This window comes from Aureobasidium melanogenum (genome assembly GCF_000721775.1).
Source record: "Aureobasidium melanogenum CBS 110374 unplaced genomic scaffold scaffold_15, whole genome shotgun sequence".
Taxonomy (NCBI): domain Eukaryota; kingdom Fungi; phylum Ascomycota; class Dothideomycetes; order Dothideales; family Saccotheciaceae; genus Aureobasidium; species Aureobasidium melanogenum.
The window spans coordinates 1-132,265 of NW_024470067.1; the positions used below are offsets into that span (position 1 = coordinate 1).

At 49.8% G+C, this 132,265-nt stretch overlaps 55 protein-coding genes across 55 annotated transcripts in view; 29 read left to right on the plus strand and 26 right to left on the minus strand.

The window, feature by feature from the left end:
- Nucleotides 1-89: 89 nt before the first annotated feature.
- M437DRAFT_51806 (Arabinanase/levansucrase/invertase) lies at nt 90-1,410 on the plus strand (the record flags this gene model as incomplete). Its single annotated transcript, XM_041022245.1, has 3 exons — nt 90-368; nt 419-523; nt 577-1,410. Coding segments are annotated over 3 exons (1,218 nt in total), but the record flags the coding sequence as incomplete, so codon positions are not given.
- A 996-nt stretch (nt 1,411-2,406) lies between these two features.
- On the minus strand, nt 2,407-3,459 carry M437DRAFT_76431 (putative vacuolar iron transporter Ccc1; the record flags this gene model as incomplete). Its single annotated transcript, XM_041026620.1, has 3 exons — nt 2,407-2,920; nt 2,982-3,095; nt 3,230-3,459. The coding sequence occupies 3 exons, from the start codon at nt 3,457-3,459 to the stop codon at nt 2,407-2,409; spliced, it is 858 nt and encodes a 285-aa protein (XP_040878281.1).
- Nucleotides 3,460-4,339: 880 nt separating this feature from the next.
- Nucleotides 4,340-5,996, plus strand: M437DRAFT_67223 (phosphatidylglycerol specific phospholipase; the record flags this gene model as incomplete). The annotated part of the gene is made up of 5 exons (XM_041024899.1): nt 4,340-4,480; nt 4,533-4,662; nt 4,712-5,420; nt 5,475-5,624; nt 5,678-5,996. The coding sequence occupies 5 exons, from the start codon at nt 4,340-4,342 to the stop codon at nt 5,994-5,996; spliced, it is 1,449 nt and encodes a 482-aa protein (XP_040878282.1).
- Nucleotides 5,997-7,087: 1,091 nt separating this feature from the next.
- Nucleotides 7,088-8,296, plus strand: M437DRAFT_67224 (aryl-alcohol dehydrogenase AAD14; the record flags this gene model as incomplete). Its single annotated transcript, XM_041024900.1, has 2 exons — nt 7,088-7,399; nt 7,460-8,296. The coding sequence occupies 2 exons, from the start codon at nt 7,088-7,090 to the stop codon at nt 8,294-8,296; spliced, it is 1,149 nt and encodes a 382-aa protein (XP_040878283.1).
- Nucleotides 8,297-8,952: 656 nt separating this feature from the next.
- M437DRAFT_85725 (C-24(28) sterol reductase) lies at nt 8,953-10,618 on the plus strand (the record flags this gene model as incomplete). The annotated part of the gene is made up of 4 exons (XM_041028333.1): nt 8,953-8,975; nt 9,053-9,913; nt 9,982-10,313; nt 10,389-10,618. 4 exons carry the CDS (start codon nt 8,953-8,955, stop codon nt 10,616-10,618), a joined length of 1,446 nt encoding a protein of 481 aa, XP_040878284.1.
- A 571-nt stretch (nt 10,619-11,189) lies between these two features.
- M437DRAFT_85726 (WD40 repeat-like protein) lies at nt 11,190-13,497 on the minus strand (the record flags this gene model as incomplete). Its single annotated transcript, XM_041028334.1, has 2 exons — nt 11,190-13,228; nt 13,281-13,497. 2 exons carry the CDS (start codon nt 13,495-13,497, stop codon nt 11,190-11,192), a joined length of 2,256 nt encoding a protein of 751 aa, XP_040878285.1.
- Nucleotides 13,498-13,745: 248 nt separating this feature from the next.
- Nucleotides 13,746-14,726, plus strand: M437DRAFT_76436 (uncharacterized protein; the record flags this gene model as incomplete). Its single annotated transcript, XM_041026621.1, has 1 exon — nt 13,746-14,726. The coding sequence occupies one exon, from the start codon at nt 13,746-13,748 to the stop codon at nt 14,724-14,726; it is 981 nt and encodes a 326-aa protein (XP_040878286.1).
- A 423-nt stretch (nt 14,727-15,149) lies between these two features.
- Nucleotides 15,150-15,615, plus strand: M437DRAFT_67228 (uncharacterized protein; the record flags this gene model as incomplete). Its single annotated transcript, XM_041024901.1, has 2 exons — nt 15,150-15,344; nt 15,406-15,615. The coding sequence occupies 2 exons, from the start codon at nt 15,150-15,152 to the stop codon at nt 15,613-15,615; spliced, it is 405 nt and encodes a 134-aa protein (XP_040878287.1).
- A 623-nt stretch (nt 15,616-16,238) lies between these two features.
- On the minus strand, nt 16,239-18,654 carry M437DRAFT_67229 (uncharacterized protein; the record flags this gene model as incomplete). Its single annotated transcript, XM_041024902.1, has 7 exons — nt 16,239-16,485; nt 16,969-17,588; nt 17,754-18,020; nt 18,105-18,274; nt 18,307-18,374; nt 18,448-18,535; nt 18,636-18,654. The coding sequence occupies 7 exons, from the start codon at nt 18,652-18,654 to the stop codon at nt 16,239-16,241; spliced, it is 1,479 nt and encodes a 492-aa protein (XP_040878288.1).
- A 613-nt stretch (nt 18,655-19,267) lies between these two features.
- Nucleotides 19,268-21,073, minus strand: M437DRAFT_76438 (uncharacterized protein; the record flags this gene model as incomplete). The annotated part of the gene is made up of 3 exons (XM_041026622.1): nt 19,268-19,711; nt 19,803-20,597; nt 21,047-21,073. The coding sequence occupies 3 exons, from the start codon at nt 21,071-21,073 to the stop codon at nt 19,268-19,270; spliced, it is 1,266 nt and encodes a 421-aa protein (XP_040878289.1).
- A 462-nt stretch (nt 21,074-21,535) lies between these two features.
- Nucleotides 21,536-22,973, minus strand: M437DRAFT_52019 (UPF0075 family protein; the record flags this gene model as incomplete). The annotated part of the gene is made up of 2 exons (XM_041022282.1): nt 21,536-22,708; nt 22,761-22,973. The coding sequence occupies 2 exons, from the start codon at nt 22,971-22,973 to the stop codon at nt 21,536-21,538; spliced, it is 1,386 nt and encodes a 461-aa protein (XP_040878290.1).
- A 695-nt stretch (nt 22,974-23,668) lies between these two features.
- Nucleotides 23,669-25,096, plus strand: M437DRAFT_15520 (uncharacterized protein; the record flags this gene model as incomplete). Its single annotated transcript, XM_041018816.1, has 4 exons — nt 23,669-23,696; nt 23,744-23,937; nt 24,058-24,499; nt 24,549-25,096. Coding segments are annotated over 4 exons (1,212 nt in total), but the record flags the coding sequence as incomplete, so codon positions are not given.
- A 269-nt stretch (nt 25,097-25,365) lies between these two features.
- M437DRAFT_52148 (DUF89 domain protein) lies at nt 25,366-26,770 on the minus strand (the record flags this gene model as incomplete). Its single annotated transcript, XM_041022307.1, has 2 exons — nt 25,366-26,482; nt 26,538-26,770. The coding sequence occupies 2 exons, from the start codon at nt 26,768-26,770 to the stop codon at nt 25,366-25,368; spliced, it is 1,350 nt and encodes a 449-aa protein (XP_040878292.1).
- A 640-nt stretch (nt 26,771-27,410) lies between these two features.
- M437DRAFT_52198 (general substrate transporter) lies at nt 27,411-29,067 on the plus strand (the record flags this gene model as incomplete). Its single annotated transcript, XM_041022313.1, has 2 exons — nt 27,411-27,575; nt 27,628-29,067. The coding sequence occupies 2 exons, from the start codon at nt 27,411-27,413 to the stop codon at nt 29,065-29,067; spliced, it is 1,605 nt and encodes a 534-aa protein (XP_040878293.1).
- Nucleotides 29,068-29,172: 105 nt separating this feature from the next.
- On the minus strand, nt 29,173-30,800 carry M437DRAFT_52201 (cytochrome P450 oxidoreductase; the record flags this gene model as incomplete). Its single annotated transcript, XM_041022315.1, has 2 exons — nt 29,173-29,722; nt 29,812-30,800. 2 exons carry the CDS (start codon nt 30,798-30,800, stop codon nt 29,173-29,175), a joined length of 1,539 nt encoding a protein of 512 aa, XP_040878294.1.
- Nucleotides 30,801-31,447: 647 nt separating this feature from the next.
- On the plus strand, nt 31,448-33,353 carry M437DRAFT_76444 (putative GABA permease; the record flags this gene model as incomplete). The annotated part of the gene is made up of 7 exons (XM_041026623.1): nt 31,448-31,523; nt 31,576-31,869; nt 31,923-32,098; nt 32,152-32,320; nt 32,384-32,881; nt 32,930-33,119; nt 33,176-33,353. 7 exons carry the CDS (start codon nt 31,448-31,450, stop codon nt 33,351-33,353), a joined length of 1,581 nt encoding a protein of 526 aa, XP_040878295.1.
- A 395-nt stretch (nt 33,354-33,748) lies between these two features.
- On the plus strand, nt 33,749-34,336 carry M437DRAFT_85737 (acyl-CoA N-acyltransferase; the record flags this gene model as incomplete). The annotated part of the gene is made up of 1 exon (XM_041028335.1): nt 33,749-34,336. One exon carries the CDS (start codon nt 33,749-33,751, stop codon nt 34,334-34,336), a length of 588 nt encoding a protein of 195 aa, XP_040878296.1.
- Nucleotides 34,337-34,758: 422 nt separating this feature from the next.
- On the minus strand, nt 34,759-35,590 carry M437DRAFT_51995 (uncharacterized protein; the record flags this gene model as incomplete). The annotated part of the gene is made up of 2 exons (XM_041022276.1): nt 34,759-35,196; nt 35,249-35,590. 2 exons carry the CDS (start codon nt 35,588-35,590, stop codon nt 34,759-34,761), a joined length of 780 nt encoding a protein of 259 aa, XP_040878297.1.
- Nucleotides 35,591-36,134: 544 nt separating this feature from the next.
- Nucleotides 36,135-36,580, plus strand: M437DRAFT_85739 (uncharacterized protein; the record flags this gene model as incomplete). Its single annotated transcript, XM_041028336.1, has 4 exons — nt 36,135-36,221; nt 36,317-36,383; nt 36,437-36,489; nt 36,548-36,580. 4 exons carry the CDS (start codon nt 36,135-36,137, stop codon nt 36,578-36,580), a joined length of 240 nt encoding a protein of 79 aa, XP_040878298.1.
- A 691-nt stretch (nt 36,581-37,271) lies between these two features.
- On the plus strand, nt 37,272-38,339 carry M437DRAFT_51826 (2-amino-3-carboxymuconate-6-semialdehyde decarboxylase; the record flags this gene model as incomplete). Its single annotated transcript, XM_041022248.1, has 2 exons — nt 37,272-38,135; nt 38,190-38,339. 2 exons carry the CDS (start codon nt 37,272-37,274, stop codon nt 38,337-38,339), a joined length of 1,014 nt encoding a protein of 337 aa, XP_040878299.1.
- A 477-nt stretch (nt 38,340-38,816) lies between these two features.
- M437DRAFT_76447 (uncharacterized protein) lies at nt 38,817-39,700 on the minus strand (the record flags this gene model as incomplete). The annotated part of the gene is made up of 3 exons (XM_041026624.1): nt 38,817-38,922; nt 38,976-39,304; nt 39,359-39,700. The coding sequence occupies 3 exons, from the start codon at nt 39,698-39,700 to the stop codon at nt 38,817-38,819; spliced, it is 777 nt and encodes a 258-aa protein (XP_040878300.1).
- A 239-nt stretch (nt 39,701-39,939) lies between these two features.
- M437DRAFT_67240 (uncharacterized protein) lies at nt 39,940-40,951 on the plus strand (the record flags this gene model as incomplete). Its single annotated transcript, XM_041024903.1, has 4 exons — nt 39,940-40,038; nt 40,319-40,690; nt 40,733-40,738; nt 40,778-40,951. 4 exons carry the CDS (start codon nt 39,940-39,942, stop codon nt 40,949-40,951), a joined length of 651 nt encoding a protein of 216 aa, XP_040878301.1.
- Nucleotides 40,952-42,562: 1,611 nt separating this feature from the next.
- On the plus strand, nt 42,563-47,436 carry M437DRAFT_21227 (WSC domain-containing protein; the record flags this gene model as incomplete). The annotated part of the gene is made up of 3 exons (XM_041019013.1): nt 42,563-42,687; nt 42,747-46,980; nt 47,218-47,436. Coding segments are annotated over 3 exons (4,578 nt in total), but the record flags the coding sequence as incomplete, so codon positions are not given.
- Nucleotides 47,437-48,381: 945 nt separating this feature from the next.
- On the plus strand, nt 48,382-48,780 carry M437DRAFT_51987 (WSC-domain-containing protein; the record flags this gene model as incomplete). Its single annotated transcript, XM_041022275.1, has 1 exon — nt 48,382-48,780. One exon carries the CDS (start codon nt 48,382-48,384, stop codon nt 48,778-48,780), a length of 399 nt encoding a protein of 132 aa, XP_040878303.1.
- A 622-nt stretch (nt 48,781-49,402) lies between these two features.
- On the minus strand, nt 49,403-49,993 carry M437DRAFT_67242 (uncharacterized protein; the record flags this gene model as incomplete). Its single annotated transcript, XM_041024904.1, has 2 exons — nt 49,403-49,680; nt 49,876-49,993. The coding sequence occupies 2 exons, from the start codon at nt 49,991-49,993 to the stop codon at nt 49,403-49,405; spliced, it is 396 nt and encodes a 131-aa protein (XP_040878304.1).
- A 519-nt stretch (nt 49,994-50,512) lies between these two features.
- On the minus strand, nt 50,513-53,274 carry M437DRAFT_76449 (MFS general substrate transporter; the record flags this gene model as incomplete). Its single annotated transcript, XM_041026625.1, has 6 exons — nt 50,513-51,314; nt 51,368-51,499; nt 51,549-51,881; nt 51,933-52,006; nt 52,141-52,263; nt 53,260-53,274. The coding sequence occupies 6 exons, from the start codon at nt 53,272-53,274 to the stop codon at nt 50,513-50,515; spliced, it is 1,479 nt and encodes a 492-aa protein (XP_040878305.1).
- Nucleotides 53,275-53,742: 468 nt separating this feature from the next.
- Nucleotides 53,743-55,973, minus strand: M437DRAFT_85744 (putative amino acid permease; the record flags this gene model as incomplete). Its single annotated transcript, XM_041028337.1, has 6 exons — nt 53,743-53,997; nt 54,058-55,024; nt 55,314-55,324; nt 55,377-55,473; nt 55,527-55,559; nt 55,612-55,973. 6 exons carry the CDS (start codon nt 55,971-55,973, stop codon nt 53,743-53,745), a joined length of 1,725 nt encoding a protein of 574 aa, XP_040878306.1.
- Nucleotides 55,974-61,418: 5,445 nt separating this feature from the next.
- Nucleotides 61,419-64,544, minus strand: M437DRAFT_85745 (cysteine proteinase; the record flags this gene model as incomplete). Its single annotated transcript, XM_041028338.1, has 1 exon — nt 61,419-64,544. One exon carries the CDS (start codon nt 64,542-64,544, stop codon nt 61,419-61,421), a length of 3,126 nt encoding a protein of 1,041 aa, XP_040878307.1.
- Nucleotides 64,545-64,944: 400 nt separating this feature from the next.
- Nucleotides 64,945-66,968, plus strand: M437DRAFT_52127 (ubiquitin binding protein; the record flags this gene model as incomplete). Its single annotated transcript, XM_041022302.1, has 2 exons — nt 64,945-65,421; nt 65,475-66,968. The coding sequence occupies 2 exons, from the start codon at nt 64,945-64,947 to the stop codon at nt 66,966-66,968; spliced, it is 1,971 nt and encodes a 656-aa protein (XP_040878308.1).
- A 134-nt stretch (nt 66,969-67,102) lies between these two features.
- M437DRAFT_52069 (uncharacterized protein) lies at nt 67,103-67,665 on the minus strand (the record flags this gene model as incomplete). Its single annotated transcript, XM_041022294.1, has 2 exons — nt 67,103-67,249; nt 67,306-67,665. 2 exons carry the CDS (start codon nt 67,663-67,665, stop codon nt 67,103-67,105), a joined length of 507 nt encoding a protein of 168 aa, XP_040878309.1.
- Nucleotides 67,666-68,137: 472 nt separating this feature from the next.
- Nucleotides 68,138-69,343, plus strand: M437DRAFT_76453 (ATPase, V0 complex, subunit D; the record flags this gene model as incomplete). The annotated part of the gene is made up of 3 exons (XM_041026626.1): nt 68,138-68,261; nt 68,319-69,205; nt 69,260-69,343. The coding sequence occupies 3 exons, from the start codon at nt 68,138-68,140 to the stop codon at nt 69,341-69,343; spliced, it is 1,095 nt and encodes a 364-aa protein (XP_040878310.1).
- A 1,208-nt stretch (nt 69,344-70,551) lies between these two features.
- Nucleotides 70,552-71,361, plus strand: M437DRAFT_52022 (uncharacterized protein; the record flags this gene model as incomplete). Its single annotated transcript, XM_041022283.1, has 2 exons — nt 70,552-70,980; nt 71,035-71,361. Coding segments are annotated over 2 exons (756 nt in total), but the record flags the coding sequence as incomplete, so codon positions are not given.
- Nucleotides 71,362-71,461: 100 nt separating this feature from the next.
- On the plus strand, nt 71,462-72,214 carry M437DRAFT_52200 (uncharacterized protein; the record flags this gene model as incomplete). The annotated part of the gene is made up of 1 exon (XM_041022314.1): nt 71,462-72,214. A coding segment is annotated over one exon (753 nt), but the record flags the coding sequence as incomplete, so codon positions are not given.
- A 531-nt stretch (nt 72,215-72,745) lies between these two features.
- M437DRAFT_14384 (TRAUB-domain-containing protein) lies at nt 72,746-74,077 on the plus strand (the record flags this gene model as incomplete). Its single annotated transcript, XM_041018760.1, has 1 exon — nt 72,746-74,077. A coding segment is annotated over one exon (1,332 nt), but the record flags the coding sequence as incomplete, so codon positions are not given.
- Nucleotides 74,078-75,026: 949 nt separating this feature from the next.
- Nucleotides 75,027-76,640, minus strand: M437DRAFT_51749 (glycoside hydrolase; the record flags this gene model as incomplete). The annotated part of the gene is made up of 1 exon (XM_041022234.1): nt 75,027-76,640. A coding segment is annotated over one exon (1,614 nt), but the record flags the coding sequence as incomplete, so codon positions are not given.
- Nucleotides 76,641-77,988: 1,348 nt separating this feature from the next.
- On the minus strand, nt 77,989-79,389 carry M437DRAFT_76456 (uncharacterized protein; the record flags this gene model as incomplete). The annotated part of the gene is made up of 2 exons (XM_041026627.1): nt 77,989-79,132; nt 79,238-79,389. 2 exons carry the CDS (start codon nt 79,387-79,389, stop codon nt 77,989-77,991), a joined length of 1,296 nt encoding a protein of 431 aa, XP_040878315.1.
- Nucleotides 79,390-80,021: 632 nt separating this feature from the next.
- Nucleotides 80,022-81,932, plus strand: M437DRAFT_51844 (uncharacterized protein; the record flags this gene model as incomplete). Its single annotated transcript, XM_041022252.1, has 1 exon — nt 80,022-81,932. One exon carries the CDS (start codon nt 80,022-80,024, stop codon nt 81,930-81,932), a length of 1,911 nt encoding a protein of 636 aa, XP_040878316.1.
- Nucleotides 81,933-84,474: 2,542 nt separating this feature from the next.
- On the plus strand, nt 84,475-85,965 carry M437DRAFT_51980 (uncharacterized protein; the record flags this gene model as incomplete). Its single annotated transcript, XM_041022273.1, has 2 exons — nt 84,475-85,732; nt 85,781-85,965. The coding sequence occupies 2 exons, from the start codon at nt 84,475-84,477 to the stop codon at nt 85,963-85,965; spliced, it is 1,443 nt and encodes a 480-aa protein (XP_040878317.1).
- Nucleotides 85,966-86,228: 263 nt separating this feature from the next.
- On the minus strand, nt 86,229-86,753 carry M437DRAFT_51848 (30S ribosomal protein S8; the record flags this gene model as incomplete). The annotated part of the gene is made up of 1 exon (XM_041022253.1): nt 86,229-86,753. One exon carries the CDS (start codon nt 86,751-86,753, stop codon nt 86,229-86,231), a length of 525 nt encoding a protein of 174 aa, XP_040878318.1.
- A 614-nt stretch (nt 86,754-87,367) lies between these two features.
- Nucleotides 87,368-88,928, plus strand: M437DRAFT_85754 (uncharacterized protein; the record flags this gene model as incomplete). The annotated part of the gene is made up of 3 exons (XM_041028339.1): nt 87,368-87,405; nt 87,461-87,627; nt 87,682-88,928. 3 exons carry the CDS (start codon nt 87,368-87,370, stop codon nt 88,926-88,928), a joined length of 1,452 nt encoding a protein of 483 aa, XP_040878319.1.
- Nucleotides 88,929-89,281: 353 nt separating this feature from the next.
- On the plus strand, nt 89,282-92,201 carry M437DRAFT_52006 (glutathione degradosome; the record flags this gene model as incomplete). The annotated part of the gene is made up of 2 exons (XM_041022279.1): nt 89,282-90,382; nt 90,432-92,201. The coding sequence occupies 2 exons, from the start codon at nt 89,282-89,284 to the stop codon at nt 92,199-92,201; spliced, it is 2,871 nt and encodes a 956-aa protein (XP_040878320.1).
- Nucleotides 92,202-92,638: 437 nt separating this feature from the next.
- On the minus strand, nt 92,639-97,753 carry M437DRAFT_51804 (uncharacterized protein; the record flags this gene model as incomplete). Its single annotated transcript, XM_041022244.1, has 2 exons — nt 92,639-96,210; nt 96,580-97,753. 2 exons carry the CDS (start codon nt 97,751-97,753, stop codon nt 92,639-92,641), a joined length of 4,746 nt encoding a protein of 1,581 aa, XP_040878321.1.
- Nucleotides 97,754-98,181: 428 nt separating this feature from the next.
- Nucleotides 98,182-100,287, plus strand: M437DRAFT_52174 (Ran-binding-domain-containing protein; the record flags this gene model as incomplete). The annotated part of the gene is made up of 1 exon (XM_041022310.1): nt 98,182-100,287. The coding sequence occupies one exon, from the start codon at nt 98,182-98,184 to the stop codon at nt 100,285-100,287; it is 2,106 nt and encodes a 701-aa protein (XP_040878322.1).
- Nucleotides 100,288-100,520: 233 nt separating this feature from the next.
- Nucleotides 100,521-101,882, minus strand: M437DRAFT_85758 (BSD-domain-containing protein; the record flags this gene model as incomplete). The annotated part of the gene is made up of 2 exons (XM_041028340.1): nt 100,521-100,852; nt 100,913-101,882. 2 exons carry the CDS (start codon nt 101,880-101,882, stop codon nt 100,521-100,523), a joined length of 1,302 nt encoding a protein of 433 aa, XP_040878323.1.
- Nucleotides 101,883-103,313: 1,431 nt separating this feature from the next.
- M437DRAFT_52008 (purine and uridine phosphorylase) lies at nt 103,314-104,318 on the plus strand (the record flags this gene model as incomplete). The annotated part of the gene is made up of 1 exon (XM_041022280.1): nt 103,314-104,318. One exon carries the CDS (start codon nt 103,314-103,316, stop codon nt 104,316-104,318), a length of 1,005 nt encoding a protein of 334 aa, XP_040878324.1.
- Nucleotides 104,319-108,193: 3,875 nt separating this feature from the next.
- On the minus strand, nt 108,194-109,874 carry M437DRAFT_52048 (serine/threonine kinase 16; the record flags this gene model as incomplete). Its single annotated transcript, XM_041022287.1, has 3 exons — nt 108,194-109,146; nt 109,200-109,665; nt 109,719-109,874. 3 exons carry the CDS (start codon nt 109,872-109,874, stop codon nt 108,194-108,196), a joined length of 1,575 nt encoding a protein of 524 aa, XP_040878325.1.
- A 284-nt stretch (nt 109,875-110,158) lies between these two features.
- On the minus strand, nt 110,159-111,930 carry M437DRAFT_85761 (dimethylaniline monooxygenase (N-oxide forming); the record flags this gene model as incomplete). The annotated part of the gene is made up of 2 exons (XM_041028341.1): nt 110,159-111,834; nt 111,894-111,930. The coding sequence occupies 2 exons, from the start codon at nt 111,928-111,930 to the stop codon at nt 110,159-110,161; spliced, it is 1,713 nt and encodes a 570-aa protein (XP_040878326.1).
- A 938-nt stretch (nt 111,931-112,868) lies between these two features.
- M437DRAFT_76467 (epoxide hydrolase 1) lies at nt 112,869-113,908 on the minus strand (the record flags this gene model as incomplete). Its single annotated transcript, XM_041026628.1, has 4 exons — nt 112,869-113,026; nt 113,132-113,550; nt 113,598-113,791; nt 113,888-113,908. The coding sequence occupies 4 exons, from the start codon at nt 113,906-113,908 to the stop codon at nt 112,869-112,871; spliced, it is 792 nt and encodes a 263-aa protein (XP_040878327.1).
- Nucleotides 113,909-114,515: 607 nt separating this feature from the next.
- On the plus strand, nt 114,516-115,541 carry M437DRAFT_67260 (uncharacterized protein; the record flags this gene model as incomplete). Its single annotated transcript, XM_041024905.1, has 3 exons — nt 114,516-114,633; nt 114,691-114,766; nt 114,818-115,541. The coding sequence occupies 3 exons, from the start codon at nt 114,516-114,518 to the stop codon at nt 115,539-115,541; spliced, it is 918 nt and encodes a 305-aa protein (XP_040878328.1).
- Nucleotides 115,542-117,076: 1,535 nt separating this feature from the next.
- M437DRAFT_76469 (uncharacterized protein) lies at nt 117,077-121,326 on the minus strand (the record flags this gene model as incomplete). The annotated part of the gene is made up of 2 exons (XM_041026629.1): nt 117,077-121,222; nt 121,285-121,326. The coding sequence occupies 2 exons, from the start codon at nt 121,324-121,326 to the stop codon at nt 117,077-117,079; spliced, it is 4,188 nt and encodes a 1,395-aa protein (XP_040878329.1).
- Nucleotides 121,327-121,792: 466 nt separating this feature from the next.
- On the minus strand, nt 121,793-123,945 carry M437DRAFT_52253 (putative C6 transcription factor; the record flags this gene model as incomplete). Its single annotated transcript, XM_041022323.1, has 5 exons — nt 121,793-122,225; nt 122,280-122,515; nt 122,566-123,000; nt 123,052-123,347; nt 123,402-123,945. Coding segments are annotated over 5 exons (1,944 nt in total), but the record flags the coding sequence as incomplete, so codon positions are not given.
- Nucleotides 123,946-124,493: 548 nt separating this feature from the next.
- M437DRAFT_51769 (RTA1 protein) lies at nt 124,494-125,384 on the minus strand (the record flags this gene model as incomplete). The annotated part of the gene is made up of 2 exons (XM_041022238.1): nt 124,494-125,182; nt 125,237-125,384. The coding sequence occupies 2 exons, from the start codon at nt 125,382-125,384 to the stop codon at nt 124,494-124,496; spliced, it is 837 nt and encodes a 278-aa protein (XP_040878331.1).
- A 2,472-nt stretch (nt 125,385-127,856) lies between these two features.
- Nucleotides 127,857-128,624, plus strand: M437DRAFT_51894 (uncharacterized protein; the record flags this gene model as incomplete). The annotated part of the gene is made up of 1 exon (XM_041022260.1): nt 127,857-128,624. A coding segment is annotated over one exon (768 nt), but the record flags the coding sequence as incomplete, so codon positions are not given.
- Nucleotides 128,625-128,957: 333 nt separating this feature from the next.
- On the plus strand, nt 128,958-129,869 carry M437DRAFT_52257 (uncharacterized protein; the record flags this gene model as incomplete). Its single annotated transcript, XM_041022324.1, has 1 exon — nt 128,958-129,869. One exon carries the CDS (start codon nt 128,958-128,960, stop codon nt 129,867-129,869), a length of 912 nt encoding a protein of 303 aa, XP_040878333.1.
- Nucleotides 129,870-130,712: 843 nt separating this feature from the next.
- The window catches only part of M437DRAFT_76473 (uncharacterized protein), a gene marked incomplete at both ends in the record, with an annotated part of 1,884 nt that continues 331 nt past the window's right edge, over nt 130,713-132,265 (minus strand). The window contains 2 exons of the mRNA XM_041026630.1: nt 130,713-131,813; nt 131,868-132,265. The exon at nt 131,868-132,265 is cut by the window's right edge and continues 331 nt beyond it. Of these exons, the coding sequence (XP_040878334.1) occupies nt 130,713-131,813; nt 131,868-132,265 (1,499 nt within the window). The remainder of the gene's footprint in view (nt 131,814-131,867) is intronic.

Sequence of the window (132,265 nt, forward strand, 5' to 3'; positions counted from 1 at the left end):
AACCCTAACCCTATACCTATACACACTGACTTCCTGGAGAGCAAGCTTGCGTTAATGGCGTCGATTGTATCTTTCAGAAATCCAATCATCCCCGTTTAGAACCTGATCCATCCATTATTCGTGTCGGGTCAGATTATTTTCCGGTCACATCACCCTTCGAGTACTTTCCTGGCATACCAATCTACCATTCAAAGAACTTGATCCAATGGGAGTTGATTGGTCATGTCTTGACAAGATCTTCGCAGCTCAACATGCGCACCGTCGAACCGAGTGGTGGTGTATGGGCGCCTACATCGAGATACCACAAGCAACGACAACGTTTTTACGTGTCTGTCGGCGTCACACAACGATTCCGACCAGATACTTGGGTGAGTGGACTGTCTGCATCAGTGTAGCTTTGTCACTGATGACAGCCCAGGATCTTACCATACCTTGTGGATTTCAGGTGTGGAAAGACGACATCTTTAAGCGCGGGAGCTGGAGCGATCCCACCTATTTCGATGTACTGGGAATCGATCAAGACGTGAGTCAACAAGCCGCAATACTTATGAATTACTCTGCTAATGCTGAAAATAGCTGTTCTTTGACGATGACGGCAAGACCTACTTTTCAACTGTGAACATGGTCCGCGACCCTAGCGTCATTGCGGGTGGGCTATGTCTAGCCACATCTACTTGCGAGATTGACCTAGATTCTGGAAACTCGTTATCACCCTCGAGTTGGGTGCGTATTTGGAGCGCACCAAATGGTGTCGCCGAAGGTCCTCACATCTTCAAGCTGGACGAATACTGGTATCTGTCCACTGCTAAAGGAGGCACAGACGAAGGCCATCAGCAGTGGATCTCGAGATCAACGACTGGTCTTTTGGGTTCGTGGGAGACAGGACCAGAGGGGACGGTTAACCCACTCATTTTCAAGGACGACCACGCGGAGATCAGGAACACGGGCCATATGGACATGGTCACAGACACAGAGGGTAACCGGTGGGCTGTGCTTCTGGGTGTACGACCGCAAGGCGCGGTGGGCGAGTTGTTGTCAAGCTTGGGTAGAGAAACCTTGATGGAGTGGTCTGACGACGGTTGGTCCGTCATTAATGACCGCGAACCCATCATTCTGACATGCGAGGGACCAGGACTGCCATTGCTAGATCCACCATCTTCATGGCGGGACGATTTTGATGATTTGGAGTTGCACATCAGCTGGTACGCTCTGCGCACCCCACTGAAAGCCTTCCACGACCTGAGGAGTTCGCCAGGACAGCTGGCGCTTTTCGGAAATGCATACCAGATTACGGATTTCGAATGCCCAGCTATGCTGTTACGAAAGCAGCAGCAGCACTCTGTTAAGTGGCGCACCAGATTGATGTTCGACCGGTCAAAACGTGCACATGAAGCCGGCACTGCCATTTGATGGTCATAACAGGCGCATGCCTCCATCGGGATCCGAAGGTCTACTACCGAGCAGGAAGGGCTAGAAATACACTGTGCTGCATATGATGTGAAGCAAGATAAATTCGTGGTATGTTTCTCTTCGGACGCCTAACAAGATTATCACAGACTAACATGTGAATGAACATACCTCGCACGCACTCCCCTTAACAGTTTCTGTCCAGATAGACCTCATCGTCCATTCTCGGCTTTCGGGATATCGGCTGGCTTTCTCCATTGCCTCTCAGAAAGAAGTCGATCTGGGTTATATCTCAACAGAATCTCTTACAATGCGCAAATCTGGCAAAGAATCGCCCAATACAGGTGCTCATTTCGGGTTGTTCGCGCAGGGAGCATGCGGCTTTCCTTGTCAGGATCCTGCGATCTTTATGTTTGCCGGTTGGAAAAGCATCTAACAAGAGGTCAATTAATTTACTTAGTAGTATACTATTAAAGCTACATAATATATTAACTAGCTTAAACCATTTTGCAGATTTTTGCTATACTACAATACTTTAAAACTTGGGCTTCTACTAGAAGCTAGAGAATACTCAAAGCTCTAATTCAAAGTGTTCAATTTCTTTCTATATATGGTATACTTGAATCCATCTCCCTGATATTTCTATAGATGCAACTCTGGCTCGAAGCTGACCATGTACTCCTGCAAATATGAACAATCGAGAAAACCGGATGAGAGAGAAGAGAGAGAAGAGAGAGAAGAATCAAGAATTTCTTCCAGAACAAAGTTGTCAAGTTGTCTGTTCCGAGCCTTGTCGATTGAATGTGTAGAAGCTGTAGCAATGCACGATGATTAAAAGACAAAGGCACTGTGCATAGGGAGAAGCCATTTTAAGCTTGTCTCCGTGGATATGTATCTGATCCAAAAAAAATTCTGCATTGCAAAAACTCAAAACTCTGGCAGATATCATTAGAATAAAAGTGACAATCATAGGGCTCAAACCCCATTTCTCCACCTCGATCAATCTAACGCAAGGTTGTGGAATAATCGGATGATCCCCATCGCACAACCCGCTGCCACACCACCAACAAACATCATCTGCAAACCACCTATCACACCCTGCCAAACCTTCTCCTTGCCCCTCCACCCAGCAACAAAACAAGTCTTTGAGTATCCAAAAACAAACAGACAACTCAACATAACACCAAAAGACCAATATAGCGCCAAGAGCACATCTTCCCGAGGCACAAAGAAGTAAGGAATCAAAGGGACAAGCCCGCCAATGAGATATCCAAGTGCGATGGTAATGGCACAGGTGATTGCTCGCGAGCTTGCTGGCTCTGGCTGCATGTGTTCGAAGCGCATGAGGAAGTCCAACAGATGCGGTGATTTGGTGAGATGGAAGCTGAGCTCATTCACGAGGTTTTCTGGTAATTCGAAAGATTCAAGAATGGTGGAAATGGAATTCGCAGCGGCGGAGGGTGTTTCCGCGACTTGTGTGCGGGTCGAGGACAACGTAGCGTAATAGGATTCTCTGCGATTGGATGTCAGCTTTGTAAATATTGTTGTTAGAATGAAGAGATCAAGAAACTTACTCTTCGCTCTTGGCTCCCAGATATCCTCCAAGGCCCATGGAGATGGCACCAGCGATCAATTCTGCGACGCCACCGAGGATGACCACCCTCGAATCTCCCAAAGCCGACAAGCCTCTAAAGACAAGAGTACGATTAGCATGTTTCTTGTGAGTGATTTCGTATAAACAGCAGTCGTAAGGCCACAAGATGGCTATCAGAACCAATCGATGTTGGTTGGTATATGCTGTCTATACTCTTGCTTTACGTACGCTGTCAACGCGAATGGGACAGTCAGACCGTCAGAAAGACCAATGATCGCGTCCGAAATGACTCGAGCATCAATCATGGTCTTGAGTTTGTGATCTTCTGTCTCAAGCGGACTGTCGACTTGTGTTGACGCCAGCGACTCGACATCAGTAGACGACCGTAATTGGGCGTACGACTTTTCGCTGAGAGTCTCTGAAGACCCTAAGAGGTTCTTGACCCAAGTCAAAGACATTTCTGGTAGAGGAGTGATAAGTTCAGGAAAAGTCGCTTTAACAAAAGCCGGAGTGATTTCTGTCTGACTGTGTGGAAAAGGTGGAATGAACATTCGTTGCTGCAAGACTTTTGCAAGACGCTGGATTATCAATGCGATCCTATATTCTGTTCAATGTTTTTGTCCTTGCCCGAGGACATGTTGATCAAGGTGGTTCGTAGCTCCACAGCCATGCCGTCTGTTGAGGGGTTGTGCATGTCGCTTGAAGTAATTGCTAACCTATCAGACGTGCAACGTGCTGGTATAAGTTTTGACAAGCATGCTGCTTACACAAAAATCTTCTGACGACCCGCGGATACATATACAGGGTCTGAGCTTGTTCCAATGCTTGCCGGACATGCCGTCCGGCCACGGGTCTCGGCACATGAGGCGTTCGTGGAATCAACCTATCGTCGCGACCTTATTATCAACCCACCTTCCGAAAGTGTCTCGTCGCCGATGATCATGCCCCACCTGCCTAAAGGACCTACGTGGGGTCGTGGTATACACGAGCAACTTTGTCAACACGACGTGCTGCTCTCAAGCTCGTTCACTGGCTGCTTCAATTCGTACTCCGTCTCTGCTTCCGCTTTACCGCTGTCTTGTGGACATCGCACAGGGCTTGCTCGTGTGAACAACATGCTCAACAATCTGCAGCTCCACTTGGGGCGCAAGGTAGGCTTCAAATCCGCAGGAATTAGTTCGTGAAAGGCGACTGCAAACAACACGTGGGAAAATTCCTGTTGCCATTGCTGATCAATCGGTTGTGCGAAGCATTGAGGTGAGACTATAAGATGAAAGTCCAAGATACCCCGACAATGCCTTTGACAGACAACTCGTTCAGCTCTTCGTACACTTCGCAATGAAGACAACCACCGCATTCGCCGTTGCCTCTTCTCTGTCGGGCCTTGCCTCTGCATTGCCCTACATGGGTCCTGGCGCTCTGGAGATGAGAGAGCAGATGACCACCAAGAACTCGACCTGGACTGATCTGAGAGGAAAGGTAGGCCTCTCTCTTGAACGGAGTTGCTTCGTGGGGCTAACGCATCTCACAGATCAAGCACGTCGTGTACCTCATGATGGAGAACCACAGTTTCGACAACATTGCCGGATACTGGGACTTCCACCCTGACATTGACAACCTTCGAAACATCACTTACTGCAACCAATACACCAACCCAAACTGTATGTCAATCATCCCGAAACATTAAACCTGTGCTTACCAGTCAATTAGGGACTGTTTGGAATGAGCCCATCGATATCTGCGCTGGCCCATATGAAGATGAGGTTCCTTTGAAGGATCCTGACCACAACTTTGCCGGTACCTCCTACGAGATCTACCGCACCTGGTACCCTTCCAAGAATGACACACCTAATATGGGAGGGTTCATCGAGCGCCAGTCCGAGAAGTACAGCGAGACCCCTGGCGATGCTTCCTTTGTCATCAAAGCCTACTCGCAAGAAAAGTCTCAAGTACTTGCAACTCTTGGAAAGAATTTTGGCTTTTGGGACAGCTACCACGCTGAGCACCCTGGACCTACCAACCCCAACAGACAGTTCGCCACATCGGGCTCAACCTGTGGAATGGTAGACAACACCAAGCAGGCTTTTGGATGGCCTGCCAATGTGACCGGAACCACTTGTGCCAAGTCCATCTTCGAGTCTCTTTCTGACAAGAACATCACCTGGAAGAACTACTACGAGACTGATATCATTGATGCCTGGATGTACAAGTGGGTCCAGGACAATGCCATGGACCAGCTCGTGCACGCAGATGAGTTCTACTCGGATCTTGAGGCCGGCACCCTGCCTACATTCAGTTACATCAACCCCGAGTGCTGCACCATCGACTCGATGCACCCTTCCTCGAATATGGCAGCTGGTGAGCAGCTCATCAAGCATTTGTATGATGCTGTCAGACAATCCAAGTACTGGAACGAAACGTGAGTACTTACATCGAATCTGAGATACGATGCGTTGCTGACACGAGTCGAAAGATTGATCATCATCAACTTTGACGAGCACGGTGGTTTCGCCGACCACGTCAGCCCGCCTGTCAATATTCCCGCTCCTCAAGACGGCATGACCTTCAGCGGTTTGAGCGACGGTCACAATGTGACTTACGACTTTACCCGTTTGGGAGTCCGGTGTGTTGTTCTCTTGCTCATCATTCTCACGTTTTTCTAACTCTCTTCCATAGTGTCCCTGCTTTCGTCATCTCACCATGGATCGCACCCAACACCTTGATCCACGACCAGGGTACTTCTTATGCCGATAACTCAGCCTACACCCACACCTCATTCCTGCACTTCCTGCAGAACCTCTGGGACCTCGAGGGTTTGAACAACCGTGTTCAGTGGGCAAAGACCTTCGAGTATGTCTTCCAAGATACGATGAGAACCGACACGATCGAGGAGCTGCCTACTCCTGTCTGGATCGGCGGTTCTGGTCAACCCGAGCCTGAGGCTTTCTACAAGCTCAACCAGCCTTACAGCTACTATGCTGAGTTGGACGACTAAGAAGGTGTGGGCGACGGATAGGGTGGCTGATTGAGGATGTGGCTTTTTGTTGTATTTCATCAAGCTCGATTATGATCATGACTCGCATAAATTATCGGTTCAAACAAATGGTTGAAGCACATGTGCAAGTCCAGAAGCGTCATAAGAGTCCAGAAAGTGACCGTATGGCGCGACGCATGCATTGTCTTCCAGATGAGCGAAGGGTCGATGATTGCTCTAATAAGACCAAGGAAGCAGTCTCTCCAATGACTTATACGTGCATCTTCTGACCAAGACGTCCCAGCTCTTGTTCCAACAGGCCCATGTTCTCTCGGCAGCGACGCGAGATGGATTCTTGTCAAGGGTGCGATCATGATTGTTTGTCACGAAGAACTATCGCTATTTTCGATGGAGGTGTCGACCGGTTGTGTAATACATGTCTCTTGTCGTGTTGTCATGGGAGTCTCTGCTGTTCGTCGATGTCGGGCGGAGGGTCGTCGAAAGTCAGGTGTTGGGAGCTTCTCGCTCTGGAGCAGATTGTGGTCCACGTATCGCTGCATGTCTCAAAGTAAGAGTCTGTTCCGGGGACCAAGGGGACATGTGTAATTATATGGCTAGCCACAGTTGATCGCAAGGAAAGAGACGACGTCCGACGCGACGAGGGGAGACCGAGTGTGGTCATGGCCCAAGCTCAGGAGGTCCCCACACATTCAAGCCCGGCAGGACAGCTTCCGCCATCTCCTCAATCTGCGTCTCTTTCTTCTGTGACCTGTCGAACGACAAACAAATGAAGCCCTTCGTGTGCCTTTGCCTGAATCTTTTGAACAAGGTCTCTTATTTGAGTCTGTAGCTGCAAATCTTGACAGGCAACTACTGCTTCTCCATACTCGTCCGGGTAGGGGCCGAAAGTCCAAGAACATCCGGTGGAACGACGTTGGCCGGACATGATGATTAACTCCGTCGATGATCTAATGCAGACGGAGCTTGAGGGAAAGCTACAGCTCTACCTCCGGACCTTGATGGAAGTATAAATCTGAATCCCTTCCCCTGCTCCCTGGCCAGTGATCTCTCTCTGCGAAATCTCAATCGCCGCAACACCAATCACATCCATCATGTCTCTCTTCTCGCCCGCACCTGAGCCAGCCACCGAGCTCGGCAGACTGCGCATCCTGTCTTCGACAGCCGGTGTCCGTGTCTCTCCTCTGCAGCTTGGTGCCATGTCAATTGGTGATGCATGGTCCGAGGTCATGGGCAGCATGGACAAGAAGCAATCCTTCGCTCTTCTTGACGCCTTTGTTGAGGCTGGAGGTAACTTCATCGACACAGCCAACAACTACCAAAATGAGCAATCTGAGCAGTGGCTCGGTGATTGGATGAAAGAGCGTGGAAACCGCGATCAGATGGTCATTGCTACAAAGTTCACCGTAAGTTCAACTACTTCTGACTTTGGCTGATTCATCTTGTATTGACTTATATCTTCACAGTCCGACTACAAAGGCTATGACCTAGGCAAGGGCAAGGCAGCCAACCACTGCGGAAACCACAAGCGTAGCTTGTTTATGAGTGTCCGCGACGCGCTCAAGAAGCTCCAGACCGACTTCATCGATATTCTGTACCTGCATTGGTGGGACCACACCACCTCAATTGAAGAGATCATGGATAGTCTACACATCCTCGTCGAGCAAGGAAAAGTCATGTATCTCGGTATCAGTGACACTCCTGCCTGGATTGTCTCAGCCGCCAACTACTACGCCAAGGCCCATGGCAAGACCCCCTTCTCCATTTACCAAGGCCGCTGGAACATCATGCTCCGCGACTTTGAGCGTGAGATCATTCCTATGGCCCGTCATTTCGGGATGGCACTCGCTCCTTGGGATGTTCTCGGTGGTGGCAGATTCCAGACTAAGGCTGCCATTGAAGAGCGCAAGAAGAAGAATGAAGGTATTCGCAGCATGATGGGCGGACCTGAGCAAACCGAGGACGAAGCCAAGATGAGCGCCGCCCTCGAAGAAGTCGCCAACGAGCACAATGTCACCATCACTGCCGTCGCTCTGGCCTACGTCATGTCCAAGACCATCAACGTCTTCCCTCTTGTGGGTGGTCGCAAGGTCGAGCATCTCCACGACAATATTAAGGCTTTGACAATCAAGCTGTCCGATGCACAGATCAAGAAGCTGGAGGATGTCAGAGCTTTTGATATTGGCTTCCCTAACAACTTTATCGGAGTCGACCCCACCATCTCGGGACAGCCTAGCTGGCTGCTTGGTGCTTCTGGCTCGTTTGCATGGCAGAAGGCATCTAAGCCTATTGGCCATGAGTAGATTATAACATCTTAATGAAAATATGACTTTTCTTCTCCGCCATATCATTTCTCGACGCAAGATGCGCGAAGTTGCCCCAGCTTGACGCTGTTTGAGTGAAAAATTCAGATTCCGACGACAATTTGTTGATGTTCTGCACCTTCACCTACAACTGTGATATCTTTTTGCATGCAATACACACAAACACAGAAATTGTACTTGATTGTATACCATATTAGGACTCCAGCAATCAAAGTTTGCTGAACGGTCTCATGATCATATCAATAGGAGAGCAGGGTTCTAGATTCAGCGAAAAGTTTTAGTCGCGTCTCAGGTCTGGCCTCGATCCTACAAGGTGCTGGTCTATCTTGGATATCTGCCAATCAAAATCACAACAGTTACCTCTATGGTCCTTTTGACGCCGTGACACAACAAAAACAGTTTCTCAATGACCATCTGCCGAAACCAAAGTGGCGTGTTTCGAATCGCAGACGCTCTAATTTCCGCTTGCGCCGGAGACCGCGGTTTCCGTGGCTGGTTTCCCTTTTGGGAACCATCACAAAGTTTCTCCTTTCTTTATAATCGCTATGCGACCGCGCCAAACATGATTTTTGCAGTGCTTGAATACATCGTCGGCTTCGCTGGTGTTGTCGTGCTTTCGATATTGTGTCTGCATCATGGTCGTCACATCTCCTCGCAAGTATGTCTCCAATCCACTCATCGTCTATGCGCCACGACCACGATGAAAGATTGTGAGAGTTTCTGACATGAAAGCAGCATTGCACAAGATGGCTTGAATAAGCCCGTTCAGGATGAGAGATCACCTCTGGTCTCTGCAACAGAAATTTCAGAGCAACCAGAAGACCACCGTGTCGACAACAGCGGCGAAAGGGAATTCGGCGGTGCAGTGGGAGTAAGCTGCATGATGATCGGATTCCCCCTTCTCATGTATTTTATGTGGATTGGTGCAACCTTCTACTCTGGTCACTTTCCCTCTCGCTCCCCTGGACAACACTGGAGTGGCTTTTTCGCGCACCTCTGGACTCTTTGCTATGAACATGCCTTCCCACATCTCAAAGCCTGGACTATTTACTGGAGTTTTCTTATCTTTGAGGGCGCTTGTTATCTCTACATGCCTGGTGTCTATGGCAAAGGCAAGAGATTGCCTAGTCTAGGCGGCAAGCAATTGGAGTATTATTGCTCTGCAGTGTGGAGTTGGTACACAACCATTATTCTCGCTGTTTTGTTGCACGTCTCTGGAGTTTTCCCTCTGTACACCATTATCGATGAGTTTGGCTCCATCATGAGCGTCGCCATTATTTCCGGGTTCTTGGTTTCTTTCGTTGCATACTTTTCTGCGTTGGCCCGTGGTGCTGAACATCGTATGACTGGATCCCCTGTCTATGACTTTTTCATGGGTGCAGAGCTCAACCCGAGATTGTTTACCTGGCTGGACTTTAAGATGTTCTTTGAAGTCAGGATCCCGTGGTATATCTTGTTCTTGACCACGCTTGGAGCTTGCGCGCGACAATACGAAACCTACGGCTATGTGTCGGGCGAAGCTTGGTTCTTGTTAATGGCGCACTTTTTGTATGCGAATGCTTGTTCCAAGGGCGAGGAGTTGATCATCACGAGCTGGTTCGTAGAATCCTTCTCCAACAAGGAGAGATGGCCCTTAAAGCTGACTTGGCACTTCTGCAAAACAGGGACATGTACTTTGAAAAATGGGGCTTCATGCTCATCTTCTGGAACCTCGCAGGCGTGCCTCTATCATACTGCCACTGCACCTTGTACATCGCCAACCACGACCCGTCAGAATACCACTGGAACCCTTATCTCTTGACTCTCCTGTTTGTTACCTATCTCTTCGTCTACTGGATCTGGGATACAGCAAATAGCCAGAAGAACATGTTTAGAGCACAGGAACGCGGTGTCGCATTGAACAGAAAGACGTTCCCGCAGCTGCCGTGGAAGGCAGTGAAGAATCCCGTTAGCATCAAGACAAAGACGGGAGATTCGATCTTGTGTGATGGGTGGTGTAAGTTTCTCATTTTTTTCTCTTTTCTGTGACTTCCTTTTCTTTTTTCAGTTTGCTGATACTGTCCTCCCACAGATGCCAGAGCACGCAAGATCCACTACACCTGCGACCTCTTCTTCGCACTCTCATGGGGCGCCATCACCGGCCTCAACTCTCCCTTCCCATGGTTCTATCCCGTGTTCTTCGCTTGCATGATTGTGCATCGCGCAATCAGAGATATTCAAAAGTGTAGGGCAAAGTACGGAGAAGCATGGATCGAATACGAGAAGAGGGTGCCTTGGTTGTTCATTCCTTATGTGGTGTAAGGAATGGCGAAATGGAAAGTGAAGACGAGGTTTAAGACTGGCCGAGCAAGAAGTGTGATATCAAGAAGACGTGTAATGCTGGATATAGTCCTGATTGTCTGCCTTTGTCTCTCACTTTGGTCCGAAGACCTGAAGATCTCTAGAGATATTCCTGGAGGTGTTCGACTCCTGGATTCGGTGGTACATGGTTTTCAACAGTGTTCAATCGAGCACGTACGGCCACAGTCAACTGAAAACTGGGCATCCCGTCCGCTCTGCCATACATAAGCAGTTGAACGGCAGATTAGTACTACGGTGGGTGACCACGTGGGAATCCCTGCTGCTGTACGTTTTGCTTCTTCTTTTTGCCTTTCATTTCTGTTCTTTGGGTTGGGATTGTTTGCGACTAGGGCATCCGTGTAGTCTTCGGCGTCACGGTAGAGTCGTGACGCGCGAAAGATTCTTTCTGAAAGAGCCATGATAAAGAGTGATCTGATGGAAACAAATGCGAAACAAGGAAAGGGTATATTGACATTCGAAGTAAAAAAAAAGATGCTCCAAACAGATGCAGATGCCCATACAGAAAACCAGCTCACATGCCTCTAAACACATTTCCAGAAGCGCTTCTTCTTTCCTTGCCTCTGGGAACCTTTCTGCCATTGCCATCATCAGCATCGCCACCATAGCTTTCCCTCGGCCTTTGAGGTCTCTTCTGGACCTTTTGCGGTGCGAAAGTGACTTCCTTCTCACCAACAACACCTCCTGACCTAATGCTGCTCTTCGGCTGATCCCTGAGGTTCTGGGCAAGAGAGCCAAAGGAACGATCCCGACGGTTGACATTGGCATTCTTGTTTTTGGGCAGCGAGGACGAGACGGACATTTGTGGTTGCTTTGGCTTGTGGCCGGATTTGCGGTAATTGGTCGAGGAGATGCGGTTCTTGTCGACGGTGTTGTCGTCTCCGCGGTCGTTGCGACGTTGGACACCGCGTTGTTGTCGTTCTGCTGCTGCATCGTCGAGCTCGCTCTCGGATTCGTCGTCTGAGGAACCATGAATGGATTGGTTGGCTTCTTCCTCGACAGCTGTAAGACCACGCTTGCGTTGAGCGTCTTTGGCGACTGGTACGGTCGAAGGGTTGTGGAGCTGGAACTCGCGGGACTGCTCGTCGATCTCGAAGTCTTCGTCCTGGAACAGCGAGGCGAAACGCTCGTCTCCGAGGACGCCTCTGGCCGGCTTGTCTGCATCTTCTTCCTCTTCTTCTCCATCTGCTTGTGGTTGAGGTTCGTCTCCTCCTTGTCGCAAGACACGTCTGGCCTTGCGACGCTCGTTTGCTTCTTCTCTTGCCGCCATCTTTTCTGCCAATCTCCTGTTGACCTTGACCTTTGCAGCCTTGTTGCCACGAATGCGAGACTCGCGCTCCTTGTTGATCTTTTCGGCGATGGATTTGGCGCGTTGTTCTTCGAACATGTCGGGGTTGCTGATGAGGCGGGCCTGTTCGTACAGCTTCTGGGCGACAAAGTAACCGTGCATGTAAGGGCGGAGGAGGGAGGTGGTGCCGACAAGGTGGTCGAGGTTGAGTTCGCGGAGTTGTTGAGTGGACAAGAACTTGTAGTTGTCGTAGACGGCGCCTGTCTCTTGAGCGCCAGCGTTGTAGGCAGATGGGTCTTGGGCGTCTTCAGCCATTTCTTCGACGAGGTTGTCGAGGAAGGAGCACCACTTGGGAGCGGGACCCAGCTGAGGGATGAAGAAGGAGTGTTGTTGACGGCCCTCATTGGCGGTGAGGAGCATACCGCTGTCCTTGCACCACTCGACGTGGTTGAGGTCGACGGCAGGTTCGACGCTTGTCCAAGGGTCTCCGTTGGAAGCTTCCCAGATCTTGATGATACGCTTGTCGGCTGACATGAGCTTCTCGCTCTGAACTTGGGTCGAGGTGGGAGACATGTACTTGAGGGTCTGGATGGCGTAGCCGTAGCCTTGGTCTTTTGTGAGGAGGGGCATGGGCGAACGCAGATCGTAGACGCGGACGATACCGTCGGAGTCGCCGGTTGCGAGGTTGAGACCGGAACGGTGGAACTCAAGGGCGGTGATTTGTGTGCGCTCGTCTTGCGACTGTGAGGGGGATTGGAGGATGCCGACGCGGCTGCGGGAGCGCGAGTCCCAGAACTCGACGGTACCGATGCTCGTGCCAAAAGCGAGAAGGTTGTGCGAATCTTCGGCGATGGCGGCGGTGTTGACGCAGCCAGTGTTGATTCCACCCTGCAGAGCGCCGGCGCCCGAGCTGGTCCAGTCGTCGCCACCGACGTCGACCTCGTAGCCCTTCATGTAACGTCCCAGCTCGAGGTTGAGACGGTAGACTTCACCCATGCCATCCTGGTTGACACCCGAGGCCGGAATCAGAGCTTCAGCTTGGCGCTTGTTGTACTTGAGGTCGCGACCGTAACGAGGGATGCGGGTGCGGTAGTGCATACCACCAGGCGTGTGAAACTCGAGGGTGCGGTCGGTCTGCAGATGCAGAGATTTGCTGTAGTCGGACGAGAGGAGGAGGAAGGTCTGGTTGAGCGAGTCGGTGTGGCGGGCGTACGAGAGCGACAGATGCGGCAGGTAGTGGACGTGTTGTTGCGGCTTGTACGTTCCTGCTTGGTGTCAGTCTCTTGATTCTGCTCTGCAAGGAGATGGTGGTCTCACCTGTGCTCATGACCCATTCTCCATCGTCACTGACCCTCACACACTGCGAGGCCTCTTCAAACTCAAAGTCCTGCAGCAGCTCGACTCTGTTTGCCCACTCGGGGTCCTGCTTCAGACTGCGCTTTCTCTGTCGCGCAAGCCATTCGGGGAGAGGGCGAGCTGTCGCAGATCCAGAGATAGTATACACGGGCACCGCCGACGGATTTGACAACTTCATCGTGTGGAATGTTTGATGATCAGGAAGTTGCGACCGTCGCGCCTGCCGCTGACATTTTTTTCTGGCTCGCGCTTTCCCCGCATTCTCGTCGCTCGCCGCGGCTCGTCGTCGCCGAGGGCTCTCCCGCAGAGCCTCACTTCGCTTGGCACTCAGATCTGCTTCTTTGCAGGAAGGTGCGCCGCTTCTCCCTTTCCACTTCGCCAGAGCTACAGACATCCGTATACCACATCCGCCAACCCCCTGTCGACATGCCACCGCCTATCGCTGGCCTGCTTGAGCGAAAAGAAGACATCAAACAATGGATCTGTGAGGATGACTTGACCGTGCTCCAAGTCATCGACAAGCTGAAAACTGAACACAATGTCATCTGTCAAAAGCGCACACTCGAGCGCTGGCTCAGGACATGGAAGTTCTCCAGACGTAATAAGCTGGACAAGCCTGCATTGCACGAAGAATTGACAAGACTCTTCCGCGGCCCGCACATGACTGATGAAGCCATCTGCAATCTCCTAAGTGAATCTGGCTATGTCGTCACCCGTCGCTATGTCATGGACACCAGAAAGAAACTCGGTCTCCACAAGCGCATTCGTCCAGAGACAAGCGAGCAAGACCTACTTAAGACCATCAACGATCTGCTCATCCAAGAGTATAAGAATGAAGAAGTTCTGAAAATGCATCGCGGCGAGCTGTACACGTATCTTCGCCACAAGTATCCTGACCTCAACATCATCGGAAGAGATCGTGTTTACAACATTGCCCGTGAGATGAACCCTCAGCTGGCCCGACGCTACCCCAAGGGCCATCCTTTGTATCAAGGCCGTCCATACAAGCTGACTGGCAAAAGGCTGGCCGCAAAGCTGGCTAAGGATGCCGCCGATGCAAACCTCAACCCTCCTGCTGACCATGCTCAAGATGATCCTGCTTCATATGACACGACACACCCATCTCCATCAATACACGGCTACGATGTCGCTCAACCGCATGATACTGTTGTCGATCGTTCGGTTGCCGTCCAAGACCCTCAGGCTGTCCCTGGCGACACACCTGCTTCTACCACCCATCAGGCTTTGCACCCATCCCTGAGACTCGAGTCTCTCGAGAAGGAGAACAATGTTCTACATCAAAGGCTGCAACAGCAAGAAGCAGAGATACAGTATATGCGCCAAGCATACCACGACCTCATGCAAAGATTCTCCAATGTGCCTGCTCCCAATTCTTTCCCGAGTTGAGACCAACCACATCGTCTTCACGATTCCATTACTCATCGGACACAATCGTCGTAAGGCTCTTTGCAATGCATGACCTATTTTAGCACCATGCACGCCATGAATTTGCTACAATATCCCTCGTACGAGTTCTGACATTACATGATCCTACACGTTTGAAGCTCCTCGAACAACACCAAGTACTTGGTTCCAAGCCTCGCAATACGCAGATCCTGACCCGAAATGAACTGCCCCCTGGACTTGCTCGAAATCAGACCATTATCCACTCTTACCAGAACACGCTGTCGTCTGCTTGTATTGTCGTTCTCGCAGAGCATTTCTACATAAGCTCCAGGCTTGGTTCTTCTTCTCTCCTCCTGCTGCTGATCAGAAGGCCAATTTGTATACTTTCGAACCTCTCATTCTGTGGTCAATCTTTGATTCATCATGCAGTCTCAATACCTGACCAATTCAAGCTGGCGACTAGCTCTTGGTGAGCTTGAGCTTGAGCTTGAGCACTGGAAGCTGGCCATTTTGGTGTTGTTGCTCTCCGTCGGCGTCGTCGTTCTTGTCAACGTCATGCGGCAAGTGCACTTCAAGTATAAAGATGAGCCACCCATTGTCTTTCATTGGTTCCCATTCGTAGGCAGCAACTGTAGCGTATGATACCCACCCGTACGGCTTCTTCTCGAATCGTGCCAAGTATGGTGACATCTTCGCCTTTGTCCCACTTGGCCAGAAAACTACAATATACCTGGGGACTAAGGGCAACGAGTTCGTCCTCAATGGCAAACTCAAGGATCTGAACGCAGAAGAAGTCTACAGTCCGCTGACCACACCTGTCTTTGGACAAGGCGTTGTCTACGACTGTTCGAATGCCATGCTGATGCAGCAAAAGAAAGAAGGTACTTGACACACTGTATCGGCGGACAGACTTGGTTGACCAAATGTGCAGTTTATCAAACATGGCCTCACAACCGCCTCTCTACAATCACATGTCTCAACCATCGCAGCCGAGACTCGAGCATTCTTTGCAAGAACCGGTAGCCACAATAGAGTCTTTTCACAAAGCGGTACTTTCGATCTTCCAGCGGCCCTGGCTGAGCTCACCTTTTACACCGTGCCCAGGTCATCTTTGTGGCTGCATTTTGTGCCGCAAGCATTGCGACAATCTCAGACAGACCAAATATCTTGCTTACAGCCAGCTATTGCACAGGCTCAAATCTAGAAGGTAGGATCCTAGACCTGATCCTTCGGGGTGCGCGATGGCCAAAACGGTCAGCGGTTTTGTCAAAATGTTTGCGGTGTCTCCGGCCTTTGTTTTTGTCGCCAAACTTCTACGGTGAACGATATGGACGACACTCCATCTTCAGATGCTCGCTTTATTATTCTCAACTTTGCGAACCCTGTCTGTGACCATGAAGAAGCTCATGAATTCCTTCGAGCATCATGTCAACACAATTTTGACGCTGCCAAGACCCTAGAACGCCTGTGAATGAGTATACTATCCGTCAGCTGAACAACGTTGTCGAAGGATCAGTAATGAGATTTTCTTGGAGCGTCGCTTTTCCCATTCAGCCCCGAAGTAATGAGATGAGGTTGTGGATATAACTCATGCCGTGGTCCACTGAACTCATCTTCCACACTCTGACCCAGCTTCCCGAATTCTCTTGCCTGTGAAAATATGCGTCTCCTTGAGTTGCTGTTACCGTTGCTCTCTTTGTTCTCCTTGGCATCTGCTTTGGTTTTGGAACAGAGAGCGTGTGTTTCTTCTGACATCGCTCTGGTTAAACAACAAGTACAACATCCCAACTACTTTTGTACCTGGTATCTTAGCGAGTGAGTTGGCATCTGAGCCTTCTGTATTTCATCAGCAGGAGACACAGGTACTGATCTCGATCGATAGTGGAAGAACTCGTTCACCACTCGCGAACATCGGCCCAAACGCACTCTTAGGAGCATGCAAATGCATCATCAATGCTTCTCCATCTGGAACTTGGTCGCAAGCCAAAGATGCCATCTATCAAGCCGCACACATGCAAAGTTTTGTGTCTGCTGGATGTCCTTCTTCAGCTTCTGCTTTCATCAAGGATGAGTTTAAGGATCCTGTCGCCTTTTGTCAGTTCTGGAAATATATGTCAGATGTCCCCTTCCGACTCATGATGATCTGAGGCTGATAGCTCTGTGTAGACCTAGAAAGGATAGCCCCGTTCCAAAACAGAACAACCCTTCGGTACGACACGCTTGCAATTGTATTTTGGCAAACCTCGTGCCGACTTCGAAAAGCACCTCGACAAGTTCTACCTCTTCGAAAAGAACATCTTCAAAGTCGAAGACGCCAGTTGCCAAGCCTTCCTCGTCTTCGAAATCAAACAGCAAGTCAACGCTGCGTTCTAGCAGCCGATCTTCAGCATCTAGCACAGAATCAAGTGACAAGCAATCCTCGACGCTGAAAACCAGCTCTAGGCACTCTTCGACAAAGACGGCAACCACACTTGTCAGCAAAACGAGTTCTTCGACCAAGACAAGCACCAGAACGTCTTCGAGCCGTGGATCATCAAGCAGCAGCAGTAGCAAAAGCCGCAGCAAATCGTCGACTACCTCGATTCTGAGAATCTCATCTTCGCACAGTCGATCATCCTCATCATCCTTGCAACCCGTCAGACAGAGTACTTCATCTTCGTCCAGACTGAGTGGAACCTCGTCACGTTCAGTGTTGCTCTCATCGAGCTCATCAGTATCGTTACCTACTGCCACAAGTACACGTTCCGAAAGAAGCGACTCAAAGACAGCCACAAGCATATCATCAGCACCCAGCACTGCCACAACCACAACCACTAAATCCACTCCCACCTCCTCCGAGACTTGTTCGGCTACGCAGACCGACTATGCCATAGAATATGACACTGTATATATTGGATCTCCAGCGTCCATGAAACCGATCGCTGCGACTTGCTTAGATGACTGCCTCCTGGTCTGCAGCGCCCACGAAGATTGCAAGTTCGTCTCTTTTTGGGTCAGTAAGGGGTCTTGCCATTTCCTCTCATCTACATATCCCTTATCAGAGGCGTCTAACACTGATTTTGTGTTCGCTACTCGCTTGTTGGGGACAACTGGCACAACATCGATGACATCAACGACATCCACGTTTCTGTCTGAAGCATCGACGACATCGGCATACTCAGCAGACTTGACGTTACTGACGACCAGTTCATCTTCTACTTCATCATCTACAACATCGACCATTGTTACTATATCTGCTACTTCGGCAGCAACAGAATCTGCCGCACCCGCCACGTATAGCATCCAACGCGACACCTGGTATCAGGGTAGCGTCGCGTGGTACGACTTGTCCACAGCAACAAACATCAACGACTGTCTCCCGATCTGCAGTTCCCATACAGATTGTGTTGGAGCGATGTTCATGAGCGACACTGAATCATGCAGCTTTTTCACATCTATCGATTCGGGCCCTGAGCCCGCCCCGGGTACAGATACTGCCATTGTCGTACCTGAGATACCAACCGCTGCCGCTTCTGCCACGCCCTCAGTCCCACTCGCTTCTGCCGCGCCTGTCACGTACAGCATCCAGACAGATACATACTATCAAGGGTCCGTTGTGATATACGATGACGCGCCCTTGGCAGCAAACATCGACGATTGTATCCTAGTCTGCAGTGTCCATAAAGACTGCGTTGGAGTGTCCCTCATCAGCGGTACCGGCACTTGCAACTTTTTCACATACATAAATCCGGACTCTGCGGCCACATCTCCGGGTACAGATACTGCCATCGTCGAGTCTGGAAGCCCAGCCCCCTCTGCGCCGGCTGTGCCTGTCACGTACAGTATCCAGACTGACTTCGAATGTTATGGGGACGAAGCGACATACGATGATCCAGGTGCAACAACAGCGACCAGCATGGAGGACTGTACCTCGATCTGTAGTGCCCATACAGATTGCATCGCAGTCGCTTTTGATCGCGATGATCACCTTTGCACCTTTTTGACGTCTATATACCCCAACTCTGAGACCTCAGTCCCAGATACAGATTTTGCTAGGGTGGTGTCTGGAAGATGAGCATTTGCTAGGCTTGAGCAGTGTGTTTCTTGGTTCCAAGTACTAATCGATTGAAATGTGACTCTGAGAGTTTTCTCCTGCGTCAAGGGCTGTAGTACGCATTATCTTGACAGCATGCTCCCTGAGGGACGCCATCTTCGGCTCCATGCATTACTCATACAATACCTTGGATGAAACCTAGTTTTTTATATTGTTGCATACATTCCTTCACTAGAGAAGCGACGCGATGGTTGTTACTGCTACTCCCGTCGTTTTCCCTACCGTGATGAAGTATCCGGATACTATACGGCCTGATCCAAGCCACCTTGTTGATATACATCGGCATCGCCATGTGTTTGCTAGACTGTGGATCATCTTATTACTCCTCAACCTCTCCTCGGCTATCAAAGAGCGCAAAGACAGGAACAGAGGCAAGCTTTCAGTCTTCAAGTGCCAGATGCTCATTGTCGCACAGAGACATGCGCACTGCCATCCATGATTTGACAAATCAGGAAGGCGGCCAAGATGGATATGTAGCTTGTCGCCAGTATTTGTTGATGCAAGGTTGTAAGCTTCCTCCGGGCACTTTCCAAGCTGCAAGGAATTCAGGAGATGGCTGATAGGTGTCCATCACACAGATATTCAGGTTCCAGCGCTCGTTCTTAACTGACAGCTCAAGCTCGTAGTCAAGGGAAGAATGTGTGAGCACAACACTCTTCAAGCTCGGCATCTTCTGCGCGGCGTGACCAAGGCTCGTGTAGAGACGGTCGAGATATCGCTCTCTGATCAGACCTACAGGGTACACTAATTTCATGCCGCCAAAAGGTGAGACTTGGTCCTTCAGTTGAAGCGTCTCAAGGTACGGCCAGTGTGCTTCAATTGGTAACCCCAGTCCATTAGAGCAAAAGAGCTCTGCGAAAACCTCTAGACTCTCTAAATGCAGATGTTGTAGCTGCATGGAGAAGTCTTAGAGCCGCGCCCGATGGGTCTTGCTCAGGGCTTGCATTTAATCGTCTGAACTCGTCGATCTTGAACCATGAAACCGAGCTGCAGCACAAGGTCATGTCTTTGATGGTTCGTGGAAGCTGGTGAAAACCCTTGGCAGCCGCAGTTTGCCTGATGGCACGCATGTTGAACTCGTCTGAAGGGATATCGTCTTCGAGGTCCAACCGAACGTTTTTCAAAGTGCTGCACGCTGATGCGATGCTCAAGCAAGCAGGCAGGGAAATCTTGTTTTCATCACATGGCACGTCTAGTGCGCAACTCTCGTACCACATCGTTTCAGGAGTCTCGAGCACAGGAAACTTCAGTGATGTGATGCATGACGTACGCAGCAAAGAATATCCGGGCAGAAACTCTGCACGATAAGGAGCAATCATGTCGTCAGTGCCGGGCACGTGTATCGACCCCGGCTCACCACTATCTTCTTCGGTGGATGCATCTTCTGCCTGTAAGGCTATCTGAAGAGAGATTGCCTGATTATTCCAACTCGAAAGGTGCTCGAATAAGTAGCAAACACCTTCCGGGAATGCTTGATTGTTCTCACGCCGACAAACGTTGTCATAAGTGTAGCCGTCACCCTCCTCGCGAGATTCATCCAACCAGTACGGGACTGCGACTCTATAGAGGATCTGACGCACATATGTACGCCGAGCTCGCTGCCAATCCCGTGGTCCGCTGGTGATGTTGATGAAGGTCTCTAGTGGAAGCCCCTTTCTAGGCTGTGGCCCTCCGGGGTTAGTCCATGAGCATTCATTGACTTTGATAGTCGTCGCATCGGATGGACTAAGCACGACCACTGATGAATAGATCTGTCTCTCGAAAGCGGCCTGCCAAGACTTGTTGACCAGGGCGTAAGGTCATAGTTTCTTGTCCGATCGTGCGTGGTGTGCGATAAGGCATAGTATTTCCTGAGGTGTTGAGGAAGCCATTGGTGATATGATCGAGCTGTTGACTCCGTCTGGACATTTATAGCCAGAGAGGATGTAGCTCTATGGTGCAAGCCAATGACTCAGAGATTGTGAGGCATGACAAGCGAAGTGAGCTAGGCGGCAGCCTGACACCTTTGCCCACGGAGTAATTTCGGGACCAATTTCCACATAACCACGATCCTCACTTCTTCGTGCACAAGACCTGATCGTACGGCATTGAGAATCGTTCTATTAGCAATTTGGAACAGTCATACTCTGAGATTTTACACAACGACTCTTGGAAGCTCATCTCATCAACACATCCAGTAACAAAATCAATAGGATCAGAGCGGAGACAAGCCAGACAAGAATCTGACCAGATCGTCTAGTGACCCGGGGCCCATCGGAGCAGTCCTACGAGAAACGAAGGAAGAAGCGACGAGCTGATGAGTCGTTGCTGGCTGGGCAACTTGAGACGATACTCGATCTTGATGAGCGCGTTCGCTGCGCTCTCCTCCGCGTCTTTGGTGGCAGAGGCAACCACAAGAAGTCGCAGGAATGATTGCGCATCGAACGAGCCAGATTCCGGGTTCAGGTGTTGTCGGACACTGTCCGAGTGTCACTGTAGAAGTCAGTACAAATTAGCCGCGAATACATTGCTTGCCATGTCTAAGCGAAGGGTAAGGTTTAATAGAAAGCAGAAAGATCTAGCACAGTAGGGTAGGACTAGCTTTATTAGCAGTAGTGGTCTTATCTGCTGGGGCTATCTCTTAATAGGTAAATATAATATCATACACAATCCAGTAGTAATCTTAAGCTATATATTACTCTTTGATATTCTTTCAAAGCTGTCAGACATATTCGCCTCAAGGCTTCCACTTGGTATATGCGCTATCAACAATCATCTCCTTGACCGTTGGCAGCTCCTTCCCATGACCGAATGCAATCGCTTGCGCCATGAGCTCTCGCCACTTCAGTCCCGGGGCAATCTTTCCGGAGATCGTGTTTGGTGTCAGCGTGTCGCTGTTGATTGGTACAAGAGCTGCACGGCCGAGTATAGCTTCCAGTGCCTGCTGCGCGAACGAGACTGCCTCCTTGGCATCTGAAGGCACGCCTGTCTCGTCAAGCTTCTTGATCTGCGTATGCGGCAACTGCTCTTTGAGGTAGCTGATGATATTTGGGTTCCTAGCACCACCACCACACATGTATATCTCGTCGATGTCGTCCGCTCTGGAAAACAATTGCGGGAAGGCTCGATACTGTTTGATGATGTTCTGGCCGGTGATCCGTGTGATTGTCGCTACCGTGTCGTACTTAGTCATCCCTTGTGCGAGACACTCGTCGATCAGCTGCTGGGCTTCGCCGTCGCCAAAAGTCTCACGTCCGGTGGTCTTCGGAGGTGTGTGGTTGCAGTACTCATTTGTCGCGAGGAATCGATCGACAATGGCTTGGTTCACAGTTCCTCGGGCACCCCACTCACCATCACGATCATACTCCATTTCGCCTTCGGTGAAGAACCGCATCGCAGCGTCGATGAACATATTGCCTGGTCCACAGTCCCAGTCAATCATGGCATCGACGCCACCTTCAGAATCGGGCGGAATGATGCAGAGATTCGCGATGCCGCCGATGTTCTGACAGATTCGAAGCTTTGATGGATGGTGAAGCAACAACCCATCGATGAGGGCTACCAAAGGTGCACCTTGACGGCCGACCGCTTGCTCAGCCATCCTGAAATCTGTGACTGTCGTGATGCCCGTGATGCCAGATATGACTGTTCCTTCGCCTAGACAGAAGGCTGATTGGGTCTCTCCCTCCTTTGGCATTGATAGAAGCCAGATCGTTTGGCCATGCGAACCGATCAGGTCTATGCTGCTGCGGTCGATGTTCCACTTCTCGCAAAATTCAAGCACTGCCTGACCAAACATTTTACCCAATTGTACGTTGAGTTGCGACATCAACGAAGGCGTCGTGTTGGTCTCGCGAAGCATACGGAGAATGGGCTTCTTGATCCATTGGGGTACCGGCATCTCATCATACTGTGCATGGTCAGTGATTGCTCCGCGCTGAAATCTGGGTGCGTTGTCCTACCTGCAGAATCTCCATATGAAGAGCAGCCTTTGGAGATGACTGTCGATAGCGGACTAAGGCGCAGTCGATGCCATCCATTGCCGTTCCGCTGTTCATTCCAAGCACGGTAATGTCCAGGAATCCATTTGCTCGACTCTGACGAAGACCACTGACACCGTTCGTGGTGCCATTGGTGCATCCGTTCTCTTCATATCTGCCTTCGGCGTTCGTCATGTTGGGAGCTGCACCCATTCTGCAAGTTCGGTGGTGGATCTGATCAAAAGGAAAGAGTGATATTGCCTAGGGACTACTCATTGACAGCCGGACCTCCCTTGTTTATCAATGTTGTGGCATCCCCGAGTGAATCATCATGTTAGTGACCATCACACGCGCACTTCCCTGGTGATTGCCGAGAAAGACTTACAGCTCATTTACCGTAGCTCTGAACTGCAATGTTTCGTGTCGAGAGTGTGGGGCTTCGTGTCGACATTGCAACTGGTTTATACCCGCAATGCAACGGCTGGGTACACCCAAGTCGATTGTCGTGGTTAAAGCTGAGGTCTGACGGGAGACTCCTGATCTCTGCAGTACCGTTGCTAGTCGTTTAGTGTGGTGGAGAATGCGGGGTAAGGGACCAAGGGGACATGGTCGTGACGAATTGTCGCATGTGGCACAGCTCAAGAATATCCCTCGGCTCGATCCTCGGAGGTCCGTCGTCATCTTCAGTTTGCAAGACCCCCCATCTGTTGACCCTCGTCTCGACACTGGGGTCGTCTCGTTATTCGTCTCGACAAAGATGTGCATTGACTTGGTGATTGATAATGAGGAAGCTTCGTTCCAGGACAGGATGGTGCGTCTACTGCAGGTGCTCGAGCTCGAGCTTGAGCCTTGTCTCCATGGGCGACTGGTGCTGACATGCAGTCGACAGCTTAACCTGCCGCATGCGACACGTCAAATGTAGGGAGCCCTATTTTGGATACTGGCTCATCCACTGACGACCCCAGGTGATGAACTTCAGCCCATCTGCTCACAATGCCAGAAAGGAGATCGGGTCTGTCGGCGAGAGGGGAATCAAAATCTAGAGATTCGATCGTATCAGACAACAGCGTCTCGTAGACAAAGAAGCAGCATCCACGAGCAGCCGGTGGTCGTGACCGACTCTCGGCCAGAGAAGGACGCTACTCGTTCCCCTTACGACGTGACTGCAAGCGTTTGTGACAGCTCCTCAGACAGATTTTCCCCCTCTGTTCGGAGGCGAGTCTTGTTTGCAACATCATCTCACAGTCACTTATCCGCTGGAACACAGTCTTTTTACGAGGCCCACGCTTCCCATAATCACCATGTAGCTCAACCGTCATCAACGAGCCTTACCGCACCATCGAGCCTGTCACCCTGCTCAATTTCTACCCCACAGCACTTTGCATCCCCTGTACAGAGCGTCAGTACAGTTACTCCCTTCACGGTCCATGAAGCAAGATTGATGCACCACTTTTCCCAGCATCTGGGCCGATGGCTCGACTGTACGGATGCTTCGCGCCAGATGACACTTGAAATCCCAAAGTTGGCTGCAACAAACCCAATCCTGTTGCAAGCTGTCGTGTCGTACGCTGCTAGCCATTTACAAGACCGATCCACTGCGGGAGAAGCTCACGAGCGATGCGTTCGTATGCTCATTGTCGAGCTCAGCTCCGCAGAGATCGCTAACGACACGGCGGTTCTATGCGCCATTGTGATACTGCGTGTATTCGAGCAGCTGAATGGTAGGTTGCTTTCCATGACGGTAAATGGTGATATACTAAAACCATCAAGTCGATGAGACAGGGACTGACGCTGAGCATCACCTCTCGGGATCCTCAGCCTTACTGAGCAAGTCGCAAGGTTATATCATCGATCCTACGAGTCCAGGCCTACGCGAGGCCGCGTTTTGGGTCTATGTGCGTCAATGCCTTTACAACGCTTGTGTGTTTCAGCAACCACCGAACATTGATTTGCACCACGAGCTCTCGCCAACGCCGCATTCATGGGACGGATCAAGTAGATTAAGATCTGAGACGGCTTGGGCAAACAGCATGACCTGGATCTGCGTAACAGTCGTCCATTTCTGCTTCGGTAAAGACTCCAACGAACCGAGCGCTCGCATGTTGAAGTGGCAAGAACTGTCAATATCGCTCGAAAGCTGGCGAAACACACGCCCTGACACGTTCGATCCGATCTGGCAATGTGCGGAACCTACAAACGATTGTCCTTTCCCCGAGATTCGCTTCGTAGCTGACTGGCATCTAATGGCTTTCGGCTTCTATTCTCTTTGTTGCATGCTACTCCTAATTTATAAGCCAGCTCCTCGGTTTGCCATCAGGCGTGTCCAGAGACGCATGAGTCAGACAGACACCGCAGTCATTGAACATGCCCGAGCTCTTTGCGGTGCTTGCTGGTACGCGCCGGATACAGTTCCATCTTCAATTACCCTGTGTCACACAGCCTTCATATGGGGACCCTTGATGATTGATAGGACCGAGCAGGAAGGCGTTATCAAGATACTCGAACGTATGGAACAGAAAGACAAGTGGCCTACAGCTTGGATAATTGCGTCGTTGAAGGAAGAATGGTCAATTACATAATCTGTCTACTACCGTCCGTCGCTGAAAGAGATGACAGCATACTTGCCATTCCTAACCCATGCACTGCCTGGTGCTTCATGCTCCAATCGCGCAACGTGTTCCTCAGACTCTAGTCCCACACAGACATCGGCTTTGTTCGTCCGTAGAGCCAGGATTTTCAGCCCACTGCCCTTGCCTAGTGGCCCGATCGCTTCCGCAAAGGGGGTTGTGTGAGGCCACAAGCCATCTCGGGTGAGCTTACGATAGTTGAGATCGCCCTTGAAGATTACCAGCGAGCTAGAGCACAGCGATCTGAAGATCCCAGCACCTTCGGTTTCCATGACATGGAAAGAGTGGGCCGTGGTCCAGAACGGATGTTGTCGAATGCTCATCTTGCCAGTCTCAAAGTACTCACGAAGTTGCCGTACTAGTGGATCGAGATACCTTCGGTCAGGGAAGATCTCGTGGTTATCCAGGTGCTGGAACAGTGAATCCACATCGTCCGGCGTGGCGTCACTCACAAACCAAGGCATGTCCTTCACATGAAACTTGATGCATTGAGCAATGCCCGATCGAAGGAGATACGCAGCATAGACGACGTCTGTAAAAAACTCGAAGCCGGCATTGTCCAGAACAATATCGATACGTCGGTCTGCGCTTGGAGTGCTGGAAAGGTATTTCCACACATCCTCAGTATCATCGTCAACAATATTTTTTCGACTCTTCAAGATGGCCTCTGCACCTTGCAGGCCTTGAATTTGGTCAAGGCTGAGGTTACTAAGCAAAGAGAGATCTGTCGCATTACCCCAGAGGGCGACTTGAGTCATCTCGAGGAAAAGCATTTTCTCCTCCTCGGTCCAATTGGGCGATGATGCGAATTCGACTTTATCAGTGACGTTGATGTAGCGCATTGCTAGTTCCTCGACGGCATTTCGAGATTTCGCAAAGGTCTCATCCTTTTGTCGCTTGAAAACATCATACTTTTGCCAGAATGGGTCGGAAGAGGCGGCGAAGATTGTCGCAACTCTTCGATACATGTAGCATTCGGCAAACAGCCACGGAGAAGCGTGCCAAGTATAGTTTTGACCCTCAGCAAGCAATGTGTTGAAGCCTCCGATATCACGGCCATATGCAGTATTTAAAGGGCTGCAAAGAAGTTAGTCATAGAAGAGCAGATTGTTCATTTTTGGGTGAACTTTACCTCATAGCCTGATCCTTTACTATCTCGTTTTTCATCTTGGACAAGCACAGGACGATTGTTCTGGCTGTGTCTTGTTGTAATGGCCCGGCGGTAGCGGCTGTCTTCTCGACATCATCAATCATCCCTTGGACGATGTTCGGCCAACGTGTAATGGCTGTCTGCTGAGCCATTGATCCTTCAGTGGACGTCCATACTGCCGCGACTGGTTCGAAAGGCGATGTTGCAGAAGGCATGGCTGCTGGGAATGCACTGAGATAGGAGCAAATTCAGGTTGGTATGCGAGCAAATGTGCAGTTGCGGGTTGTTTTGAATGGAATGCAGGTCAAGCTATCGAGCCTGCCTGTTTCTGCGATGATTCGGAGACATTGTTATACATCAGCACGACATGTTCCAACAGCAACTCGGATGCGGATGATCAATGCGCTCGGGGTCTTGCTAAGGCTCGTGTCGGATCTCGTTCGGCACGATTGGCTCGTTCGGCACGAGTATCCTACCTCGAGAATTCTCCCATTTACGCGAGAGTTTTACCATTTACGGGAATTCGTCTCGACACTTTAACGGTCAAGCTGCGAACAGTCACGCGAGCGGAAACAGACAAGAGCAAAATTGACTCCTCACTGTATCGTACGTCTCGTGTCGAGTGATGTCTGATCGAGGATTCTCGTTCCCGGTTCAACCCCAGACTTCTCCACGACAGTGTCTCCTGTCGTAGGTGGAGGGTGTGGGGTGTGCGTTTGCCATATGGTGATTAGTACTTAAATCTGCATGATCGTCGGCTCTGCGATAAACCGTGCCCATACCATATTACCATACCATCGTCTCTCTCTATACTTTCAACACCCAACATCTAGCGCCCGACAGCAATACCTTACAATGCCTCAGCGAGATTCGACCGTGGCAAAAGGCACCAAGTACTGGCGTCGTTTCTCTGGCCGAAGACTTCTGAACCTCATCATCGCCGTTTCTGCAATCGCAATCTCATATGAGGGTATGAGCCAAGGCGTCATGGGTGCTGTGGTTGTGGCTCCCGAGTTCGCTGTAAGTATCTGATCCCAATTTCTATGTGTTAACGCTCGCTAATCAGATCAAGCATCGCATGCGATTTGCTACTGCTGATGGAGTGGTCACACGTCCTACACTGCAGGGCGGAATCGTCTCAATTTATTACGCTGGTTCTCTCTTCGGAGGATTCTTCGCTGGTGGCTTCTCTGACAAGTACGGACGAATCAAGGGCATGCAGATGGCATGCTTCTGGTGCTTGGCAGGTGTTGTACTACAAGTTACTGCGATCGACCTGCCCATGCTGCTCGTAGCCCGAGTTGTTGCCGGCATTGGCGTAGCATTCATCCTGGCTATTGCTCCGTCGTGGACCGCAGAACTGTCCTCAGCTTCACACAGAGGACATGTCATTGCTCTGACGTTCCTTGCAAACTTCTCAGGCATTGCATTGGCTTCCTGGATCGGATTTGGTACATCCTTCTCCAACGCCGCCAATGGTCAATTTCGGTGGCGCTTCACCTTCGCCACGCAGCTCATACCCGTCTTCTTACTCATCATTGGTACATTACTCATCCCAGAATCTCCACGATGGCTTATGAAGGAGCGTCGAGAAGACGAAGCTATGGAGATCGTTGCCAAGTTGAGAGGAGATGGTGATCCGGAGCACCCAGACGCCCAGAGAGAGTTCAGGGAGATGCAAGCCGTGGTAGAGATGGAAAGAGAACACGAGAGCACAAACTATATCAAAATGTTCTTCGGAATCGGGTCTGGAGACGTTCATCTGGGCCGCCGCATCCAGCTTGCCTTCTGGCTCCAAGTCCTCATGCAATACGGTACGGGCATAGCCGCTGTTGTTGTTTATTCTGGCACCATCTTTCGCAACGCTGGCTTCGACGATCTGAAGTCGAACTGGCTTTCGGCATTGAACAATATGGTCGGCATTCTGGGAACAGGCGTCGCAGCGTTAACTCTAGATCGCGTCGGCCGTCGACGAACACTCTACTGGGGAGCCGTCGTCCTCAGTATCATTCTGTTCATCATCGGCGGTCTCAATCGCGGTGCCATCCAGCACCCAGAGCAGAAGGAACAGTACAGCACTGCCGCAGCCTCATTTGTATTCATCTACGTCCTCATCTTCAGCTCTTCATGGCTGCTTATTCCATTTATCTACCCAACGGAGATCTTTCCCACCTGGGTCCGAGCCAAAGGTAATGCATTTGGTGTTGCCGGATGGGCTGTAGGGTACGGAGGTGGCTCGTTACTCGTGCCAATCATGTTTGCCGGTATCCAAGAGAAAACATACTACGTTTTTGGCGCGGCTATGCTGTGCTACATTCCTCTTGTGTATTGCTTCCTGCCGGAGACCTGTGGTCGAACATTGGAAGCTATGGACTTCTTGTTTGCAAGCAAGAGTCCTTTTACATGGGACGAGGAAAGAGAGTTCAGCATTCGCATGGACGTGCTACATTCACAGCTTGCGACAGAAGAGAAGGTCTACACTACCTATATTGAAAAGGGCGATCCTCTATAGTGAAAGACAGATTAACATGAGCTTCTCTGTTTACTTGTAGTGATCCTGCCGATGACCGGATCGCGGTTACTTTGCGTCTAATATCTGCACGTAGCCACAATACCTTCAGAGGCACTGCTTGCTGTTATCAGGTTGCCAATTTAACATTATTGAATCTCCCTTCACATGAGAATTGAACCACTCGATGAGATTCAGTTTGTCGTGCACCACCCGCGCTCCCTCGAGCACACCATCAGCAATGAGAGCCTCACCAGCCAGCGTGAGTTCGAGCGTGGCCAAATTACGCGCGATACATTGACGACTGCCAGCCCCAAAAGGGATGAAGTCTCGTAACATGAGCTGCAGCGCTTCTTTCGGCGTATCCAACCAGCGCTCCGGACGGAACGAGTATGGATCTTTGAAGATTGTAGGATTGTGATGGAGAGTGAGCATCTGCACTGAGACAATTGTTCCTGCAGGGAAGTGGTGGGCTTGGCCCTCACTGTGAAATGTCCACCCTAGTGAGGGAACCACCCGCGGAAGACGGGTTGGATTTGCCATGCTGAGACGTAGTGCCTCGCGAACACAAGCACGTAGGTATGGCAAAGTCATTGGATCGAATCCAGAAGGATTTTTGGCATGTGCGTCCGTGATTTCGGATCTCAAGACCGTGTACCTACAGACTTTTCAGCCTACAAAGATAATGGTTGATGGAAAGAATCTCAAAAAGAACGAAGGATCAGGTCTTGGGTTTGGGAGACTTACACGTCAGGATTGCGGGCCAGTTGCCAACAGAAGGTAGCGAGATTCATTCCGGTAGAGTCAGTGCCAGCAAACAGAAGGTCTTTGCATTGGGCCGCGACCTCCTTGGGTGTAAGACCTGCTTGTAGCATGCATCCCGGGAAACTGCCATCACCAGCCTGTGCCTCTTTGACAACACCTGTGACAAATCGATCCACATTGGACATGCTCTCCTCTGTTTCTTGGGTTCCATACAGTTTCTCAGAAAGTAGCTCTGTTAGGAGGAAGATCCAGTTCGGCAAGTAAAAGAAACGTCCCACGCCCACAAATGCGTCGACGAATTTACCTGCACTCAAGTTCGATTTGCCATCAGTTGACTTGGCGGAACGTTGCTCCACGTCCTCATCCAATGCGCCGTAGCTTTTCCCAAACAGATAGCTACTGACAGCATCTATGGCCAGGCCACGTGTGAGAACCAGTATATCGACATTGCCATCGACTAGTATCGATTTGGATCGCTCTCTTCTCAGCCTTGCGACAAATTGTCCTACCGCTGCGGTCAACAGCTGCTCACTTTTCCTGATGTTTGTGGTGCTGAAAAGGGGCATGACACTTTTGGCCTTGGGAGCGCGTATCTGCTTGAATGTTTCCGAGAACAAGGATGCGAAACCGTCAATGTCAAAGTTGCGGTAGCATTCTGCTTTCGGGAAGCCTCCCTTCTCGACGTATATCGGTGCTATAGCGGCACCGTCCGCGATGCAGACTTCATTTGGCGCGACCCGAACTACCGGACCGTAGATCTTGTGTAGTTCGGTGATACGAGTGGCTTCGTCGCCGATGTATATGTGATAGTGCATCCATAACGAAGTCAAGCAGCAGATTGTTGGGCCAGGTATCTTGGTAATAGGGTGTTTGAATAGACGGTAGAAGGCCAGAGTCGTTGCGCCAAAGCACAAGCCAACCAAGATTATCGAGGTCAAAGATGCAGACCCGATTAGTGATAAGAGCACCATGTGATGTGTGATTAGAGATTGGGTTACGAAGCTGGTCTTGACCGCACTGTGACCGTGTCTTGGTGGTACTAAAAGACAGGCCAAGGATTATTTAAGCCGTTTCGCACAACACCTGTTGCTTCTCGACTTGAGAGGATGAATATTCGATCGAGGCTGAGAACGTCCGTATGACAATAGAGTATGTTGGCGGACGAGCGAGTGGGTAAGTCATGGCATGCGGGTGGGCGATAACAAACCCTTCACTAAGTTTGTTTTGTGGAGCGTCGGACAATCCGACGTCACGACGTGTGGAGATACATATGAAGGGCCAATCACACCGTCAAGATATATGTAGCTACCAAGCGCCGCTTATCAAACAATCCGAAACTCAGTCTTTGTTTGCGTACATGTGAGGTACACACTTATCTATACCCAGGATATATCTGCTTATCTGTCCAGGTCGCTTGATTTTCGGGGCTGCCGACAGATCATGCGTGAGTCAAATGCAGCAGTAGAACCAGCACACAGTCAAGTTTTGAATACCAAGAATCAGTCAAAGAAGACCGCATTGACTTGCTAACAGAACTAGTGCATTAGTACAAGTTTGTTAGCCATACTTCCCTTCCTTCATAGTGTGTTTTATCTATCCCATTCGTGATCTTACCGACATGGCCATGGCTTCCGAACCGTTCGACCCCGTGGTCGAAGACGATTTGGCCCTCGAAAGACTAGGCTACAAGCAAGGTATGCTTCTATGCCCATGTCCTGTGTTGACTATCAGTTTACAGTTTGGTAGAACTGAAACGAAGCTTCAACTTTCTCAGCATGCTGGGTTTTAGCTTCAGCATTGTCAGTTGCTGGAGTGCCCTTTCTGGTGTTCTCATCATCGGTGCAGAGTCTGGAGGGCCGCCTGTTATGATCTGGAGCTGGATAGGAGTTTCTATTTGTAGTCTGGCAGTGGCATTCAGTATGGCAGAGATGTGCTCAGCATATCCAGTTGCTGGGGGGCAGTATTCATGGGTTGCGATCGTAGCCCCACAACGATGGGCTCGAGGCTTGTCCTATGTATGTGGGTGGGTTATGTTGACTGGTCAGTCCCAGCGAAGTTGTCGTTGCTATCCTTACTGACTGGAAAAACGGCAGGTATTCTTGCAATGGGAGCTGTCAACAACTTCATCACTGCTGGATTTGTCCTGGCTATCGCAGAGCTCAACCATCCAGATCTTGTGGTCACAAGATGGAAGGTAACCCTTGTTGCATTCGCTGTCGCCTTCTCGGGGCTCTCTTTCAATACATTGGCCCCTCATCTCTTGCACAAGGCGAGTATTCTTGCTCCGAGTAACTCTGTTGTAACCTACTGATGCTATTCCAGCTTTCGCGTTTTTTCCTGATCTGGAATATTTGCGCCTTCATCATTATTATAGTAACGATTCTGGCGTGCAATGATCACAAACAATCCGCATCTTTTGTATTCTCGGAGTTCCAGAATATGACAGGCTTCGGCACGGCATATACGGCTATATTGGGTCTGCTCCAGACAGGTATGCACACCACCTTTATCAATCACGAATAGTGGAAAAGCGTATGTATGCTCATCACGGTAGCGTTCGGAATGTGCTGCTACGATGCCCCATCACATATGACCGAAGAGATTCGTGATGCACGAAAAGAAGCTCCTCGCGCCATTGTCTTGTCAGTCTCGATTGGTGCAATCACAGGCTTCATCTTTCTCGTTGCAGCATCATTCTGCATCTCTTCGATTGATGGCGTCGCCAATTCTGCTACAGGCTCGCCCATAGTGCAGATATTCTACGACTCAACCGGGTCTGTTGCGGGCTCGACGTGTCTTACAGTATTGCTCATTATCATCAATATAGGGTGTTCTAACGCACTTACAGCGGAGGGTGGACGAGCTGTCTATGCATTTGCTCGGGACCAAGGGCTGCCTTTCTCTAAACTACTGAGTTCAGTGGACAAAAAGCGTCAGATTCCCACTTACGCTATTCTTCTTACGACCGCGACGCAGATCGCTCTGAACTCGATATACTTCGGCACAGTGACAGGCTTCAATACTGTTGTATCAATTGCTACTGAAGGCTTTTGTGCGTATCGGGTCTGATGGAACGGGCAAAGCGCTGATCGTTGTCCAGATATCTCCTACGCGATGCCAATCTGCGCGAGATTGTTGTCCACAGCTATGGGACAGGCGATCAAGCTTGACGGATTGTGGAACCTGGGTCGATGGAGTGTCCCTGTCAATCTCGTGGGAGCAATCTACCTCCTCTTCACGTCCATCACTTTCAACTTCCCCACCGTAAGCCCGGTGGACAGCAAGAACATGTGAGTTTTGGTTGTGTTCTTTTGATGGAGATGAACTGATAGGGATGTCTCAACAGGAATTATACTTCAGCAGCCATCGGACTCATGCTACTCATTGCCGCCATAACTTGGATGACTACCGGACGCCATAGATACCAAGAACCTCTGGCAACAATTATTGAAGGTACCGAGGTGGCTATGAGCGACTCCAGACCCGAACAAGTCAAGAGTGAAGGTGCAAATAAGGCAGATTAGTCCTACAATAGAATCTGGTTGATTTGCCTTGACTCTAGTACACCTTGGTGGCAGTAAAAGAAAAAAGCAGAAAGGCTGTGTTCTTCAATTGCGCAGACTCTGGTCCAATGTTTGTCGCTCATGCTGTACCACGTAACTGTCGCTCATCCATGTTCAGTCGCTTGACTCCTTGTCTTTTGCAACATTTTTTTGCACACATAAGTCACTTGAATTTAGTGTATGCCAATACTCAAGCGACCGGATTCCATGAATCCTGTCCAAGGGTTCAATCAAAACGTCCCTCACTGTCGTTCTGTTGATGGGGGGCCTAATCCACTTGGCATGAGATAGATCAGGTAGCACGATCGAGTGAGCTTCGATGTTGCAAGATTGTGCATACTTCGTTTAATGACCAGATGGATGACCAATACGAATCCCGGCTCAGATTCGAGATCGCAACTATTGAGCAAGCGGCGGAAGTGACTGCCCTTGTGAACTCAGCCTTCCGCAGCGAGCCCACCAGTCAGACCTGGCTTCATGATTCGCAAGAAAAGCGTATTGACGTTCTGCCGCTCGAAGCGACGCAAGATATCATAAAATCTTCCGACAGCTTTTTCCTCATTGGCACAATTAAAGATAATCAGGACATTGTCGCATCGTGCCTCGTGCGTAAACCTTCGACCCCGCCAGCACCACACATGAGCAATGGAGCAGCCTGGTTTGGTCTACTGGCTGTGAGAACCGAATACCATGGCAGAGGATACGGGCAGGCTACCCTGCAGGAGGCTGAGCATTTCGTCAGGTCGAGTTGGGGTGTCAAACGTCTGGAGATGGACTATGTGAATACACGCGTTCAGTTGGGTGCATGGTACGAGCGCTGCGGTTACAGTGCCACTGGCAAGCGGAGAGAGTTCCCATATGGTGACAAAGGCAGGGAGATATTCGCTGATGGGCTCGAACTGCTAGTCATTGGGAAGAATTTGAGGATGGATGAGGATCTGTAACGGAGCCTCGACTGTGGTTACGAAAGCGATGTTCAGATTCATGAGGCATCGAGCGAGCAACTCCAGAACTATCGGAATGGAGAAGGGATGTGGCATCGACTTTTTCGGGTTTGACTTATGGGTCTCTGGAAGAGATATGACTGCTGCCTGTGGGAAGCGCATGAGTCTGGATACGGCCGATTCTGAACAAAATCTTTAGGTTACAGAGCAGAGCCATGGACGTTTGTAGGTACATGCTCGTGAGTGACATCTTGGGCTTGGAACATGAGTTACCCATACTATCAGCGCCATTGGCGAGAAGTTGACGAACTACTCGCTTGTGCAAATCCGTCATACTTTCCAGGAGCTTTGTTATGATCGACAAGGATCTTTTGGCACGAAAGGGGGGCAGTCAGACAAAGATTCTGCAATTCTGCGGCTCTTCATGGAGTATAGCTTTGATCTCCAATCCGGTGCTCGATGATCAGAGTCTCGAATGCAGAGTATCGTTGGAAGTAACGCTCGCTCTTGGTGTATTGCTTCAGCAACCACTTCAATTTCCAGGCTCGATGTTGATTTAGATTCAATGGCATCCTCATCGGTGAGGGAGGCTGCCACGCAGGATCAAACGTCAAGAGTTTGCGTTTCCCTGATCTGAGTTTGATCGAGCCGACGATAGTAAGCGAATGACCGGGTCGTTGAAGAAAGATTGGCAGCTTTTGCGTCAGATAGACACGCTGTGATTCAGTCGTTGCTCCCGACGAGGTGTAGGGATTGCAAAAGTACGCATGCACGTAGTCCAGCAATTGCTGCCATGCGTTCTTACCTTGGAAAGCGCTGCCTGTACAGGGAATTCTCATGCTCAGAAGTAGGGCCTCGACCTGGCAGAAATGTCAGAAATGTACAGCATTGGACGGTTCAGAATTGAAGTACCTCTGATGTCCCGATATGTTTCCTGGTGCCACGAATGCCTCCAGTCTGTGTCATACCGTGAGAATTGTATCCAGCTTTCCAGGCCTCCTCAATCCTAGCTTGGAGATCTGAGATAGTGGGGGTCTCCGCATTGGTACCATTCGATTTATGATCTTGTGCAGCGAGTAGCATCTGAATGTTGCGATAACCGCAGAAATGTGCCCCTTCTTCTGAGGTTTTGGATATTTGTGTCGCATTGGCTGTGCAGAGATAGGCAGAGGCAACATTATCATTGTGTTCAAGAAGGAACGCAAGATTTGGTATCACTCCATGAACAAGATTGGAGGTGTCGGATGTTGACATGATGTTTTGTATGCGAGATGGCGCACTCGACTCGTAAGCATGGCGCCCGAGTTCTCGTTTCTAGAAGGAATACAGTAAGCGTGGAACATTGGTCAATGACCGTATGACTTGTATCTCATACACCAAGTCGCTCAAAAACCTCTTCCGCCTGGCCGTGCATCATCTGTCGCATCGGCGACTTTGATGGTATGTTGACCACCAACTGCCAACCCCTGAATGCCACGGCAAGAAATGTAAGATGTCAGCGCGTAAAATGGCTCGCCCTCTCCACGTTGCAGATGACGTGGCAGGGCTCACAAGGAGCGCTGCCGATTGATCAAATCTTGCCAAGGCCTGCAAAATCCGGGATGGAAGCTTGTTTGTTTCTTGTTTTGTGCTTGCCTCAAGAGGCGTGCCGCGTGCTCCTGCAGGCGCAGGCGAATGCACCACGTCTGACACTCGCGCTCCTGCTTTTTTCTCAGTCAGCTTTTCTCTAATTTCTTCGCCCTTCGACTTTCTTCGCATCACACCTACACACAGCACATTCATCAGAATATCAATCACAATGTCGGAACCTATGAACAACGACGTCGAGATGCAGTACAAGCCTCAGGAGCAAATGCAGGCTGCGCCAAGCGATGCCCAGATCGAAGTAAGCTTTTCTTCGCCATAGCCAAGCTCACCTCTATCGCTTTAATCGTCGCGACACAACATCAAGCGCTTATCATGTACTGACTCCCCGTCTAGCAAGGCAACCAGACTGAGCAGAAGCCCAAGCGTACCTTCCTCGGCATGCGTGGTGGCGGTCTCCTGGGTAAGAAACCGTTTCCCTTCGACTTTTGTGACCCGAGCTGATAGCGACGACAGTTGACATGTGCGCTTGCTTCATCTGCTGCGAGTGCATGGATGGATGCTGCCATGTGCGTATACCGATGACCTGTATTGCGTGAAACACATGCTGACTTTTCAACTATCCAGGCCATTGACGACTGCTTGTGCTGCTGCTGTTAGACGGCCAGTAAATGAGGCGACGATACCCCAAGAATGAGTTGATGATTCTTAAGAAGCATGAGCGCAACACAGAGTTGCCATGTTTACTAAGCACCCACCTGCACTATTCTCGTATTCGATTTTGTACCCTTTGATTTTCTCTAGATGCGTGTAAGTGCTGTTTCGAGTCCTACTGGCATTGATGACCTCACGAATTTGTGTCGCTTGCCCTCAGTGTGACCATCGCCCGCTCTGGTGTGGCCTTGAGACCATGGTAAATCTTGAACAAGCCACAGCCAGGGTCCAGGGGCTCGGTTTCAGCCTCAAATTTCCTGCCAATATGAGCAGTCTGGGTTCATACGACAAACACGTACAAGCAAAACGTTCTGTAGGAACACAAGGTAGGCCCTGGTGTCTGTAGATGTTTCTTTTGCACGTCTGTCAGCATTGCTTTCTCTCGGTCATGTTCACGGTGTCGATATTTTTCGGAAGTGCTCCAAGCGGACCTCTTCCGAAAAATATCGACAGACTAGACCGCCTATGCCAATGCCGGACTACCCGACAAATTCATGATCTGCAGGAGCGCATGGCATCTCACTACCTTTAGATCACTGCGTTCTTCTCTCTCTGATCCTGACTTCTTCTGTTTGAACCTACTTTTCCCCTCTTATTTCGGCTATTTCTTATACAAATTGGGCTCGCTTGAAAACCCATGGACAAAGACAAAGGATGGCCCGAACAACCTCCTGTGAACAAAATCGACACGCACCATCATATAGTGCCTGACTTCTATGCTCGTGCGGTCGAAGAAGCGGGCGGCGATCCCAGTGGCTGGGCCACCCCAAAATGGTCACTCGATTCATCGCGAAGCATAATGCAGAAACTGGGTGTACAAACCTCGATACTATCCATCACGGCCCCGGGTGCATGCATTCTACAAGGTAAAGCTTCACATGAACTTGCTCGCAAACTGAACATGGAGAGCGCTCGGATTCGCGATCAAGAGCCAGAGAAATTTGGTTTCTTCGCCAGTCTCCCGGATATTCTCGATACGCAGGCTGCCCTTGACGAAATACAATACGCTTTGGATGTTCTGAAAGCCGATGGCGTGACCCTTTTCACTCGCTACGGCAAGAAGAACACATATCTTGGACACCCAGATGTCCAGCCTATCTGGGAGGAATTGAACCGTAGGACATGCGTGGTCTTCATCCACCCTACACATCCCGTCGATACTAACACTGTGAACCCTAAAACGCCTCAACCAATAATCGATTATCCTCACGAGACCACCAGAACGGCTTACGACATGCTCACTCAAGGAACGTGTCTCAGATACCCAGCGTGTAAAGTGATCTTGTCTCACGCGGGAGGCACTCTTCCATACCTCATCAGCCGGCCTGCTGGGTTGGTGCGAGGGATGTCGGACGGACAAGCCAAAGATCGTATAGGGGCTACTCATGCTGAGGTGGTGGCCGGTTTCCAAAGCTTCTATTATGACCTTGCGCTTTCGACTTCTCCCGCGGTCTTGAAAATGCTTTTTGAAACCGTTCCACACGACCATATCCTTTATGGTGTAAGATGATCATCACGAAAACCGAACCTTCCGATCAATACTAAGAAAGTAAAGAGCGACTTTCCTTATGCACCGCCACCAGTCTATCCGGCATTTCTAGAAGATCTTGAAGACTCTGCTATGACGCCTGAAATGCGCAACAAAATCAACTTTGGCAACGCTACCAATTTGATCCCAAGGCTGAGCAAACGCTCGGGTATGTGATCATGGCGTCCAAGGGACTCAAAACATCTGAACACAGCTTGTCATAACTGTCGATTTACATGCGCTATTCCTTGGACCAAGATCACAGTAGCTACCAACAAAGAATAATTGGATATGGCAGAATCATAGGCAGGTAAGATATGATAACAGCAGGAGATTATCTCTTATCCAGGGCTATCTTACCTTGACTAGATGAGATGATCGAACATAGGTCACAATTACTTAACCCATAATATAGTATATAGACATCGTCCTGTACCCGCTTGTATAAAGCAGGACAAAGAGCCATGTAAGAACTACAGCTTGTAATTGATATTCAGAAAGCTCTTTTCAAGGCAGACACCAGGACAAGTAGATAGCGATGCGAGAGATGTTTCGGCCGAGACTGACGTCCTATCAGATGGATCTTCGAGTCATCAATGGAGTTGCCGATTTACAAGATTATGGATATGACGTGATGCTTGCCTGCTAACGCAACTATCGTTCCCAAATCGCATAGTCGGGAAAGAACTCTTCATGAATGCGTGTTGCGTACTCCACAATCATTGGGAAACTGCGTACAATAGCCTGAGAGTCAGGTGCTCTAGACAGTGGTCAGTCATCTTGATCCAAGTTTCAGGAGTATAGAGGCCTCACGCCGAGCAAACCAAGGCGCCAACGATGAAACCATACAGGACTGCATCAGCCTCCGAGGGTTCCTGCTTTCCGAACAGCCAGAATACGGCATCGTCACTGACTTTCGCGTTCGTCCTTGCCGCTGTCAGGAGAGTACTGATGTGTTGCCAGATCTGCTGGCGGAAATCTGCAATCTCTCGTGACGTGAAGCGGAGAGTGCCTTGGCCTTGAAGAGTCTGCTTGTTGCTACGATATATCAAAAGCCCCACAACAAGCTGAACAGGATAAGGCAAGGCCGCAAGTACAACAGGACGCATAGCGTAGTAGTTCTCGATCCATTTCTCGTATACCTGTGCCCGTTAGTTCATGTCAACCATACCTCACTGGTGCCGGTAAGCACGTACCTGGTAGAAATACAGCTTATCTTCCAGTAATGCTCGAACAGAATAGTCATGCACCTGATCTAAACGACTCATTTTGGCGTTGCAATCCTCCAGCACACCTTCGTCAACAAGCTGCTTAATGATCAGTTCAGAATCGCCAATTAATTGTACAGGTTGATCAGGGGCCACGAGTTGCACATAGGGTATCTTCCCACGTGGTGCTTTCATAGGAGAGCCGCTGTCAACAGTGTAGGGCACTTTGGCGAACCGCAGACGAGCTTCAAGCTTGGTAACGAAAGGTGACCAGGTATAGTACCCGCTGGCTTCAAAGCCGCGGAACACAGTAATCGAGGTTGAAGACATCTTCGCAGGTACAGTAGATCATTTTCTTATGCTGCAGTACGTAAACAAGCCCATTGCTTATATGATATGTGGTATCTGCGGTGTCCAAAAGCAGGATGCATGTCGGGCCGAGAATCAAAAGCCGTCCGAAAATTGGGTCGGCATGTTCACATGCTTCGATATATATTCGAGAGCACTTAGAGAACAAGATTGCATTTCTAGGATCGGTCCAAACAGAGACGCCCTGGAAATCAATACATATGACTTTCGCAACTAAGGAAGACCATGTGCTTTTCGCTGTGCCGCAATATCCTGCAGTGCTTTCGCAACGCTTTCAAGGTTGCAAGCCAGGCACTGTAGTGAGAATACTTTTCCACCAGCCCTGCATCCTTTTGTAATTCTCGCAAAAGACCTTCGCCTGTGGCAGCTCAGGTGACAAACGAAATGTCAGCGTAGGTACATCGGTCTCCAACCAACCATCCAGTCTTATTGCGACGCGAAGCATCATCGAGGACGCCAATCACACAGTCGATCTCATTCACGTAGCGATCAATTAGGATTGAGCTCCAGATATTGTGGCTCTATTGCTTCGTTGAATTCGAGCAGATTGATTTGATGGGGAATATTAAGTTCTTCTAGTATCATGCGAACCTTCCTAGCAATTTTGTCAGATGTCTAGCGGTCAATGGCAAGGAAGAAGAGAGCGGTTTCTTACCATGGGTTTGGTCCTCCCCAGTGAGCCCAGACGTGAATTGGCTGGATTTCCATGTCGATGTAGGAACAGAAAAGTTGCACCTGTTGAATCCAGATGGCAAATTTTTTATTGTAAAACACACCCTGAATCAAAGTCTTCCGCATACCGAGGATATATATACCATGGTGGGATCTAGGCAGCAACAATGCGGAGGTGCTCGTAATCAGACTGCGTGCCGTAAGCACGGCTTTGGAATCTTTCCAAGTTCCAGCGCTGCAGATAAACAGATGATATGTGCTTGTCTTGGATTGGCTAGTGTAAGATATTTTTGCACAAAATTGTCTGCTATCAGGCCACAGAACCATGTGAGTGTCAATCAACCCGATAAGCTACAGTTTTAGCAGATGGATGGCTCCCATCCTGACAAGATTGTCGCTGATAGTGATTGGCCAGCTAGAAAATTTGATCTGTACGAACATGTGATTGCTGAGCGAAACTCCTTGATGCAAAACCCGGAACGGACGGCCTTTCGCCTGGTGACTCGGCCAGATACACCTTTTCCATACGTAGAATTGTAGCAACGATAGACACAAACGACCTGAGCGACTTCTCCAATTCACTTGAATTCGTTCTGCCAGCGAAATACGATCGAGGGACGGCAGGTGATGTTTACAGGCTGTCAGAAGTTTGTTCCAAGACGCCATGCTGCTGACGACTACATGCGCTCAAGTCTGCTCGTGAATTTTCCCTCTCGCCAAGAAAGCGTTCACTACTGTCGCGAACCGCAGTGCTCATGACAGAGCTTGAAAGGCGAGGCACGTCAGAAACGCTACTATCAACGTAAACTTGATCAAGAACCAATGTGGAGCTTCGCGATCTTGTGGCTCCCAAGCGCTGTAGGTGTACAAGACCAGCCGAGCAAGGATGAATGCAAGTCCAACCTGCGCATAGAGCAAGAGAGACGGGCTGACCAAAGATAGGGGCGTCGACGGGGGCTTATCGCTCATTGTGGCGAGCCTTGGAAATGGCGTTCAGTGGCACGAAACACGAAAAGATGTGCTGGTGGCGCTCTGCTTGCTAAACTGAAAGTGTTCAAGAGGTCGTGCTCTCTGAGTGAGGTCGAGATAAGTGCTAGACCAAGATTGTGCGCAAAGAGGTCCGTCCACTGACGGTCAAAGCTCAAATCAGATACAGATTAAGTTTCTCCACGTTTTGGTCGAGAGCCGAAAGCGGGGATTCACGAGGTCGCCAAGCTATAGGAGGAACTAGCGCCATGGCATATACCAGTAGATGGCAGTGACCACACTGAAAACAGACCTTGCAATGACTTGGCAAGACTCGGCAGCTGAGCGGAGTCCATGGAATATAGTCGCACTCTCCTAGATTGGGCATGCTGACGCGAGATCGAGTTTGCAAGATGCCTCCGATACAACTGATTCTGGAGCTACATACATACAAGATACGGAATGAACATAAGTCGACATGATCCTGAGAAAATCCCATTAAGCGGATCTGCAGGCTCGAAGGGAGGAGGAAGTGGCAAATTTGTGTAGCAAAGGCTGTATATGACCTCCCGCCCATGGATTCAAGGGATCATTTGCCCCTTGCCGGCGGCTGCAGGTACCACCTATTCTGATCTTTGGATGTCGGTCATTCCGTTGAGCCACTGTTCCTGACATGACACTAGCGGAATCCTGAAGGTACCAAACTGATACTGCTCACAATGAACGCCCGGTACCTTGAGACTTGAGACGTCAGGTTCAAACAGGTTTCTTCTTGCACCCAGTTGAGTTTTGCACATTCTCGAAGATCTCGAGACCTTTCTCACGATGGATTCCCGGGACGTTAGACCATGACAGTGATAAAAATCTGATCGAACAACGGGTTACGGTAGCCCTACTTGAGCCGAGACACGGCAACGCACGCGGGAAAGCCTCTAGACTTGCACACAAGCCTTGCCTTATTCGAGTCGGCATAGACTTTGGTCTTCGGCGTGGCGTTCCTGCAGCTCTCAATATAATCAGCTCGAACAATTCCAGCTCGTGATCTAAAGCGGGCGCTCGAGACTATCTTGCACGCCGAACGAGCTGAAAGACTCTCAGCGATTTAGTGCGAATATGGACTATAAAGATATGATGAGCCTGCCCTGAACATCACAAGTGCTGCTTAGCTCTGGGTGTCTCAACAAAATGCTGTCTTACAAGGCGATTGTCGCGTTCCTATCCACATTTTTGTTCATCAAAAATGTTGAATCACTCGCAAGCACGGATACCATCACATGGGGTGGTGACAACAGTCGCTCGGGTTACCAAACGTCAGTACACTGAGCAAGACTCAAATAGAAACACAAGTGTGCTGACAAGATGAACCCAGCAATCATAACATGGACCCTTCCGTTGTCGGAAGCGATGCCTTCGGTCAACTCTGGAGAGCCGCGCTACCAGGCAACTTTCAAGGAATCGGCCCTGAGCAGATCTTCTCTCAGCCTCTCGTCTATACCCTCAGTGATGGCATCCAATACGTTTACATTGCAACTACGCAAAACAATCTATACAAGATCAACGCAAAAACCGGAGATATTGTGGCATCCAGGAACATGCATGTACCCTTCCTGACCGCTGATCTGGACGGCTGTGTTGACATCAATCCTACGGTTGGTGTTACAGCTACTGGTGTTATCGATCCCGACACTGGAATCTGGTACCTTACAGCAAAGACATACTCTGATGCGTATCAAAATGGCGGCTTCTCTAAAGCCAGCCCGCCGGGTCGTCTCAACGGCCGCTACTACTTCCACGCCATCAATACCGCCGACTTGTCTGAGGTGACCGGCTTCCCAAAGATGATCGATGGTTTGCAATTCCGCAACAATCCCAATCGGATGTTCATTGGAGGCAACCAGCACGCTCGCCCTGGTATGCTTCAAGTCGGCGATTTCATCTACACGGGATGGGCTTCGCATTGTGTTAAGTGGAACTTCACTGGCGCCGTGATTGGTTTCCATCGCACCACAGGCGCTGTTGTAGAAGCTTTCGCCATGGAAGGTGGTCCTGAGCCTAACACGATCCCTGGTGGAGGCGTATGGATGTCTGGCGGTGGTCTCGCTTATGACGGCAAAGGCAGCATCTTCCTTGCCAGTGGCAATGGATATGCATCTCAACTCAGCGCCACTGGAAACTCTCTTCCTGGCCGTCAGCCTCCTACCAGTCTGGAAGAAGCCGCTGTTAACTTTGCCATCGGTCCGGATGGCAAGCTTACGCCTGTGGACTTCTTCATGCCATGGGAGAAGACTCAGCTTGATGGTGCAGACAAGGATCTTGGTACGAGTCCGCTTGAACTCTTACCTACTGACGTCTTCAAATGCCCAAACGTTGCGCGCATGGGTGTTGTCACCGGCAAGTCTGGTAAAACCTACTGGCTCAACCTTGACAATCTTGGAGGTTACCAGATGGGACCGAACAAGTTAGATGCTGCGATCCAAGTGACTCAAAACGAAAACTCGGTATACGCTGGCGCAGGAGTCATGCCACTCGGTGGTGGATACATCTATATCAATGTCATTCAGTACCAGACTCACGTTTTCAAGTTCAGCTGCTCGGCCAGTGGTGACCCTCAGTTCACTCTTGTGTCCAACACCCCAGAGAAGAATGCCTACATCCTCGGCGTAGGTCATGGCACCACCACCTCACTTAATGGCCAAGAAGGTACTGGTCTCCTCTGGACCACTGACGTTGAAGGTCTCAATCTGAGGATCTACAATGCTATTCCTCCGTCAGACGGCGGCAATTTGCAGCTTATCAAATCTTTCAACATACCCGGTGTCACCAAGTTCTCACGTCCGGTTTTCGGAAATGGCATCGCTTACGTTGGAACCACCCAAGGCTATCTCTATGCTTTTGGCTCGCCCGTCAACCTTCCTCTCAACTGTTCCTCACCCTACACGTTCCCAAACACAGCTATTGGTAGCGTCTCTGCTCCCATCACCATTACCTGTCGAGCGAGCATTGGTCTTACTGTGAACAGTGTGGCATTGACTGGCAACGCGAACTTCAAAACCGACAACGTGATCACACCTCTTACTCTTGCCGCTGGTCAGACATTCTCTCTGAACGCCACATTCGCTCCCAATTCAGTTGGTCTGCTGTCCAGCGACATCCTGGTCAACACGACAAATAGTGTCGCCAAGTACTCCAGCTCTGTGCCCATCACTTTGAAGGGTATGGCAAACTCCAAAAAGCCGCTATTAGCTATCGCCCCGAATACTGTCTCTTTCAACGTCATCGCTGGCGGGCAAGTTGGCGGTACCAGTCAATCCTCGCTGTTTAGCAACCGCGGAGACTCCTTGTTGACCGTCAGCAATATTACATGGTCTCTTGTTAGCGAGACCGGTCCTTGGATTCAGCCCAACATCAGTGACAACGGCGACGTTCAGGTCGGTTACTTCACCTTCTCCAATCTGCCAACCACAATCAATCCAAACAGTGTTGCCACTGTCGATATCAACTACAATCCTGACGTCACTGGAAATCACGCCGTCTATGTCAAAGTGAACAGTGATGGTGGATCTAGTCTACTTGATGTAGTCGGACGAGCTGGAAGTAACCCATCTGCTCTGATCGAGTTCCAAACTGTCGATGGATCTGGCTGGGTCGCGTATCAGCCTGGTGTACCTTTCACTTTCGGGGATGTTCTGGAAGGCCAGACTCGCAGTCTCAAAATGCGAGTCACAAACAACGGCACAGGGTCGGCAGTACCACTCTCTTTGACCGTCTCGAAGCCCCCGTACGGTGTTTCAGGGATCATCGGAGCTGTCAACACTATCGATCTGGCTGAGGGAACGCTTCTCCAGGCCAATCAAAGTCAGACGGCCACGCTCTACTGCTCTGTTCCAAGATCACAAGTAAACGTTCCAAGCTTCTATGGCAACGCCACTTGGACCATTAATACTGGTGATCCAAACATGGGCAAGCAAATCATTCAGTTCAACTGTAATGCCGTCGCTGAGCAAGTGGGTCCTCTTCTCTCGAATGGCACAGCACAGTACGCGTATGTTGGCTGCTTCAAGGAGAACAACCCCGGACGTCAATTATCGGTCAATCCGCTGACTAGCGTGAACATGACGAACAACGTTTGCATCGCTAAGTGCTCATCCTTGGGTTACCTGTTCGCCGCCACCCAGTATCAGAGAGAGTGTTGGTGTGGACAGGCGCGCCCTCTTCAGATGGATCTAAACTCTGATTGCAACTTCAACTGCGGCGGTAACGAGAATCAGACTTGTGGTGGTAATGGCTATACTAATCCAGGATCACACATGTCACTCTTTGCTGACTCCACCCGCTTCGATGGCAATACCACAACTCTGCAACAGGCTATTGTTCCTTCCTACAACGGTTACAATTATATCGGTTGCTACGCAGAATCTGGCGGTAGAACGATCAATGCCGCAAGCTTGAACACCAATGACATGACTATCGAAAAATGCGGAGCTTTCTGCATTAGCAAAGGTTATTCTTTGTTCGGTGTTGAGTATGCTCAAGAGTGTTATTGCGGTAATACAATCGCCGCCTCTTCGACAGTCACTCTCGATAGCAAATGCAATATGGCATGTAAAGGAAGCAATGCAGAATACTGTGGTGCCGGCTCGTTGATGATGCTATATGGCAAGAATGCTATCTCGTCAAGCTCGTCAAGCCTATCGTCTAGCTCCACAAGCCTTTCAGCTGGGTCTTCGAGCTCTGCGACCACGTCTTTAGCGCCATCGATCGTTACGAGTTCCTCATCTGTCTCTCAAGCTACCACAACGCCGATATCTGCCTTGAGCAACTACACCTACATGGGATGCTACAATGAAACACACGATCGTCGCGCACTTAATGGCAATAGTCGCACTGGATCTTCCAATAGCCTGGAATCTTGCGCGACCTTCTGTTCTGGATATGCTTACTTTGGAGTCGAGTATGGAGCAGAGTGCTATTGCGGCTCTACCATTTACTCTAACTCTATCCGTCAAAGCGATGAGAGCGGCTGCAATATGGTGTGTGCTGCGAACACATCTCAGAAGTGCGGTGGCCCCGATTTTCTGAATGTTTACTACGTCAATGTCACATCGTCGGCAACTACCACGACGAGCAGCAGTCCAAGCATGTCAACTGGACCCACTGTCGTCCAATCTGTTGCTGATTATTCACACATGGGATGCTATACGGAGGCCACCAACGGACGAGCCCTTGCCGGTCTAAGCAAAGCAGGCGCCTCTATCAGTATAGACGCCTGTGCTTCTTATTGCTCCGCATACACTTACTTTGGCGTCGAGTATGGCAGCGAATGTTACTGCGGAAACACCATTCAAGCAGGATCTAGCCCTATCACTGATGGTCGCTGCAAGATGCCTTGCGCTGCAAACTCTTCTCAGATATGCGGTGGACCGAATGGCCTAAACATGTATCAGAAATCCATCAGCTCCTCGACCTCGTCAAGCATTTCAAGCCCGACAAGCACGTCTAGTGCTTCAAGCTCTATCGCTCCAAGTAGCTCCACTGCGACTTCATCTAGCAGCACTAGCACCTCGAGTACTGCATCGTCTTCGGCGTCAGCATCTGCATCGCCCGTAGTTGTCGCTGGAGTTTCGTTCACAGTCGAGCAGGATATCTCGTACTCCGGGACCATCATCAGCAATCTGGCAAGCAAAAGAGCAATTTCTGACCTCAATTCATGCATGACAACGTGCGCTAACAACGCAATTTGTGTTGGCACAGCTTTCGATGGTATTGTCTGCTCGTACTACAGCGCCATCGTTCTAAGCAGCAGAATCACGATGGCTGGAACAACATTTGCCACCGTACAGAACAGATCGCCCATCTCTTCCAGCTCGACTGCAACTTCGCTCACAAGCTCTTCGTCGTCATCGATGCCGTCAGTGTCATCTTCTACCTCTTCGACTCTTTCCTCTCTGACCTCGACTGGCATCTCCACGAGTTCGATCAGCAGTTCAGCGGTCTCTATAACACCAACTGGACCTGTTGCGAAACCAACCGTGGGCAGCTACAGTTATCAAGGGTGTTGGAAGGAAATCGGCGGCCGTGCTTTGCAAGGCAAGTCATTCTCGAACAGTTCCAACAGTCTCGAATTTTGTGCATCATTCTGTGCTGGTTACACCTACTTTGCAACAGAGTACTCTTCTGAATGCTACTGCTCAAACGTGGTCAGCTCGCTTTCTAATCCTGCGACCGATGGACGCTGCAATATGCTATGTTCGGCTGATAAGCTCGAATATTGTGGTGGGCCTAATGGTTTGAGCTTGTACAAGTACAACGCAACCATCCTGTCATCCAGCAGCGCTGTTTCTTCTTCATCGATCCAATCGTCGAGTCAGTCGTCCAGCACAATCTCTTCAAGTACCGCCATGACCTCGAGCTCTACAATGATCAGTTCCTCGAGCAGCGCCGCAGCATCATCGTCCGATGCTGGAACGAGCACTGCCAACTCTCCAAGCTCCAGTGCAAGTAGCTCAAGTGTACCACCGACCACGGCTTCCAGTACGACTGCAAGCGACTCATCAAGCTCAGCTTCAAGCACGTCTAGTGATTCGTCTGCAAGCTCATCGGTGGCTTCGTCATCGCTCGCTTCATCATCTTCGGTTCTTTCATTGAGCACTTCATCTTCAGCTTCGTCATCATCGTCTTCGACTGCTCCTAGTTCAACAACCACCAGCAGCGCATCATCTTCAAGTTCAACAACAACGACAACATCATCATCTTCGACGTCGACTTCACCTACGATCATTCCCACCGTGTCAGGTTATGCTGCTCAAGGATGTTACAGCGAAGCTTCAAGTGGTCGCGCACTTGCAGCCAAGTCCATGACCAACACCACTGGCATGACTCCTGCAATGTGTGCCTCGTTCTGCTCCAGTTATGCCTGGTTCGGTGTCGAATACGGATCAGAATGTTGGTGCGGACCCTACCCCCGAACTGGAAGTGTGCTGCAGTCTGACAACAGCACTTGCAACATGCTCTGCCCCGGCGACAAGACTTTCTACTGTGGCGCAGGCAACAGACTGAACATGTACTACAGCAACAACAGCACCAAATCTTCGACCGATCCGATGAATGTCAACGTCACTGGTAGCTATTCATTCTACTTTTGTTACAAGGATAGTCCTCGCGCGCTGAGTGTGTCTGCATCGAGCGACTCGATGTCTGTCGATGCATGCCAGAAACTTGCCACGGCGGGTGGATACACCTGGTTCGGCACTGAATACGGACGCGAGTGTTGGATGGGAAACTCGTTGGCAGCAGGGACAGCCAACGCCACCGCAAGTGATTGCAACATGGCATGCAGTGGTATGCCAGGACAGCTTTGTGGCGGACCTTCTAGACTCTCACTTTACAGAAAGATCGCCACTTAGTGTTTCTTGTCATCTCGAATCTATGTATCAGTCAGACTGATTGTTCTTATGATTAAATATAGATATATAGGAAACGCCTTTTACATAGCTGTTTAACGATAGAGTTACGTATTCAATTGATCAAAGTAATGGATCAAAGTTCATGCACTAGTTGCTGTTCTCTGTTAACAGTGCCTTTGTCTTGGAAATCATCGTGCATTTCCACAACGTCTGCACATCCATACAGTCGAGTGAACAACAGGGATCAAGCTACTCTGGGATGGTTGCTAAGGTTCACAAGCAATTTCTTCCTTCGACCATATGTGCTGGTTCACGTTCGGGTGCCTCAGAACGAAAGCCTTCGGGAAACAGCTGCTCCAGCTGCGCGCCTAACACAGATAAAGAGACATCACTACGCCTCTCGACAAGGTCGCGTGTCACCAATGTTGTTCATTTGGCGATTTATGCTCTGACTACAAGAAAGGGACTGAAGTGCCGAAGCTAGCCCTAGTGGTACAGAAAAAGAAAAACGAGATTGAAGTGCGAGACGCTATCCCCAGTGATGCGAAATGAGCAAAAACCTGAAGTGCTAAACGCTACCCCCAAAAGTAAACACAACGGACTGAAGTGCAGAACACTACGCTCAGTGATGCTTGCGTGCTTCCTCCGCTTTCATTCCGTCGAGAGATTTCGAGTGAGGCCAGTACTTGCTTGGGTTTCCATATCTCGAAGAGCCGTCACCAAAACCTGCCGCAACATCATCGGAGAGGTTCCACTTTGACAGTCTCTCGATAATTGTGGTGCGCTGATCTTCCCTTTGCTTCTTGCAAGAAAGAAGTGTGATCTCAAAGAACTTCTTGTCTGTCTCTATACATCTGTGGATCCAGTTGGTCAGGCCAGCCCAGTCGTGGCCCTCGACATCTGGCCAAACTCCAGTGCTCGAAGAAGAGCCATCGGTGCCATGCTTGCCGGCGCTCTTCTTAGCCTTGACGCGTCTGGTGTACTCGCGGACGAGCAACTCGGTGTAAGGAAGACATTTGTCCTCAGTGAACAGGGCCCACTATTCTTGCTCGGAGAGAATCGGAGCAGTCGGAGGGTTGAGAGTGTCTCGCTCACGGAACTCGCGTTCAGCCTTGGGGGTCGATTCGGTGTGAGTTTTAGGGGGACCGAACATGGCGAGGGCTCTGCCGTAACTCATGACTGCAGGTCCAGGGTTTGAGCCCATTGCTGACATTGGGTTCCTGCCATTGCCTGCTCTCAGGAATACTGCGAGTCCGACGAGGTCGTCGAGGAGGTAGTCTGGAGTGGCAGGAAACCCAGACCCTTGGTCGATGATTTGGGAGTAGCATATTTCTTCTCGAGCTCGGGATCTGCTGTCTCGAATCCAACACGCTCCTTTCCCAGGCCTTTATCCAAGACCTTATTCATCTCAATTTTGCGAGCGGCGGCGTCCTTCTCAAATGCTTCAGTGAGCATGTGAGGTTCAGTTCCTGACGATTGGTCAATGCAATGGACAAGCTGCGACATTGGCTCTTGCTTACTGGCACAGATGACGAACTTCGTCTGCAACACTCTAAACACCGACGCGGATTTGGGACAAGTAGTCGATCAGAGCATCCCGGCGTGCTTTGGCCTTTTGTGGACGACATCTTGTTACCTATTACACTTGAGAAAACATTGTTCTTTATGCTCCGAGTTGTTTGGCTCTGTCTTGTTCATCTGATTCTCGTATTTTGTCTGCTACACGTGATGCCTACACTGTCTCGGCAAAAGTAGTGACAGGACCAGCACCCGTCACCTCCTCCTCATCATCATCGTCATGAATTGCAAACTTGCTGTGCTCTCTGATCCGCTTTCCAAACTTCCAGAAGCAGAAGGCCACAAGACAGTAAGCTGTAGCAATTCCAGCTAATATGGAGGCCGCTCCATTGTTTCCGACATTCTTGAACATGGCAGTGCCGAACAGAGGCAAAGCACCACTCAACAGAGCCCTCATGATTGCCAATGGCGCGTTCGCTGATGCCGCCCATGAGCCATACGTGTCTGTCAGATAGCCTGACAATACATAATCAAACTCACTGGCGGCAAAGCCAACGACGACGAGAGCAGGCATTGAGACGAACGGTGATACCATCGTCACTGCGGGCGGAATAGTCCAAGCAAAGTACCAACTTGCTACTGCAAGCAAGGGAGCTGCAAGATAGAACCCGAATAATTTATTTTCGGGTGTAGCAGGCGTGCGGTTCTCTTTCTGCCTGTTGGAGATGTGCATGTCGTAAAGTCGAGGTAATAAAGAGAAGATGGGCCCGATAGTGAAGGCCAAGTTAATCAAGCTGCTCTGTCTCGGGTTATAGCCAAAACTATCGGTGTAAACAACATCGATAGCTTCTGCGAAGAGGTATATCGTTGCATATACAATTGAACATACAAGAGAGATGGACGTTATGATGGGTTCTGTGAAGAAAAGTCGAGCAGGACGTGTAAGGCACTCGGATATGAAAGATTTCAACGAGGGCGGGTTCTCTTCGACAAGAGGACGGAAGTTTGGCATCGATCTGCTCTAGTTATCAGCTTCATATTCGGTACCAGGCAACTGGTTTGATCTCACATGTCTTGGTGCTTTTTAGCTACCTTTTCCATATTAGTTTTGAGTATCTGGCTAGCCCTGCTTTCCCTCAAGAACAAAGCCAATGTAGTGATGAAAGCGGAAATTATAGCTGCAACCCAGTAGGTCCACTGCCTAAGATGTGTCAGCGAGAAACTCGGGTTAGGATAAGGTTCGGACTGACCAGCCGGCTGGGGACGTCGCGAGGTAAGTTCCAACGGGTGGTCCTACTCCTAGACTCATAACAGCAAACACAATGTATATACTCAACGCCCATATTCTTGCTCTCGCATCCCACATATCTTCAAGAGACCCACAAGCCACTGTACTGGGGAGAGCGCTGACAAACCCTGAGACGAATCGCCCTACGACGACCCCAACAATATGATTGGGAGCCGCGACCACAATGTTCGAGATAGAGTACAGGGCGCAACCAGTAATGTACGGAGGTCGACATCCAAAGGTTTCGGTGAAGGGAGGGAGAACAAGACTGCCAATAGCCTGGCCGAGCAGATACCTGCAGTCTTCCATGAGTTTTTGAATCTTAGAAGACCGGCCTGACACTTACAAGGTTGTAAAGCAAAAGATTGCTAATGTCTCTGAGATCTTAAATTCTGTCGCAGCGTAACTCGCGGAGGAGGTCTATGACAAGTTACAGTTAGTCTTTTGCAGAAGAAGATGAACATCCGACATCTTACACCAGTGTTGCTGAATACTGTCCTGGTATTGATTCAGTGTGGCTCAAACCCCATGGAAGCAGTATCCACTCACGCTACAAACTCGAAAAGAATCACCAAGAACGAATCATAAAGCTTCCGATTGATATGCCAGTTTCTGGGATGCAGAGTCCCTCCCTCTTTCCAATGGACTAGTCCTTCCGGGGTTACAGCAAGGCCGTACTTGGAGAAGTCGGCATGAACAGCCTCTGGAAGTTTCGGCTCATTGTGGCAGCTCGAGTTGCTATCGTCCTTGGGTTCTTCGTTGTTGAATAATTGCGACAGCGATGGACTGCTGGTCATTGTACCGCAACTCTGTGCGGCGATATCGGATATGAATCTCGTTGGTTACGTAGATCTGGTAGAAGAGCAGGGTTGATCTAGGATTTTCAGGAAGGATGTAAGAGATAAAAAGATGTACTGACTTTTGCGACCTACATTGGTTCGTTCCTGTCGATCACCTACGACAATTTCTTCTTCATGACCTACAACAAAGACCATGATCGCATCTTCAATTCTGTGCAAGCCCCGTAAGGGTTCTAAGCACGAGAAGCTGCGTTTTCCCAATAGAGACAAAGCATGGATAACGTTACATCATCGTTGCTTCTCTGCTCACGTTTCGAAGCAGATCAATCATCACTGCCCTGAAGACGTTGGAAAATGTGATGCGCACATTGGTTGACATTGAAGATTCCAGAGTAAAGCCTTTCCGTTCCTGGAACTTTGTTTACAAGGACGCGCAAATCCTTGTGCCCGAAGGATGGCACCAATCCTCGTTGCCGAAAGTTACTCGGCACTTTTTAAGAGGCAAGGATGAACAAGAAATGTTGATAATCATTCGATATCCTCATGAAAAAAGCCTGAACGAGAGTGCTGATGGAAGATGTGCTCTCACCTTTGAGGTCGCATTTTCATAGATTTGAATGCTTGTATCGAGCGGCGGAGGACATGCGCTGTGATTGCTGCGCCGACCTCGAGGCCTAGGTTATGCAGCTGAAAAGGTAGCCCTGCAAGATGTCAAAATCGTGTCGAAGCATACATTCTGCTCACTTGCGAAGTTGTAGCATTGTATTGCCGTGTCAGCCATCATGTTCTCGAAAGCTTTGAGGTCATCCATGCCGACAGTGTTTTGGTCTCGGTAGGAGAAATATCGTCAAAAGACAATACTGGTGCGAGGACCAATTCTGTTTGCATGTTGAGTAGTGAGATGTCCGTTCGTGTCTTTGCATATTGAGACTAGTGAGACGTCCATTCGTGTCAAATGGAATAGCTGAGTCGGCGCAGCTGAGTAGCGGATTGAAAAAGCACGTTGTTGTGTGAACCTGACATGTTTGGCTGTGTTGCGGTGCCGTCTTTCAGCTCTTCATCAACGGCACAAAGGGAAAGAGCGAATGTCTCAAGACACAATATTTCCAGATGTCGGGAGCGAGTAAAAGCGATCGTTTGGCGGCGCTCACCGGCCGCATCTTCTACCAAAGCAGATTCACGCACTCTTGCAGCGGCTTTTAATCGCAGCGCTGAATAGTGAGATGAAGGCATAAATTAATACAGCAGATTTTTGCAAGAAAAAGACTTTTGCCTCCTATATTCGGTCATGATATACATTTATGTCTGATACAATGTCAAGATATTGACGATATTTTGAAGAATGCAAAATCATCTTTACTCCATGCCGGAGTAGTTGCCACAGTCTTCGCTGGATTGGCGATCGGTGGCCTGACGGTCGCTGCCGTTGCCCTTGAGGAATGGAAGCATCTCGCGCCAGAATGAGTTAGGGGGATCCAAGAAGGTAGCTTCGTAAGCATCGATGGCAGGACGCTCCCAGACAAGGTCGGTGGTCATGGGTCGCTGGAGCTTGGTTCTTCTGAACACCTTCCAGAAGGTGAAGGTGACAGGTGCGAGCAAAACCATAGTGTACTGCAATTCACGCGTCAGCTGAAGAACCCATAGGTTTTTGCAATATATGAGGTCACTTACGTAGATGAAGAAGTTGTCGACGGACCAGGGTGCGAATGAAGTGTAGCCGTAGCAGGTAACAATCATGATCATCCAGGCAAGTCCGATGTAAGCAGAGTAAGGTTGGAACCAACCACAGTAGGGGAGGGTCTTTCTGTCGATGCCCTGGGCCTTCAATGCGCGCCAGAAGAAGATGTAGGTGACAGTCATGACGATATAGTTGATGATACCACCAGCGGTAATCAAGTTAACCAACCAAGTAAGGACCTTGTTTGAGCCGTTAGAAACCTGGAGGAAGGACAAGCAGGGGAACATCATGACGAAGGCGAAACAGTAGATCGGAACACCGTTCTTGGTAGTCTTGCGGAAGAAGGGAGGAGCACGACCTTCAACGGCCATACCGTGGAGAGAGCGGGTAGCGCAGTAGGTGTAGGTGTTACCAGCCGAGAAGATGGAGGTGACAAGCAGTGCGTTGACCAAGTCGGGGAGTCCAGTAATTCCCATCTGCTTCATGGCGATGACATAGGGAGAGGCAGCAGCGGTACCAGCACCAGCCTTGACTCCACTAACAATGTCGACAAGCATGGGGTTCTTGGAGGCGCAAACAATGCCGGCGGCGAGGGCACCACCGATGAAGAAGATTCCGAAACGCCAGTAGACGGTCTTGAATGCGGTCTTGATGTAAGTGCGGGGACGCTTGGCCTCAGCGGAGACCATAGAGATGTACTCTGGGCCAACGACACAGAAAGAGGCGGACCAAAGAGCGGCAAGGAATCCTTCAAATCTACCAAGAGCGGCTTTGGTTCTGAATTCTTGGAAAGCATTGCCATGCTCCCAATTGCGGAATCCATAGGCGTCGTGTTGAGGGTTACCGCCGACCATGGTGACGAATGTGAACGAGAACAGGATGAAAATAAGGATAACTTTTCCGCCTGAGAGCCAGAACTCGGCTTCACCATAGGCTTTGACTGCGAGGCAGTTGAGAAGACTAGAGAAACATGTCAGCTAGAGACTTATGGAGAGCCTGGTAAGGCTCAAGCGCTGGAGGTTGCTTTGGGCGCAAGTCGCAAGGGAGACAATGAAAGGTCACGATATGAAAAGTCGCAAGGGCGGTGGTAAACCGGTCTTTCTTGGGCGCAAGGAAATAGGGTGCAAGGCTTGAGAATAGGTGCAAGGGCATTCTCCGGGAAAGAAGAGGCGCTCGGCAGAAAAGTCGCACGGGAAGAAGGATAGGAAGAAGTCGCAAGGGAGGTAATTGTCGCGTAGGAAAGTCTTACCCATAGAGGACCTGGGAGTCTGTCAGCTTTCAACCACCATTCGAAGACCTGATATCTGCTCACAATGCAAGCAATCGGAATTGACCATGGCGGGATGTTGTCACTCCAGAAACCAAGAACGGTGGTCAATGCGGTAATTTCGAATGGAATAAGCAGAGCTCTGTACGAATGTTAGAAACTGCATCCTTCTGCTTGTTCTCGAGGATATCTTACTCATAAAGGAAGAAGTTCCAGCCAGCCATGAAACTGGGAAGGGGTAAGCGAATTGCTTGGCGTTCCGTGAGGGAGGCTTCATTACCCGAAGGCTTCATCAACGAACTTGCCCGCCAGTCGAATGAATCCTCCTTCCACCGGATAGAGGATCGTCATCTCGGCGATACAGTTATTGACTAAACCAAGGAAGCAGGAGTAAATAGTATAGGCCAAAAAGAGTGATCCAGGACCACCCTTCTCAAGGCCACCGCCGATGGAAACGAACAGAGCTGTACCGATGGAGCCGCCGATAGCAATCAATTGGATTTGTCTGTTACCGAGACGGCGTTGCAGGTGATCAGCATTGTCGTGGATGATACCCTCATCATGAGATTCACGGGCGATAGGGTCTGATGGTGCTTGCGAGACGACATCGCCTGTCTTCTCGTTCTTCTCCCAGAACGGCATGATGGGCGAATGGGTAGGGTATTCTAGAAAAAGTGAAATTTGTTGTATACAAAAACGGACCTGCTGAAAGCACAAAAGAAAGTCGGGCAGGCACGCGATAGTTATATAGAAGACCAGAAGTCAAGAGGCGAACCAGAGACAAATAGTCGACAGGGCCGCTACTGATCCAGGCGCGATCTTGGCCACTTGGGATGCAAGGATTCGGACTCGTAAAAACGCTACTTGATGGGGCGAAGAAACCCACTCAAACCCAATTCTGGGAGAGTTGGTTCGCTAGCTCGGTAGCCTCACCGGGGTGTGTATGTTTTACCGAACCTTGCTAAACCCAAATTGCTTGATGGCAGTTTGCATGAAGGATTCGCTATGTGACGCCGAGGAATTGGCAGTTATCAGTGGTCGGTGATAAGACAAAAGGAAACCCTTACCTCATGGAGATATCAGCCAGATCCAGCCCTTCAACACCTACGGTATTTCATTTTTTGCTATGCCGAAAATGAGTCGTCTCTTCGCCGCAAAAGAGTGGACCACACGCGGCTGGTGAGAATGAAGTCGCTTCAACCAGCGCGCCCTTGAGGAACACGATCTGGCCGCTAAGCCTCGGAAGGGCGCGTACCGTTTCTCACAGTATTTGCGACAATATGAGTGCGGACAGTTGCTGCAACTATCGCACGGTCACCTCCACCCACATCATCGCATCTTCACGTCTTGACGGAGATGGTTTTGACAGCCTTATCCCCCGCACCGCCTTGTCAATTCAGGTGTATCATGTATGAGGCCGACGCTGCAAGAGGCAACAAGATCCAGGCACACAGGGTCACCTCCCGGGTACTCCGAATACCTCCACGTGAGCAATGGCTGCGGCCTGCGGGGCTCCAAGATGTTGCGCCTTAGCCTCGGCGGCGTGGCTCAACAGTTTGACGTCGGCGGCTGCCGTCCAACTGTTGCCCGGGCACGGTCGGGGAGAGGCTGGGCGAATGGCCGTTGGTTCGAATGTCAATGAACCATTCTCCACGGCATCTCCGGATTCGTTGTTTCAATTGGCTAGCGATGAGAATTCGAATGATCGATCTGATGAGATGAGTGTGTGTCGTCGATCATGGAAACAAAAACTTCTGGAGCGGTCGAGAAGGAGAGAAGGTGTGTGTGAAAATTTTTACGAGATGTCACCATGCATGTGAAGAAAATCTCCTGGCTGTGGGGTTGTACCCCTTGAATGTATCGTATACAGTGTGAGAAAAAAACACCCATCGCAAAGATAACCGACTTGCAACCCGATACAATTTCATTCTTGCATCGAAACATCGGCGGTCTCGTGGTTGTGTCCCAGCTCTGAGCTTTCAAACGCGCCAACGGCAGACCATCAAAGCCACGCCCGAACAACTTCTACAGTGTGGATTCATCCGAAGCGACGCTCAATGTATATCGTCATGGCCAGTTCTGATATACGACACGAGAATTGATGTATGCTTTTGCCATGATTGTCGCGCAGATCGCTGGGATCTTGAGAAAGAGCAAGAACCGCAAATCCTCAAGTAACGTTGAAAGCTGAGCCTCGTTGATATCTCGTCTTGATTCCTCCGCACATCATCATTCAACAGCCATCACTGCGCGTTTCTTGTCGTGAGAACTCATCCGCACTCGACCGCTCGATCCGTGGTCTACCCTTGTGTGACACGATCCTGCGCTTCCCCCACAAGATTCGACCTCGTCGCGACTCGCGCGTCTGGAGTATTTGGACGTCGACTGTTTGATATCACATTCATGCCTCGTACAGCTGTCAATTCGATGGAGTAGGGACTCGAGGGCATCACCTGTGCATGCGGAAAGTACGAAGAAGCCTACGATATGTCTAGAGATATGAGTAGCCGTGGTTTCTGGCAAAAGCGGGTGTCGAAGTGCGAGATTCAGTCAAAGGCCACGGCCATCAGACATGATCCGGCTGACAGTGATACTATCTTCACGACGGACCGAGAGACAGCGTCCTGAACCACAAACCACTCTTACATGAATAGCCTTGCATTCTGGATTCGGATACTCTCGGTCCTCTGTTATCTAGCAAAGCCATCTCAGAGGCACTCATTGAGGCTAGACTTCATAGCAGAGCTGATCGCATGACTGGATTACGACTTCAACGAGAAACCTACAGGAAAGCATTACGCTACGAAACTGTTTCGCGGAGCTCTCACAAGTTCAAACACTCGTCGCGTTACGTACACGCCCATCATGGTACCATCCTGGCTCGTTAGGGCAGCGCAGCGCACTATCCATGCCATATTCAGCTAGCCAAGAGGAGATACGACCTCCACCGCTGCAGGAGGATGTGGAAGGTTGCGATGGTCTAGAGCCTGTAAGGCAGTGATCAGACTGAAGATGATAACAGCGGTTCCTGCGGACAGCGGCGTCGTCGGACATGCAGTCATTGGCTAGGACAGAGATCCTGCGAGAACGAACCAGTTTGGGAATGATGTCTGTGATGACGATTGCTATCTAGACTGCCTCATGGGCTGTGAGACGGGACATCGCCTGGTGGAGGCAGAAGAAGCATGCAGCATTATCTTTCGTGGAACCATGCGGCTTTCCTTTTCCTTCAATATTGATGTTGGCAAGCTGCGACCCACTGCGCGAGACTTCTCGGTCGTGATAGCGTTTCGGAGTGGATTGATCTCTGACGAGCGGCAGTATCCAAGCCACTTGACTTCCGCGGTAAGACTACAATCATTCGTGCTCATATATGCTCGATAGAATTGGGTTCCTCGTAGCAAACTTGTTCATTCATCAAGCACAGCAGGTTTGAATAACAGCACCAATTCTGGAAGTATATGGCAGTGGTGACGAATCTGTCGCTGCGACATGGCTTTGATACGCGACAAAGGTTCACGAGAACGAATCAACCTGCCGTCATGCACATTACGGCTGATACCAGGTAAAAACGCACGAACAGCGCCGTCGACGTCTTATTTCCCGGGATGCTCAATACATGACAGAGTCTTCTAATGACAAATTCCACATTTGATGAATCCAACTGATGACGAGAAGATATAGACGCCTGCATACGTCGCACAGCATGAAGTTTGGCGTATCTTGTACTGATGGTATACTCGGAGATGCTTCGGGACGCTCAACTCCCGTCTTCGCATATGGGATGGTCGGACCGTAAAGGGTAATAACTTGCCAACAGACAACAACCGTATGCAGCGACCAGCCAGCAAGAACGACGACAACGCAAGAGGTTACATGATGAATAGATTCTCTAAGTCGTTCACAGCTGAAAGCAGCGATGCAGCAATGGCATGTTATCGTCCTCTGTCCCCTGATTCTTTACTTTGTACTTGGTGACATGAATTGTGGGTGGCTGCCTCAAAGAGGATAACAATATCTTGAGCGGTACAGTCGGTTTGAAGGCTCAAGAAGCAGGAACATGCTCTCGAGTCTTGATTGAGCCAAGTATTCCTCGTGAGTGTTCGTTGCCTAAGCGCACATCATGACTGCTCTTTCGTCTCCTCCGCCAGTCACACTGAGGCCAGTCACTCCATTGCATCGAGGAATGGACTGATCGATACAGCATCGTTCGTCTTGATCAACAACACCGTCCGACATCTTTGTTCGATCGCTGATGTGTACACATGGCATTCTGCCATCAAGAAGCTCGACCATTCTCACTTCAGATTACCCTGGAAGAATCCTGGAAGTCGTCTACAACGTTGTTTCAACAGGCGATCCTCTGATCATACTGGCATGTAACTCACAAGTTCTAGTCTTGCCGCTCCCTCGTTACCACCTTTCATATCGCTCCTTCCTGTCGCCTTGACAGTTGCCATCCGAAGCTAGAAATCAACGATGATGGTCTCGGCACGCGAGCCAAAACAGCAGCGATATCATCTTGAAGAATACTTCTGCCTCGACAGTCATCGGTCCACACAGCCAGGCAGCGTCATGTCGTAACCGGACAGTTCGGACAAGCTCTGCCTTCGGACTGTGGTTCTTGGGCCTGCTTGCCCTTCGTCACAACACCCACATGATACTTTCACGTCGTGAAGGCATGGTTGCTGTCAACTATGTCTCCAACTCTTGGGGTATTCAACATGCCATTACCACATACAGACATACAAAGCGCCACCTTTGCTACTTGGCGCAAAGACATCTTGTGGACAAAGATCGGTCACGTTCTCATGATGCAAGCGATCATATAATTGGGGAATAAGAAGTAAAGAGAACATGTCAAGAAAAGATAGTTGAGTCTGTTGCCACAGAACTAGAATGACCAGACACGAACACCGCTGTCTTGATGGAACCGTTCAATATAGACAAGCATTTTGTTTCATGACTGCCTTCTCGGATTGAGAACTCTTGATATTCAGGCTTCACTTACATCACCTACCTAACCACATCTACTACAATTCCCAAAATAACACTTCCATCATTCCATCTTTGATTCTCTGATTAATTCATGCAAACTCATCCCCACATACTGAAGTCTCTCTCCAAAAACACGTCGCCCTTCACCGTGAACCTCAGGCCTCGCGCCTACCTAACCCACCCTCTCTACCGCTCCCTCCTCCACCACCTCTCTCCCTCCCTCTTAAGCCAAAAACAATGTCCCAACAAGCAAGAACACAAGAGCAAAAGAAGGGTCTCGCCGGGAATCGAACCCGGGACCACTCGCAATCGGCTTAGAGTTTTCAAGGTACTGAAGCACCTCCCTAAGCGAGTATCATACCGCTAGACCACGAGACCTGACAGCGAATGCTGATTGGTTGATGAAGTAGAGGGCAGCTGTAAACATATATAACTTCACAATGTGACGGTTCCGCGACGAGTCGAACGACGAGGGCTTGGAGTGATGAGGGGGATGCCAGGAGGAGGGGAAGCAGGGCCATGTCTCGTGAGTTATTATTTGTGTTTTTGAGCATTGCCGGGCTCTAATGACCGACTTGGCTTTCCACTGTCATGTTTTCAGGAACTTTTTCAGAAGATCAAAGCGGTCTTGCGCAGGCTTTCCGCCTTGCATGAGAGCAAAATCTCGATTCTACTCTCACACCTTCAAAACGGCCAGTACATTTTAAAAGTTTCTGTGCAACATAGAAAAGCTCTATAAGTTTACTTTCAAGTGGTTGGTACACCTGCAAAACAACAAAAGACACTGTGGTCGAGCGAAACAGTGAAAAAGTTTGTCAAAATTGCTGATGGAGGCACGACCCTGGCTTAGTATACGGCGGAGAACTTTCGGCAGCGTGACATGTCGGTGTGTACGAATGCATAACGAAGTCTTCACATCAGAGGTATGTCTCCGTCCAAGCCAGCTCCTCTCGGTGGTGATTGCCTGTGTCTCTACCATTTTGCATTTCCACACTCAACATTCAGTACAGATCGTCGGAATTCAAGGTATTCAAGACTTTTCACAACGAAATCTCGTTATACAAAACCCCAGAGCTCCCTTCGCTATGCTCAATTTCCCGAATTTCGCTCGTAAAACACTATATATGCCATCTCGTTCTGCAGACGATCGCGCTCGCTTAACCTCTCAGGGTCAAAGTCACCCACCCAAGTATCGTTGAATTGTCTCCAGCAATTCCTCGCTCTATCTTTGGCAAGACATGTATAGTGGCCAGATGTGAGAGTCGTGCCGATGTGTCTCATGACGGCGTATGCATCGTAAAGATATGGCGGTTGCATAGTAGAATCAGGCTTCAGCGCATCAGCACCGTACTGCTTTGTAATGAGTTGAACATCTTGTTCACTCGGCGATGGCAGCATATATGGCGACATGTCCAAGTTCTTGAGCGGGAAGTCAATGGGTGTACGGACTTTCCGTGCCGACTCGCCTCGACCAGCGCTGAAGCGTTTGAAATGAACGACAAGGAATTGTGGAGCCCGAGTGATGGTGATTTGTTTTGTGGCCTCGCGCTCGCGGTTGCAACGTGGACATTTCCAAACTTCATCACCAGATAGTCTTTCTTCTGCGCAATACGACCTCAGACAGTCTTGAATGCTGGAAGCACCAGAACGTGGAATTTCAACCGATATGCTGTAGAATGCTTCGTATGTTGTGGACGTGAAGTGACAAGTCGTGCATCGTAGGCGAGAGGCATGCTGACCACCAAAGAGCTGTGTGAGATAAGATTGCTCGCGATGGGTATATCTGCCCCATTCTGTTCGACAGACTATCGGCTTGGGCATCTTCTCGCGTGTGGCTTCTTGGTCCGCCGTCAGGGCTTTGAGTGGTGTTTTCGCCCAGTTCTTGTTCAGATCTTCATGTAGACAGTCCACTAAGAAATCGAAGAACTCTTTTGCATCTTGCTGACGATCAATACCCCACTCGCTATTAAGACGAGCACAGAATGATCGGAGTGTGCTTGGACGAATAGCTTCAACATCTCCTTTCCAGATACTTCTAACCAGGTTCGCATACAGCTCGGGCAACACGCCTTTGCTGCCTTTCCAGTTGTCTCGTTGCACCAGAGTTTTAAATCTGTCGTCAAGGAAGAAGAGCGTGAGCGGGGTAGTTGCAGATAGGGCTTGGATCGTGGCATTCATGTAACAAGTGACGCCAAAGTTGACAAGACCAGTTCGTGGTAGTCGTAAATTAGTGGGCAAGTACTTCGGAGGGACATATGGTGCGAGATCTGTAGATGTAGAGCCAGTGCTCTGAGCAGATACGCTACGATGGTCACTGACGCCGCTATACGACACACGCGCTGCAGCAGGGACCGGCCGTGATGGAATTGAAGGCATCGCTGACTTTGGCGGAGGTGTTGGGTATGATGGGACTTGTGGTGGTCGTGCTGGTAGTAGAGATGCAGGATGTTCTTGGACACCATATCGCTGCTCCAGAGAACCAGCTTCTGGGAATCGCCGGACAAACTCCTCGATGGACTGATATGATGGTGTGCCATTCTCAGCCTGCCACGACTCGTCACCTTCGTCGAGAGATGGTTTTCGTTCAACGACCACGCTCTCCACGCGAGCCCTTTCGTGCCATTTTCTCTCTTCTTCAGCATCAAGCGGGTTATAGTCTCGTAGTCGTTTCTTGGGGACGTATAATCGTGACTCCTTGCTGGCCACTGGTACTCTTCTGATCGGGCGGCCGGACTTTTGTTGTGCAACAGTGTTTGTTCTTTTCAGCGCTTGATCACCAACCAACTCGGCCCATCCTTCGATACCACCCATCAGCAAGATCGGCGGCCGCTGTAGAGGTTTCTCCGAGTTGAATTCGTAGAGAGCATCGTACAGGTACTTGAGATATCTTTCTCTTTCTGTCGTCGGGCGGTGAATGAAGCTTTCTGAAGAGGTGTTGTGATCGTAGTAGACAACAATATCATATTTGTGACGGTTGTAAAACATTGTTTGTTCTGCGTCTGGCGACAGGATGAGCGCATCTTCGAGCTGTTCGGCAGACATGTTGGGCTCGAGTGCAGCTGGCTCAATACAGATGATGGACTGAGCATATATATGGCCGTCGTCAAAGTCTTGTCGATTTCGAACATCAATCAATAAAACGCTGTGCATCTTCAAGTAGTCGTAGAGTCGTTCAGAGCCGATGCGCAATTCTGTCGGACGGTGTATTGACTTTCGTCGAGGTGGGCCTGATGGTGGCCGATCCTGTAACATACGAGGAAAGTAGCCAGCCGACTCCTCTCCTTCATTTCCTGGAGCGTAAGTAGAGGCAGATGAAGCGACAGAATTGTTCCTTCCACCTGTTCCGACCATACTACGGGCAGTAGTCCTTGGAGGAACAATGTTACTGGGAGTGTGCATGTTGCGGGCTGGACTATAGGCAGGAGCAGGAGCCATAGGTAAGGCGTCTTTGACAGATGTGTCGAGAGTCATGCGATTTGCAAACGGGTGACCTGGGACACCATTAGGCATCTGCCTCGGGCCGACAGGTCTGACTGAGGAGCCATTTGCGAGCGAAGAGTTGGAGAAGTCGATAGAGGAGCGGTTGCTGTAGGAGGTAGGGGAGGTAATGGAGCCATTGCTGGATGCGAGAGAGGAACGAGAGTCGAGTCGCCTGCTCGCGAGAGATGTGTCTACTGATGGAGCGGGTTGCATGCGCAATTTGGCGAAGCGATCGGCGAGGGCGGCATTGCCATTGGTGGCGGCAGGAGGAGAGGACTGGATCGAAGAGCGGCGCGAAGATGAGTCGGAAGCCCTCTGAGTATGATTCCGCCTGTTGTCGTTAATGATAATTTCCTTGATTTTGTCGAAGCGATCTGCAAGTTGGCTGATCTTGCGAAGGATGGACTGATGCTGGTTGAATTGTGAGCCTCGGCGGCTGCTCAGGGTAGGGTATTGCTCATGTTGGGGGATGATGGCGACAGCAATCTCAAAAGCTCTCAGATATTCGACATAGGCAAGATCGGGCCGGCGGTACTCGACAAGACTTTCGGCTTGCTTGACGGCGGTCGAAGCTTCAGCGAGTAAGTGATTGAGGGATTGGTTCTTGTCGACAGAGCTGATCTTGGCCCTCTCCTTCAAGTCCTCAATGTGCGGATACGGCCTGTTCGGTGTAGCGGCGGAGGTAGAATCGGGAATGGCCATGTTGGTGGGAGAAGTAGGGTAAGGCGGGCTCATTTCTGAGACGGACGGCACGATGGGGAGGCGAGCATAGCGTGAAGAGATACGACGGCAAGAGGTCGCAGGCAGCGGGCGGGAGTGAAGAGAATTAGGCAGGCGCGTGGTTGTACTCGTATGGTGATTGATGATGAGTCCATGGCATTTCCCCAGAGAAGCAGAAGGCGCGACCGCGGGTGGGTGACGTCGGCTTTCCTGCCTGGGCCCGCCACGCTCGGTGCTGCTTGGTGGGTCGCTCCTTCCCCAAGCTGAAGCACTCGCCGTTAGGCACCACCAAGAGCTCCAACACTTCATACCCAACTCATCTGAACACCTTCTCACCACTTCCGGACCACTCTTAGTGACTTTCGACACAGCATCAGCAGCGAAAAATCACATTCCCGAGAGCTCTCAAAGCATAATGGCTTCGTGGTTCGGTGCCGGCACGTCGGCCATGGACGAACAGGTCGAGAGAGCAACCTCAAGCAGTCTAGAGGATATTGCTCTCAATCTGGAGATCACAGATCTGATCCGAAGCAAGACAATTCCGCCCAAGGAGGCAATGCGCTCGCTCAAACGAAGAATCGCCAACAAGAACCCAAACGTCCAACTGGCCGCTCTCAACCTGACCGACACGTGTGTTAAGAATGGCGGAGAGCACTTCATTCAAGAGATTGCCTCGCGCGAGTTCATGGACAACCTCGTATCATTCCTCAACACGCCGCTGAATGACGAGGTCAAGACGAGGATCCTCGATCTGATCCAGTCTTGGGCTACTGCCGCTACAGGCCGCTCCTCCCTTGGCTACATCGACGAGACATACCGCTCCTTGCAGAGGGAAGGCTTCCGCTTCCCTCCCAAGACTGAGGTCGCCGCAACCATGTTCGACAGCAGTGCTGTATGTCCTCCTCTGCACTTGGCACTTAGCTCTCTACTAACCCCTCTGCCTAGCCACCCGAATGGGCCGATTCCGATGTCTGCATGCGCTGCCGAGAACGCTTCACTTTTACCAATCGCAAACACCACTGCCGAAACTGCGGAAACGTCTTCTGCGGTCAATGTTCGTCCAAGTCGATACCCCTGCCTCACCTTGGCATCCTTCAACCTGTCCGTGTCGACGACGGCTGTTACACCAGGCTTACCGAAAAGTCGCGCGCCACTCCTGTACCTTCCTACATCAATGCCATGAAGCCTCCGAACCCTGGTCGTATGCAAGCCCGTGACGCTCGCGTGGCTGAAGATTCGTTCGACGCCGACTTGAAACGAGCACTTGAAATGAGCTTGGAAGAATCAAAGGGCCACTCCGGTGCTGGATACGTGCCGCAATCACAGATGGCGACACCAAAGCCAGTCCAAAAGGCGCCCACACCAAAGAAAGACGAAGAAGACGATCCAGAGTTGGCAGCTGCAATTGCTGCATCTTTGGCAGATATGGAGGAGCAAAAGAAGAAACACACTGCCAACTTCAAGCAACAACAACAACAAAGATCCAGCACGCCCAGCGTCTACGCACCCAAGACCAACAACGAGCTTACGCCTGTTGAAGCCGAGAACATCAACTTGTTCGCTACCCTAGTCGATCGCCTACAACACCAACCACCTGGCGCCATCTTGCGTGAGCCTCAACTTCAAGAGCTGTATGAGAGCATCGGGTCGCTGAGACCGAAGCTGGCAAGGACATATGGAGAAACGATGAGCAAGCATGACACACTTCTTGACCTTCACTCCAAACTGGCTACCGTTGTGAGATACTACGACCGCATGCTGGAGGAGCGCCTGTCCAACACTTATAACCAATCTCGATATGGAGCTCCTCGACCCCAGTCTGGAAACATGTATCCATCCCTGTCTGCTGGTGTTGGAGCACCACCTACCGCTCCCATGGGTGGGGTTGAGAGTTACTACAACAGCTCGGCACCATCAATGGATTCGCACGCCTACAACCAGAGCCCTTATCCTACCTTCAACCAACACCAAAACTATGCTCAACAGGCGTATACACAGCAAGCACCTGCCGAAGCTGCGTATCAACAACAATACCCTCAATACCCACCCCAGCAACAAGCTCCCAGCACTCCTCATCTACAACAACAATCCTACTCGCAACAACCTCAGCAATACGCTCCCACTCCACAACAAAACCCTGTCTCTCCTCCTGAGCATCACCAGTCGTACTCAGAATCTTCTGCTCCCCAACCTGTGAGCCCAGAGTCGTATCCTCAACCCTCCCAACAACACCAACAACCCCCACCCCAATTCCAGCAGCCGTACCAACAGCAGGCGCCACCTCAGCAACATCAGCAATACACGCAACCTCAACCTCAGCAACAACAGTGGCCTCAGGCACCCTCGACACACAACGGTTATGGTCAAGAGAGCTTCCCGCAAGCACCACAGAATGTTCCTGTCCAGCCAAAGGTTGAGGAAAGTCTGATTGAGTTGTAGAAAAAAGAAACGACCGGTATGGTGCATCATGTTCTAGCGGCTTTTGTAGGATAGATACCCCGGGCTGAGAAAGCTCAATGAGTAGTCTCAGACTTCAAGCTTCGTGGTTGGCCATGAATACTTACTCTTGAAAATCATTCCTGATTCAGTTCTTTGTATCGCGCGTTCAGTCCTTTGAATGTTCTGACATGTTCGTAGCCTTTGGGCATGCATTCAGACCAGCCACGATCAGTGTAATGCTTGTGGCACAGGAAACTATCTGGGTCTTTGACGGATTGCCACTAAAATGGACCACATTCAGCAATTCTTCAATCATGTCCAAGACAGGTGTACTCACCCAGGACTTGAGCCCCGAATGGCGTGTTCCACATTCTGCACAACAATGAGCTACCTTTTGCCTGTATGCCAGGGGTCGATGGGTCGGCCAGGGTAGATGATCTATCCACGGACGTCTGAACGTGGGATGAAAACACCACAGATACATGTTACACCTTCTTCTGTAACTGTCGTCTTGTTTGTGAGCTTGATACCAATCCTTGGCTATTCTGATCCTCGCGGTTCGAAACTTGGTAACAGTTTGGTATTTCTGTTTCTGGGCAGCGCGTCGCTGAGCAAGGAATACTCGAAGTATGTCTGGCTTTGCCTGCATTTTGGCATAGAATTCCTTTGTGATGGCGCCATTCGCCGCCTTGAGCATTCGAAACATGTCCATGTCCTCTTTCTTCAAATGGTGCCAGAATGATTGAGGAGTATCCTCGACTTCACTCGGACTTGTTTTATCGTTGTGAAAAGAAAAGGAAGAAAAGCGAGGCCCCTTTAGTATCCATTTGCATGGTGATGTTGTCGGAAGGGCGATTGGTCTTCTGAAATTCCAAAGCATGATTCCAATTGGCAACAGGAAAGGTCAAGTCCGTTCAGATGCACATCCAGTGAAGTGCTGAACTGTGCCGAGTGCAAAAAATCAGTTGATAAAACGCGTGCTTATATCCTCTAAATGTTTGCAACAAAATAAAGGAGAATAAATTCAGCGAGGCTCTGCCAAGATGACGTCTGGGGTCGAAGGTCGGGCTTGGCAGAGTAGGCTCGCCGACGTCCAACGTAATGAACTCTAGAAGCAGGCGACGATTGAGGGATAGCGACAAGACAGTTGAACATCATCCAGCGCAACCATGTCCGAGGGTCTCTTTTTCAACGTTACCACCGGCTACATTGAGGGTGTCGTGCGCGGCTACCGAAACACGTTATTGACGGGTCAACAATACAGCAACCTGGCACAATGCGAGACCATCGATGGTATCATCCCTCCGCGTCGCCTTGTCCCATCACGAGCTCTTGCTAACCAACCACCAGATGTGAAGCTTCAACTAGGCCCAGCATATGGTGACTTCCTCGCCGACCTCCCGCCGAACCCTTCAACGAGTGCCCTCGCCGACAAGTTGCTCGACAAGCTTGTTAATGAGTTCCGCTACGTTCAGGCCAACGCTACTGGTTCTCTGTCCAAGTTCATGGAGTTTTTGACCTACGGATACATGATTGACAATGTCGCCCTCCTCATTACTGGAACACTGCACGAGAGAGACACCCGCGAACTGCTCGATCGATGCCACCCCCTCGGCTGGTTCGAGACCATGCCCGCCCTTTGCGTCGCCACAAACATTGAAGAGTTGTACAACAGCGTTCTGATCGAGACTCCTCTGGCTCCTTACTTCAAGGGCTCTCTCAGCCACCAAGACCTTGACGAGCTCAACATTGAAATCATTCGCAACACTCTCTACAAGAACTACCTCGAGGACTTCCACAACTGGGTCAACACCCACTCTGGCGTTGCTGGCAGCCCAACCGCCGAAGTCATGTCCGAAATTCTCGAGTTCGAGGCCGACCGTAGAAGCATCAACATCACACTCAACTCTTTCGGTACCGATCTCTCAAAGCAAGACAGACAAAAGCTGTACCCGGGCTTTGGAAAGTTGCACCCTGAGGGAACCCTGATGTTGTCAAGAGCAGATGATCCTGAGGCTGTCAGAATTGCTGTTGATGGTGTACATGACTACCGCACTTTCTTCGATCAGACTGGCATGGGCTCAGGCTCCAACGTCGGCAACATGGCTGGAGGTTCTGATGAGGGCAAGAGTCTGGAAGATCTCTTCTACCAGAAAGAGATGGAACTGTCCAAGCTTGCTTTCACTCGTCAATTCACCTACTCTGTGGTCTACTCATGGGTGAAGCTAAGGGAGCAGGTACGTGTTTGCTCTTCTCTACTCTCCATCATCAATATGCTAACACAAATCCAGGAAATCCGCAACATCACTTGGATAGCAGAGTGCATTGCCCAGAACCAGAAGGACAGAATCGGCAACTACATCAGCGTCTTCTAAGTTGTTGATTTGTACAAGGCCTTTTCTTCCAATTCTTGTTTCCTCACCCTCCTCGGCGTTCATACCCATATGTTAGCGTAAGACTTTTGTTCATATTGATTTATGTTCTTTCTCCTTTGGTTTTTGGTGGAAGCTTTTAGACTCTTTTTTTTGCTTCACAAGTACAAAATGCATGCTCTTTGTATCACATCTTTGACTGATTGCTTGAAACTTTCTTCCTGTGTGCTAAAGACAATCATGACCCTTCTCCATCCCGAGCTACAAGGTTTGTCGTGAGCTATCGAAATGCACAATTGCAACCAGAAAGTGAGGGTTGACTTTTGAGATAGCCTTCGTGAGGCCCTCTCTGGCCGGAACCACGTTCTTATACAAGTATTGTGCATTTCTACAGCTATACCATGACTACCTTTCGCACAGGGGAGGCTATGAGCTGTCATGGACCTCTCCTTTCCATTTGTTAACCTTTACTTCCTTCCTACTGAGTTTGTCTCCGGTCACGCAAAGAGCTCAATATGCACTATAAAAAGGCATGGTCTTCTCAAGAAACATGGGTATGTCTACAGAGAGCCTGTGATCAGTCACTTCTCAATGGCCACTATATCGTTTTTTGTCAGTATTGTGCATTTCTACAGGTATATATATTGCATACTTTGGCATATGCTATGCTTAGCCCGTTGACGCGCTCAAGTATTACGAGTCTTCTTACCTCCCAAGCTTGCGCTCAAACAGGTATGCCCGCTGGTATACTCGGTGTATCCTAGACCAAGCTAACATGAGCGAAGGATTATCCAGGAACATAGTCTGTTGTTGATCGACCTCTTGCCCTGAACACTTCTGACAAGTCATAGATGTCCTCGGTCACTCCGTTCACAGCCCCAAAGCACGCGGTGATTCGTACAGACCTAACCCAGTCCCCCGACCAGCCTCATGGGCCTAGAGCCGTCGTGGGAGAGAGTACTATTTATCTCAGCCAAGAGGCAACCTGCTCACTTTTCTGCTTCACATCGTCTCGCTTGTTTGTCTCTAGTTAGGCAAGCACGCGTCGAGTTGCTACTGCCTTTGAGAGTTGCAAACACGGCGTGGAAATTGAAGACGCGCCGAGCTTTCAGTCAACCATCAACGCCATCAATACGCAAACAACAACTTTTCTTTTGTTGAGTGCGTTTTCCTCTCACTGCATCAGTTCCTGCACGACTGATCTGATTCACAGCATGGAAGGCACTTACAGCTTCGCTGATGGAGGTCCCATTCCTCGTGGTGACCCTTACGCGCACTCATACGCCGCCAATGTGTCGAAACCCATTCAGCGCCACGAGACTGAGACAACCCACGCTCACCCAGCAGCCACCAACGACCTCTCACAAAAGTTCAAGCCTCGCTTCGAGGATGGATCCGAGGTTCACTTGAACTTCATGCCCTCACTCGCTCGCAGAGCCGACCAAGAACTTCTGGACTACCTCCAGAAGCGCAAGATTTCCTTTCACTTCTTGAACGACATCGACGATTTCCTCAAGAGACACCCAGGACTCTTGAAGGCTTGTCCGAGTTGGTGCTACCAGCTCAATGCTCTTTCTCCGTTGCAAGCCTACCTCTTCTTTGTGAAAGGTTACTTGCGCCCTGCAAGATACGTCGAAGGCGTGAGTGCCAATGATCTCTGGAGCATACGCTTCGCTTCTTACTAATTCCGACAGGCTCTTCCGGCTCCGGAGGATGAGCAGATTCCTGCTCGTCCCATCTCGCTGGAGCACCACTCCCACGATCCAGAACTCTACGACCACATCACTGACATTGGTCAGTGCTTGGAACTTCTCGGTCAGTTGGACGAATCGGTTTGGATACTAACCAAGGCCTACCATTCTGGTCGTCGCCTCAACGAGCTACAATTCCATCTGCTCACCATGGCCACCTACGCACAGCCCGTTGATGCGCTCAAGTATTACGAGTATTGCTACCTACCAAGCGTATACTCAAACAGGTATGCACGTTGGGAATGTTTAGTGATTCCAGAACCAAGCTAACATGACCGAAGGATTATCCAGGAACACAGTTTGTTGATCGAGCTTTCGCCACGAACACCTCTGACAAGTCATAGATGTCCTCGGTCACCTCGTACGCAACCCTGCACCTCCAATCAGACCCGCACCGACGACAGCACCCAGACGCGCACCAAGGCCATCAGCAAGGTCGGCATACAAAGCACGCAGGGCACGCAAGGCTCGCTACAGACGCGAGCCTGTTGCCGACCAGCCCTTTGGACTCAAAGCATCAGGTGTTGAGTTCATGGCAACGCACCGCAGAGTTCGCAAACTCATGGCCATGGCGGCAGATCGTGGCGACGATGCAGTGGCTGTCTTGATCGACTGCTTCGCTCAAGCAGTGCAAGCTCGTGGCGCGAAAATGAGCAGAGATGAGCTGAACAGAGTGTGCGAGGTAGCATGCGAAGCGCTTGAGAGGGATTACCTGACTGGAGAAGGAAGAGACATCGTGGATCTCGTCATGGACTTGGTCCAACAAGCTCGCTACAACAGATACCCAACCCACTTCCATCCATTTGTCAACAACCCTACTGGAGCAAGTTTCGGCATTCGTTCGAAGCGTGTCAGAACAGCCGTCAACCAAGTCAAGGTTCTCTATGCTCAAGAAGCCATGAGAGTGCCCAATCCATCTCTGGCGCGTGAGGTGAAGAAGGCTGAATACCGACTGGCCGACGTGATGGGCCGACATGCCAGAATGGACGGTACGATGAACAAGACGGAGTACGAGTTTCTCCGTTCCAAGTTTCCATGGCGCAGATTCGACTATGCCAGCGAGTATGACGAGATCAACCCTGAACGACTGGACGTGCTGGTTCTGTTGCAGTCATGGATCTGAGACCATCTGAGGACATGAAGGGTGCTCAAGGACGCGAATATCGATGGACGGTGGTGGCGTGAGAGCTATGATATCGCGAGAGAAGGGTGACGAGATCTGTTTGCTGTGTTGATTGTTATCGGAGTTTTCAGAGGGAGGTACTGTACATTGCTGGAGAACATGACGGGAAATTCAGCATGACGAAGAAATGAGACATGGGACAATAGCTATCATGAATGAGCAAGAGGGCATTACTTTCACATTTTGTGTAGAAATGATAGTGATCGAGTGGTGATGTTGTTTGGTAGTTGAAGCCAAGACTTGAGGCTCCGCAGCGAAAGGTTGTCGGCAGGGACTTCCGCTGATCTTTCGGCGCAGCTCAAGAAACTTTTGCGACGACCAACTTTTTTTCTTGAACAATCAAATAAACAACCATGGCACGCAGAACAAAGACCCTGGCTGAGCAGCTTGCTGAGCTTGACAACCCTGCTCCTAAAGGTATGCGCACATTCTTGCCATCCAACATACAGCAATCTCTGACAAGTACCCGTAGACTTTGACCCGGAAGAGGAGCCGCCACAGGACGACAGCGACGACGACGTCTCGGATAACGACAATGCCGCCGCAGCAAGAGAACACTACGTCGATGTCGGCAAGAGCAAGCTACGCAAGCGCGACGTCGTGCCTCTCGGACCCCGATATGAAGGAGCCCGCATCAGCAGAGATGCTGCCATTGGAGAAGACGAGGATGAGGATGATCCGTTCAGCAAGGGATTTGATGAGGAGGACAGCGAAGACGAGGACGATGTTGATGACGCTGCCGAGTTGTCTGCCTCCGAAGGCGAAGAAGACGATGTCAGCGACGAGGATGAGGATATGCAAGATGGCGACGAGAGCCCTGCCACCGACATGAGCGACGAAGACGATGAAGAGGAGGACGATGAAGACGACGAGGCTGAAGACAAGTCAGAACTCCGCAAGATGATGGCCGAAGAGCAAAAGACCGTGGCAGCCAGCCTGTCCCAAGCAGCAAAGCAAGACGCCGAAAAAGGCCGCGCTGTCAAGACTCAACGCGCGACCTTTGACTCTCTCCTCAACACCCGCATCAAGCTTCAGAAAGCTCTCATCGGCACAAACACTCTTACTGGCGTCATCTCAGACTCGACGCCAACAGAAGACACCGAAGACGCTTTCCGCGCTGCAGAAACCGCTGCTTTCACTCTCTGGTCCACCCTCAACTCCCTCCGCGAAACCCTCGAATCCAACCGTACAGGCAATAAACGCAAACATGCAGAGTACACCTTGGACACACCAACAGAAGACCTCTGGTCCCACATGCGCAGTCAAGAATCCTCCGCCACCACCCCTCGCACCTCCATCCTCGAAAAATGGAACCAAAAAGCCAGAGGCGCTTCCGCCATCACTCCCAAAAACAAGTTAACCACCTCGTCAACAAGTCAAAGTATTGTGGACGTGTTGCAAGAACAATTACACGGTGATCGTCTTACCAAACGTGCAAGAACTCCTCGTTCGTGTGCGCCTCTGCAACTTGCTGCTGCTTCAGAGGAGGCAGGGTCTATCTACGACGACGCAGACTTTTACGGTCTTTTGCTGCAGAGTTTACTCGAACAACGCAGTGCCGATTCCATCGCTGCCTCTGCTTCTTCCACCATTTCCATCAACAGCGGCTTCCAAATGCGCAGAGAAGCCAAAACCAAGAAAAATGTGGATACCAAGGCGTCGAAAGGCAGAAAGATGAGGTATACTGTGCAGGAAAAGCTACAAAACTTTATGGCGCCTGAGGACCGGTGTACTTGGGCTGAAAGGGCGGCAGACGAGTTGTTTGGAAGTTTGTTTGGTGCTAGGATGGGGTTGGGTGAGGATGAGGATGTGGATGAGCAGGAGCAGGAGGAGAGTGGAGATGAGGAGGCTGGGTTGATGATGTTTAGATCTTGATTAGCCACTATCATCGAGCACATTGAGGATTGATAGATCTGGCATAGCATAGCATGGGCGAAATTCAAACAGATCTCTCCAACTACAAATATCATGACTGCACTCGTGTTGACCATTCCCTGATATGGGATACTCAATCAGTGTTCTTGAAAAACACATCCCAATTCCATAAACGCGCAAAAAGACTCAGCTTCGAAAATATTGACCACCGCGACACACTTCTAATTATCAAAACCAACAAGAACGATCTCTGTCGATCATATCATAGAGATGATGATGCACAAAACAAAAAAAAAAGATTCCGACGCGGGGAATTGAACCCCGGCCTCCTCGGACCTAGTTGTGTCGCGATGAACACGGTTTGAGAGCGAGAAATCCTAGCCACTAGACCATATCGGATGTTGTTGAAGCATCTGACGTAAGTAAAAATATAACCCACTGAACAATAGTACTCGACGAGCAAAAAGACGAGACTACCCAAAGAATCACAATTGAACGAATCATGTTCGCCTCAGGTTGTAAGTTGTATGAACTTCGAGGTCTTCAAGACATACTCGACAACCACGCAAGGACTTGGAGTGAGATTCGGGCAAGTTTCATCTCTTGGCTACGAAACCTTGATGTCTTCTTTGCTCTTCAAAGCATTTGTGTCTTGCACTCACAATATTGTTGTATATCCCAACAGCAAAGACCAGAGCTGCAAAAAACTGGCATCCCACCATCAACAGCACACTGAACTCATAACCACGAAAATGCACAATAACATCCAGACCAAAGATTATTCTCAAAGAGAGAAAGTTTTTAAATCAACGTCTTTCCTCGGACATGATCAAATCCAAGTACAATCATGTATTTTAGCAACATCAACTAGACTACACTAGTAATTCTCAGGCAACCCCATGCCGGCATAATCGGGTACATTCCCACACTTGAACGTCCTCTCCCAGGTCTTCTGCGGCAAAATGCCTGCAGCAAGTCCATCTTTATAACTCCATTGGGTTGCGGACTCGGTCTTCCACGTCCAGTAGAACCAGCCCCACCCCTGTTCAAAACTGTACATTTGCGCTTCTGCAAAGTCGAGGAGCCATTGCTTGTATGCCGCAGAATAGGATGAAGGCGATGCGTTGGCGTTGGTGCAAGAGCAGCGAGGGGAGTTTGCGGTGGGACAGGTAGGGTTGAGCACACTGCCGTCGAGGGAGCCGCCGGGTGTCGATACCATGTTCAAGGTTCCTTCCCAGCGCGATCCTACACCTACGTTGTTGAGATATGTGGCGCAATCTGTATCTGCTTGACTCCATTCGCCGCACAATGTAGGTCCAAATCCAGTCGCTTTATTGCTGGACCTCAAAGTCTGGTTTGTCCAACCTCCACACGCAAACTCGACTTTAGCAGCGTGATCGAGCGCAATTTGTTGGTTGTTGAAGATGACATATTGATGCACATCCAACAGCAAATTGTCAAAATCTTGGAGTTCGCCTTGCCAGTTGTCCAATCCTCTGAAACCATCGCCAAAGGTTATTATCGCTGTCATGTTATTAGAGCGGATCTTCTGAATTGCGGATTTTGTCCAGGTGAGTACGGTGTCAACATCTAAATATGTCATTTTGGGCTCGTTGACAAGTCCATAGATGGCGATGATGTTTTTGTAGCGAGGTTGAGCGAAGAAGGTGCTTAGTTGGGAGTGGATGTCTAGAGTTCTTTGACCATTGATTGTGCCATCTGTGCCGTTTAACCAGTTTATGGCGCCTTGGTGTCCACTGTGGTTCCACCCGTTTTGACTGCCTGGAGCACCATGCAGATCGAGATTGATGCGGAGACCGTATTTGCGAGCCCATTCGATTGCTCTGAGAAGGTATCGCCAGGAGATTTTGGCGACGTATGGATCTCCATCGTACGTTGTGACTGCCCAGTACGAGAAAGGTATGCGTACGTGATCAAATCCAGCTGCTTGAATGGCCGCAAAGTCTGCTTCGGTGATGAAGGATGAGTAGTGTTGTTCAAGTGTTGTTTGGGCTCTGCTTGACCCCAACTTGCTGCATAGTGTCCATTCGTCTATCACACCATCGCTTGTCTTGAAGTCGGAGAAAAGGGAGGGTGTGATGACAGGCTCAATGCTAAACCAGCCTCCAATGTTGACACCTCTGATTGGCATCTTACCGTACTCCCAAGTCTCATTGAGAGCAGGCACATTGTCGTTTGCTTTTGTCGAGTCATCCCAGGTATCGTTGAGTCCCATTATGGAGAGTCCGCCTACAGTCGCTGCTGTATATGTGACGTTGAAATCTGTAGTGTCGTACCAGGTGAAGGGATCCAGAATTGTTCCTTGAGCGTCTTTCGGTATATCTGACTCTGACATGCCATCTAAGTTCTTATTTGCTGGTGAGCTTGATGAAGTTGATGTGGCGCTGGCTGCACCTGTTGTAGAGGATTTGTTCTTGTTGGACAAGACCACAGCTACAGGTATCACAATCGCCAATATGACTATGATGATTATGCCGATGATGCCTGCCGAACCATTAGTGAAGAGTGTCCACGCTCTCCTCAGCAAGACTTGCCAATTCTTTTCCGTTTCCGCCTCCGCGCTTGATCCTCGTCAGACTCAACACTGCCAGCACCACCTCTCATGCGTCCAGTTTGACCAACAAGAACGACCTTTTCATCATAAGGCTCAGCTCCACGCTCAAGGTATGTTCCACTAACAACTCTTGGTTGTTTCCGTCTTTCCCTATGCCGATCGTTGTCACCTTCAGCTCTTTCCCTCCTTCGTCTCTCTCTTCTTTCTCTTCTTTCCCTGCGCTCTCTTCTGTCCGCCTCTTCCTCAACACTCCTATACTTTCCCGAGCTTTTGATCCCACCATTGCTATTCCAAGCAACATCTTGTCTCACATTCAGTGCATTCAAATGCTCCAAAGCACCCACACTCAACGCATTACTCGTGCTTTTACTGCCTTCTGTGCTTTCATCTTCAGGGTAGTAATATCTCTTCTTCCTCGGTCTTTCCTTCCGCGGACTTTGCGATTCTGAACGTCGGTGATGTTGGCGAGGTAGTAATTCGCTTGTGCTGTCATTGTAGCGGTGGCCTTTGCGTCGCTGTTGATGGCGGTCTTTGCGATCGCGAGATGCGTTTCTTCGATCTGGCGAAGAAGGCATGGTTTATAGTTATACCCGTTTTACTGTCGTGTGGAATGCTGGTGGAAAATAACGGTGATTAGAGATTCAATGTGGGTGTTGCATCATGTTCTTCTCCGCATGGTTCTGTCAACAAAGGCGGTTGGTGGGGGAACGGCTGGGGAAGCGCTGAAACACGAATAGCGACGAGTCAAGCGAGCCTTGGAGCATCCTGTCTCTCGCCTTCGACCGTGTGTAGAAAAATGGAACGCGTGTAGCTGTAGTGATGCACAATAGTGTTCGAGACGGAGACATTGACCCCAGAGAGTCAATCATTTGTCGTTTCTCAATGCGCGCTGTGCTACGCTCTACAGTATTGTGCATTTGTATAGCTGCACGCGCTACATACTTTGGCACACGAGGAGGAGCAAAAAGACATTGAAGCAGGTTGTACTTTCGCATTTCGGGACGTCCTGGACTTCTGGACTTTTCTTCGTTGGATTGAGCTGTTAATTTCGGTCTTATAGCAAGGAACGTTATTGATCTAGTCACGCGAGCCGAGTCGCAGATTCGTGTTCAAGGTTAGAAGGAGGCGCTCAACAAAGTTTCACAAAGCAATCAAATACAACATTGCTACCAAAAAGGGCGTCGCTATTTTCTCTGACAAAATTCGGTAGATGCAGGGATCGAAATGACCTTCTCAGCACAAGGCTACCATATTTCCATCCTTTTCACTGTCCAAGGATTTGTTCAAACCAGTGCGCAATGTGTCGCAAGTCGTGCGTCTGACCTAGCGACCACAAGCGAAGATTATCTGGCTGCCTGTGGTGTATCTGGCGCTCAGCAAGCATATACGCGGCCTCCTTTGCCATGTCATCTCCCTCAGCCTCCACAGTCTTGAGCTCCTGCGATACGATACTTTTCTGCATCAGCCTCGCAAACTCTTCGACTTGATCTGATAATGGACTGGTCACGGCAGAAGAAATACGCATCTGAGGTATTCTTAGTCCGCTGCCTGCATTAGGCCATCTGCGGTAAGATTTTCGGGGCTTCTTTGTGGCTTCTGCTGTGTTTTCGTCCTGCTGCTCGGAACTTTGCAGACTGTTCGACATTGAGCTCATCTTCAATTGCTGCCGATGAAATTCATCGCGCTCGAAAAGAGCAAGTTCTGCAAACTCGTCGGCAGGAGATTTCGCCTGTAGTGGTGGTGGCACAGAGACGCCTGGAGTGCGGAAGTTGAGGATTGGCGATGCAAAAGTGTCAAAGTAGTCCTCGGCACGCCTGAACATTTCATGCCTAGCCTTGAGTAAGGTGCTGGCGTTGAGGACGGTGTTGTCACCAAATGTCGAGAAACTTGTCTGACGAGGTTTTGACTTGGCCTTTGATCTTTGACCAATCTGCAGCCCTTGGACATACGAGGCGAGACGGTCGATTGAAGTCTCGTATTCAGCTTCGTCGTTTTCAGGAAAGACCCAATCTATAATGGGCTCATTGATGGCAGCAGCGGCAACGTATGGTCCTTGCAGACGACACTCAGTCAAGGCGAGCATGGCAGCAAGGCTGCCACCAACAAGCTCACCACATACGGCTAGCTTGATCCTGTGATTTGCAGAGCGACCAGGGCGATGAAAGGATCTGCTGGGAATAAGGTGCTCCAGAACCCAATCGTATCCTGTCAAGACATCATGAACTGGAGTAGGATATCGGTGTTCTTGCGAGCAACGATAATTGATTTGCACGACAGTGGCTGATGTCGCTGATGAAAGTGCAGCGCCAGCATCGACAGTAGGTAATGCAGTATGTAATAAAGGGCCCGGTGGAAGATACAAGATGATGGCAGGCGCGGGGCCCGAAGCAACGCGAGGGTGAAACAAACTTTTGGGCAGTTCGAGTTAGAAGGAAGTGTTACGCAAGCGAGTTGTGCTTAACAAAAAATACGTTGAGGCATATAGGGCGCAGGGATTGGCGACGACGACTTGCCTTAGTGTGATGTGGCCATTTGATCTACACGGGATGGTCACCTGCTCTTTGTGCGAAGAAGAAAGAGTCGAGTAATTACTGTCGAGGCAGCGACGTAGTTTTGACGGGCATGTCTGAAAAGAGCGCAGCAGACAGCGACCAGAAAAAAGCATAAGGAGTGAGACAGGAGAAGCAGAACGAGCAGACCAACTCCAGATAAGGGGGATGTCACTGTGGTGGACTTTCGGGTAGATTTTGCAGGAGATTGCGGCCGGCGTCGTCGTCGACAGCGGCTGGTTCACAGACAGTGCACGTTTTGCGGGGAGCGAACTCGTTTGGAAGGACCAAAAGCAACCTAAGCTTTGATCGCCGCGCTAAGGGACCCTGGTCGATGAAAGCGGGCGTTGATCGACCTGTCGAGTCCTCAGCCATAACACGGTAGCAATCACGAACTCATGAAACCGTCCTTTCTTCGTCGCTCCTTCTCTGCTTGATCTGCTAATTCCTCGACCTGCCCACTGTCCTTATCGTCCTCGATTCCACCACCTTTGTCCCACCGTCTCACCAAATACCAACATAAACACCTAATAACTATCCCGATTCCTGGAGCACAAAACCCCACCCTCACCATTATTATGCGCCATTGAGACAGCTCGTTCAAAAATCGCTCAATTCTTGAACCACCGAGATCAGGTCGCTCCTTCTCCCGACGACTTTTGGTCTATTCAATATCCTTCCTGCGATTTCCTGCGACCTGCATCCTAGTGCTCTTCTGTCTCAAGCTCTCTCCTTGCATAGAGGTACAATGTCTGACGGACGAGCTCGTGCATGCTTCTCGCTCCTTCGGAACCTTTTTCTGGCTCTCATTCTCTACACATCCATTTACACCACTATCCACCTAGCACAAGATCCTTCAGCGAGACAAAAAGCACGGCAGAAAGTCGCTCTCCTAACAGATGCTGGCACTGTGAAACAGACAAAGTCAGGAAATGTCAAGGTCAAAGTCGCTGGAGCATCCCGCACTGTAACCATCAATCCCCACGCCAATGTCTTCAATCGTCCATCGAGCGCCGTCGTTCCCCGTGACGACTTCTTTGGTCCCAGACCTCATGTCGATACCGAAGCTGATATCGAGATGCTCGTGAGAGAGTGCAGAGGTTCATACGCAGGCGTTGAAAAGATGCGGGATGTTTTCAGCTGCTTGGAATTCTTGTCAGGGGCTGAGGACAAATACTACTCCTTGCCTGAACAGGTGGATCGTGCAAGTGAACAAGACCCTAGGAAGGCAGAATATTTGAACGCAGATGGTCATGGAAACACACTAAAGCAGTACGTTTCGGTCAAGGATGCAAAAGCTCCTTCGAAGACGAATCTCGGAACTTGCGCTGGTCCCATCATACCTTACCACGTCTACTGGGCCGGCCCCGCGACATGGCGTCTCGAAGTGTTTGTCAAAGCCTACCTCTATACCCAAAATTTACCCTGCAGTCGACTCTGGCTCTGGGCAGATACTGATAGGGCTCCCGATGCGGTCGACAGGATGTTGAAACACGACGCTCTGTTTGCTCGCTTCTTGCCGCTGGTCGAGAGAGGCGACATCAGAGTGTTACCCTGGAAGTTCCCTACCAGAATGCCTCTGCCGAAGGAATTCGATAACACAGACGGAGTTGGCTATTACAAGACCAAAGGCAAGCCCAATGCAAAGGGCGAAGTTGCAATTGCAGAAGGTCTCATTGAGGACACCAATGGCCAACAATGGATCACTCTTACACCAAAGCAAATGACCTTCTTCCCTCAGGCAATTTCCGACACTGTACGCTTTATTATCTTGCATCAACATGGTGGTGTATATCTGGATATGGATGCTCTGATGCTTCGCGACATGCGCCCTTTGCTCGTACCTAAAAAGCACGACTTTGCTGAACGATGGGGAGCCCACAACAACCCAGGCGATTACAACACTGCCATCATGTCATTGTCTGCCAATACTTCACTTTCCAGCTATCTCCTACGAGGGGGTGTACGCATGGGTCTCAACTTCCATCCTCGTGTCATTGGTCGTATGATTTGGAAGGAAGGCCGCGACCTTGAGTTCCCTATGCTGGAGACCGCTGCTTTTGACCCCATTTGGACCGAGTTCAACTGGGATCGTCAAGGCCGTTGCACAGTGCCTTGTCTACGTGACTACAGCGCTGTCTTCAAGGGCAAAGCCAACAGTCTCAAGGATGAGTGGGAGAGCTACGATGGCCCTCAGCTAGAGCGCTTGAACCTCAACTCCACATCCGTACACAAAGAGGGCATCTTGTCTCAGGTGTCGAAATCGCTGCACTCTGCAAAGTTTCCTCGAGATGTGAAACCAGATGTTGCCTCTTCGCCCGACCATATCAACATCACTCCTATGCCCGGACCTATGGACAGTTTCACCAGCAACAAATCTGAAGTCGCAGCTCTCAGGAAAGCCGGCATCATCAAAGACTACAAGCTTGAAGAGGACAAATACCCACCCAATAACCGCACACTTGAGAACTTCTTCCGCGGCGCCTGGACATACCACATCCATAACCAATGGCTGAAGGAGCCAGAACCAAGTTCATGGTTGGATGTTTTGCAATCTGCTCATGATGGATTCTTCTCTGGCGAGAGAGTCAATCCGTATGGAGAAAGATGGACAGGCCCAGAGGTGTTGGCTTATAATGAGTGGAGCGACATGGTGTGATTGTGAGAAACCCATGTTTTCTCTGTATACGATAATGATGATTTGCATATTATATCAATCTACATAGCGGCATCAGCTTGAATTGACGATAACTTTACCTCCTTCTACCGCCTGCTTCTGCCATTCGAGAGCAACTCTATCGGTGGATAAAATCGTATAGCGCCATCGTCTTCAAAAGCGTAAACAACAAAGTGTAACCTGCATCAGAATAAAAAAAGGTAGGACAATATATCACAAGACCTCTTACCCTTCACAATCCTCTATACATCTTACCTTTCTCTTATTCCCGCGGTATACACAGATCGCTTATACCAACTACCCGATCAAGTCTAGGTTCGAGTCATGGTCCTCCGATGACAATACACAAGCTTTGTGACATCTGTGGACAAGCCTTGTTAAGCCTTTTGACGCGACTAGCTCATGTTTTGCAGGATCGTGACGCGCGGCCTTTGCGTATAAAGGACGCGGATATCTCGGCTTCGCTTATAGATGCTCTTGCGTCTGCGTTTACTGCACATGGGAAAGAGAGACTGTGGATCACGTATTCGAGCTACGAGTTCTCATGAGTGCAGACGTGGATTGGTAGTTGTGATTTGTGTAGTCAGATCGATTGGTCAGACGAGGCTGGTCTTACAGTTCTTGTTTGTTAGGAGGCCTTGTCTCTGCCCAGCCGGCTGAGCCATCCATCTTATCTGATCTTATCTGATCATCTCTCAATATCTTCTTCGACCTCCACCTCAAACGTCGTTCTGATTCATTGCATCCAGTGTACCCCATAGAGAATCTCTTTCTCGACTCGACTTCAATGTTGGTCATTTGGACTTGTACAAATCGAACCATGCAGTTATAGAAATCAGTAGAACCCCAGTCCCTGATGCCGCCATGCCGTATGCATGAAAATAGAAGACATGGTGAATTTTGTTTTCTCGCCTTGTTTTCGAATCTGTAAGTTTTCGAGAAAGAAAGAGCGCCTGTTCTCAGATTTTCGAATCAGTAGGTACGATCTGAGAGCTGTTTTGCAATGGCGGAGAATTATGAGCGTGAGGAAGCGGCCCTGCTTTGCACCTTCCCAAGCACTGAACGCAACAGAATCTATCAGCTCAAAGTTCGATCCTCCAGTTGATGCGTTTCCACATGACGAATGTTAACAAAACTGAGGTCTATTACAGCCAGAAAGCATCAAGAGGAATTTCCGTCTGACAAGTTGAGGTTGTCGGACTGCGAGAAGCTGGTTCAAACAAACAACGCGTCAAACAACAGATCTTCCATTTACACCCAGACTAGTGGGCATTCGCACAGAAGGGATGCACCTTAACAAATCTAACGTCTAAGACAACAATCACAGCACACGATGAATCCATTCCAGAACTTCTCTTTCGACAAGTCCGCGGCGCGAGCTCACTCACAACTCCCAGACGATGAAACAGCCACGCACAAGAGACCAAAGTTGTCTCCAATCTTCAAAGCACCTGCAGTGGTAGCTAAATCGCCTTCCATCAAGATCGAGGAGACAACAGTGAAGGAGAGCATAACCTCAGCTCCTGCAGTCCCATCTTTATTTGCGTCGGGTGTTGGCGCTGACGCTAATGCATCCAGAGCATTTTTCGGTTTGTCTCAATCAGACTTCAAAACCCGCTCATCGTCCCTGTTCAGTTCCATCCCTTCAGCCGCGCCAGCACAAAAGACGCCTGGATCAATCTTCCAATTCACTCCCTCGAAAGAAACTGCTGCAGGCGATCAAACAACCTCTTCTTGGTTCTCTTCTATGAGACCCTCAAGACAGGACACGAATGCTGCAAACACCACATCTTTGTTCAGTTCCCTGCCGAAGACGACCATCGGCGCCGGATCCGCCTTCAGCAAGACTTCTGTGACCAAGCCATCTAAAGACAAAAAAACAAACAATCAACCAGATGGACTCTTCGCAGTCAAGACAGCAGGAGCTACAAGCAAAATAACGCCTCAGGGTCAAGTTCAATTTGAGAAGGATGGCTCTGATGTCTCGTCAATGCGCATCCAGCACAGAAATATCTTTGGAGTAGTCCCAGGAACCTCTTCTCTAGGATCTGACCTAGCCAAGTCAGATTCAAAAATGAGCAACGAACGCTTGACTACTCAATCTGTCATGAAGTCTTCTTTGACCGGTCAAGGCGACGCCCCTGGATGCCAACGTCCTTCCCAGTTATTCTCCAATTTGACCGCTGGTCTGCTGGAGCCTAACAACATGGTTGGCAACAAGGCTCCCACCAATCCTACAGTCAAGGCAGTGCCCAGGGACAGTCACAAGCCAGCATCGCACGTTGCCCAGCAATCGAGCCAGAGTGCCAGACACGCCCAAGAATCCACCAAACGTGTCAATCCTTCCGAGCTCATGTCCGCTAAGAAAGTCGACCCGCTCCAGTCCAACGACACTCCCAATGCTTCTATCTTCGGCAAAGTGACGGTGGCTGCGAGCGACCCCGTACCTCCCGCTTCCAAACCCAAGACCAAATCAAGCCTGTTTCCTTCCACTGGAAATATCCAGGGAGAAAGAGAAGGATTCATGCGACTTCATCACACCAAGAAAGATAAAGCTTCCGGCGCAGATGAACAGCTACGCACCACACCACTTATTTCTCTTACCATAAAAGAGATCTCCGAAGCAAATGTGAAGACACCAATGTTTCCTCAGTACGCTTTCCTCGGTTGTCGCATCCCAGAGTCTTCCTCCTCGCACGAAGAAGACATCACATCTTCCACGACGCACAGCATGTTCGGCTCTACGAATTCTGTCGATGAGGAATCTGAGCCTATCCTTCTCAACATCAATACACCTTGGTCGGCATTCATTTGTGGTTCCCAAGGAAGCGGAAAAAGCTACACCTTGTCTGCCATCATCGAAAACTGTCTGTATGCCTCTTCCTCTATCGGAAAGCTGCCCAAGCCGCTCGCTGGTGTGGTGTTCCACAACAATACAGCTTCTGCGCACAACATCTGTGAAGCCGCTCAATTGGTCTCTTTGGGCGTCAAAGTCAATGTCCTGGTCTCTCGCAGCAACTACCACACCTTGAGTACTATATACAAGAAAGCAGTCGGTTCGAAGCATGAAAATTTGCTCAACATCCAGCCTCTGGTTTTGCAGTCTCATCACATTACTGCTGAGCGTATGCACCGCTTGATGGCTTTTGCAGAGGGCGAGACTGCAGTCCCACTGTACATGGAAGTCATGATGCGTATCCTTCGCGAAATGGCTATCACTGGAACACCCTTCAGCTACGCGACATTCAAGGCCAATCTCGAAAAGGAAGGTTTACAGCCAGCTCAGAAGGTCATGATGGCCATGCGTCTCAATCTGCTGGAATCTTTCTTGGACCCTAGCTGCATCGAAACTTCCAAGAAGGCTCACAGCAAGAAAAATGATATACTCTCGACCTCTCCAGGAAATTTGACCATCGTCGATCTTAGCGACCCTTTCTTGGATTCAGGTACAACTTGCACGCTGTTTGACATCCTGCTTAGCATCTTCTTATCCTCGCGTCCTGTCTCTGGTCTAATCGTCTGCCTCGACGAAGCCCACAAGTTCATGAAGAGTACTCCTGCCGCAGAGACCTTCACAGAGAATCTGCTCACAGTCATTCGCGAGCAGAGACACAATGCCTGTCGCGTCGTCATTGCCACTCAAGAACCAACCATCTCACCCAAGCTGCTGGACCTCTGCTCCATGACGTTTGTGCATCGCTTCACGTCTCCAGATTGGATGACAACATTGAGGGAACATCTCGCTGGTGCTTCTGATCTTGTTACTGCTGTCACGTCTGCTGGTGATAGGGATGGCGGCAGTGTCGGAGACAGAAAGCAATACAGAGCAGCTGCACTATTTGAGAGAATCATCGATCTGGACGTTGGTGAGAGTTTGCTGTTTGCGCCTTCTGCTGTTCTGGAGGTGGATGAGAACGGAAAACAGAAAAAATTAGGAGTGGGATGTGTAAAGTTCAAGACCAGAAGCAGACTGGGCGCTGATGGAGGACAGAGTATTCTTGCTGTCAGGGAGTGATGTGCTGGTGAAGGCAACAGAAGGAGTTCGATCGACGTATCAATTGGCGAGAATGAGGATGGCAAGACTGAAGGGTCCCAAGGTGTCTTCATGGTGTTCTCTCCAGCGGTCTGATGACACGATGGACTTTTTCCAGGTGACCAGTATGGTCGCGTGAGGTATGCAAAAACGTTCAGACTGAGATTTTTGTACAACAGAAACATAGACCTTCCAGACACCGTTCCCAATGCCAGACAGTATTCCTACACGATAGCTCCTCGTCCTTACCAAACGCGGCAAAGAACCTGACCACCAATCTTTCTCTCAACACACTCTCTAGCCTCCATGATTCCCTTGTCGGTGCTGACAAAAATACACTCGCCAACCTGTCTCAAGCCCCTAACAAACTTGCAATCTTTTCCTCTGACAATCTCGCCCAACTCGTTGCTGCTCAGCCAAATGCGCTTTGTAGGCTTTGACAACAACTTCATCTTGCGCAGCACGGGCTCGCCGTCCCAGTACTTCATACCCAGCCATAGCCTTCTGGAGGCGCGGTTTTGCTGTGTGACTGCTTCGACTTCTTCGAGGATTGATTTTGTGGGTGTCGCATCGTCGGCGTGGGTGGGTGGTAGCAGTTTTGCGGGTGGTGTGGGACCGCCGAGAGTTACGGTGCTGAGGAAACCTTGCTTTTGGAGTAGCAGAGAGAGGGAGAGGTGCATGCGTGATAGAGGGATTGAGGTTACGCCCAGGCGGGCGAGCGAGGCGTTCTGCATGTGGGAGCAGACGTGGGCGAGGTTGACCAGCGACATGGTGGGTGGTAATTGGGCACCCTCTCGGCGCGGGTTGTGATGAGTCTTGGGTTTGAGTAGACGAGTCTGAGTTTCAAGGGCGCAGATGTAAGTCTGAGGGTGATGCGTGATGTCTTGAGCGAATGTGCAGTTGGTATGGGCAGCAAAATAATTAATTCATGAAAGTCCAACTGCGACTTTGTCACATTCTTGTCGCGCGTCTTGGCGTTTCGGTCTCCGCAATCCAGAGAGCCCCGCAAGCGGCCAATCACGGTCCAGCACGTCTCTCACCACATCAATGACCATGTTTGCAACACAGTAAGCGCCCGACTATCTTGCAGGCATCTCTACTGCCATCCAATTGGAGTCGAGCAGTCAAGGCGATTGTGATGCGCCTTATATAACTAGTCCCCCTCCCCCACCATCCACATGTCTCCACTCCTTCTCCTGCTGCTGGGCCTGCTGCTCAAGTTTCCCACGGCCTTTTCTATCGAATACATCTTCAATTATCTCTGTACTGACTACGTCGCTCATCTGGTCGAGTTCGTTGAGGCTTACATTCATGTCGTTGACGTTGTGAGATATCAACCCCACCGAGAGAGATTACAAAGAGAGCGTCAGACTCGGCCGTGAACATGCCTCTTTTGCCTGGAGAGACTTTACTTCTCAACGTGTAGGTTGTTCGGTTTTCTGTTTGCATGTCTGTCTGTCGTTCTGACTTGATCCAGCTTCGCAGATGTACACACGTACTTTAATCAGCCAAACTCGAAACCTGTCCATCATCGCTTTGACAAGGGCTCGTATCTGTATCTTTACTACAATTCCACTCAACGACGGACACGTCTTGAAGTAGCCAATTCGGCTGGCACTCCTGATCAGGATGCTTTCAATGGCTGTATGTCTGATCTTGAACTCTTCATCCCTATGTGTAGCTAATTATCGTTTGCAGATCTGGATCATGCCATGTTGACCAACACATACAAGCATCCAAACTTGTTCACCATAGCTGTCGAAGGTGGCAAGCATGGTGCTACTCCTCCACGTCCTGCAGATCACTCGCATTGGCACCTTCCAGCTTTTGGTCTCTCGCATGAGCACAAGTACCTGTATAAGATACACACGCTGGATCTTTACCTGTGGACCGCCAACGATAGCATGAAGTTGTTGGATCTCATAAAGCGCGTCATGCCTCATCAACAACTCGATCTCACCGAAGCAGCACCACCTCCAGAGCATGATGGCAGCATGAGCCCTGTGGTGCAACAGCTAGAGAATATGGCTATCCACACTCCTCATGCTCGAGCACCAAGTGCTGTGTCAGATCTGTCGAATCAAGGCCATCATGGTCATACGCCAGAAGGTCAGAGGAGTGTGTCTCTGCAATCAGCTCTGGCGTCTACACCCTCATCAGCATCTCAAGTGGCACCCTACAATCCAGCTGCACCTGCAGCCCCTGAGCCGATTGCTCATCGTGAGAAGACACCACCGCCTATCGATGCAGCCAGTGGGACTGGACTTGCAGCTGCAGCGACTCACGAGCAACCTCGTACTTTTACTACAGCAGGGGCTCAGTATCCGCAAACAATTCCACAACCCGCCTTCCCTGGCCCACCGCAGCGCGCGGTGAGCATGGGCTCTTTTCCGCCTCCACCACCGCTTGCTACACACTCTCCACATCCTGGATTGCAGACTGCACATCCATTCGCAGGGCCTCTAAGCAGTTCACAGAGTACTACGCCTCAACAGCAGCACGCTCTAACGCAGTATGCATCGTATCCGCAACAGCAGTCGGCACACTACCCACAGTCTCCTGGTTTCCAGATGCACACTCCCCTGCAATCACCAGGGATTCCGAACACGCCCAGCCAGCTTCCCGCCTATGGCATCCACACACCCGTCCAATCACCAGGGTTTGCGCCGCAGCAAACACCTCTACAATCTCCAGGCTTGGTCTCAACCCCCGTTGGAGGATTCTCGAATTACACGTATGGCCCACAGGCGTCACAGCCAACATTGCCGACAGAAGCATATGCAGTACACAGTCAAGCGTATAAGCCTACGGAGCAGGAGGCAGCGCATGGACATGGTCCTAAGACACCAGTGCAACCTCCTAAACCTGGACGTCTGGAGGAGAGGTTGAAGAAGACAGAGAAGGGAGTAGGGAGGTTTTTGAAGAAACTAGATCAGAAGATATAAACATGTCAGTACAAGGATTGCAAGAGTTGATTAATTGTTCTGGACTTTGTTGGGTGCCGATGTCGCAAAGTTTGGCGGGGATGACGTGCAAGCTGTCAGGGTCGGAGCGAGCCAAAAAGTTATAGAAAGGGCAATAATACGTTTCCGCAGTAGCTACAGTACGTGAATCGAGAGCTGCAAGATGAATTGTGGTGGATCATGGCCAGTATTCGAATTGGCATCGTCAACAAATGATGTTGCAAGTGGTGAGTTGAGCAATTCTTGTCCAAAGAAGCAGCACGCGACTGGAGATTGATTGCTCTGTCTTGCGATAAGCGCCGGACCAAATGCTCATCTCTACATGACAATACACCATGTCGTCGCGGTCTCGATTACGATTGTCGCTGACGGTGGATTCTCCAAATGCAGGCTCTGAAACCGACGAACAGCTCCTTCCGCAACAACGACCGTCACTTCCCGCTTCGAGAGGCAGCTACAACCAAGACTTGGAGACGCAGCTGCAGCAACAACAACAACAACAGCACAATCTACCCACTCTCTCCCACCGATTACGCCATGATGCTTCAGTTCTTGCTCTCGCCCTTTCAGATGATGCCATCTTTGCTGGCACCCAACGCGGCGAGATCCTCGTCTACTCGCTCGACACGTACGACCGCATTGCCCTGCTCGAAGCACACAAAAGCAGCGTCCTCGACCTCTGCATCTGTCCAGAAGAAAACCTGCTCTTTTCCACCGCTGCCGACCGCATTACAAATGTTTGGGACTTGAACACATACCAACACGTCTACTCGCTGTACTCGCGCTACGATACCGGCGATGTCTTTTGCGTCGCATACTCGTCTTTGCTACGTACCGTCTACCTCGGCGCTCAAAACACCAGTATCCAGTGGTATGACTTGAAAGAGAAGGATCACAGACCAAAGCCGAAGCTAAACGATCACCCATCGTTGAGAGAAGATCCTTTCTTCGACTCACGGGGGCCTGGCGGTGTTAGAACTCCCAGACCGGCGGATCAAGGTCTTCCTGCGAGACATGCTGCTGGAGGCGATGTTTTGGAGATCGATCAGGACAACATCAAGCACTTTGCGCATTATGGCTATGTTTATTGCATGATGTTGGCAAAGGGTGTTGTGCCTGATGCTCCGGGCGATCAGGTCTTGATCTCCGCTGGTGGCGATGGTGCTATCAACCTGTGGACTATGGATGCGAATCGTGGTGGTGCTATTGATCTGCTCTATACACTGGACGATGGCAGAGAGGAAGGCCAATCTATCTTGTCTCTTGCCCTTGATGCCACTTTCCTCTACTCTGGCCGCACTGGCGGTGAGGTCAATGTCTGGGATTTGGAGACGAGACAGCTCGTACGAAGCTTGAAGGCGCATAGAGATGATGTCTTGTCAATCTGTATTGGCGGCGGGTATATGTTCTCCGCCGCCGTTACCGGTTACGTGAGGGTAAGTGAGCACTCTTTCGATGAAACGACATTATTCTAACATGCAGCAGAAATTCGACCGTCAATATCAATGCGCCAGCAGACTTCGCGCCCACGAAGGTCAGATTTTAACTTCCGCCTTCACATACCACAAGGGCAAGCCTTTGTATGTGACTGGTGCCAACGACGATACTGTCGCTGTTTGGGATGTCAGCGATTGCATCATGTCGCCGACTGCTGTCAAGAGAACAACTGATGAGCAGATGCTTGACCATCTCAAACGCTTCATCGCCTACCGTACCGTCTCTTCAGATCCCAAGTACAAGGGTGATTGTCGTCGCGGTGCTTCATATCTTCGTTCCGTCTTCAAGAGCTTTGGTGCTGCCACTGAGATGCTGCCCACCGAAGACGGCTCCAACCCCGTCATCCTCGCTCGCTTCAGAGGCAACCCATCCACTGCGGCAACCAGGAAGAAGGTCTTGTTCTACGGTCATTACGATGTCGTTGCTGCCGACAACGAGCAAGGCAAATGGATCACTGACCCTTTCGTCATGGAAGGCATCGACGGTTATCTTTACGGAAGAGGCACATCGGACAACAAAGGTCCAATCATGGCTGCAATTTTTGCCTGCGCCGAACTCATGTCAGAGCAAGCCCTTGGCTCAGATGTCATCTTCCTGATTGAAGGTGAAGAAGAAAGTGGTTCGCGCGGTTTTGCAAATGCCGTCAAACAGCACAAACAGACCATTGGAGATGTCGACTGGATCCTGCTTGCTAACAGTTATTGGCTGGACGACTCGATACCTTGCGTCACCTATGGTCTTCGTGGCGTTATTCACGCTACCGTTCAGGTTGAGAGTGATCACCCTGATTTGCACAGTGGTGTCGATGGAAGTTCGCAGCTTGATGAACCTCTGAAGGATCTTGTCATGTTGCTGTCTACACTCACGGGCACCCACGGCAAGGTCAAGATTCCTGAATTCTACGACCCTATTCCCGAACTGAGCAAGGAAGAGGAGATTCTTTATGAGGACATTACTCAAGCTCTGGTTGCTAGGAACCCCGATCTTGGTGACCCTCGAGATCTTTCACTTTCTCTCATGCGTCGTTGGCGAGAGGCTTCATTGACAGTCCACCGCTTCCAAACGTCTGGTCCTGCAAATGCGACAATCATCCCCAGGCTCGCAAAAGCAGCTCTGTCACTTCGTCTGGTGCCAAATCAAGAAGCAGACACAGTAGGAGAAGCACTGATCAAGTACTTGCAATCAGAATTCAACAAGCTGGGATCACACAACCGCATGATTGTCACTATCGACCATCAAGCCGAACCCTGGCTCGGCGACTTCAACAACCAAATCTTCCAAACCCTCGACAAGGCAATCATGGATGTGTGGGGACCTATTCCCGAAGTCCCTCAACATCGCAGAAAATCTTCTCTAGCTGTCAGCAAAGAAAACGCCCTCAAAGTCACAATCCCCAAAAAGGAGGAAGTGCAAAACACAAACATTTCCAAACCATCGCCTACCACCTCGTCCGTCCTCGCCAATGGTGGACCCAATAATACCTCCGCCCTATCCGACATCACCAACGACTCTATTTCCCTTCCTCTCCCCCAACTCTCCGCCAAAAAACCACGCACCAAACCTCTCTACATCAGAGAGGGAGGTTCCATCCCTGCCATCCGCTTCCTAGAAAAAGAGTTCGGAGCTCCGGCTGCACATTTCCCTTGTGGCCAAGCGTCTGATTCTGCGCATTTGGATAATGAGAGACTGAGATTGGTGAACTTGTATAAGAGTAAGGATATTTTCAAGAGGGTGTTTAAGGATTTGCCTATGAAGTAGGGGTTGGGTAGTGTGATGGATTGGAGTGGGAGATTGGATGGAGAGATAAGGGCGTTCGGGCCATATTATGCATAGCATTGAGCAATTAGGAGTTTGGAATGAGGCGTTCTTTTGGGGTTTGGAAACAAGCATTCTTAGATACAACAGTTCAAAACACAGAAATATAGATACCCCCTTTTCGTGTATCGCCTTGTGTCAAACAACCGCTTTGGGTCATCAGTCTTATCTGGCACGCTTTCCTCACATATACATGCCCTGTCAATAATCAAAACCTAGCTTGCTGGTCTATCCGACATAATCCAGACAGAAAGTTAGAAGCTACAGAATCGCATTAGTAAGGATTTGCGTCAAAGGCAAGGCAAGCTAGAAAGAGTCGTTAAAGTTCATGTGTACATAGTTGGAGAAGGCTTCCTTCGAAGTTGGCAGGTAATTTGATTTCACCACTCAAACATCTCCCTAACCTTCTTTTCCTCTAATTTCTCAATCGCCTCAATAACGCCCTCCAACCTCTCCTTTTCCACTCCGAGTTTGGCGGTAGCTTTGACTCTACTGTAGAAAACAGGACAATCTCTACTGTCGCACTTGACATCATCGCCGTTGGGTATGTCAGCACAACTCCTGCATACAGTATCCAAATCGTTCTTTTTGGTCACCGCAGCACGGAGTTTGTTGCGCAGAGCAAGAAGAGTCAGTGATGGTGTGGCTGCACATTTAGCGCAGAGGGGAAGGGTGATTGTTCCTGGCGCTGGGGCGGAGAGTTTGACTCTACACACCACACAGGTGGAAATGCTCATGTACGACTCCATAGTCTTATTTCCACCACCTTTGCCTGCAGCGCCGATATTGCGTACCCTTTGCACTTTAGGCATCTCATCATACCAAGCGCGCACATTCGCGCCTACCAAGTTGAATATGCGTTCAAGAGGCGGGATGAGGTTTTTGCTGATGTAGTACTCGGCATCGAGTTCTGCGTGTTCGTCGAAAAGCAATCGTTCGGGTTCGACACAGCGTTCGAAAAGGCGTGCACCTGGCCCGCCAGCGATAACCACATAAGGAACTCGTTCCCCATACTGCGGTTCTTGTCTCGCATCTTTGAGCATACGTTTCGTAGCAATCAGCGCACCAGGAGGAGCAGCTCCTTTATCCGAATACGTGCCCAACTTTACCTCTCTCGCAAAGCAAAAATCCTGAATCGAGAATTTGCCAGTCATGATTTTATGACACTGGGCTTGGAAATATGCTTTTACTTGCGACAAATCAGAAGTGCGAAACAGCAGTTTCAGCGCTTTTTCTTCGATTTTTTGTTCGGCAGGAGTACCATCTCTACGCACTGTTTCTATGCCTTTGGCGTCAAAGTCTGGTTCTGTTTGGGAGGGGTGTTCGTATTTAAAGCCGACGTAGCGTTTTTTAGCCAACAACACACAGGGATGGTATACTTTTTCGAACTTCAATTTGATGGGGCGTGGGTTCATGTCGGTTACCGCTTTTGCGATTTCATCACCAATAACAAAGGCTTCTTCGCGGCTGCGGCCTTTGAGGTAGACGAAGAGGGAATCTGTGTCGCCGTAGACGACTTCAGCTCCCCATTTCGAGACTGAGTGGATGAGTGCAATGGCTTTTTCGAGCGTTTCTCTGCCAGTTTGCACGATAGAGTCTGCGATCTCTGAACACGGCATGCGACCAGAGAAAGACGCTGATGTGTAGCCATAAGTGACATTGGCAATCAACTTCAAGGCAAGTTGTCTATTGTTGAGAAGTTGTTGCAGTGTCTTGTCATCTTTATCCACTTTCATGCCTGACTTGACCATAACTCTAGTCTCCAAAATCTCGCCTAACATTTTGGCAAGTAATGATTTGCGCATCTCAGGTTTGACGTACATCATACCATTTGGAGAGATATTCAGCTTATCTTTGACAAGATCAAGTAGACCAGGATCACGCTTGAAGTCTGTAAAACCCATCTTGTTCTGTCCTCGCCATGGAGTGATGCGACCAAGACATGTGGAGTAGCAATAGTTGTATGCAATCATCACACTCGGGTACAAACTTTGGAAGTCGAGTACAAGCAGGGGACTGTTGTAAAAAGCACTTTGAGGCTCCATGACAAGAGGCAAACATTCAAGGGCATTTTGCTGGCCGACCTGCTTTCGACTAGGAGACACAAGGACGAAAGATTCGGGTTTGGCAATTCGAAACATGAGTGACTCGACTTTGAACTGCGAACCTCGACTAAAGACGCTGAAGAAGTCGACACCAAGTAATCGTGCTTGTTCAGACGTACGAGGCACTAGTTCGTTCGCGTCAAGAATTTCGAGGTCAAGTTGGACACGAGTGATGAAATAATCCAGTGCTTTCGCCAGGTCTCGAGGCTTTGAGCTCTTATACCATCTTGTCAAGTCCGCGAAAGAGTAGTGAGGAATGCGCTTGTGAAGAAGATGGAACACAACATTCTCCATGGTGTATTGCAGCAAGTTGAGTTCGCTCCTCATAGCACGCCAAATGTTGATCATGTGTCTACCAGTAATGCGGATTGTCGATGTATGCTCAAATCCCCATTTGTCTGCATCTTTGCCGAAGCGACCATGAGACTGAGATTTGACACGGGAAAGCTCTTCACACAAATTGAACTCGTACTGTAGACGAGCACGTTCAATCAGGTAGCCCCATGACGAGTTGTGTACCTCGTAACCAGTGAGAATATCCGGATCATATTCACGAACAATGTCAACCAATCGATTCAAAACGTCCAGCTCGTTGTCTTCTTCCTCGACATCCACGCCAATTGACTTTCGCATACGTTCAGCCAGATCTTCTTCAGTAGACAACACGATGACTCCAACGTATTTGTCGTCATGTCCAGCATTCCCAACAAGATCAGTATCGTCTGCTTTCAACGACCAAATGATACATGCGATCTCATCATGCTCAGGATCAGGAGCCAGATCACTTCGAGAATTGACATGGACTTCAAGACTCATGATAGACATGTATTGAACCGCGTGCTGCACACTTGTTGATTTCTTCCTCTGAGAAAATTTGAAGCCATGTTTGTTTCGTTGGGTTGGACCTTCAATCTGCGAAAGCATCTGTTTACTGCGCTTCAGAAAGTCTTGCTGAGATGGAGGATGATCAATCTCGCCGTCGTCCTCCTCCAGAGCAGGTTCGACAGTCGGACACTTAGCGCGCAGCCAGCTCTGTACTTCCGAGACAGACGGAGGACGAGCTTCGATTTCCCAGCGTTTGAGGAAACAGTCTTGCCGTCGAGCCTGATGTTCAAGCTCTTCTTTGGCTTTGTCGAGAACAATTGGAACTTTGGCTCCTCGAGAGGCATCAGACTCGCCTGTGGGATCAAATTCCGGTAGAAATGGAACGGTGTTGCTTTCAAGCTTGAATTCTTGGCCAGCATACTCTCTCGATCGCTCAGGTACATCAACTTCATCACTGTAGTATGCATCTTGATAGATTACTGGTGGAGCCCCGTGATCGATCATTGTTGTCGAGACGTCCGTTCGTTTTGGCGGTGCTTGAGCGAAGATGACAACGCCATTAACGCCTTCATCGAAACTCTTACAATAATTGCTTGCTAGCTTCCTCGCAGCAGGAGAAATGACGGTCTGCCTTGAAGGGGTAGCATTTGCAGTGTACCTTGATTTGCCGAAGGACGGGGATGAGAGTTCATGTTGCCTGAGCTGGCTCGACTTCGCAGGTGTCGTGGTATTTCTCTGTCCAGGTACATTCTCTCTTTGACTGAGACGCAGAATGGACTCAGTATCATGCGGGTTCTTCACAACTGGATAAGTCTGTGAAATTCTCCTTTTGCTACTGTCCTGGCTATTTGGCAATTGTGTAGATGCAGGAGGAAGGTCGTTGAGCAAGTCACTTCCCTCATCGGCCTCAGCTTCCGCCATGACTTGAGAAGTCGATACACAATCCTTGACTTTGAAGTTCTTGCGTCTCGAATTGACAGTCTCACCAGGATGACCCTGATCATTCTCGGTGAAACCAACCACTTTTCGACGTTTGACAGATGCCTCTCCATCGGCCAACTGACGCTTCTTTCCAGCTTGAGCTTCAACGGCCGGAGCTATTGGTGCGGGAACAGGCGGTTGCTCGTCCTTTGTAGGTTGCGAGGTAGGAGGTAGAGATGCAGTGGACATGGAGTCCAGAGGATCAAGAAATTGCTGAGCGTAGTCGTCGCCATCGGGTCGAGTCTCATCGTCAGCTTCAACATCTGGTGCAGTATTCTGATTCGTTTGCTTGGCTTGGGTCAAGGCGATCTCACGAGCAACATCCTCGTCAGAACCGTACGACTCCTCATCTGCCATCAGTTGCAGAATACTGGATTCATCTACAAGTGCATCTCCAGAGTCGAGACCACCTTCAGCAAGTCTTTGCGTGAGGTGTTGAGGTGCATCTGCGGAAGCGAACTGCCACTTTTCGTGAAAGAGCTCTTCCACACTCTCAAGAGTAGTTTGAACAGGGAATCCTTCTTCGCGAGGCTTGACAAAGGTATCAAATGATGGAGCGCTTCCACCCATCCTCTCTCGTTCGTCTTTGGCAAGCTCTTCGACAAGCTTGCGAAACTCCTCCTCGTGTATCCAACCGCCATTTTCAGTGTTGCGGGGATCGTGCGACATGGAGACGAGAACTTCTGGCGGGAAGGGACTGCTGCCGGGATCTGTGATACCCATGCGCTTCTTGCGCCTGATTGTTTCGTCTCTCCACAAGCCAGCCATAGACTGTACGAACTTTTCTTCAGGTGCCAGATGGTTGAGTCGTTCGACAAAATCATGATGCAATGATCTATCCTTGACCTCGTTTCTGTTCAAAATGTCTTGTACACGAATGTCAATTTCGACACTACAATGGCTCTGGCGTTGGAACTGGTCTACATTCAGACGCTGTGAATCCGGGATAGACTTGTCGTGCCACTCGTGATCAGGATTGGTGAGCTCGTGGACGTCAGGGACTGGATCACGAAAGAAGGGATTGTCTGTGTCGATATAATTGCAGCCGTACAGGTTGAAGTCGCACATCCATTGGGCAAGAAACTGCATGTGGCTCTCGTATGGCTGGAAAGGTTTCTTCAAAATGGCGCCTTGATGGAGCAAATCGGACAGACGAGTCATATTGGATGGATTGAGAAGGTAGATCTTGAGAAAGTATTTGTAGCCGACATGATAGCCAAAGAAGGGAACACCTTTCACAAGGCTGATATGGGCGACGAAGATAGCTTTTGCGTCTGCGGTGTTTCTTCTATATGATACTGCCAGGGCATGATCGATGGATACTCGGAGGGTTGCAATGTACTCGTCGACAGAGGCGCGATCGATGGGGCCTGTGTACTCGATGTAAAGATATGGGAATGCGCCGTGGATGTGTAGGCATATCTTTTGGCCAGTCTCTGTTGCGCCGAAGACGCGAATCACAGGAACTTGAGGGAGATTTCTTTGCGACAACAAGGAGGGGTCACCCCATAGTGGGGGATCGAGCGGTCCGGGATATGCCTGGTAGTGATCCACGCAGTTCAATCGGACACGACAAAGCACCATGACGGGCCTGGGTCTGGTGTTTGTATGGGGCGTATCGAAGTTCTTGGTATCATGTTCAATTGACTCGGCGCATGGGACGCGTGGATTTGGCGGTTGCTAGCTGTTTTGCCACAGTGAGTCGCGTGGAATGGAAGGTGCGACCCAAGGAGACGCGATTAGGAGACGACATCAATTTGCACGCGCTCGTCTGCATAAACTGCACAGCGGCGGGCCGAGCCGGAGCCGCAAGCGCAAGGACCAATGACGCCCATGTGTAAACACTCCCGGCACTTGAAACAAACACCCTGAACTTCGTTGTCCGCTTGAAACAAACGCCATTGCAGCCTAACGCTGCACCTCATTTTGTGAACTTCAACAATCATCTCTGGCTCCAGCTACTGCAGTCCAAGTCTGCTCCAGAACAGACGACCATCTTTACTGCAGTAATCATGGATATTCTACTAGCCAAAGTCACCCAGCAGGCTATGAACTATGCCATCCGTTCAGGAATAGCTATCACAAGCACATATGCCATACGACAATGTTCAAGACTGGTCAAGACAGCTCCGAGAGGAGGCAAGCGGGAAGAACTGCTAAACCTTCAAGTCCGCCTGGAAAGCAAGATCCGGATTATCTCACCAGCCATCGATATGATAGAGTTGATTGCCGCTCGTGGAAACACTTCTCTGGAATCTGCTGTCACTCTGACCAAGGACTTGCGCTGGGAAATTCAAGCTCTTGGCATTCGTCTTGCGAATGCTGCCAACGAAGAGGAGCTGTACCGTCGGAAGAGTTCGCGGGCAAAGTCCAAGGAGCAGAATGAGCTTGAGTTGCAACTTATCGTTTCGGACGTCAAGAAATTACTTGATCGAATAGAAGATGCTGTGCCTTTGATCAACCTCGCCATCACCACTTCTGGAGTCAATCTGTCTACAAATCTGCCTGCTACAGTCTCGCCATCTCGCCTCTTGCAGGCCAGCACTTTCCTCACAGCGGCCGACTCGCAGTATACTGCGGCTCCTAGTCAGAACGTCCAAGTTGGTCCAGTCTATACCTTATCAGTCTACATGCTCTTCGCCAGTCATACCAATAGACCACATGATGAACAAAGCGCTCGAGAAACTACCTGGAAGGAAGTCATCCACAAAGCCAGAGTCAAGCTGGTGCGAGTTCCACTGGACAGTCTGTACAATCTGCCTGGAAACCTGACGACGCCGAGCGGCGCGCGTTACTTCCCCAAAGAGCTACCTTCTGATAACGCGTCAGTCGAGTACGCCTACCAGCTAGTTGTGGTTGAAGATCTGGACGACGACAGAGTACACACTTTTGAGGAAGACGAGCCCCAGCCTGGCCCATTCGAGGATGTCGCTCTTGCAGGTATTCGAGACGTCATTCCCATTCATGAGATTTCCAAGATATTCTACGCGGATACTGGCAAGATTCTTAACATTGGATCCGAAGGCGAAACTAACAATCCCATCCTGCTCCTCAAACGCGACATCCACGCTGAACCACCACGACGCATGATGGAGAGAAGATACACTGAGGAGCAAGATTACTATGACGATGACGAAGAAGACGAACGCCCGCAGACTCAAGATAGCGACGACACGGACTTGGATGAACAAGCGCAGATCAATGCCCAAATTTTGCGAGACTCAACACCACAACCTCACGTTGAGACAAAAGAGACACCGGAACGACACGACCCTGATGCTCACTGGCGACTACCTCCAGATCTGGATCCAGAATGGATAGCCTTCGAAGTCTACACCGAAGAACCTTCGTCCGACGAGGAAGAAGAAGACGAAGATGTCTCGACTCCAGATCCCATCAGCACACCCCGACCTCGTCAAGCATCACTAGACCCCGATCTCACAAACGGCCTCTCCTCTCTAAACCTCCATCCATCCTCCTCACCAACTCTAAACACACCTTCAACCCAACAACTCGCCGCTCCAACCTCAACACCAACACCACAAACTACAATTCGCACCTCTTTGTCCCTTCTCGAGATGCTCATCCGTTTAACCGCCCTCCAACAGTTCCGCCAATCCTCTCATCTCACCATCGAAGACGAACTCTTGAATTTCTTCCTCGAAGACAGCGCAACCACTGGTGCAGGCTCTAATGCCGAGTATCGACAACGGGTACGCAGAGATGCGCGACGAAGAGTTGGCTTTGATCCCTACGATGAAAGTCCCATCAAACGCCGCGGCGAAGAATACCTACAGCATCCTAGAAGTGGAAACACACCAGCGCCAGAAACAGAAAGCGAATACGAAAGAGGATTCAGAGAAGCTTCTGAAGGACTAGGCTGGGGAGTTGGGGAAATAAGACAGAGTATAGAGTATCCGGGCTATTTCTCTGGTCAGAGAAGTAGTTCGAGTATGCCTTCTAGTCCTTCGCCGCAGATCAGAGGAGATAGGGGGAGTCAGAGTCCTGTGGCGCAGAGATATCTAGGAACGCCGGAACAGAAGGGGAGGAAAGGTGTTTTGAGGAAGAGGGAAGGTATGCCTAGGAGTCCACTTGGACGAGAAAGTCCTGGTTCGTGATTTGGCGAAGAGGGGAATCGAGATGGAAGTGATTTGCAGCATCGTACAGCATCGGCATCAAAGGTTTCAGCGTAGCGTAGCATAGCATAGCGTTTTCATTTAGCCTGGCTTTCTCATATGAATTCTCATTTAACCCAACTCCTGTACTCCTTCCTTTACCTACTACTCCTAAACCACCATAACTCGAAACCTTTCGCTTGCGTTACCCAGATTGTATGTGATCTTCCTCAAGCCTACTCCCAATCCTCCTCATCACTCTCCTCCTCAATCTTTGCCGCAGCAATCTTATCACTTTTTTCATCTTTCGGCGAGCCAGCTGCTCTGCTGGTGGTTCCTGAAACCATATCATAGGATGCGTCGCTCGAAGACACGGATTTGGTTTCTTCTTCGTGGGTTTGGGATGTGGCAGCTTCGGGCTTGAGTGTTGATGCAGCAGAGGGAGTAGTGGTAGTTGCAGGAGTAGGAACAGGAGTTTTTTGCTTTGTGGGTGTGGCTGCTTTGTCTTCTTCGTCGTCTGAGTCGTCGGAGCCCCAAGTGAGGTCTTCGTCTGTGGTTTGTGTTGCTCCTGTTTTGAGGGTATGTTAGTATCTGGGCTACAAGGGGAAATTGAGGGTTGTAAATGTACCTTTGAGGACTTCTCTTCTTCTGACTTCTTCCTCCTGGATGACCTTGCGCAAGAAGTAGTATCGCGTCCAGAAAGTGGCGTACTCGACCTTCTCGGGCACGAGTTTCTCCATTGCTCTCCTTAGCTCTGGGTACTTTTCCAAGTCTGCAGCAATAGCATCCGTCTTTGCGGCAATATCGAACTCCTTTGCAAACTCGGCATACTCGGCACTATCAGGATCGGAAGTAAAGCTCTGAGCTGACGTATGGATAACATGCAGCTGCGCATCAAAGCGTGACGAGTGAATAACTCTCTTGCCCTCTGCATCGTTAGTCTCAAAGAGCACTTCCGCACTATCTGAAGATGTAGAAGGTGCAGTGACGGTGACAGCATCCCTCAAAAACGACTTTATGTTTGTGCCGAATTTGAGAAGTGCTTCGTCTGCTGCATCCTCTGCTGCTTGGATCTTTTGCAGATTTATGTTTGCGGTTGCGGCGGTGGCTTTGGAACGTAATAGTGAGACTAGCGAGGTTGCTTCTTTGACGATGTCGGCGGGCAGTGAGTCTGGTCGTGCTGCTGGTTGTGATTCCTCCCTTTGCACTTCTTTCTCTTTTCCCTTCCCCTGATCCACGTTTTCTGGCAACGCAAACGTCGGATCTGAGAATGAAGTATTTGCAGCATCATGATTGATACTGATGTTCCTCGTACTCTCCACAATCGACTTTTGCAACTCTCCAGCTACTTTTGCGGCTTGTTCGCTCCTCGAGGCATATTCCTTCTGTGCGTCGGAATATAGCGACTCTCCTTGCTTTTTTGCGCTTGCGAAGAAGCCGCCCAGACGGGCTCCCCAGGGTGATGCAGAGACGGCTTTGAAGGCTTGTTGAAGTTCGGTTTCGAGGGTGATGGGGGCGTCGGCGTTGGTGGTGTTCTGTTGGCTGGAGTGGTCAGAGGGTAAAGACTCCTCTTGAATTTGGTCATAGGCGAAATCCATGCTGGCTGGGTGTGGGTAAGGATGATTCGAGGATAAGATAGAGAGGTGAAGGTTGTGTGGAAAGTGTCAGGAGCTTCTCGAGGGGCTTCACCGCTGGGGGGGTGGAGAAGCTTCCAGGGTCTTTAAGCTTGCGGCATTCACATGCTGATGACGCTCAATCGAGAGGAGAGCGATGAATTATATTGTATTGAGTCTCAAACGTGCTCCATCAAATGGGGTTGTGGTCTAGTGGTATGACATCTTCTTAGCATTGCTCATCGAGCAGTTCTGAGTTGGAGAAGGTTCTGGGTTCGATTCCCAGCTACTCCATTTTTGCCAGTCCTGATAGTGTCAAGCGACTGTACTTTGTGTCTCTCTTTTTGCTTCAAGTTGCAAGTGTTCCAACCGTCTTTTTGCCTTTCGTCTCTTTTTGGACGGTTTCTCTATGTGATATGGTCGTGGATACCGCTATATCACCGGCAGATGAGTTCTTGGAGGGCTTTTCTTGATGAGAACAATCTAGATACAAAAACCGCGTCGTATACCTCAAAATTCGAGTTGGATCTTTCGATCTAGGACCATATCGTAGGAGACCTACAGTTTGAGCGCTTCGAGTTATAGGTTCACCGATGCCCTGCATCGCTAGGAATAGACGATTTGTTGCTCGTCGAAGTGGTTGATGGTAGGACCCTGTTTCGCGCACTAGGTCTTGGCACATCTTCTCCTGCGAGTATGCGCTGGGAAGGAAAGAAACTCGTTGCCTACATACCTCAATGAATCACTTTTGACGTCTATCACCATCTATCATCAACATCGATGCAATTAACTCCATCCTGTCATCGTGAGATTACTGCGTCTGGAACCGATGAGGCATCCAACGTCCTGCAACTCATCGATGCAACACTATGAGCAACCATTGAGTCTCGCTGAAGTGCCTACGAACAGACGGCGCGCACTATCGAAGTGGAAGCCCATCAAATCGTGATCTGATCTGCCACAGTCTTGCGATTCAACCGTCAAGGTCTTTCCCGTGCAGCGAATCTGGTCAATGCGGCACCGCCATGACAATGAGACGCAACATCAATACAGTGTACAGAATGAGGCCGCGGCCGTCGGATAGTGCGTAGCTTGCAGAGTCTGTAAAAGTAGCCCGCACCGCAGGCTGCTTTTTTTCGAGCTTGACATCACCAGCAATTTGGTGCAAACCTTGTATATGCAGACGCATTGATGTGCACGGTATTCAACGGCCGTGCAAACGACCTGCACGCCATCAGTCCTATGTGAGCCCAGGTCGTCTGCTATTGGTCGAGTACATGGCTTGTACGCATGCTTAGGAGACGAGGTGCATGGTGTGGCTGCTTAACAGGAATGGAAACAAGCAAGATAAGCGATTCAGCCCTCGTACTTTGGAAGACCTGATTTTCCTTGATCTGGCTTCCAGCAATCCCTAGCATGTCGAACCCAAATGACTACACCATTCTCTGGATTTGTGCACTCACTACAGAATATGTTGCCGCACAGACTTTCCTCGATGAAGAACGTCCAAATCCTGAGGCGGGTACAATCCCAATCAGCGACACAAACGCCTATACGTTGGGCAGTATTTCTGGTCATAGAGTAGTGCTGGCAGTGCTTCCCAAAGGCGAATATGGTGTCGGCTCTGCTGCCAGTGTCATCACCAATATCCTTCGATCGTTCTCCATGATCAGAATTGGTCTAATGGTTGGCATCGGCGGTGGCGCGCCGACAAAAGCAAACGACATACGCTTGGGCGATGTCGTCGTCAGCTCGCCCAAAGACGGCCGTGGCGGAGTATACCACTACGACTTGGGCAAGGAAAATCAAGACACTGGATTCAGACAAACTGGCTTCCTAGATCAACCTTCAACCGTGGTCCGCACTGCAGTCTCTGCGCTCGAATCAAAGCATATTCGCAAAGGACATAACATCATCGAGAACATCGAGAATGCTCTGAAAGAGAACCCGCGCCTTAAGAGAAAAGGTTATGCTTGTCCAGCTCCAGAGAGCGACAGACTATACAAAGCCGATGTAGTACACTCTGTGTCTGAGGAAAGTTGTGACGCATGTTGCGGGACTGAGACTGTCAAATTGGTAACGCGTAGGCCAAGAGACGACAAGGACGATAATCCTGCTATTCATTATGGACTCATAGCTTCGGGAAACAGGGTCATCAAGGATGCCAAATTAAGAGACAGGCTCGCGCAAGAGGAGGGTATGCTATGTTTCGAGATGGAGGCTGCTGGGATTATGAACCGTTTTCCTTGCTTAGTGGTTCGTGGCATCTGCGACTACAGCGATTCACACAAAAACAAGCAATGGCAAGGTTATGCCGCAATGACTGCAGCCGCATACGTCAAAGAGCTTCTGATGGAGATTCCTTCCAAAGGGCTCGAACGAGAGGAACGACTTGCAGTTGCCATTGAACGACGTGAGTGACGCCTGATATTCACTGCTCTATAGCACTTTCTAATCGTAAAAAGTGTCAAGTGATGTTCGAACTGTGGCTGCGACGCTGGGAGAGATCAAAGATTCTGATCGGACGCGTGCGATAATGTTATGGCTGAGAGCTACAGATCCTTCCGTTAATTACAATAAAGCGATCAAAGCCCATCACCTAGGCACAGGCAGATGGCTTCTCGAGGGCCTCCGATTTCGCCAATGGAAGAAACGAGTCAAATCCTTCCTCTGGCTTCATGGCTCGTCCGGGTGCGGCAAAACAATTCTCAGTGCGGCGATCATTCAACATCTTCTCAAAAAACAACACTCGCCGGTGATATACTTTTACTTCGATTTCAGCGATCCAGACAAGCAACACTTCGAAGACATGCTACGATCATTATTGTTACAGCTCTACCATGGTTCTCCAACAGCCCGTTCTGTCATCATGACGCTTTTTGAATCTCATGATTGTGGGAAAATGCAGCCAAGTATAAGACGTTTGGGAAAGGCATTCAAGACTGTGCTCGAGCAGTGTAAAAACGTCAGGATAGTACTTGATGCGCTTGACGAAGCACATCGTCCAAGTGAGATGATGCAATGGTGTCGAAGCATTCACCATTCTGAAGCTTTGAACGCACAACTGCTTGTTACCTCTCAAACACAGGCCATTCATCGGTCTCTTGAAGAACATGTGATTGATCTAGGACTCGGAGGTGTTAGTCGCGACATCAAGTACTATACTTGGCGAAGACTTCACAGTAAAGAGTTTGCGCATCTCAAAAGCCAAAAGGTGCTCCTCGATGAGGTTGAGACCACGATATGCAACAAAGCTAAGGGCATGTAAGTCCACACTTTTCCTGAGGCTCAACATGTACTGAACCATGATTAAGGTTTCGATGGGCAGCGCTACAACTGGACACACTGCGAACGTGTCACAATAGACCCGCCGTTGAGAAAGTTCTTCGAGATCTGCCAAATACACTGAATGACGCTTATGCACGCATGATGGCTTCGATACAATCAACCCCATACCGCCGAGAAGTTATTCTCATCTTGCAAATGTTGCTATGGTGTGATCAACGTCTCACACTCGAGGCCTGTAATGATGCAATTGTTGTGCAACCAGACAAAAAGCTTGGTTTCTCTGCGAAAGATCGCTTCTCCGACCCCAATGACATCCTGAGAATCTGTTCTGGTTTGGTGACAACAACTTGGTCCAATACCGGCTTCATGGACTTCCAATATCTGCAGCTTGCGCATGCTTCAGTCCGAGAATTTCTGTCGTCTGAAGAGGTCGTCGAGCCTTTTCGGTTTCATCTCGAAGAGAGGATCGCAAGGACGAATCTCTTGAGCATGTGCCATACGTACCTGTGTTGTATCGACTGGAGCACTTTGGGCGAGAAACTAGACGAAATTGACCGGAGGTTCCCCCTCGCTGATTGGGCCACCTCTGTCTGGCCGGCACATGCTAGATTTTTAGAAGCTGTCGATGACGATCAGCTTGCCTCTGTGCTTGACTTCTTACAAAAGGCTCCCGAGCACTTCTTCCAGTACAGCCTGGCATCCTTATACTGGGCCGACAAATCACAGTGCTATCCACTATATCTTGCGGCCCTCAAAGGACTTCGGCGTTCGTGCGCACACCTGATACACATTGAAGTCGATCACTGCAGCTCCGAGTCGCTCACCGGAAATGATGCTCCTGCGATCTTGACCGATAGATATGATACGCACAGATTCCTGGGTTTGACACAAGCAGATTTGATACCTGTTGCCTTGCAAACACGACTTGATGCCTCATTGCTAGCAGCGTCAAGTGGAGGCCATGATAGAATTGTCCAAGACTTGCTCGTTCGAGGTGCTCGTCCTGATGCATCTCGATTCCGGCGTTACAACGAAGAATTCACCGCTCTACATCTAGCCTCTATGTGGGGTCATATGAAAACTGTTCGGCTCCTGATCGAAGGTGGGGCGCTATTCTCCCTCAATACACATGCTTTGCGCGAGGCCTTAGAATCTGGGAATGTTGAAGTTGTGAAAGTCCTTACTAATCTCGGTAAACTTAGTACTTTTCTGATGTTAGCGGCGGGCCAGGGAGATGAGAAATTGGTCAAGCTCTTATTAGATGACGGTGTCAGCACAGAAGACGTGGATGATCATGGTCGAACCGTGCTACATCTGGCCGTGCAATCTTGTGGAATTGCCACCATCAAAATGCTACTGGATCGTGGCGCACCCCTGAACACTCGGGGACCTCTGGGCACTGCCTTGACCATGGCTACCCGCTCAGGTAGACATGACGTTGTGCAAACTGTACTCGACTACAGTCCCGACCTAAGCAACTGTAAATGGCATGAACCATTATTTGCCGCTGCTATCGATGGACATCACAGTATAGCAAAGGAGATTCTGCTTCACGTCGAGCAAATCAATGAGTGTGGTCCGTCTGGTACTGCTTTATATCAAGCAGCAGAGAAGAACTTCGAGAAGCTTGTCGAGATGTTGCTGCAGCACAAGGCTATGGTTGATGAGGCTCAGGAGGGAATGGGAACTCCACTGCAGATCGCGACCGGCAAATGCCACCTTGAAATTATGCGACTCTTGATACATGGCGGCGCGACCGTGAATGAACATGGAAGGTCTCAGTCTCTTCCTTCATGGATAGCCTTCTCGATAGTTTCGTTCAGACGATCTCGACTGCGAAGGTTACTGACCTCCCCTAACTCCACACTCCTGAAGGCGGGTGATGGAAAATGCTGGACGGCTGCAGACGTTTTCTCCAGAGCATTGACCCCGCTACAGATTGCTGTACTGATGGGCTCAGAAGAGAGCGTAAAACTGTTACTCGAAAGCGGTGCCGATACCTCTGAAGGTCAGAGGTACACACCACCCCGATTAGCTGCTCGCGTGGACTATGCCGAGACTGCGCAAAAGCTTCTTGGCTCCGATAAGAATCTCGTCGCCTCAGGGCCTCGTGGAACTTCCCTGACGTTGACTGCCGTGATCGAACACAAATCGATCATTGAACAGCTTGTCGAGTGCTCTATGGCTACTGAAAAAGATAACCACATCGAACACAGTCCACTACAACTCGCTTCCATCTTCGGTCATCAAGGTATCATTCAAATGCTCCTTCATCACGGACCCAGATGTACGAGGCGAGCACTTCAATCATATGAAACGGATACCGCTGCTAGACGCCAAATCTGCTCCGCCTTGAGCACTGCTATATATGCTAGAGAGTTTGGCTACAACAATTCGCAAGTTGTGGGTCTACTACTGGGAACCGGTGTTACGTGCGAAAGTGACTTGATACCTGCATTACTCTATGCTGTCTATTGGAACTACGAGGGCCTCACCAAACACCTTCTTGACCACAAAGTCGACGTAAATAAGGCATACTTTCGTCATCAGCATCAGAACACTGACGGTACACGACCGGCCGCGAACTACACGCTCCTGCGACTTGCTATCCACAACGGACGCGTAGCAATCGTGCGTCTACTTCTGGAACGTGGAGCCGAAATAAATGATAAACGCTATGGCCTATGTCCTTTGACCAGTGCTGCTGCTAGAAAGCAAGACAGAATCATGAGGTTACTCGTCAGAAGAGGAGCAGATATCGAGCTTGCAATTCAATGTGCTTGGGATTTGGCCGACGCCAAAAAAGTTGCCCGTAGATTGCGTCGTCTTCAGACATCGACGTCCAATCAATTCTCGCAATGGGAAGAGGACGAGTCATTGCGCTTGCTCGACAGTGGTTGTCTGAAACCGCCGGAAGAACAATCAAGATCGAACTCGAGACCACGACAAAAACGAGTGCGAATAATAGAACCGTCCTATGAAGAAGTCTTTGATTGCGTACAGCTATACTATCGCAGCCTTACCCATCTGAGTATGTCATAACGATAGAAAAACTCTCTGTTTCTCTTTCCCAACACATACATCGGGATGCTCAATAGACATATTCCGACCTCGATATTCCCGAATGTAACAAACATCCTCTTGAAACCCCTTTCTAAGACCCACTGATAGGCACAATAAGCCAACACAAACGAAAAAAGATTCTTGGATATGATCAAGCAGGTAAATGTCTCGATTGCAATATCGCGATGGGCATCAAGCAGGTATTGGGCAGATGCTGTAGCTCCCATGACCATAGAAATTGTGATGCAAGCGAGAAAGATTTCGATCGATATCCAGCCATATTTCTCGATGTCCGACGCTGCAATGCCGAAACCGTAGAGTCCAATACCAGAGAACACAAGTGTGGGTATCACCAGAGCGATGCGAAACTCTGGCTCGTATTGCCCTCCATTGCGGAGGATCAGGAATCGAGTAACGAGCTCGGTGTAAATGCCTGCGAGAATCAGACCAAGGATCGATCCGATAGAAGCTGCAGTGTACATTTTTCCTGCGTCCTCTTCGGTGAAGAAGAGAGGTGGGCCGAGAAAAATCAAAGCCAGGATCACGCCCACAATGACGGTCCAGCCGATTATCACGCCCTGCATAAGACAGCCCCAAGCCACTGCTGGTTGCAAGAATAGCGGAAAAGGTCGGAACAGCAGTTTCAAGAAGCTTTCATCTGTTTTGCGGCCACTGAGAGGAGCAAGGCGATGCAGGAAAGAACGTTTTGGCGGGAAGGGAGGGGTGTCGTGGAAAGGCACTGGACCCACGTTAATGTCGATTTGGAGATAGCGCGGTCGTTGGTAGGCTGTTTCTGGAAGGAAGAGGAAGAGAAGAATACAACCGGCGCCCATGAAGATTGAGAGGAAGTAGAATGACCATTGCCAGCCTAGAGAGCTGTTGGATGCTATGAAGCCAACTGTAACGCTAGGTCAGTAAGTTTTTGACAGAGCATGAATGTGGCGTACGTACCACAAACTGGAGTCAAAAAAGCAGCGCCAAACAGACAGACATTGGTAAATGCCATGCGGAAGCCTCTTTCGTGGACGAAAAACAGATCGCCCACGACATCGTTGACAAGAGACTCAAAAGGTGCGAGTGCGATGCCTTGAAAGACTCTCGCCCAGATGAGACTTCTATAATTCAAGCTCTTCTGAGTGGAGCCAGCCCAAGCAGACGAAGCGACCATGAGAAGAGCTCCAAACAGAAAGACATGTCGTTTACCCCATACCCTGGCTAGTGGTACAAAAAGCCAGCTAGCGGCACCGACGCCGCAGAGATGATATGCAGTAAGTAGCGCAGCATCCTGAAACTTGACTTTGAAGACCATGGCCAAGACGACTGTGTCAGCAGCAACCAACGGCGATGCTGTTGTTGCGATTGCAGCGACGATGCAGAGAAGCGAAAGCATTAGATCTCGTTGCCATAACGGCCAGTTCTGTGAACCACTGTCAGCTGATATCCATCAGCCTTGAGTTCTGGGAGACGTACCAGAGGATCATTTGGGTCTTCACTTGGTTGCGGCACGAGGATGATGTTGCCAGTCTTGTCTCTCTTCAACGTCGGGTCTCGTTTCCACTCTTGATCCAACACATTCGCCGTGCCTGGAACTTTCTTCGCCTTGGGCTCGAGGATCCCTAAAGGCATGATGTTATCGACATGGGGATATGGATCGATTGGGTGCAGTGATTCAGATCAGTTGTTGACGAACTCCATGTAGTGGCAAAATACAACTGATAATGAAGCAAGGGGTGAAAAGGAGTGCTTAGCAACGAAACCGAAGGCATGCTACTAGATGAGCGTATAGCCACGTGTGTCGAACAAAGCCACGATGATGGGGATTTGGTTGGAATGCAAGCTATGACGACGCCTACAACAAAGAAGACCGAACGATTATGACACAGTCCTATCTGCGCTTGCGGCTTGAACAGCTAACGACGCTCTTTCTCAATCCACTCCTCGACAATACCTTTGTAGTCCTCAGGCCCATATGCTTCGAACACCTCTTTCCACAAACTCCCTTTTCTCCTGCTCTCCAGACCCAAGTCTTTGCACAGCATATCGAGATACGGCACAGCATCGAAAACGAAATCTGGGAATCTGCCACCATGCCCACAGGGATATCTCCATCTGCCAAACCTTGAGTGCAAGACCGCTGATTTGACTTTGAGTACAGGGGATATAGGAACCCGAGTCAAAGAATTTGAGAGGTAGGCTGTTATCCACAGAGCTTGCAGGGATGCGCAGAGAGAGGTCGATATCGTGGTTATAACTCCTGCAAAAGCGATAGTGGACCTCGGAGAATAACCAGGGGGTGCCATGAAACGGTAAAGTGTGAAGGGGAGGGTGGTTGCGTCGGCAGTCATGTCACCACCAGGAATGGGTGTTGGAGGTTGGTCTTTCAGTTGCGGAAAGCGTGAGAGAATTTCTTCGTCTGCTTCTGCGAGTTCGAATAGTGATTGAGGCGTTGTTGGTGGGCTGTAAGGCAAGCCGATTGTCGCATCTATTCCTTCGGGTAGGAAAGTCATCGGTGGTCGAGCTTTCCAACCTGTTGCGCAGACAAGAGCATCAGTATCCAAACTAGTGCCATCACTGAGCGATACAGTGTTTTGTCCCAACTTCACCACATCAGCAATGTGAACTTTGACCTTGCCCTCCCGTACAAGACCCAAGAAGTCTCCATCGAAATTGAGAATACCCAATCCACTGCCCGTCCAAAACGCCGAATTTCTAGGCTTGAGTTTCGCGGTCTCAGGGTGCTTGTCATATCCCATCAATGCATTTGCATCAGTAGAGAGCACCCACCAAAACGCATCTACCAGTTTCCTGCCTAGCCAAGAGCCATGCAGGAAGTTTCTCACTGAGCCGAAACCATCTTCGTCGCCCCAGATACAGGGAGATAGCCAGGTCAAAAAGCGACGATGGACCAGTTTTTCTAGCCAGGCTTTTACAGGCGTCACGTAAGGAGGTGCCATCCATGTCGGTCCCTGGCCCGAGGAGCGAACGACGAGATTGACGGGGACATTGCGGGAGGCGCAAGCGTAAGCAACGTCCCAGGCTGACTTTGAGCCGCCAAGGACGGTGACAGTAGAAGTTTTGTTGAAGAGGCGATCTGTGTGCTGAGGGAAGTTACGAGAGTGGGTCAAAAGACCTGACTTTTTGAAGACTTCTTCTCCATCGAACGCTGGGATGAACGGAGTAGAGGTCAGACCCGTGGCTACGACTAATTGGCTCGTCCGCAGGAACAGTAAGTCGTGATTGTCGGTTCTTAGAGTCCAGCCCTCGCTGCTAGTCTCTGCAGAGGCTTCGAACACTTTAGTGTTGAATCTGATGCGAGAAAAGACTCCAGTCTTCTTTGCGTAGTCGTTGAGATATCGATGGATGACATGACCAGGGATATGCTCGCCAGCCTTGACACCGTACGTCTCAGTGTCCATGGCAAAGCCTGGGTACTCGTATGTACCGAGCATGTTATTGGATTTGAGATCTGGGTATTGGCGTTCTTGACTCCATACACCACCAACAGTTGCTTGCGCTTCAAGAACGAGGATGTTGGTTGTAGGATGTACTTGCAAGTATGTTGCGGCGACAGCAAGGCCATACCATCCTGCAATTATCTCAATCAGACACCGGTCAGGAAAGGGAAACTGGGAGAAATAGACCTACCCGCACCGACGACGGTCAAATCGTACACTTCTTCCATGGCAATTGTCGTCGAACAAGAGAACTCCACGTCTGTGAGCTAGGCAAGAGGATCTCCTGTCAGAAGTCTGGGAACAACAAAACAAAAAAGACAACACGGTGGATTTGAAGGAATCAGAAGGATTCTTGCGCTAATACCAGCATATATTGACCCGCATAATACGAGTTTCGTGCTCAAGAGCTCGATGCTGTTACTGTGATGACATCGCCAATCCAACCAGTAAGAAATTTTACATACTGTCTCTATACTAAAGATGTTGTTCTTGCTATGTAAATTCTAGTGATAGGATAATAGATGATCAATATTGTGGGCTAAGAGGATAGCAAGTTCGGACTGATCTGCATAGAATTAATTGGACCCATCTCCGCCAAGGCCGGCTAGAGTTACTGTGTTCCTACAGCATAAGTAAGCACTGAGCGTAACACAACATCCGTATCTCCATGAAGCTTTGTTGGTAGGCAGTATCGTCGCTCGCTGTAAATGAATAAACTCGGCAGCCCCACGGTTTTCCTGCACAAACTCCTCAAGATTTTTCAAGAATGTTTCTGTCTGCTCGAAAGCTGCAAAGTGTCTACCCTCGTCATGAGCATGGAAGAGATTCAGGTCCCCTGTCGTAGCTGCCCATGATTTTGGAATCGGGTACAACTCATAAGGATAGTAAGAGTACCCGAACGGCTTGGTATCGGGGATTTTGTATTCAGACATGTTGTGTGGATTTCCATTGACCCCAGGAGTGTAGAACTATGAAAGTAATTGATCAGCAGAGATCAAAGGAAGTAGAGAAGATCTACGAACGATGCGGTAAGGCCAAAGACATGTTGCTGCACATCCGGTAAGCCAATACAAGCTTACTGATTCTAGAATGTTTGAGATGGGTGGGTCTTCTTCCGTTCATGCGAGGAACTTCTCGCCAATCCTAGCCACAAGTCAGAATTGGATCAATGTCTTCGTGTGCCCTGGATTAACCAAGCTAATAGGGCTACAGGGTTGCTAGAAAGTACGAGACTGATAGTGGCTGGCTTTGTAGCGTGCTGAATAGCGTATGAGCTTCCGGTTTCAAGCTGCCGAGGTTCATTTTCCATGATACAAAAGTTGACTCGCTACGTTAGCAGTATAAGATATAACTTACTAACAATGGACTTACTGTGGATTGCTAGCGACAATTAGCAATGCCTCCGAAATAGCCTGAATAGATGCTTACCTTTGCATTGTTCATGCTTCGCCACCATCACTCTGGCGACTTTGCTTCCGACATCACCACCTTGCACTATGTATCCAGCTCCGTGGCCCAAATTGAGCATAAGCTGATTCATCAATCTTGCAATGTCCTCTATCCCGAAATCTCTGTCTGAAGGAGGAGGACTTGAAAAGGCATAGCCAGGCAGAGATGGAACCACAAGATGGTACGGTAAATCATCGGGACTGTACTTGTTACGCAGCTTGTCGAGCATAGGCAAGAGCTCCAGAAAACTGCCAGGCCACCCGTGAAGTACCAACAAGGGAACGGCGTCCTGTCTATTCGAATACATGGCAACGAAGTGAATGTGAAAGTTACCGAGGTCATCCTCGATGTTTATATGAAAGTGGTCGAAGGTATTTATGTAGGTCTCATGCTTACGCCTAGAGAGCGTGTGAGAACAATACCTAAGGCATCTTGAAGGCCTTACCAATCGAATGCGCTTTGCCATTCTGCTACCACCTGCTTCGACCAATCTTGACGCATACCAAACTTCCTATCATTACCAGGTAGACTGGTCTCGTAGGTGAGTTGCGCGGCGGGAGTCATGCGGAGAAGTGTATCGAGATGCTGAAGGTCGTCATCAGGTATGTGCACCTTGAAAGGCGTGGTTTTTGGTATCGGCTTGTTAGTTCATGGTTGAGCCATGTCTGTATATATAAGTTCTCAATCACGCTTGCTGACATGTCGTGCAATCCACGAAGCTGCAGTAACACGTACGTAAGCAGGTCTGGTAGGCATGTAGTCTCACATATCTGCGACGCCTCAGAAGTGGGGATGTAAGCAGTCTAATGGACGGACCCTGCGAACTTGATAATTTGCACAAGTCGGCTGCATTCAATTCATCGGACTGACATAGCTGTCGTGTTGCTTGGTACCTACCTTATAGCACTAACCGGGAGGCACTAGACATATTTTGACACCGTGAGATACAGCTTTCTGGGCAGTTTCGAACCGCGAGGGGTAGAGATTTACGTCCCACTCTACACGGGAAAGACTTCCCGATGGTCATGCGGACTGTTTTGTTGAGACGAAGTGGCTTCTAGCAGTATGCCGAATATCTTTGTTGTGCACAAGCGGAGGAAAGAAACATGCACCAACATCTGCTAAAGATGGAATCGTCGCTGACTCAGCATGGTCTGCGGGCTTGGCATCACAATAGGCCTGCCGTCAAACCCGCTGTATTTCCGAATCCTATACGACTGATCCGAGCCAATCATCACTTCAATCTTCCTAGCGACTGGAGCAAGTTCCGCGGAAGGATGATAGCTTGTTGTCGAAATAAGTATAAGGATGTCGTCGCGGTTGTCCGAACTCCTCATACGCTCCTCACATGCTATCTCACAATATGAGTGAATACCAGGAAGAAAAGGCACCACCTCTAACGACCATAGCCAATTTTCGTGATGTTGCGAGCTTGATCGAGAATATAAAACCCGGACTGTTATATCGGAGTGCGAATCTTGGTGAGTGTCATCCCCAGCCTCCACTATCCAAAGGCCACAACTGATCATGGCTCTCAGATGATGCAAGTTTAGAAGACCTCGACAATCTTCGTGAAAGATATCGGATAAAATCAATAATAGATCTACGCGGCATGTGAGATCGACCGCCGGCTAGTATTCAGCTTCCAAATTTGACATGTCTCAGGAATCCATGGCCTATGATCTCTACCTGGCAATTGCCCGGCAAGCACAACTCCGACTATACTTACCAATACCCAGATTGTATTGCTTGTACCAGCATACTTGGCCTCCGATTGCATTACATAGCCCTCGCTGGTCCACAATATGGCAAGTACGTGGCTAGTCAAATTGGCTTCTGGAACAAGACAAAAGCGATTGCGGAAATTGCCTTTATGCCAGAAAGCGGCGTCAAGAACTACAAGAAGCTTGTCGACACAAAAATGTGCAAAGAACGTATGGCTATACCGGAAGCCATCATGGACCACTCCTTCCCACAGATCAAAGCTGTCTTCAAGATCTTGGTGGATCCGTCGTCGTATCCAGTCTTGGTCTTGAACAGATATGGCACGGACTTGGTGTCGATGATTGTTTCAATGGTCTTGTTCGTTCTGGATGCAGACACAGCCAGCATACATCGCGATTACATGCAAACTTACGAGGAGCTAGCTGACTCCAAACAAGAACGACTCGAGTATCAAAGAGGCTTGGGAGTTGCCAACGATAGTCTGGTTGATGCTTACATTCCCTTTGTCAACTCCCTGGACAAGTACATACGCGACAAACACGGTGGTATCGAACAATACCTGTGGAAGATTGGCATAACTCAGTCTGAGCTTCAGACTCTCAGAAATACACTGCAGTCCGGTTCAAGCTTGTCGGAGAAGCAAGGGTGGCTGGTCGACGTCTAATGCTCGGAGATGCTGCGAAACACGAAATCATGAAATATCACCTTCACGAATTCGCGTAATTACAGACCGCAATCAATGCAAACTCTTCTATCTATGGAGATTTCCCCTATGAAAGCTGTGAATTCCGAATCAAACCTCCAAGTCACTACCTTCCGACAACCACTCCCCAAACAACCTCTGTATACCCTGCCAATCCCCCTCTTTCGTCTCTGCCTTATCATCATCAATAAACTCTGCATTATTCCTGCCGCCGAAATCAATCACCCACGCATCCATTTCCTCATCAATGACAACATTGCAAGGGTTTACATCACCCCAAACGATATCATGTTCATGCAACGTCTTTACTGTCTCCCTGACTTGATTTTCCCACTTCTGATGTAAGGCGGTTTGGGTCTTGATGCCTGGACTAAAGAGATGCGATCCTAGTGGTGGCGAGACGATGAAGTTGACGAGAAACCCCACGATAACTTGATCCTGATTTTCCCCTGCCACGACTAGACCTTCAGAACTAGGAAGTCGGTGGACAGATCCAGCTAATCCTTTTTCTTTGATCCGTAACAACATCTCAACTTCCCTCGTAAACTCCTTTTCTCGTCCTCGTTCGCGTGGTTTGAAGAACTTCTCTCTTCCCTCTGTTGTTTGCACTTTTCCTTGCAAACTCTTCAAAGGATTCAGCTCTTGTTCTTCTCTTACCAAGTACAAATCCCTAGCTTTTGTCTTCAAGATTGCGGTCCAAGAATCTGGTGCTTCTAGAACAGACAAGGGCGCAATATCATACCCCGGCTCATAAAAACACTCTTCAGTCCCTTTAATCCCAGGCCCATCGCCACTTACCATCCCAAAACTTTCCAACTTATACGTCGGCGCATAAACAAAGCTTCCAATACTCAATCCTTTTACCTCAACTCGTGGAGCCAATTCCACCAACACTGGTACAAAGTGTCCCAACATCAAATTTAGCGGTCGCATATAAGCATCCATATCATGTCGTTCCAGACTCAGATACCCGTTCAGCAGAACAAGAAACTGCTTTCCTAGAGTTGTGTTTTGGATAGAGATTGATGGGATGGAGATTTGGAGTTGAGTGACTCCACGTATGAGTTTGATGCGAACGAGATCTTGACTGAGATGACCGTCGCGTATGTAGTAGGCTAGGGACATGGCTGTGGTTTTAAGCAGGGCAGGGGTTGGTTTGTACATTTGGGTGTTAGGAATATGTCAAGGTTTATGGCTTGGGTGAAGGAGTGGGCAGGGCAAGCAATCTATTCAACAGCACTTGAATGAGGTTCAAGCTTCACGATCGTCATATGCACGACAAGGCGCGGCAAGAACACCGGCCAGCACAGGAGTGAGGAGATTCGTAGATCGTGCTGCATCAGGGAAAGATGAATTCGTTGTCAGGTCTTCCTACAGTTGCGCAGGACAGATCAATAAACCCATCTACCGATAGCATCGTTCCTCTCTACCCTACCCTGCCCGAACGGCCTAGCACACACACCGAAATCCCCTACACAACTCATCACCCTCATCCACTACTCCAAAAACCCCTGCAGCGCCTCAGCCCCCTTGACCACAACCCCCAAATGCCACGGCACATTCCCCTCCTCACATTCCCCCACCCCCCTCAATTTTCCAAGCAACCCCAACCCTCGATACCAAACCATTGTCTCTTTAAGCGTCGTCTCAGGCGCACGTTGCGCAAGCCAACTAACCGCATTCTCAGGAATCCTCGGCGGGATCACGTCCATAAGATCAACGGCCAAAGATGGTAAGTTGGATAACGAGTCAGAAGGGCCGCGTTTGAGGAGTAAACCAGAGGCAAGAGGGCGAGAGAGGGTGGTACTTCGAGTGCAGGAGAAAGGCATCAGCACACCCCAGGTCTCGTCTGTGTTGTCGATGAGGAAGGCGTCGGGGTCTGCTTGCTGCAAGGAACTTAATTCCTGTTGTTGAGTTGGCGTCTCTCCTGCTGGCGTCGACGGTTTGGTATCTCCGGTTTCTGGCGATGTAAAGGTGGATGCTTGAGGTGTAGCAGCTGGCGTCATAAATGCTCCCATCCCCAATACACCTCCGCCATCGGTGTTAGCGCCAATCTGCAAGGCAGGACTCATGTCCACGTCCAGCAAAGCAATACTCCAGTTTTCAGAAGGCTTCTCCCGCCAAATTCTCTTTTCCCAATCGCGCATGACGCCGGCGCGAGCAACAAAAACACGATGAGGGGAGTCGCGTGCGAGACTCAAAGTCGTGTCTCTGACTTCTGTGAGTATGATTCTGCCATCTGTGTTGCTGAGGCAGTATGATGCTTTGTGATAATGTATGCCTGTGTTGTCCGTCCACGCTGCACTGAGCCAGCTGTTATCTGCATTAACAGCATACGCAACATGCAAGATTTGCGCTTCCTCGAGAAGATTCTTGGGCGTGCGCTCTGTAAGTGCAAAGTTGATCTTGCGGCTTGGAGGGGATGCCAGGTGGATACAGGGGGATAGGTTCAGGGGCCAAGAGGAGGTTTGATCGTTGCTGCTTTCCAGCGAAACTCTGTCGTAGATGAAAGCGGCAAGCGAGTTTAGCCAGGCTTGATCTGGGACGGTCATGGCGGTCGGACATGCAATACGGCTCATCGGGACGATTTGCAAGATCATTGGTGGCGGATCTTCGCGATCTGAAGAGTAAGTTATGAGCATTGCTTGGAAGCAACCACATAGATACTTGACCAAAGACTCGTCTTCAAACGGGTTAATCATGTAGATGATGATTGTGTCTTCAAGGTCAGCATCATGAAGCAAATCACCGAGGGTGTTGCAAGCCGTCTGCAGACCTTGCAGTATGTTGACGATGGACGGTTCACCATGTGAACGGTATGCCACCAGTCCATCTTCATGCTCGCCTGTCTCGCCACCAATATAGTGCTTGCCAAGTTTCCGATTCTCGTACGCAAGTCGGATCTCTTGCAAGAAGTCCGCAACAGCTTCACCCAAACCACCACTGTCAGGATATAAAGCAAATGCAGCAACATCTTTTGGTCCATGCGCGGGTTCCAGTCCAAGAGTATCCCAGAAATTGACGGCAGTCGGCTGTAACTCCCATCCTTGTCCCGCTCGACGGACGTGGACAGCTGGCGCAGGTATCGTGATGACAGAGCTGATGTTCCCTGGCGGCCGCCGTGGTACAGGTCGTTGCTGAATTTTTGCAGCAGCTGCAATCGCTTGCTCGGCGTGATGAGCAGCCATTGCACCAACTCTTGCAAAGTCACAGTCTTGCGCCTTTTCAAACACTTGTCGCAGCGCGTCTTGAGCTGTGGAATAGATAGGTGAGGCAACAGTGGGGGTCTCTCTGATGTCCAAATCCGAAGCTCCAGCAAAAGTACTCTGTTCAGCAACGAGCTGAGCTATATCAACGAGATCGTCTGCGGTAAAGTCGAGTACAGGCCAGATACTGAGATCTTGAGTTGCTGTCAATGACTTGGAAGGCATTCTCCAGATTGAGAGATTGTCTGCAAATTTGTGCTGCTGCTCCGTGGCACGATTTTGAGATTCTCTTGCGGCAACCAATTGATCAATCATCGGTCCAGGATCAGTCATAGCTGTCGCATCAGAACCGACACTTTCCACATCGCTTTCGGCTATCGATTCGGCAAGGTATCTTGGTGTCGGACCTTCGTCTGCTGATCCTCGTTTCCTTTTTCTGATGTCAAGCGACCGAAGACTACCCTCGACAGATGACATACTCTCTGAGTCGGATTCCTGGCTGGTCTCGGATTCCGATTCTTCTTGCGATCCATCGTCCCGAGGTGTGAACTTGGCTTCAGCCACAGTGTTGCGTCTCCGGAAAAGCGAAGTGGGATTGCGTGCCCTGAACGGCTTTTCAGGAAGTGCGATGCTGTTAGATCTGTTTGCGTTGTCTTCCTTTTTGACAAAACCGCTATCGAACTTGCCCAAAGCTCGATATTTGGCATCGAAGTTGGAGAGATCATCTTTGAAAACCACAGGTAGAAAGGTGCTGTCTCTTCGCAAGCTAGGAACATGCTTCTCTTCTTGCTCTTCAGGTAAAAGCCTGTCCTTGATTTTCAGCGGGCTTAGCGGTGGACTCGAGGCAGCCTCCTCAATCGCGTCTTCAAGCTTGACATCTGCATCCTCCTTTTCTGGCTCTTTCTTCGTCTCTTCCTGCATCTCCTGGCTCTTGATCTGCTCCGGCGGCATGTTTTCCTCGAGGACGGTGGGTTGTGGCTGGAGCTCAACAGCTTCCATTTTCGGCGTAGGATCAGAAACTGCATCAATCATTTCCTCGGACGGACCAGTAATAGAAGGCATCGAAGCAACACCTCCAGGATTGTCAAAAAAGCTGAAATCAGCATCCGTCACACCAGGATTCTCGAACATTTCTTCATCGGCGTCTCCAAACAAATCGTCGGTATTCTCCTTGTGGTAATCTTCAGTATCCAGATCAACATCCGAGGTACTGTCATTCTGTGTCATGTGTTGATCGTTTTCTTGCTCTTGGGTCTCTTCCGGAAGTCCAGGTAATGCTTCGATGGGGTTGTCGGAGACTATTACGTTTGGTATAGATGGGTCCGCGCAGATGATTGGGGGTATGGCGTCAGGCGGTGTCGGGTATATGCCATTTACACTAATCTGATCCTGAGCGCTGCGAGAGTAGACTGGAGATGTAACCGACAAATGATCAGGTATAGCTTCTTCAGGGATATTGTTAGCAGCATTTTCCTTGTCCTTTTCAGCTTGTCGCATCTTTTGTTCCTGATTTGCTCGCTCTTCTTGTCCGACAAACCAGGATTCGGCAGTGTCGAGTGGATTTTGGTATGGATCTTTTGAGTCGAACCAGTGAATGCTGTCCGTCCGATCCAGCGAAGGTGACAGTTGCTGCGAAGGGATCTCCAAGCATAAAGAACCCGGCCAAAGACACTCGAGTTGGTCTTGTGAGTTGGACGACCGCAGACTAACCCTCAACCAGGAATCATCATGTGATAGACTTGCTTTTTCTAACTTTGTCGCAGCCAAAGATTTCCAGTTTGCATGCTTTGCGCGACGACTGAGGCGCATACGGGCCTCCCTCCGAGCTTGGTATGAAGAGGCGTTGTCGTTGATGTCGGTGAGGTTCAAGGGGGATGCGACGACAGCGGGAGTGCCTGAAGGAGCGAGCAAGACGTTGGCGCCGTCGGTGTCGGACGCGATGGAGAGGCCAGTGTTGTTCGCATGCGGTAGAAGAGCAAGAGTGCCCTGACTGGTCATCTGCGCGCGAAGGGACAGCAGTTGGTGGTCACCCTCGGTGGGTAGGATCCACGTCAGATGGCCAACACGAATAGCGCCACAAAGTTGAGACAGAGAAATGGACAGCGAAGCCTCGACAGCAGCCAGGAACATGCTGAAGATGTGCTGGTTCTGCATGACGAGCTTAGGGTCGCTGTTGGGCCGTGTCAGAGCGGCGGCCTCGAGGCGACCTCGCTGGTGCACCTGCCATCCCAGCTCTTTCATGTAGTCGTCGGCGGCTTGGAAACCGCCAAAGACGCAGACCTTCTTCTGCTGCACCGCCGACTGCACCAGCACCCGTCGCTGTCGCAAACACAGGAGAAGGTCATTGCGCTGGTCCTGGTCATCCCAGTCGGTCTTTTGGCCCTGGGTCGCGTCCTGGTGGTTGTAGATGAGGTAGTCAATAGACGAGTAGCCTTCCTGTCGCACCTGTCAGCTCCGAGGTTCTTGCCCCCTGAATATTGAGTACAGGAGCTACTCACTACAGCTTGTAGATTGGTGCAGCACGACTTGAGAAAGTCCATGACATTGTTACTGCCAGCGACATGGGCTGTCCTGAGCTGAAATGAGTAGTTACTCGTACTCTTAACAGACGGTCATGCAATGGATTATCTCCGCCAATCACCCGTCACACCGCTCGGGCCACAACCCCACACGAATCTGCACCTTGACCTGCTGCTCTCGGCCTCGCCGCCGCCTCTTCGCATGTGCAATCCTGCATATACTAACTTATCATTGTTTGCTATCCTACATCGACTGTTCTTCGACTAACTCATGCCTCATCAGATCATTCCCAAGTAAGACTCGATATCTGACTGCTTGCTTCTCTGTTCCTCGAATATGCCATTCCAGCCAGCATGACCGCTACTCGGCTGCAGCTTCCTAAAGCGCATCATGGCATGCAGCCAAATCTTGGTTCGTTAATCCCTGCCGAACATGCCTGAAGAGGTAATATCGCGCGGTCTCTCCTTTTCTTTGTTCGTACACTCCTCACGTTGGAGGAAATAACTCTCCCATCCCCATCTCCCCATCCAAAAAGTCCATATGCAAAAAATCCGTCAATGGCCGATTTTGCGTCGCCAAACTCGTCAGAAAGGCCGAAAGCGCATCTTGATCCTGTCCCATTGCTTCGAACCCTGGTGCTTCATAGTTTGTTGTCGTCTCTGCAGACGCAAGCGACAAAGTGCCATCATTACGACAATGCCAATTACTAAGTGTGCGTTGTGATGTTATGAATGCAGCAGCGACTTTTGCGAATGCAAAACAGACATCGTGGAGGCGTTTTGCGGCTGGAGAGAGTAGTTTCACGTGGTCGAGGGAGTGGACTGTTTCCTGTAGGAGGTGGAGTTCGGAGGTGCTGGAGGTTGCTATTGCGTGGATGAAGACGACTGTAAAGGGTGTGAAGGATGGATATAGCAAAATCCTGAATGTGTCAGCTCTAAGCTCCGCTTCTTTCGACAGCGTGATCCATGCTTACCAATTCACATATTCGGCTTGCTGAGGCACTGAACGGTTTCTGAATTGCGCAAAGCAGCGGAGATGGTTTTCCAGTCCTAGGCGTGCCGCTTCGTAGCATCGAGGACTGATCTCTGTTGTGCTGCTGGTGAGTGGCTGCGCTCGATAGATGACCGTCAGTACAGAGTAGCAAACAAAGTCTGCCGCTTGCGCCATTCCTATCAGACGCTCCTGACAAAGGGCTCCCGTGAAATCAATCTGGTATCGTTAGTCCGCGTCGCTTTCCCAAAGACACATCACAAGCCTACCGAGAGAAGTTGGTTTCGAAGAGCATTCACCTGTGACGATAATTCATCCACCACACGGCTTCGTTCTTCAAGCGGCGTATCCATCGCCGATGCAGAATACAGTTTATCATACACCTGCCCCTGAAGCTTCGCAAACAAAATCGTAGCCAGCGACATCAAATCCCAAGGTCTCTGTGCTGAATTCGTCGATGGCGTGTAAAACTCGGCATCAATATCAGCATCTGGGAAGTTCGACCCTCTTCCCAAGTTCAGCGATAGATTCTTGTCTAGCATGTATACTTGCCAGAATAGGTGTCGCTTGATATCTGCAGTTTCTTGGTCTTCGTGGGCGAGTGATGATTTGCGATGGTAGCCTAGGGTGTGACACATGGTCGCTGCTGCAGAGAGGAATGTCCAGCTCAAGGAGAGTTTGCATTCTTCCTGTGCTTTGATTGCCTGATGATCTGGTCAGTATATTGACGGTTTGGGCAGAATAGCTTTGCTTACACCAAGAAGGAGTGATTGGATATTAGGCATCACAGGGACTGTAAGCGTCTCAAAACTCTCCAGTCCAGCGCAGAATGTCGTCTCACAAAGATCGATGATTGCCTGCGCATCATATCCTTGAAGAGCGGGATCTCGCTGGCTCCAATAGTCGCGGATGACAAAGTAGAGAAAGCCATAGAAGAAGGTCATTGAACCTGGTGGCGGTGGTTCCAATGGGAAGTAGACTTTTTGGCACAGTGCTTCCAGCTGTGCTACTCCCTTGTAGGAGAAGGCAACCAAGGATACAGAAGGACGTGCTGTGAGACTAATTTCAGTCATTGACATACTGAGCCTATTGAAAGCTCACTTACCTTTTGCTGTCTTGATCAGAGCGATCACAAGTGAAGCAGGCGGAAGCTCCTGCTGACCCACAGAATCAAACTTAACTCTGGTGCTGAGATGTGTCTCGTGTATTCGCGACAGAGCTTCATGTCGCTTCAGACTGTCTTTGAGTAATGTGAGTGCGCTTGACAACTCACTCGACGGTACTCCTGGCACTGCCGTAGCCGTGACATCAGCAAGTTGCCCCGCCTGTATAGTCTGACTCCCAAAACTCGAATCCCCTTCGTAAATCGATATCGTTTTGTTTGCAGGACCAGGCACATCCCCAGCATCCGATCCCACAGACCCGACATTCGGAGTCGAAACTACCGACCCTCGCGACAACAACTTCAAACTACTCTCAATTCCTTGTAATCGTTCTTGGATCAAGGCGATTTGTCGTTCATATTGACTTGTCACCACGATCCTTGGTCTATGCTCTACGGCCCTTGCAACAGCTGCTTGACATGCTATTCCCAACGTCTGGCAACTCGCACATGGGATCTGCTTGTCACATTTGATCTTTCTGAGGCGGCAGTTCTCACACTGTAAAAGACCGTCAGTCTTGTCAACTCATCGATCTGCGGGTTGGACTGACGGCTTTTTGCAGGAATGAGCGTGGAGTTGAGGGGTCAGACATCAGTAGAAATTTGAGATGGAATTGATGTTTCCATCGAGTCTTGAGATGGTTGGATAGGTAAAATTGATGAATGGATGGTCGAGAAACGGCACTCGCAGTCCGCCGCGCACTTCAAAGTGGGTCTGGTCTTGGCGTGTTTGACAACGCGACCGAGACTTTCGAACTCATCCAGCTTGTCTGATTCTGTTTTTCAAGAATCAACTCACGACTAGGAAAACTTGTATCAGAATGTCTATGCCACCGTTGGGTACGTCAGCCTCCTGTGTAGGCGAAGTCAACACTGAGCCGCGAGCAAATCTATATGTTCTGAAGCTTTATCGCGTTGGGAAACGCCGTGAACACGAGAACTGATCCGGCAAAAAGTCGTTCTCGATTGCCTGGATCTGTCTGCTTCTTAATCCAATCTGAATTCTAGTGCTACTTCCAAGATCTCCGTGCCTCTCTATACCGCAGCTTGTAGAGGTGCAAACACTCTCAAAGGTATCCAACCCTGCAGCGCAGGACCACCGCGCAGAAGCGCTCTAATCTCGCTTGGATGTATCCAAAAGAAGACCAGCATAGTCCCCAACATGAGCGCAGCATCAAAAATGTACAATGTCCACTCATGCTGAACGATATACCCAGTGCTGCCGCCCTGAATATACTCAATCAACCGATAAAGTGAGCGCACCAGAATCATAATGCTTCCAGCATACAACGCATTCAAGTGTTTCTTCCAAGGTAACGGCATAGCCATCACCTTACTGGTAGGATGATCAGACAAACAACGATGGAACACCACTGCCGACACCATAAAAAAGCCAAAAAAGAGCAATTGAAGCACTAACCCTCCAATGATAATCTTGTTTCCAGAACTGCTGCCTTGAGCAAGCATACCGCCGCCAGCACTCTGCGCGAGAAACGAGAGCACATCTCCCGTGACAAAAATCTTGGTGAGGAGTTTTCGTCTAATCAAAGAGCGGGATTCTCCTTCTGTGAGGTCGAGGATGCGGCCGAGTTCCATGTATATGCTTGCTGCAAAGAGGGTGGGTGCGAGAAGCAGAAATAGGGATTGCAGGATGTATGGCATCAAGGTGTAATCGGGGTGTTGGCTTGCAGACTTAGCTCTGGCGGCGTATCCAATGACTTCGACTGTTGCAGGGTATGTTAGCCCCTAGGGTTCGAGAAGATTTACTTTGTACATACAAAGACCGCCGATGACGAATGGGATGAAAAACCAGGTGCGTGTACGGAAGAGTTGCCAGGAGTGAAGGAGGGTGATGATGATGAAGATGAGGCAAGCAACCACAGCAGCTGCTTTGGATGGAAGGTATTCGTAGTACGAAAAAGGCATGTCGTGAGAAAAGCTGGTAAATGAGTGTGTGGTATGGTCCAAACGACAAAAACTTGAGCGATTAGAACGATTGATGACAGTGTGAAGCGCGATGAGTGTCAAAAGATCAAGATAAAGTGGCCAACAGCACCAAGCATATATCCAGTCTGGCTAATTATGGTCAACAAACACTTACCCAACAGCTTGTGGTGCTGCGCACATACACCGTATCGCCGTGTTCTAAGATTGAACATGATATTGAGGTCTACCTACCATGAGACATTTCCTACAGTGTTTTCGTAACGGATACGGCATAGATTGGTCAACGCTGCACAAGCACATTAGCTTGAAGCAGCTTGTTATATGTTAAGGTATGTTGAGACAGCTGTTGAGAGTGCGAATTGACGAGCGATGGGAACGGACTGATACCCTATCGTTTCGACCGAATCCTGAAACGCAACCATCGTATTAACCGTGTTCATGACTTCCTGCATCATCAGTCGCAGGACGAGGAGCTGAAGAGTCCGGACACCGGTTGATCTTCGGGCAGCGAAGGTTGGAGTCATCTTGGCATTCTTCTCCTGCGCCTCCCCCAGTCCCCTCGCTGGCTTGAGTAATGACAAACACCCATAGGGACCAGGTCAAAGGGATCAGTGATTGAAACTTTGACAACCAGGAGTATCTGTCTGACAACAATTGTCGATGCCATCATCAGAGCCTGTCCATCGCGGAGCCAAAAAGAGCAAGGCCATCACAATGAGCAACCTTCGCCTCGATCGTCAAGACTGCTTATCTTGCATTTGTCCGTTAAGGAGCCTTTTCGTCTTCTGTTTCATGCCGTTATGATAGCAGCTTCGGCATCAGGACCCGAGATCGCACGACTCGATGACTTGGCCAATTCTGTACGGCTCAACAGGCGACGGAGCCGTAAACTTGCTGGAAAGCGAGCACCATGGTTCTGGGAAAGTCATGTTTCGGACAAGAGCGAGACCAAAAGGTAAGACCTTGCAACGGTTTCGTTGCTCTAGACTTCGACGAAAACAGACCCTTTTGCTCCACGGAACCCTTCTGCGGGGTCGGTTCGTTATTTGACGACAGGTAACCTGGGGGACGAACTCTGGATTCGAACATGATAACACCTTGACTCTTGTTTTCGTTCGCATCTTTCTATCTCGAAAGGGACAACATTAGTTTTGTTCATGCGAACATTTCCTCTCCGATACGTCAGAGGCACCATCTGCTAAACCCCATCCTGCAAGCCATAGACATTATGGAACCAGATAAGGACTCCCACATCTCCTCCACAATGACACAAGTCTAACCTCGGCGAACTACAAAGGGTCAGACGTTGGACAGGGCTAAAACGGTGATATACAAAATTAGACGCCACGACCTAACGGTCTTCTAGAGCACAACTTCAATTTGCTTGACCACCTTCTCGAAGACCCGACCCTGTGGTAAAGCACGATAACGTCAACGATCTATACGAAGAACTGGTTCAAATGCCTCTCGACGGCAGAGTAGCCGGTGAAAGCGGCTTCGCACTATCAAAATTCTCGCTGAAACATCCAATCCTTCCGGTCAAGCCATACTCAGGCATGCTATATAACCTCGGTTTCGCCATGCAGCACCTTGGTGAAAAGTGATTGTCCTAGATTTTGCACCATCAACATGCGTTTCATCGACACTGCCATCCCACTCCTGGCTGGCTTGTCCACCCTTGTGGAAGCCCAAAATGTTGACTTTGGCAAAGTCTACTCGGTCAAGCCGCAACTCAAGTCAGCGAGTAATGCTGCGTCCTCGACCTCGTCAATAAAGACTTCATCAGTTGCATCCTCTATTGTCTCGAAGTTGAGCTCTGAGCATGCAGCAACCATGGTTTCTTCAAGCAGCATGCCCAAGTCGTCGGCTACGTCGTCCTCAAGATCTTCATCGGCCACGACATTGAGTACCAAGATGGCCACATCATCGACTAAGCAATCATCCTCGTCGACTCAGAAGACATCTTCGTCCGCTGCTGCTTCTAGCAGCTCATGTATCAACAAGGACGTCACAGATGCTAAGGGCAAGGTCTACACCATCAAGTGTAGTTCTGACACCAATGTCGGAGCATTCACGAACAAGGCCGCAACCAAATCGTTCACAGATTGTATGACCGCTTGCGATGGTACATCTGGTTGTGTCGCTTTTACATACGTTGGCGGCGATCAAGGCATCGGCGAAGGCACGTGTTGGTTGAAGAATTCTGCAGGCAGTGCCGTTGCCGCTGGCACGAACTTTGTTGCAGGATTCCTAAAGTCCACCACGTCGTCTTCCAAATCGATGACCACATCAACAAAGAAGTCATCATCATCCTCTGCTAAAATCAGCACCTCGACCAAGAAGGTTACATCGATCTCTAGCAAAGCCTCGACCTCGACTTCGACCCGAAAGTCAAGCTCAACCAAGGTCAAGCGTGCCACCGCGACAACCTGCAGCAACCCCAACAACATTATGTATAACTACGCGCCCAATCCAAACACGCCCACCCAATTCTTGGTCGACACAACTCTGGCTGGCTTGGCTGCTGCTCAGTGGTATCCTCCTGCCGGATACAGCACAAGCTTCACCAGCCAGTTGGCTGGTCTCTTCGCACCAAACTACCTTGGCTACCAACAACTGGCTTCCTACGACACTAGTGCATGTGCTGCTTACTGCAATGCTCGCTCTGATTGCAACGCTTTCAACATCTACATCCAGCGTACGCCTACTTTCATTCCTGATGACTCTTGTCCCAATCCTACCGCCGGTGCCTCCATTACCTGCGCACTTTATGGTGGTGCCGTGGATGCCTCGCAAGCTACCAATATCGGCCAGTACCGCAAGGACTTCATGGTTGTTATCCAAGGCTCTAACGGCTACAACCTCAACCCTGTACCAGCGTCGGTCTCTTCTTTCCAGGGCCCTACTGCTCTCAGTGGAGTTGCTTACAGCTCCAATATCTACCTGGGTCAGAAGTACTTCTCCACGTATGATGTCAGTCAGTGTAGTACTTTGTGTAACACGTACACTGCGAACAACAAGTCACAGAACGCCCAGTCTTCAACATACACTCCTTGCAACTATTTCAATGTCTTCAACCTCACTCTGAATGGACAAACTCAATTGATGGGATGTTATCTATTCAGTACGGCCAATGCATCAAATTACGCCACCTACAGAACAGCACAGGACTCCAGCGGCACAGTATATAACTTGACCAACTCCTACGGCTATGCGCTCTATCCTCAAGACAAAGGTCTCACTAGTGTCACATGGACTCCTGCACCAACCGGAAAGAACGCCACTTGCTCTGCCCTTGGAAAAGCTGGTAGTTCTTTCATCGACTATAACGGCGTCAACTACACTCTTGGTTGTGGGTATGATGTTCAGTATGCGGCGGATATTGGCAACCAAACCACACCCGACTTCTACTCATGTTTCGCTGTCTGTGATAGTGGCAACTATCCCGGCTGCAATGGCTTCGCGTATTTGGGCAATACGTGCTATTTTAAGAACCTGACTGGAACATCGCGCACACCTCAGTTGAACAACTACAATGTCGATATGGCTTGGATGCCTTCATCCTATGCCGGTTTCAATGCCTACACCGTGGCAGGAACTGTATCGTACACCACGACTACTACTGTCTGGGCTGGGCCAGGCAGCACTACAACTACCACCATCAACGGTCTTTCCGGAACCGTCATCGTCAAGACCTCGGGCTCGGTCCCAGCGGCAACTACAACCACCTATGTCACAGTGACAGCCGATTCAGGCACAGCATCCACAATCGCGACTCAAACCATCACTCCTACCAAGGGCTTGACCGGGACTGTATCAATCATTTACCCTACTCCTGTCACTACATGCGGTAACAAGGGCGCTGCCGCCGGTTTCTACAGCAATCCAGTCCCAGGCCAGCAAGCAGTTTCGCAATACCCAGCCTTTAAGCCAGAAGTCATGAAGACATCAACGCCCTCTGCACAAGCCACGGGCATTTCTTACATTGGCGAGTACTACGATGGAGGCATCTTCGGCACATATGTGTATGGTAACTACGAGTTTGCCTCCACACTTACGACTTTGGCTCTCAATCACGTCTTTTATGTGTTTGCCGGCCATGGTACTGGATACTACCATATCAACCTGCCTCAAGCAGATGATGTTACCCTCCTCTGGGTCGGTCCTAATGCGCTCTCTGGCTACACCCGTGCCAACGCCCAACTCATTCAGACTTGGAGTGCACCTGCCCCTGCAACTCTGGGCTTCTTCCTCACTGCAAACACATACACGCCTATCCGCCTTTGGTACGCGAACGGTGGAGGCCAAGGTGGCTTCCAATTCACCATGACAGCCCCAGACGGCGCTACGATCCTTCAAACAACTCCTTACTCCAACTCTGGTGTTATGAATGCGGATGTTGTCATGTTCCCTTGTGATTCTTCCAAGGGTGCCAAGTTCCCTGCTTTTGGCAAGGAGACTTGAGAATTCTCCATATATGTACATGTTTATTTTTCTCTGCTTTGTTTCTTTAGCGATATAGATTTTTCTTTGTTTACTTTCTTATAGCCACTGTCAGTATAGGCCTTAGATAGACTTCTATCACACCTTGTTGCTTTGGGTTTCGATTGTGTTTTGTCCTGTGTGTCTCGGTGCAGATTCGATGGATGATTACGAAGTACAACAGGAACGAACATAAATCCTGTAGCCCCTTGTTCAGCCTCCTGTCTCGATACGGATAAGTACTATGAATTCCTTGCCTACATGCTAAACACAGTCACAAATTTGCACCTAAGCCTTCTCCATTCTAAGGTGCAGTGGTTGTTATAAGCTATCAACATGCATAGTTGCGGCCGGAATGTAGGCCTAGCCATTGGGATGACTCTTGATAGAACTTGAACTTTGTCCATGGCAACCACGTTCTCTATCGAAGTGTTGTGCATTTCTATAGCTATCTTGTAACCGTGTTCTGCACACGGAGAGGCTGCATTCACGCTTCAAATCAATGCTTGACTGTTTTCGGAAGGAAGCGCCGTCACATGGACTCGTTTAAGCGCGCCAGCATAGGAAGGAGCGCTCCCCCGATCCCCAGAGATATCTGAGTTACTTGTTCCTTTCCTTTACGACTGCATGTCGTTTTCCTCTTGACCGGACTCCAGTCGAACATCTCTCTGTCCGAGCTGCGTAGATGCAGCTTTGATCTGGTCGTAGTCTGCATATGCCAATGGGGCTGAAGCGAACGTAGATTGACCGGGCTGTGGCACAATCTGCCACGAACAGAAGCTAGTTTGAGTGGGCAAGTGTCAGGCCGTCCGATGCAACCGGTGTTCATATTCCGAGCAGCTCTTCGTTGTCAAAGATATTGAGCCAGTATTCCCATGTCTCTCCATCAATCTCAACGGTCGAAGGGTATCCGTTTGCTGCATGCTGTGGTGATTGCGCGGTCTGTTGGACATGCGTGCTCAAATTCTCGACAGCATCTTGTCCATTTGGTCGACCTTGCCGTAGCTGTATCTGCTGCACAAAATCGGGCATACAGTCATCAGTCGAGGCTCTACGACTCCAAGCTTTGAGAGCCAGACTGTCGAGGCTGCGACAGTAGTTGCTGTAGAAGCTCTTGTGCTCGAAGCTTAGCAGTTCTGGGTTGAAACGATACGCAAGCGAAACTTGTTGCCATGCCTCACTCGCTGTCGGCTCACTCAGCTCCTGGAATGCTAGAGTGTGGAGTACGGGAAAGAGGGCTTCGAAGCAATAGAATAGCTTCGTGTGCCATCTATAGCGGTCCAACATCTGACTGGCGCAGCTCGAATGCTGAGTCTGTAGAAGCAACAGAGCTGTATCAAAAGCTTGACGCCGATCTCCTGTTGCCAAGTTATCATTCACGCCATGCGTAGAATGGCAATGTCGAAGAGCGAGACGATATCCAGTTGTTTTAACAAGGCATCTGGAAACACGTTGAAGTGGTATTGAGCCGTCACAATGTCTGGCATACTTTTCCTCAAGACGGGCTTCCAACTGCTGGATCGCTTGTACTCTACTTTGGCCTTCGACATTGAGACTGAGATTCCGGACAAAACTGCCGATCTCATATCTGATTGAGCAAAACACCATGTCTGTCATACCTTGTCTCTCAGGAGGCAATGTAGTCATGTCTGGATGAAGGTCTGCCTCGTTGAGGTTGAGTGGTCGTTTGGTGTCAAAAATCAGAACGTGAGCTGGATCACTGCTGTCGATGTCTTCGCACAGATTGACATAATGGCGATTCAGTAAATAGACCTGCCACCAAATCCTGCGGTTCATCTCTGCTGCAAAGACAGTCATGCCTTGGAGATTTCTCTCTCGGTGGATGCCCAAGCGGTGAGCTAGTCTGACTGCAACACCTATCACCAGCCAAAGACTCTGAGGAGAACTGTGCTGCCGAGCGGCCATCTGACTCAAACACCAGATTAGCACACGCACGGGATGGGATTAGATTGTACCGACCAGATACAAAACAAGTGCTTGAAGCAGTTCTGTTGTTGCGGTATCCATAAAGTTGACAACAAGAAGGCACTCCTTGGTCATTTCGAATAGTCCACGAATGCATTCATGCTTAGGTAACATCATAAGATTGAAGCATTCTTCATCGCTAAGGGACTCGACGGCAGCGAGGAATACAGACGAGAGCAGTGCTCGAGAGGGCTTGGGCAAGTCTTCTTGTTGACAGCCAGTCGCCTGGAGTACCAAGCGTTGCATAGTTTGTGTATGCAGTAGATTGACCATAGGATTGACATTGTCGATGTAGGTCTGCCATAGCTGGAAGATCTGTACTGGCTGAGGCCATGCGAGTTTTGGCGATACCTGATCAGGCGGATGGCTGAATAAAACAGATTCTACCCTAA